This window comes from Tasmannia lanceolata, unplaced genomic scaffold (assembly GCF_043159265.1).
Source record: "Tasmannia lanceolata isolate RefF3 unplaced genomic scaffold, GAP_Taslan_0.1 ptg000015l, whole genome shotgun sequence".
NCBI lineage: Eukaryota > Viridiplantae > Streptophyta > Magnoliopsida > Canellales > Winteraceae > Tasmannia > Tasmannia lanceolata.
This window is the reverse complement of record NW_027518692.1, coordinates 36,932,737-37,066,692: the sequence shown is the minus strand read 5'-3', so window position 1 is coordinate 37,066,692 and position 133,956 is coordinate 36,932,737. Positions and strand designations below refer to the sequence as shown.

At 39.4% G+C, this 133,956-nt stretch overlaps 6 protein-coding genes and 10 non-coding genes across 22 annotated transcripts; 15 read left to right on the top strand and 1 right to left on the bottom strand.

The window, feature by feature from the left end:
* Positions 1-15,007: 15,007 nt before the first annotated feature.
* MFP1 (MAR binding filament-like protein 1) lies at positions 15,008-26,977 on the top strand. Its single transcript, XM_077355667.1, has 4 exons — positions 15,008-15,408; positions 24,657-24,745; positions 24,849-24,989; positions 25,153-26,977. Exons 1-4 carry the CDS (start codon positions 15,156-15,158, stop codon positions 26,878-26,880), a joined length of 2,211 nt encoding a protein of 736 aa, XP_077211782.1. The 5' UTR covers positions 15,008-15,155; the 3' UTR covers positions 26,881-26,977.
* A 3,029-nt stretch (positions 26,978-30,006) lies between these two features.
* On the top strand, positions 30,007-41,080 carry LOC143847013 (putative E3 ubiquitin-protein ligase RZFP34). Of its 2 annotated transcripts, none has more exons than XM_077355666.1 (12): positions 30,007-30,145; positions 33,822-34,109; positions 34,192-34,279; positions 34,946-35,005; positions 35,108-35,140; positions 35,778-35,855; positions 35,991-36,034; positions 36,159-36,199; positions 36,950-37,029; positions 37,146-37,237; positions 37,382-37,493; positions 40,436-41,080. In XM_077355666.1, the coding sequence occupies exons 2-12, from the start codon at positions 33,859-33,861 to the stop codon at positions 40,568-40,570; spliced, it is 1,014 nt and encodes a 337-aa protein (XP_077211781.1). In that variant the 5' UTR covers positions 30,007-30,145; positions 33,822-33,858; the 3' UTR covers positions 40,571-41,080. The 2 variants fall into 2 exon arrangements, with proteins under 2 accessions (XP_077211781.1, XP_077211780.1); XM_077355665.1 differs by having other exon boundaries at positions 30,018-33,361; positions 33,456-34,109.
* Positions 41,081-57,373: 16,293 nt separating this feature from the next.
* LOC143847008 (putative sulfate transporter 3.4) lies at positions 57,374-68,690 on the top strand. Its single transcript, XM_077355660.1, has 13 exons — positions 57,374-57,771; positions 60,704-60,752; positions 60,842-61,049; positions 61,898-62,069; positions 62,166-62,231; positions 62,797-62,910; positions 63,014-63,130; positions 63,663-63,789; positions 64,024-64,310; positions 65,154-65,344; positions 67,016-67,101; positions 67,936-68,012; positions 68,322-68,690. The coding sequence occupies exons 1-13, from the start codon at positions 57,442-57,444 to the stop codon at positions 68,463-68,465; spliced, it is 1,968 nt and encodes a 655-aa protein (XP_077211775.1). The 5' UTR covers positions 57,374-57,441; the 3' UTR covers positions 68,466-68,690.
* Positions 68,691-69,329: 639 nt separating this feature from the next.
* LOC143847007 (structural molecules protein) lies at positions 69,330-75,145 on the bottom strand. 2 transcript variants are annotated; one of them, XM_077355658.1, is made up of 3 exons: positions 74,459-75,145; positions 72,409-72,635; positions 69,330-69,661 (listed from the first exon to the last, which is right to left on the bottom strand). In XM_077355658.1, the coding sequence occupies exons 1-3, from the start codon at positions 74,680-74,682 to the stop codon at positions 69,549-69,551; spliced, it is 564 nt and encodes a 187-aa protein (XP_077211773.1). In that variant the 5' UTR covers positions 74,683-75,145; the 3' UTR covers positions 69,330-69,548. The 2 variants fall into 2 exon arrangements, with proteins under 2 accessions (XP_077211773.1, XP_077211774.1); XM_077355659.1 differs by having other exon boundaries at positions 69,330-69,725; positions 74,459-75,130.
* A 3,339-nt stretch (positions 75,146-78,484) lies between these two features.
* LOC143847004 (coatomer subunit beta'-2-like) lies at positions 78,485-118,494 on the top strand. 4 transcript variants are annotated; one of them, XR_013234899.1, is made up of 26 exons: positions 78,485-78,651; positions 78,939-78,959; positions 79,081-79,142; positions 79,521-79,575; positions 101,360-101,396; positions 101,481-101,806; positions 101,927-102,058; positions 102,146-102,294; positions 104,989-105,057; positions 105,558-105,708; positions 105,841-105,906; positions 108,747-108,935; positions 109,687-109,827; positions 109,932-110,006; positions 110,162-110,338; positions 110,437-110,528; positions 110,613-110,729; positions 112,563-112,677; positions 112,845-112,916; positions 113,507-113,703; positions 113,820-113,913; positions 114,103-114,209; positions 115,188-115,323; positions 116,501-116,674; positions 117,930-117,984; positions 118,286-118,494. XR_013234899.1 is itself a non-coding variant. In XM_077355655.1 (26 exons), exons 1-25 carry the CDS (start codon positions 78,649-78,651, stop codon positions 117,947-117,949), a joined length of 2,730 nt encoding a protein of 909 aa, XP_077211770.1. In that variant the 5' UTR covers positions 78,485-78,648; the 3' UTR covers positions 117,950-117,984; positions 118,286-118,494. The 4 variants fall into 4 exon arrangements, 1 of the variants encoding a protein (XP_077211770.1); XR_013234897.1 differs by having other exon boundaries at positions 116,501-116,680; XR_013234898.1 differs by having other exon boundaries at positions 116,501-116,704.
* LOC143847676 (small nucleolar RNA snoR145) lies at positions 86,203-86,363 on the top strand. Its single transcript, XR_013235198.1, has one exon. It is a non-coding gene; the product is annotated as a small nucleolar RNA snoR145 (small nucleolar RNA).
* Positions 87,597-87,757, top strand: LOC143847680 (small nucleolar RNA snoR145). The gene has a single exon (XR_013235202.1). It is a non-coding gene; the product is annotated as a small nucleolar RNA snoR145 (small nucleolar RNA).
* On the top strand, positions 88,917-89,077 carry LOC143847675 (small nucleolar RNA snoR145). Its single transcript, XR_013235197.1, has one exon. It is a non-coding gene; the product is annotated as a small nucleolar RNA snoR145 (small nucleolar RNA).
* On the top strand, positions 90,240-90,400 carry LOC143847674 (small nucleolar RNA snoR145). Its single transcript, XR_013235196.1, has one exon. It is a non-coding gene; the product is annotated as a small nucleolar RNA snoR145 (small nucleolar RNA).
* LOC143847672 (small nucleolar RNA snoR145) lies at positions 91,562-91,722 on the top strand. Its single transcript, XR_013235194.1, has one exon. It is a non-coding gene; the product is annotated as a small nucleolar RNA snoR145 (small nucleolar RNA).
* Positions 92,885-93,045, top strand: LOC143847673 (small nucleolar RNA snoR145). The gene has a single exon (XR_013235195.1). It is a non-coding gene; the product is annotated as a small nucleolar RNA snoR145 (small nucleolar RNA).
* Positions 94,207-94,365, top strand: LOC143847671 (small nucleolar RNA snoR145). The gene has a single exon (XR_013235193.1). It is a non-coding gene; the product is annotated as a small nucleolar RNA snoR145 (small nucleolar RNA).
* On the top strand, positions 95,551-95,711 carry LOC143847678 (small nucleolar RNA snoR145). The gene has a single exon (XR_013235200.1). It is a non-coding gene; the product is annotated as a small nucleolar RNA snoR145 (small nucleolar RNA).
* Positions 96,877-97,037, top strand: LOC143847677 (small nucleolar RNA snoR145). Its single transcript, XR_013235199.1, has one exon. It is a non-coding gene; the product is annotated as a small nucleolar RNA snoR145 (small nucleolar RNA).
* Positions 98,200-98,358, top strand: LOC143847679 (small nucleolar RNA snoR145). Its single transcript, XR_013235201.1, has one exon. It is a non-coding gene; the product is annotated as a small nucleolar RNA snoR145 (small nucleolar RNA).
* A 3,953-nt stretch (positions 118,495-122,447) lies between the features above and the next one.
* On the top strand, positions 122,448-125,582 carry LOC143847005 (uncharacterized). 2 transcript variants are annotated; one of them, XM_077355657.1, is made up of 2 exons: positions 122,448-124,649; positions 124,686-125,582. In XM_077355657.1, exons 1-2 carry the CDS (start codon positions 122,639-122,641, stop codon positions 125,093-125,095), a joined length of 2,421 nt encoding a protein of 806 aa, XP_077211772.1. In that variant the 5' UTR covers positions 122,448-122,638; the 3' UTR covers positions 125,096-125,582. The 2 variants fall into 2 exon arrangements, with proteins under 2 accessions (XP_077211772.1, XP_077211771.1); XM_077355656.1 differs by having other exon boundaries at positions 122,448-125,582.
* Positions 125,583-133,956: the final 8,374 nt, after the last annotated feature.

The following is a 133,956-nucleotide window of genomic DNA, read 5'->3' as shown; positions in this document are numbered from 1 at the left end:
GACTTGTGATGTCTTTTAGTAGTTTTTGATTTGTTCCTTCTGTGAGTGTCTTATGGAGGAGGTATGTGTCTCCAGCAATTAATTTGCTAGCCATATTCCTATTCCAAGAGCTATATGATATGCATCTGAGTTGCATGTCGAGATAATATTTTGCCTGAGTCATGATTAGCGATTGAGGCTTCCTTGCTGATGATCTCTTTATTCCTTTTGGCATGGAAAACAACTATTCTTGTTTTTCTGTTGTGGAATTTTATGAGCCATCCATGGCTCATCGTTTATGTGAGTAGCCTCTAGGGTGCAGAAGTAAGATGTGTACTGTACTTTGAGGAATATGTCTCCTGGCCAACTTCTATAGGATGGGATTAGCATTTGTGACTAATAGATTTCCCTTCTGAAAAGTTCAATATGTCTAATAATAAAGGGGAATAATGGTCCCTTAGGTGCTGAGGGGTTTATTAGTTGATCTCACTATGATTTTATAGTCTCTTTCAATCTTCAAGCTACAAAGTCTCAGGAGAAGTCTTAATGTGTAAGAAATTCTGTTTTCATAGCTACAAACCTTTTTACTCTTGTTGGCTGTACAAAAGCTGAGAACTTCCAATCATGACACACTCAAAAGTGCTTATTCCTTGGTTATTGGTAGTTAAATTGAGTTCTGAGGCCTTCTGAAGCTAGGTGATTCTATGTTTGGATGCATGGCATAGTCGCCATCCTCATCACATAGACTCGGAGAGTAGTGGAATAAGAAGTCAAGAAGGAGGAGACAAGTATTGGATTTGCCTGGAATTACCTTGGAGAATAGTGGTAAGTAGTGTTTGGTTGCACAACATAGACTCAGAGAGTAGGGGAATAAGAAGGGGGTGGCATTACCAATATAGAGGAAGAAGAGAGAGAAAAAGTACCATTCCCAAGATTTTTCAGGCAAAATTCCACCTTTTGGGGGAATTTGGTTTGAAAGCTATAAGGAGGGGACAATAATTCCACCTCAGCAGAATAATTACGTAGGAGGCATCCGAAGGACTCTCTGTAGAGTTCAATGCAATATTGGCAGCCAAACAAGCAATGGCATCCAACATCCAACCAAAATTCTGAGGGCTGCTGGGATTTTGTGCAACCAAACACACCCTAAGAGTTTGAGATGTGGAATGATGATGGAAGTTGTGCAAATTTGGATACAATATAAAGCAAAGATCTAGAATATCAAAATTGATCATTACCGTTAAAAATATATATATATATATATCAGAATCGATCATTAAAACTACCAGAAGGTGAAGGACTCCGAGGTTTTGGGATGCATGCTTGGGGTTGGAAGTGATGACAAAAAGGGGACCCAATCTATGATTGAGCAAGCAAGGATCGACTCTATTGAATCATGGCTCAAGCAAGAACTTTTTGGGTTTTGCTATGTCCACCACTGTTCCATGTTTCACTTAAAAAAATGAAATATGCACGCTACTATCTCACAAGTAATACCTTGGCATCTATGCTAATGATCAAATGGTCATCCAATCATATTTTATCAAAATTCTTCAAATGTTTACTAAAAGGTCATTAAGCTTGGAGTATTTGGATGTTTCTGTTATTTTAAAATTTCAACCATCCTTGTAAGGCGATGATACCAAGGATCTAAGTAAAGCCGCAATGAATGGATAAATGGGGGAAAAAAAAACTCTTGGAAAGGTGCATTTATCCTTGGGAGGTCATTATACTTAATAGTTCTTTTGTGAGAAACAGTGTGGAAGGTAAGAAAAACAATTGAAGATCGAAGTAGTCCTTATGGAAGTTGCAACTTGCGAGATCGAAGTAGCCCTTATGGAAGTTGCAACTTGCGAGACGGAACAACTTGCCATTAAATCATTGGCCTAGTCTCAGACATAAAATCATTGTCAATTGTTGTGTGTTGTGGCTTGTTGACGCTGAATCTGTAGACCACATGTTGCTTCATTGTAGGTTCACCTTTGACCTAGTTGGAGTCTATTGGGTTCTTCCTAGCCACATTGTTAAATAATGTTGTCGTGGATGTTTGCCCTCTGGTCTCTCAGAGGTCAGACGCATGGTTCTTTGGAGCCTTCTTTTTTGCCTCAGTCCTATGCATTGTTTGGAATGAAAGCAATAGGAGTCTTCAAAGGCACCTCAAAGGGTGTTTGCAGTTTGTGAAGTCAAATTTTTCTCGGCTGCAGTTTAGTGGGCATCAAATCTTCCTTCCTTCAAAGGAATCCTGATGTCTTCTTTCTCCGGGTCTTTGGAGGTAACCAGGAGGAGTTAATACATTGAAGAGGTATAAGGCCTTTATGTTATTACCCTTCTTGGGTTATAGATCCATTTGTTGATACAATTAGTTTTGCCTGTTAAAGGAAAAATCTTATTCCTTAAATAAGGCAGCCAAGTGCACGAGGCTCCCGCCATTGCGAGGCCTGGGGAGGGCTAGATGTACGCAGCCTTATCCCTGCTTTGCAGAGAGGCGGGCTAGATGTACACAGCCTTACCCCTGCTCTGCAGAGAGGCTGTTTCTGTGACTCGAACCAGTGACCCTCTGAAAAATCTTATTCCTTATTGTATGAAATCGCAACTAATAGTAAGAAAGAAACTTGTTTATTCATCCAAAACAATCGTCTTCTTTCTACTTGTTCGTGATCTAGTGTATTCCAGATTTTGGTCTTGCTCATTCATTTTCCTCTAAATTGTCCCATCTGGAGTGAATGTTTTTGTGTTCTATCTTGCTATATGTTAGACTATATATCGTGATAATTTAGTCCATTTCATGTTTCACATTTCACATGTAATTCATATAAATATTTATACATAATATATACACCACATGTCACATGCAATTCATATAAATATAATCATGTAACGTGTACTGATATAGTATACCACTATTCCTTGTCTAACCTTTCACCTAAGACTTTTAGCCATCACCTTCATTTGAACCTTCACTACAGGAGGAACCAAGACCTTAGCTTGCGCTCCCTTTTCATGCTTTTTATTTCAGTAGGCTGATCAAATAGTAGGACAGTCCATAGAGGGAGGGGCAGGGAACGAGAAGTTACATGTAGCCATCCCAAGATGGAAATGTACTTACCTTAAGGACTGTCAGTATGGTATCATGCCTAAAAGTACCTGTTGTCGGCTGGTGTTGGGAAGAAACTCCTCACAGAAACTTTTAAGTTGAATGGGATTGTAGTTTCTAAATTGGTTTAGGAATCTTTGTATGCGAGTGTTTGCGCATGAGTCTATATAATGTAAGGCCCATGGCCATTGAATTTATGATGATTTGATGAATAAAATAAAATACTGCTTTGCAACCTTGAAAAGTTTTGTGGTTGTGATGTCTAAATGTCTTGTTATGATTCCTTAACCTCCTTTGGTGTGATGCCCTAGGAACCCGTTGGTGTGATGCCTTTTGTCTCGTTGGTTTGACTCCAACAATTCTATCTTCCTTATCTATTTCTTTAGTGGTATTTAGGTTCTTCATTTCAGCTTTATATTTTCTTCTTCTCTTTATTTATGGCTGGTTTATTCCACTTCCATCCCACGTTCTGTTTGTATCAGTTTCCTACCTTATGAACGGTTCAATCTCTAAATTTTCTGTTTCTTTTTATTGATTAATCCATCTGCAAGCTTAAGCACTGTTCTGGAATTTTTTGGTCAGATCTGGACTGTTAGATCCGTCATTTATTCCTGGGTGCTTCCAAACTTCTACAAGTGGCCTTAACCCCAACCATTCCAGATTGAATCTTATTTTAAACCGTATCAAGAAGGGTTGCCGGTCCAGGTGGTGTGAAACATTCAAACAATTGGAGCCATGAGTGTTACACATGTCCTTTATTTTTTTGTAAGAGAACTTTCAGTGCTCTTTTGGTGGAATATGACTCTTAAGTCTCTTACCAATGTTAATGCTTCAGTTTCAAGATGGAGTGTTGGTCCTTGGAGGTTCGCAAGCATTATTCATGAGACATTGGACTTTTTTTTACCCTGGAATTAGGTACTGTGGCCCTGGGTTAGACCCCTATTAGTTTATTAAAGGAAAAGGACAAGGCCCCAAGCAGGCATATGAGACAAAGAGGAGAAATATAGTCTAAAATCTACAAAAAACAAGAAACATGACCAACCCTTAAGATGGAGACTAGGGATCCCTAGGCTATCGCTTCTCATTGCTCCTTTTCGCTCTTTAGGAAGATCTTTTCAGGAGAAGAATTGTTGATTGGTTTGCTCTGACAAGCTTCATTAGTGATGTAGTGCCAACATGGCAGCCATGTCAAGCCTAGGTGTTTTTGGTGGAGTTCCAAGGTGCAATCCTGCAGTAATGTTGCTGGCCCGTTTTTGAATCTCTTTTTTGGATCTCTAAATGCTAGAATTATGGAAAGTGGTAGACTACAAAGTTGTAGGTCTCTTTGAGATCTTTCCAACAAGTATTTGTGCTTGAAAATTGGACAATAGGGTAGAAAGTTATGGCAGTTTTTGCGGACTGTGTCTGTGGGTTCCCAAAACAGTCAAAGTTAGTGAGTTCCTATGCAATTAATGTTATGCTAGTCCCTAAGCTAGCTAGTGGAGGAGCTTGAACGAATTTGCTTTGGTTTTCTTTTATTTAAAGAATTAGAAACTATCTTGAGAGGGAATTTTGGATGTTGATTAACTTATGTAATTGATGGAATATCAATTGGGTTGAGCTTTGCTCCCATTTTCTTCTTCTTTTCTTGTTGTGTTCTTGAGTTGTAATTTTCTTCTTCTTCCCTCTTAAGCACCTACATTATCTGGTATCAGAGCCAACATTAGTCTCTTGGGCTAGCTTCGATTTGATTTTCATGGCGGCACGAAGAGGTAGAGGAAGGCGTGGTAACCAAATGATGGAAGATTTGAGAGATGAAAGAGATGATGAACTTCAAGCACTTTGAGACAAGTTGAGCAACTTACCATGCGACTTGAACGCCAAGAGGCTCGTAGTGAGCGTGGTAGATCAAGTCGTGAAGGTTCTAGTGATGAATCTGATGTGAATCCCTTCGCCAATACTCGTGAAGAGGCTAGATTGGGAAGGTTCTATCGTGATTTCGACACCGTCAAGATTGACTTGCCGGAGTTCCATGGTCGTCTACAACCCGAAGAGTTTCTTGAATGGCTTAGTGCCATTGAGAAGTTCTTTGATTACAAGGAGACACCCGAAAGCCAATGTGTGAAGCTTGTGGCTACAAGGTTTCGTGGCTACGCTTCAACATGGTGGGATAAGGTTCGAGAGATGAGAATCCGCAAAGGAGAGTGTAAGATCTCTTCTTGGGAGAAAATGAAGTCAAGGCTTAAGGAGAAATTTCTTCCGTTGTATTTTTCTCAAATTATCTTTTCTCAATTCAACAACCTACGCCAATAATCCAAGAGTGTGTTGGACTACACCGAAGAATTCTACAAACTCATGGCTCGTGATGATATTCAAGAAGGTGAAGATCAACTTGTGGCAAGGTATGTTGATGGTTTGAAGTTTTCCATTCGTGATGAGGTGGAAATGCACCGATCATTGAGCGTCAATGATGCTTATCAACTAGCCTTGAAGGTGGAGGCTAAGCTTTCTCATCGTGGTGCTAAAAATTATGTGGATGTTCGTAGTCTCTATCCATCTTCTAAAGGTGAATCTTCACATGGTGGAGGTACAAAGTCAAGGTCCGAATATTTCAACAAAAATTCTACAAAATCAGCCCCTACACATCAAGTTGGAAATCAGCCCGATCGCCCCAACAATTCAAATACTCGTTTCAAGTGTGGTCAAGTTGGCCATCGTTTCAAAGATTGTCCAAAGAGGCAAGTAGTGGCCTTCGGTGATGAAGAAAATGATGATAATTTTGTTGATGATTCAAATCAGCCCATATATGATGAGGAAGATGCCATACAACATGAAGAAATCGAACCCAAAGAAGGAGAAAGCTTGGTGATCCAAAGAGCACTTGCTACACCAAAGGTTGAATCCGATGATGATTGGCTCCGTTCCAATATTTTCAAGACTCGATGCAAATCTCATGACAAGGTTTGCACCATTGTGATCGATGGTGGGAGTTGTGAGAACATCGTATCTCATGACATGGTGAACAAGCTCAAGCTCAAAACTGAACCACATCCAAAGCCCTATCGGATTGCATGGTTAAGAAGGGTAATGAGGTAAAAGTTACTAAACGATGTTTAGTTTCATTTTCTATGGGTAAGAATTACCATGATCAAGTTTGGTGTGATGTTGTCCCTATGGATGTGTGTCACATACTCTTAGGAAGGCCATGACAATATGATAGAAATGTTACCCATGATGGTCGTAAAAATACATATACCTTTCGAATGGGAAAAGTGGAGATTGTTCTTTTGCCTAGTAAGGAGGAAAAGACACCCAAATCTTTACAAGAGGAGGGTAGTAATTTTCTCACTTCATCAATGTTTGCAAGAGAAAGTGAGAGTAGTGGTGTCATTTACATGCTAGTGGCGAAATATTTGGGAATGTCCTTTAATGTGCCTAGTGAGTTAGAACCTTTCTTGGAGGAATTTAAGGATGTCACACCCGATGAGTTGCCCAATGGACTCCCTCCTTTAAGAGACATTCAACATCAAATTGATTTGATTCCCGGTTCTAATCTTCCCAACAAGGCTCACTACCGTATGAGTCCTAAAGAGCATGAAGAGTTGAATAAGCAAGTCATGGAGTTGTTGAAGAAAGGTTACATCAAAGAAAGCATGAGTCCAGGTTACATCAAAGAAAACATGAGTCCTTGTGCGGTGCCGGCATTACTTACTCCAAAGAAAGATGGAACATGGCGTATATGTGTGGATAGTCGTGCCATAAACCGGATCACTATCAAATACCGGTTTCCAAGAATTGATGATATGTTTGACATGCTTGCCGGTGCAAAGATATTTTCCAAGATTGATCTTAGAAGCGGCTACCATCAAATTCGAATCAAGCCGGGCGATGAATGGAAAACTGCTTTCAAGACATGTGAAGGCTTATATGAGTGGCTTGTTATGCCATTTGGTCTCTCCAATGCTCCAAGTACCTTCATGCGGGTAATGAATCAAGTCCTTCGCCCTTTCATTGGAAAGTTTGTTGTTGTTTATTTTGATGACATTCTTATTTATAGTCATGATAAAAGTGAGCATGTAGAACATTTGAAGGTTATTCTAACCACTTTGAGAGGTGAGAAACTCTATGTAAACCTCAAAAAGTGTTTTTTCATGACAACTAGCCTAGCTTTCCTAGGCTTTGTTTTGACTTCAACAGGGATTAGAGTGGATGATGAGAAGATCAAAGTTGTCCAAGAATGGTCTACTCCAAAGAGCTTGCAAGAAGTGAGGAGTTTTCATGGATTTGCCTCATTTTATCGCCGATTCATAAGAAATTTCAGCACTATATCAGCCCCCTTGACCGATTGCATGAAGAAAGATGGGTTCAGGTGGACTATGGAGGCCGAAAAGAGTTTTCAACTTATAAAGGGCAAGTTGTCTAGTGCTCCTGTGCTTGCTTTGCCGGACTTTGAGAAGATGCTCGAGGTTGATTGTGATGCCTCTCATGTGGGCATTGGCGGAGTACTTAGCCAAGAAGCTCATCCCATTGCCTTCTTTAGTGAAAAACTCAATGAAGCAAAGAAGAAGTACTCTACCTATGATGTGGAATTTTATGCCATTGTTCAAGCACTTAGGCATTGGCGATCGTATCTTGTTCAAAGGGAGTTTGTTTTGAATTCCGATCATGAAGTTCTCAAGCACATCAACAATTAAGGAAGCCTAAATCGAAAACATGCAAAGTGGGTTTCTTTCTTACAAGAATATACTTTTGTATTAAAGCATAAGAGCGGAAAGTGCAATCAAGCGGCGGATGCTCTTAGTAGAAGAGTGGCTCTTCTTAATTCAGTGAGTGTGCAACTTGGGTTTGATACCATTAGAGACATGTATGCAAATGATGAAGACTTTGGTGAAATTTGGAAGCTTTGCAAAGAAGGGAAGCATGAAGATTATCTTCTTCAAGATGATTTTCTGTTTAAGGGGAGTCGCTTATGCATTCCAAAATGCTTCCTTAGAGAGTATGTTATAAAAGAACTACATTTGGGAGGTTTGGGAGGACATTTTGGAAGAGACAAAACTATTTTGCTAGTAAAAGAAAAGTATTTTTGGCCGACCATTTACCGAGATGTGATGCGTTATGTGAAGAGGTGCCGAATATGCCAAACATGCAAGGGACAAACTCAAAACACCAGTACCTACACTCCACTTCCACTTCCTAATGCTCCATGGGAAGATGTTAGTATGGATTTTGTGGTTGGTTGCCGAGAACTCAAAGAGGTAATGATTCCATCTTCGTAGTTGTTGATCGCTTCTCTAAAATGGTCCATTTCATTCCTTGCAAGAAGACTATGGATGCTTCTTATGTTGCTAATCTTTATTTCAATGAGGTAGTTAAGCATCACGGTGTTCCGAAGTCCATTGTTTCAGATAGGAATACTAAATTCCTTAGTCATTTTGGAGATGCTTATGGAAAAGAATTGGTACTCTTTTGCTCTATAGTAGCGCCTATCACCCTCAAACCGATGGACAAACCGAGGTGGTGAATCGAACTTTGGAAAACTTGCTTAGGAGTTTGGCGGCAAAGAGGCCCAACCAATGGGATATGGTGCTCCTTCAAGCAAAGTTTTCTTATAATTATGTTGTGAATCGTTCTACCGATAAGAGCCCATTTGAAGTGATTTATGAAAAAACTGAAAAACACTATCTTGATCTTGCACCCATTCCCGATCCATCGTTGTCCAACAAGAAGGCGGAAGATTTTGCTACCACCATGACAAAGATTCATGAAGAAGTGAAGACGAATCTTGAAGAAAATACCGAAAAGTACAAGCAAGCGGCCAATACTCATCGCCGAATCAAAATCTTCAATGAAGGTGATCTTGTATGGGTTTATTTGAAGAATGAACGATTTCCAGCCGGATCCTATAACAAGCTCAAGGAGAAGAAGATTGGTCCATATCAAATTCTCAAGAAAATCAACGACAACGCATACAAGATTGAGCTCCCTCCAAATATTAATACTCATCCAACTTTTAATGTCAAAGACTTGACAACTTATCATGGAGAGCTTGATGAGAACTCGTGGGCGAGTTCTTTCTCACCCGGAGATGATGATGTAGTGCCAACATGGCAGCCATGTCAAGCCTAGGTGTTTTTGGTGGAGTTCCAAGGTGCAATCCTGCAGTAATGTTGTTGGTCCGTTTTTGAATCTCTTTTTTGGACCTCTAAATGCTAGAATTATGGAAAGTGGTAGACTACAAAGTTGTAGGTCTCTTTGAGATCTTTCCAACAAGTATTTGTGCTTGAAAATCGGACAATAGGGTAGAAAGTTATGGCAGTTTTTGTGGACTGTGTCTGTGGGTTCCCAAAACAGTCAAAGTTAGTGAGTTCCTATGCAATTAATGTTATGCTAGTCCCTAAGCTAGCTAGTAGAGGAGCTTGAACGAATTTGCTTTGGTTTTCTTTTATTTAAAGAGTTAGAAACTATCTTGAGAGGGAATTTTGGATGTTGATTAACTTATGTAATTGATGGAATATCAATTGGGTTGAGCTTTGCTCTCATTTTCTTCTTCTTTTCTTGTTGTGTTCTTGAGTTGTAATTTTCTTCTTCTTCCCTCTTAAGCACCCGCATTAATTAGCCAAAGCATCTGTAACTTGATTGCCCTCGCAATATACATGAGAAATAGGAGTATACTTGAGAAATAGCGGGAGTGGGCTCTTGCATGAGGCAGGAAATTTTCAATCAGTGGTATTAGATGATTCAAGAAGGCTTGGCTTTATTTAGGACAATGTCTACTAGCACTTTGCTATCAGATACAATATGAAGTAGTTTTATATTCAGAGACTTATCAAGTCCTAAACCATCTAGAATTCCTGCATTCCGCTTGCATGTTGGATCCTTCATGCTAGAAGTGGGAGAATGCAACTCATGATTTTGTTTTATGATCTCTGATAATGCCCTACATTCCGCTTGCATGTTGGATCCTTCACCCTAGAAGCGAGAGAATCCACACACATCTTTGCTTTATCATCTCTGATAATCCCCCCTCCCCCTTTGGCTTTCCTGGATTACCTTTGGACACTCCATCAACGTTTAGTTTGAAACTTTATATAGGGCTATATCTGGTCTTCTAAGGAGGAAGGTGAGGGGTCCAAGCCAAAAAAGACCTGGGTGTATGATGAAGCAAAGGCTTCGGCAGAATCTCCAACCCCAAGAGAAAGGATGATGGCTATTTGGAAAGAGGATTGGAGTCAGTTCAAGAAAGAGGCAAGGGTGAACGCTGATGAATTTTTTAGGCTGTCGGGTAAGCGTGACCTAAAAGAAAATTGTGTCCCAGCCTACAAGCTCCCCCATTTCAAGGAGGCTCTGGAACTAGAGCGTAGAGAGAGGCGGTTGAAATGGGAAGCGTATATGGCTCTCGAAAACCTAGAGGTGGTTCCTCCTGCTCTGGTACCAGATCAAGGGTCTAAGGTTTCTAGGGATTCTCTAAATGTGGAAGTTAGTCAGCTGGTTCGTTTGCGCTTGGTTCGGGAGGAAGAATCTAAAGGCAAGAAGGTCGAGGTGGACTGAGGAGACTAGAGCCTCAAAAAAGCAGGAGGTGGAATCTGATGAGTTTGACGAGTTGTTGTCATTGGGTGATGTCTTTGGGATTGGGTATGACGAGAATTTGGAAGAGACGAGGAAAATGTTTCTGGATATGGAGGAAAGGGACAGACAGGAAAAGAAGGAAAAAGAAAAAAATTGTTGAAGAAAAGGGGGCCGAGGGTCGAGGACCCTGAAGAAGTAGTAGTCCGGCCCATGTTTTGTTTTTGGTTCCTAGTCTGGTCTTAGTTTGTAGGTATTTTAGGGTTCTTTTGTAGCTCTGGTCGTATTATCAGTGTTTATAAGTAAGTCATATTGAATAGGTGGACTGTATTTTTGGGGTGTTAAGGGTAAGGGTGATGGTGAAGCTTAAAGATTAATGGGAGGGTGGTTGCTGTATTGATCGGTTGTTAGTTTGGAGTCTTTTTGAATCGCTCGGGAGAGGCCATGGAAGAAATTAAGTGTGGAAGATCCTCGATAAGCTTGAGAGACTATTTGGTCTTCCGCTTTCTAAGGCATTTTTGTGGTTCTCTTCCTGAGAAATTGTTTTGTTTTGTTAAAATTGTTGCATTAACTAATCCTGAGGAACTACGTGAGTGGATGAAACGATGAAGATCTTCACGAAGCTTTAATTTCTTTGGCCTTGGCTGTTCCAGGAACTGATCTGATCTTGGAAGCCATGGAGAATTCGCAAAGAAATTGATTCCCCTTAGCTCTTTCGCTTTGGGTGATAGCCCTCCTTTGAGCCTGTACTTGTCCTCAAAAGTCTGGAAAGAAGAACTGTTTTTTGGTTGGTTGGGAAGTTGATAGGCCTGTAGCCTTGTTTGTTAAATGTTTTTCCTATGGAGCTGGCAGGATGGATTAGCTATCTTTTACCTTGATGTAATTACGAATAGTTTCTACTTTTGTTTCACTTGATGGTTCAGGAGTATGCTCTTGACTGTAATGGTAAATGCAAGTTGGGATCCCTGGTCCCCAATGTAATTTTCATAGTATAAATATATTTTGTCAACTTTCAAAAAAAAAAATTTTAAAAATAAAAATAAATAAATATAATATATATATATATATATATATATATATATATATATATATATATATATATATATATATATATATATATATATATATATATATCTGGTCTCCTCCGTTGAATAAAAGTAATCTAATTCCCTTGATGGTATTGGGACATAATATCCAACTATCTTAGAATTTCGCATTCAAAACTGTTATTGCCGTGGAATGTAAATTTCTTACATTTGCTTGTGATCCACTATTTGACTTCCCATATGATGTGGTTCGCATTCTTGGAGTTTCCTTCCCATCTTGTGCACCTTTCTTTCCATAGCTCGAACATGATGAAAATGGGGATGTTTCTCACAATGTCTCCCATCTTCTTGTATCTCTTTTTATTTACCATGTGAAACCAAATCATGGCCCTATGAAGGGCCCATTTATCACGATTGATCTGGAATACTAATGCAAAAGCTCTCCATACTTCATTGGCCATGTCACAGCCGACAAGCAAGTGATTTTGAATGTTAGTATGTTTTTTTCTTTCTCCCGTATTCTTCAGAAGCGAATGAGGTGGCAGATAGTTTAGTAGGGGACACAATATGTCTAGAGATGCCTGATTATTAGGCAAGCTCTGGCCCTTCTGTAAATTTCTTTTCCGTTTTCATTGTAAGTTTTGTTATCAATGAAAAGATGTCCGGTGTTTACTTGCAGACACCGGACTCTTTTTTCCTTTGTCTCATCTTTTGTTTGTGGTTATTTTGGAAGTGTTATCTGTTCAATTTTGGGGCTGGACATTTTAAAAGATTTCTTTCCTCATATTATGATTTCCTTGAAAGTTTATTTGTTGGTGAATGTTTCCTGAAATTTTAGAAGATTTCCTTGATCATGTGCTTCTGATGTTCACTAGAAAATCCTGAATCTCTGCTAAAAACTCTCCTACCCACCAACTGTACCAAAGTTTTTTTTAACTAATTTTAACTGGCCGGGCAATAATTCCATGGATTTTGAAGATATATAGGTAGGTAGCTATGTTTTTCTATGTAGAATTTTAACTTTGTAGGTTGGATCTTTGAAGATTCATGAGTTCTCCTCCGTTGTCTTTGAAGCAAGCGTGATATTTGATGAAGTGCCACTCTTGTGCATGCGTTCTCTGTCTTGAAAGTGTGGTATTTGATGTAATCTTTAAAAGAAATCATCAAACAGAAGTGAGTTGATTGGCTCTGTGTCATTTCTCTGCAGTTGATATATGGAAACACTACAATCCTCTGCAAGGCAATGAAAAAGGAAGTATTTTTTTTATGCCATTTATTTCCATGTTTCTGTGAATTTTACATGCAGGAAAGAATTAAGATAAGAAAGCAAGATAGGACAAAATCAGGGAAACCGCTTAAATCTGTTCTTCACTGGAAGACTTTCCTCACTCCTCAGGGAAACCCCCCACCTGAATCCATTTTTCACAAGAAGACTTTCCATGAAAACAGGCTATTTTGAACACTTTAATGGGCTAGCAGATTGAAAATCAATTTTAATCTTGATCATCCAAAGGTATCAGACGACTACAGCTTGGGCGATAAAGGAAATGGTGCATTTAGTAGTAGAAGGAAATGGTGCATTAAATAGTAGAAGGAAAGGAAATGATGCACCATTTTTTTCTGGAAACATTGGATTCATGATAGAAGGAAATGTTGCATTTAGTAGTAGAAGGAAAGGAAAATATGTCCTTTTACTTTGATTTTCCCATTAAAAAAGACATTTATTTTTGGTGCAACCAAACGGGCCCTAATTGTAGGAGATGGATAGAAGATCGACTGAGACTGTAATCTCTGCAGGGGATTTGTAGGGAAGGATACCGTTCGGTGAGAGGAAATCGCAGTTTCTCTCTACGGATAAAATTATTAAACAATGGTGACGTGGCGAGCTTACATTGGCATATTGGGGATAAAAAAAGTGCCCCTGCTGATGTGGCTTCATGCCATTGGTCAAAACTGAAGAAAAGTAATCTGTCGTGCTTGCTGACCTGGCGAATTGCTGAAACATGACAAAATATATCCCCCATTTTCAATAAAAATCACAAGAATACCCCACCAAATTGGTATCCAAGTCAGAGAAAAAAAACACTTTTTTTAAGGACCATCATGCCCTTGGGAAGCCTATAGAGAAAACAAATACAAATGAAAATTAGAAGGTCGTCTTATTCAAAACCTCAATTATAGCATCCCTTCTCTCTCATGATGTTCTTACATCGAGACACATGCTTTCACATCTTCTTAGCCCAAAATTATGTATGAAGAGAGAAAAGGTTCCTTTTTAAGGGTACTCACCGATCCAGCGGAGATGGGTAGGGCTTTTAGCTAGGGGGCTATTCTCCAAGAGGCAAGAAATCATGGGATGAGCTGTTCTTGAGATTTGTTATCCTACTTTATCTATAGTATACCCTTCTCATTGGGGTTGTTATCTATGTGAAGAGAGTATAGCAAGTCTATCCCAAGATTAAGTAAATCTCGGCATGCTATTCCAATGGCGAACATTATAAATCCTTATTAATAATGAAAAAAAAAATACCCTACTTAATTTGGGTGTCCTTTCTCTTCTCAAGTCTCTCTTCTCCTGCCTATCTTGCACAACTTGCTCCACAAATCTTCCATGGATTATGTTTTCCATGGTTACCAAAATCCCCTTAACAACTAACAAGAACCATACCAACAATCAATTAGTAAAGTACTTAATAAAGTGGGGAGTCCCCGTAACAAGTGATTCTATATGGTGTGGGGCCGTATAAATCTGTATTTTTCAAAAAAAATATGGTACGGCACCAAACCGTCCATTTGTTCAGCTAAATAGGTTGTGCCCCAAAAATCATTTTCACAGGATGATCCTAACCCTCCGATCTATAAAGGGACATCACACACTGGAAACTTCTATCGATACGAGGGGGAAATGATTTATACGCCACACCATATAAATTCTCCCCCTAAACAATGTTTGCAAAAGATAGAATCCTGAGGGTAAATTGTCATAAAAAATCTAGGGAAATGTTATCAGCACTACTGGATAATGATGAAGGCACTTTCACTTTATTAAAAGTACGATATGGCCCGCACCATAGGATGATCCAAACCGTCCAGTAGATGGGCCACAGCCTAAATAGGTCGTGCCCTAAAAATCATTTCCATAGGTTGGTCCTAACCCTCTGATCTATAGACGGTTAGGGTCAACCCTCTAACATTCAGATCGGAGAGTTAGGATCAACCTATGGAAATGATTTTTGGAGCACGACCTATTTAGGGTGTGGCCCATCTAATGGACGGTTTGGATCATCCTATGGTGCAGGTCATATCTACTTTTAATAAAGTGAGGAGTGCCCTCATCAAAATACAGTAGCGTTGCGAATTTTCAGAAGAAAAGGACATAGTAGTTTTGGACATAAACAGGGGCACTTCGTTTGCGAGAAGAAGAGCTTTCAGTGTAATGGAAACACAAGGCAGCACTGCTAAAAAGAGAATAGTTTGAATCGTCTGTGAAAGAAATGGGGTTTTTATTGGGAAGCTCTTGCCTTTCACAATCTCCCTTTTGCCAATCTCTTTACCCTCCTTCATTTCTCTGTTCTTCTCAAATTAAAAACGCCAAGAAGAAGATATCAGCCATGGCTTCTTTGGACCAGGATAATCCAACTGATAACAGTTTCTTAAGAAGGAGGGCTTTTTTGCTTGCGGGTCTTTCTGCTTTTCCCTTTTTGCAGTCCAGAGCAAGAGCAAGAGCTGCTGAAAATTTGGTGACAGGTTAGTTGGGTAATGTTTAGATTTCTCTGTCTTTTATCTTTTCTTTCAAATTTTGGGAGAGATTGTTGTGCTTGAATGAATGATGCTGGTTTACTTTCCGGGTGTTTTTTCTTTGTTACTGAGAATGATTTTATGGGGTTCTCATTAGCCAAGCTTTACCCCAAGATATTTCTTTCCAAATAAGTTCCTTCTGTTTAGTCATATTTGAGCTTGATAATAATAATAATTCCTCTGTTTGCTTGTGTCAAGGCTTTACCTTTTTTATGAAAGAAATGATGAAGTTCTGTTATTCTTCATATTTGACCCCTTACTGAATATTTAGTTTATTTTTCATTTTTCTTCTTCTCTGGATTAGTGATCATTGCAATTTGGTTAAGCACTTCTTTATTAGTAGCTAAATTTTGTGTCTTTACTCATCATTATCTGGGTTCAGTTCTTCAATATTGACCCCTTGCTGAATATTTAGTTTATTTTTCAATTTTCTTCTTTGGATTAGTGATTATCGCCAGTTGGTTCAGGACTCCTTTATTGATACCTAAATTCTGTGTCTTAACTCAGCATTATTTGGGTTCAGTTTCAGTTAGTTTTGAGGAAGAAAAACAGAATGATTCGTCCGATGGAGTTTTGCTTATGGCGATCCTTTTGTGTTTTCTCTTAGTTGACATGTGATTCTACATCTTGCTTTCAATAGATAAACTGGTTTATCTTGCAGGGCTAGTCTCTGTAGGGTTTAGCTCTTCAAAATGAGAAAATTTTGGGTTTATCTGCTTCAGGATGATGAACTAGACTTGGTCATCTTTGGTTGGGGACATAGTATTTCAATGGAGGAATTGTTTGACTGTAGAAGAAAATATTAGTCATTAAAGTTGAACTAAAAGGTGTTCAGATAAAGAGCATGAACTGTTGGCACCACATTTATTCCATTGATTTTCACTACTTGTATCTTAATTTGGGAAGGATTCTTCTAGGTTTGTGAAGTTGGTTATGTCATTCAAGCTTCCTCGGGCTACAGAGACATTCAAAGTGAATTACTGAAATTCCTTGGAAGCATACTCGCTCATTGCCTACTAGTTACAAATTGTATAACAGAATGCCTCTCTCGAACCATTTAAATTCCTCGAATGCATTTATAATTTAAAAAACAGTGTGGACCTAGGAGTTATTTGTAGCTCTGCCTTGAAGTACCAATTGTTGGCTTATCTAAGATTGAGACGAGCGTCTCTAATCCCTTGAATGGTTGTTAGGTCGGGACTTTATTTTTATTAGGCAGATGATATGCTTTTTTTTTCTATCAATTGGTGGCATGGTTTTAAATTTCGCCGAACCGAAATATTTCGGTTTCGGTGGAAACCGAAACGAAATTCACTGTAAGTCGGAAAAGTACCAAACTTCGCCGAAACGTTTCGGAAATTTCGGCCGAAACGTTTCGTTTCGGTAACCGAAATTTCGGTGAAACGTTTCGGTGAAGTACAAAATTTCGGTGAAACGTTTCGGAAATTTCCGAAATTTCACCGAAATTTCGGTGAAATTTTTACAAGATTTCGTCTGAAATTTCGTACCGAAACCGAAACGTTTCGGTTTCAGTGATGACCGAAACGTTTCGGTTTCAGTGATGACCGAAACCGAAACCGAAACCGAGATTTAAAACCTTGATTGGTGGATGCTGTTAGGGGATTCTACCCCTACTAGTATTTTTTGTGGGGGAAGAAAGAAGTTAGTGACCATCATTCGTGCAAGCTTTAAAGAGAGGATAAGAAAATAGAGAAGAGAAGAAGGGGAAGAAAGAAGAAGGACGATGGAAAACAGAAAGAGGAGACAAGAAGGAATTTGTGTGGGTTTTATCTCCATCACCACGATCCTAATGTGTGTGTGCGCGCGCGCGTATATATGTATTATGCCCTTAGGGTCATCCAATGATGGGCCCTATCAATATAAATATAAAGGTCAACTTAAGTGACCTAAGTTTCAGGGCCTATCAAATAACCTTCAACATCTAATGAGTGTAACTTTGCATGGCAAGCCCAATCTTCAAGAATCTCCCTCAAGCTAGTGCGTAGATGACATCCATGCCCAGCTTGGAACAAATACTTACAAATTGGCCGTGTGCGAGAGCCTTTGTAAATATTTCTACTAGCTGATCTTTGGACTTTACATGATATTCCCCTTGTTGTTGCCTATACATAATTGCAATGGAACTTCCTAAAATGCAGAACCATTCTAATTCTAGAATGTAGTTGGTCATGGGACTATCAAATAGGAGGTCCGAGTTTAGTGTGAGTTGATGCCTCAAAGCCGAAGATATACGAGACTATCACTTCACCAATGACTCATCACTCTTAGCTAGCGTAATTAATTATTTATTGCAGATCTACCATGCTCATTGATGTTGGCATTTTTTTATAAGCTTTCGGAGAGCTCGGGTAAATTTTATGATCAACCAAACAAGGTCTCAAAAATGATACATTATGTTATAACATAAGTGGTCAAAATTCATGTTTGAGATTTTTTAGTCATTATGACCTCCGTTATATTTATATTGATTGTGACATGTTCTTATTTGTTGATTGAATGGAATAGAGTTTTTCTCTCTTTTTTGCATCATCATCACTTATTAGGTTTTACATCGTATTTGAGCGAGATGATCATGATCAACGGGCAATCATACTCTCATCTTTCCAAAGGTGTTTCTTTCTTCTTCCTATTCACAAAGTTACGAAGTTTTCTCCTTCTTCCTTTCGTTTTCTCTTTTTCCTTCCAACCATAATATCGTACCATCTTTCTTAATCTATCTTTTTTCCTTTCAATCTCAGGAAAACAAATAACCACAGCTCTTCGTCCCGTCATCACCCAATGTTTCTTTCCATTTGAATCCTAGGTTCCTCTCCCCAATGACTTTCTCCTCCTGTACTTTTATGTCTTTATCTCTTTCCAACATAAGCCTCACTTAAGTGAGGTGCATGTTAGCTACTCACATCATTTCTTTTGTCTCTAATGGGCCCTGTCTTCTTCAATGAAAGACGTGCATTTTTTTCTCCTAAACTTTAAAAAAGTACATTTAAACACTTAGTCAGGCGGGTAGGATTGAGCTTATCAAGACTGTCTTAAACTCTTTTCAGATTTTTTGGTCTGCTGCTTTCAACCTCCCAAAGGGTGTCATAAAAAATATTGAGAAATTGTGCAGGGCCTTTCTTTGGGGCCATGACCCTGGTCAGAAGAAATTCCACTCCATCGGGTGGAATGAATTCTGTAAGCCAAAAGAAGAAGGAGGGGCTGTCCTTCGAATTTTGGAGGACATCAACTTGGCCCTTCAAACGAAGCTTTTATGGAATTCTATTCAGGCAAAAGACTCTCTTTGGGCGAGATGGTTTAATCAGAAATATGTAAAAAAAAAGACTTCTGGAGCATGAATTGCCCTTCGAAGCCGAGTTCGCGGATTATTCAAAATCAGAAACATTATCAAGCCTTTTATTTGTGTCAGTGTGGGGAAGGAGGAAGAGATTGATTCGTGGGACCAGCCTTGGCACCCTTCGGGCATCCTTTCCTCTGTTTTCTCTAGAGCCGGAACAGACCCATCACTAAGCTAATGCTAAAACTCTTGCTCATATTCATAATTTCAATGGCTGGGTTCGTACTCTCTCTAAGGCCTCTCTAAGAGACGAATTAGAGTTCCTTAAGAAGGGATCCTTCAATGCCAATAGATCCAACCTGACTATTTGGAAGCCAAACACAGATGGAAAATTTACCACCAAGAGTGCCTGGAGCTCTATTCGCCACACTCATCCTCCTTTCTCATGGAAGGATCTAATTTGGTTCCGTGGCCACATTCCGAGGCACTCTCTCACTGCTTGGAAAGCTTCACTGGTTCTTTGCAACTCAGCCCCTGAATTGGTAAACCATCTGTTTTTTAGATGTAGCTTCTCCACTTGGATTTGGCGCTCAATTTTGTGGCGCATTGGTAATAGAAGAAGGCCGAAAAAATCTATCAAGGAAGAAGCCGATTGGTTATGTGCAAACTTCATTAGGAAAGGGCAACGTTCAACCACAATCAATCTTTGTTTCACTACTGCCATTTACTCCATTTGGAAAGAGCGGAATGCCAGAATTTTCGAACTCCGCAGCACCCACAAGACCAGGATCCTTAAAGATATTCTCTCAATGGTAAAAATCAAAATGAATGAGTTGATCTTAACTGATGCGGACTCCCCCCTCAACCTCAAAACTGCTACTAACTTCGGCTACAAACTTTGCCTGAATCAGCCCAACACTCGTTACTGTTTCTGGGAGCCCCCTCAGGTAGGTGAGACCAAGATTAATGCTGATGCCTCCCTCGAGGCTGATGCCTCCCTCGAGGATGATGGAGGGGGTATTGGTGGACTTCTAAGACAGAATTCAGGTTGTTGTGACGCCATGTTCTCCGTCAATACCGACAAGGAGCCCATCTATGCGCTGGAGCTGAGCGCTATTCTCCAAGGTCTGACTCTTGCCAAATCCCATAACTTTCAGAAAATTTGGATTGAGTTCGATTCCAAATTCGCAGTGGATTTCATCAAGGGAAGTGATAACTGCCCTTGTACTCAAATCGAGAGGGTTAATTCCATTATGACTCTCATGGCTAGTTTCAGTTCTTTCCAGATCTCCCACATATGGAGGGAGGCAAATGGAGCAGCTGATTTGCTATCCAAGCGAAATTTCTGCCCTAAAGGAGAATGTCTATCTCCTTCCCTTGCCTCGGCTGAGCTGAATGATATTATGCTCCTAGATGCCCAAAGGCACCCCTATGTGATTATAGTTGTATGCTATCCTTTGTATCTTTGCTTCTTATTTTGGCTTCTTGCCTTTGCTGCCCTCGCGGGCCCCCATTGTAAATTTTTCCTTTTGACTCTTAATGAATCTGGTAGGGGTCCGCCTAACCCTAACTTACTCACCACAAAAAAAAAAGGGTACATTTAAACACCAACTCAAGGAAAGTCCAACAAACCTTGGTTCTCCCTTTATGAAATTTCAAAACACAGATCTTCTCTTTTGCTACCATCCCTCTAATCTAACCTTGTGCACTCCCCTCATTACATTTCTACAGCCTTTCTCCATTCTTTATTGTCATCCTTGCTCTTTATTGCCTTCTACACTTTTTTCTGACTTAATCTTTTTTGGTCCACCTGTTTTTTAGATGGCAATGGTTTTATTAAAAGCAATAAGGACCGAGATGGTCATTACAGAGACAGAAACAAATAAAAACAACCAAAAAGAGAAAAAAAGCCAAGTTAGGCTGGCAAGAAATCAAACAGTTCTAACGACTCATTAGTCACCCCATCTCTTGCGAGACAATCTTTTTTGGTCCACCTTATTCTTCTCTTTCTCTCTTTCACTATTTTCCTTCTCCAATCTATCATGGTTTCTCGTTCTTCCCTTATCGTCGTCTTCGTCTTCTTCCTCGTTTTCTTTCTTTCTTCAAATCGTCAACTTCAAATTTCTCCAAATCAATTTTCTACTTTGGAAAGGTCAAGTTCTTCCTATTGTTCGAGCCCATAGGATTTTTGATCAAATCTAAGGCCTACCCATATCTGTTGATGAGTTTGTGAAACCGTAGAGAAGTGGTGGGAAAATAAAGGAAGCCTCTGCTTCTTGTTAGGGACGGTATCCCGAATATGATTCTTGTTTTGATGAGGATCAATTGATTGTTGCATGAATTAACTCCACTATATCTCCTGAGGTTTGCTGCCAAGTACTTGATGTCACCTCAACACGGGAATAGTTGAAAGCTCTTGATATTTCATATTTCTACTCTGAGTAGTTAGAGGCTTGTATCATGGGTCGTGTGTTGAGCTGTAAACTAGCAAAAGAGCAAGGCTTCACTTCAGGGACATCTTATTAAGACAAAAGGCATGTTCGACCAATTTGCTGCTATCCAACAGCCCGTGGATGTTCATGATAAGCTTCAATACTCTTTGCAAGACCTTGGGGATGACTGCGGCATGTTTGCCATTCATTACGTGCTCGCTCTGATTTTCCTACATTTGTTGAGCTTCGAGTGTTTTTTATCATGCATGATGGCCTCATGTCTCCCTCTAAGGCTTCTTAGACCCACTCTACTCCTCTCATGCCTCTGGAAGGAATCATTTGATTTGGGTAATTAAGTGAATACAATCTGTGCTCTAGTGCTCATTCTATTCCATCAGACATTCCCTGAGGTGCTGTCTCTGTCCAACTTGCCTTCATCTGGACATGTATGTGGCTGAGGTCATGGACACAGCCAAGGTTTTGGACGTGGTCATAGATATCCACCCTTCCAGTAGTAGAATAACCATGCTGACGCATGGTTTTAAATTTCCCCAAAATTTTCCCGAAATGACTGAAATGTTTCCGTTTCCATCCTCATCGCGTCATTTCCTTTCCATGTCATTATTTCTGTTGAAATTCCCGAAATTCGACCATAATAGTCGGAACGACAAAAAAATGGAAAGATATTATGATTTGCATTCCATTTTATTAACGTAGAGAATAACATTCGGTAGGCAACATATTGAATTGCACAACAAAGTAACCGTATCGTATGCCTGGGATGTCAGATTGGCATGGGACCAATGCATTTCACTAGGTGTTCGATGTGATTAACTCATCATGGATGGCTTTCTTGCATGTGTGTTGGTTCCTAAGTACATATTTGTGCATATTCTAGCATTTCCCAAAGTTCCAGGTCTGAACGAAGAACCAGGATCAGCGATAACAAAAAAGATTTGCTTTTCGGGCTAAAATAACCCCAAACCCCCCGGTCAAACGGGAGCGAGCCCTTCCTCAGAAAGCGCACATCTCATTTAGTAATAAACAAAACAAAGAGGATGGATTCTTTATAACCATTTTCTCACTGCATTGAAGGTTTTTTGTAAATATTTTGAGTTGATAGCTTGGTATCAAAACTGTATCAATGATTGTGATCATCATTGTGTACATAATTCGTGTTAGGATATATATTCCATATGTTTCTGTGATTTTACAAGATTTCTACCGAAACAGAGATGTTTCTGTTTCCATGCCGACCAACCGAAACCAAAATTTAAAATCTTGCATGCCAACACCTACCCCACTTGATAGGACCGGGTGGGCCACTATGTGCCCAAGAAGAGATGGCTGCACTCTACGACTGATAGACGGATGCCCATTTCTTGGAGGCATTTTCATATGATAGATGGGTAGAAGCCTGAAGGGAAGAGATGTCTGCACTCGACAAAAATGATACATGGGACACCATAGCTAGACCTGCAGAGAGGGATGTGGTAGGTTGGGAAGTAGGTATTGAGTTAAAGGGGGTAGCTAGACCTGATGGAACAATTGACACGTAGAAAGCATGTTAGTGGCTAAGGAGTGGCGATCAAAGGCACAGTATTGACTATGATGAAACATTCGGTTAAATAGTCAGAAGCATTACAATAAGGTTCATTCTGACTCCGGCCAACATCTATGGCTTTAACCATGACCAGATTGATGTAAAGACTGCATTTATTCATGAATCTTTTAAGGAGGAGACACACATGGATCAGCCAGAAGGCTCTGAAGTTGCAGATAAAAGTAACTAGGTTTGCAGACTTAAGAAGGCTATCTCCGGGCTGAAAGAGGCTCCCAGAGCATGCTTTCTTCATGAATCTTTTAAGGAGGAGACACACATGGATCAGCCAGAAGGCTCTGAAGTTGCAGATAAAAGTAACTAGGTTTGCAGACTTAAGAAGGCTATCTCCGGGCTGAAAGAGGCTCCCAGAGCATGCTTTGAAAAGCTTCATGAGGCTATTAGGTACAATGGATACAAGGGAACTAAATTTGACTTAATAGGTTTCACATAATGCTACAAATATGTCTGCACCCCTGCAATGTACAATAAGAAGGCCAACTGGAAGGAATGTGATAAGATCAAAGATCCATACACGTATTGAAGCATGGTAGGATCTCTTCTGTATCTTACTCACCAAGCTAGACATAACCTATACAGTGAACCAGGCTTTTCAATGCCAACTAGATCCACAATAGGAGCACTACAAGCAATCAAGTGAATCATGAGATATCTCAGCGGTACAATAGATCATGGGCTATTCTACAAAGGTCCTCAAGACAAGGCAGTTATGGTATGTGGATTTCAAATGCCGATTGAGTTGAAGATCCAAATACACGCAGGTTCGTCATTAGGTATTATATTTCGATGAATGACAGATTTCATGTAGTAAGAAACAAAAGGCAGCGGTCAGGTCGAGAATGCAAATGCCAGATATGGAGCCATGGCTTTGACTGACTACGGCTAAGCTTTACATGGTTGAGACATCTTCTGTAGGAGCTGCACTTGAGATCAAACACATATTTTATACTTTGACAACCAGAGGCCATTATGTTTTCACAAATCCTTGTTTTACATGGAAAGACAAAGCATGCTGAGATTGATTATCACTTCACCCATGAAAAGTTGATAAGGAAGAAGTCTATTCATGTTCTATTACAAATCAATAGCCAGTTGCAGATATTTCTATCAAAGGCCATATGATAGATGACCAGCATTACATAGTAGACAAGCTGAACATGATGTTCTAAGGAACATGTTAGGTTGAGAGAGAGTGTTAGAAGTTGTTGAAATCCATGGTGGGGTTATTTTGGTCAGTATGACGTCGGTTATATTTATTTTACTTGTAGCATATTATTGATGATTGAATGGAATAAAGTTTAGTTTCCGACACGGAATCTCTTGCTCTCTATTTTGTATCTTCATTTCTTTCTTGTTAGTTTTAAATTTTTAATAATGTTTGACATCTCAAGTACAAGAAAGATGAGAATAGTATCTCTGGTACATGACTGTTACTTCTGATAACTAAACTGGATGCTTTTCATGTTATTGTTGAATCTGATGTGCTAGAATTTTATGTATAAACATCGACATTTTCTTAATTTTTTACATATTATACAGAGCGGAAACTGTCAATCAAACCTTTGGTAGACATGTCAATATCATCAGCCTAGTGCCATCAGTGCACATAATAACCTTCATATGTAATTAGTCATTCATGTTTGCACTTTGCACCGTGTGAGTATACTAGCATCAGAATCATACTTGAACTTTTGCTTCTAATGTAATGCCACAAACAGGCTTTTGAATAATGTGCACATATGTATCCCTATTCTCATTTTCTTTTACTTATATTTAATGCTCAGCCTATGGTTAGTGGTCCGTCACAAAAGTGATAATTTATATTTATTTTTATTTTTTAATGTTTCAGGTAAAGGTGATATGAGAATGGCAGAGGATGGCCCTGGAAATCTGGACAATCTTCAAGAAATTTCTTTCCTGCAGGAGGACCAACCTGAGGTTTGAACCCCTCCATCCTACTTTCGTGGTTACAATGTAACAAAATTTAACATATTGTATTATTTGTTAAACTTGTTTTGTGATGGATGGGTCTTTTGTGCAGCAAGTACACCAACAAGGACTAGCAGCAAATCCATTTGTGGCTCTTCTTAATGGTCTTGGTATAATAGGGTTAGGCGTGCTCGGCGCGTTATATGCATTGGCCCAGAAGGAAAAGACTGCTATTGAATCAACAATTGAATCTGTACACCTTTCCACTTAATACTAAATTAATTTTTCTGATGGAGTGTATTAGAGATGTTTTATTAGCAGCATCGTTTCTGAAAAAGGTTTAATCTTTAATGGCTTTAATAAGATGGTATTACTTATTTATTTATTTTTTATACTTTTTATCATGTAAAATTCAGATGAAGACCAAACTGAGCGAAAAAGAAGCAGCCATGGCATTGCGGGAAAAGAACTTTGAGAAAAGGTTACGGGATGAACAAGAAGAAAAATTCAAACAAATCAGAAAGGCCAAGGAAGACCAGGTCTCTTTTTCAAATCAACTGACTTCTGCAAAGAGTGAAATAACAGGATTACGACGAGAGCTACAAAACGATAAAAAAATAGTCCAGGAACTTAAAGTGCAGATGGATCAACTCCAAAGCGGCCTTGAACAAGCTGGTGAAGATAAAAAGTTTCTTGAAGCTAAACTTCTAGAGAAGCACGAGGCAGTTGACGCCCTACAGGAAAGGATAAACTTGCTTAGCTTAGAGGTAAGGGACAAGGAGAAGAATATCGACAATCTCAAATCATTGCTTGTTGAGAAGGAATCAGAGTATAAGAACTTGAATTTTATTTGTACACAAGCCGAAGCAGATCTTGCAGAAACGAATTCTGAAATTAAAGGGTTGAAAGAGGAAGTTCTTAAAACTAGAGAGGAATTGGAACTGGAAAGGTCATCAGTGTGTGATTTGAATGCGAGAATAAAGTCGGTACTTGCAGAAAGAGACGATCTCGACAAACAAATGCACACTCTTAAGGAAGAATACAGTGATTTGAAGTCCTCTTATGCTAGAAGAGTAGCCTCTGATTCGGAAATATTGTCCAACAAAGACCACGAACTCCATCTGCTCAAAGAAAAGCTCGATCTTGCTTATAACGAAGCAAGCAGTAACCATGAATTGATTGCTGATTTGAAAACAGAAAGGGACAGTTTTAGGGCTTCGCTAGAAAATGAAGCGAACAATATGAATAAGTTGAGGGGCGAGCTTCAAATTACTCAAGGAAGTTTGGAAGCATCCACACTTGAGGCTGCTGATTTGTCGAAACAATTAAAACAGTCAAAAAGGTTATGTGAAGAACTAACATCAGAGATCTCAAGGATTCAGTCAGAGTTTGCCAATGCCCAGAAATCATTAACGACGAGTCTGAATGAGGCAGAGTCGAGTTCAAAAGTAATGTCAGATGAACTCGTCTCCATCAAGGAAGTTCTGAAGAAAACCAAGGAAGAACTTGTTGTTATGTCTGATGAAGTGAAAGCTGTGATAGAAACCCGTGAGCAGATAAAGAAGGAACTGGTGGACATTTATAAGAAAGCAGAAATTACGTCCCATGATTTGAAGGAGGAGAAAAAAGTAGTTGCTTCTTTGAACAGAGAGCTAGAGGCATCAAGGAAACAAATAATGGAAGATAAGGAAGCCAGAAGAACACTTGAAAAAGATTTGGAGGAGGCTACTAAATCACTTGATGAGATGAATAAGAATGCATTGTTGCTATCAAGAGAACTAAAGATGACTAATTCTAGAAGTTCTAGTCTTGAAGCAGAGAAAGAAATGCTTTATAAGTCCCTTACTGATCAAAAATATGTTGCGAAAGAAGCACGGGAAAATTTAGAAGATGCTCAGAATCTCCTTGTGAGGCTTGGAAACGAGAGAGAAAGTTTGGAAAAGAGAGGTAAAAAGCTCGAAGAGGAATTGACGGCTGCGAAGGGAGAGATATTGCGGTTAAGAAGTGAGAAAAAATTGACAAGAGTTTCTGTAAATGAACAGCAACAGCGACAGAGCAGTGAAAATGAGGGAAGGGCTCCTGTTGTCACGAAGAGGAATGGTAGGAGGAGGAAGGGAGGATCCACATCAGAAATTTCCCAATAATTTTGAATCTCATGATGTTGGTTATTTTTTCTTCTTATTTCATGTTGTATTGAGAAAATAGAGGAAATATCAGATACAAATTACTTTTGTCGTCTTATATTTATAGTTTTGTGTGTTTTTTTTTCTTTCTTTCTAAAAGTTGATAAATTGGTGAGAGCATTGCTTGAGATACGATAGATGAACTTCTCACAATGATTCTTTTGATAAGATGGGTGGTTGGTATCAGGCCTCATCTGTGGAAGCTTGCGGAGTTGATAGATGAGATCCTGATCCAGGGCCGAGGGGCATTTAGTTAGCTTCCAATATGTTTGGTGATCGGCTAATAGTGAGGCTGAGAACCCAGCATTACTCCTCATTATGCTTGTAATTTGCATTCAAGTTTTTTCTTTTGTTAAGTTGATGAATCAACTCAGGATCTTTGGACTTGCTATTTACACATTTTCAGGGAATCACGGTACAAATTGACAAAAAGCTACAAAAAAAGAGGAATTACCTTGTGAAGTATTCTGTCACTAATCCCTGTAATGGGTTATGTTTATGTTTTGCATGGAAGTATTTTACAAGTAGATGAATCAGCTTAAAACATTTAAAGACTTGTTATTCTGTTACCTCTGCAAAAAAATAAAAAAGGAGGAATTATCTTTTTGTCTTGTATGAGTACATATATGTGCAATTGAGACCATTGATCTCGTGAACTTCCTGAGGCGGCTCAAAAATCAATGGTTGAGCTTTCCTTGGTACACCCTAGTCGAGGCTTGATGAATCAAGAGGATAGGGTCATCTGATTAAGGTGAAATCAATTAAAACAGTCTTGTGCTTGATGATCAGATCAACGGACCCAATCATGTCGACGTGGCACATGTGGGTCCAAAATGGCTATTAGGAAAGAACTAAACAGCCTCCCTCATTTGGAGAATTTTCAGAGTAACCCTTTGTTCTTATCCCATTGATAAATTATTGAGAAGTTGACATGTTGGCAAACCACCATCTTCTTTAAAATTGTTGAAGATATGCTCAGAAGATTAAATGCATTTATCCACTTTGAAGCTATTTAGATCCCCCAATTTCCCACAAATGAAAACGATTGGGCTAAGGAAGCATCTTGCATGAGGTCCTATCAGAAACGTGTCAAGAGGCTTGTCAGTGACACCTAATGAAAATGATGATGGGTCCCAGCTGCCCCCTCCTTGGAATTTGGTACAGACACGTGTGAGCTAAATGTAACGATGTTTTCGTAGGGCGCGCAGGGTTTGAAGATTATCTTATAAGCTACTTGGGTGACGTGGGTGATATTGCCAATGGTGCACTCTTTCCTTTGGTCCTCTTATAGAGTTATGATGGTGGTGTGGCCACGGTGAATGTTGGCAGTTGGCACACACCTCTCAAATGAATCAGACTAAGAGTTTCACTGTTGTTAACACAACCAAATCTTCCAAATTATACAAAGTCTTGTGGAAAGAGACAGCACTGCTGTTAGGTTCTGACCGGGAACCTGCCTAGGTATGGACCGAACCTTGTATGAAACAAATTTAATGGGCCTAGCTTTGGAGCTTTTGGCGTATTGAGGTATCTGACATATCACCAAAAAGGGCAACTTGTGGAGAAGACTATATGAAAAGGGCTACATAGTAAAAAGCAAGAGTGAAAGTCCTCATATAGTGGTCTGCCGAGGACGGCAGATACGAAAATGTGGTGCAATTTTATGATCCTGAGTAGGAGCCTGCCTACGTATGGGACTAAGTGCGACCCAACCCGGTATGGGATTGGTTTAAAGGGATTAGCCTAACATGATCCAACAGCTCTATAGTGATGATAGATAAACACAATTTTATAATTGAGATGACTCATCTCACAACAAATCTAACTATCATCTCTTTAGATTCCTTCATGTTAGTATTGTGATTCTAAGTTGTTTAAGGGCCTAGCCAAAACACATTTCATCAATCCCGGGGCTTTTGATGTATTGCTTGAATACCTAATGTTTGGTATAAGAGCCGACACTACAGAGTGAAAAGTCATCATAGAATGGGCGAAAGGCAGTGAAAGTCATCATAGAATGGGCGAAAGGCATAGAATGGGCGAAAGGCAGTGAAAGTCATGATAGAATGGGTTAAAGGGCTGCCTGGAACAACCGAAGTGAGAGTCATCACAGAGTGGGCAGCACATAGAAGGGGCGAGCTGTAAATAGGACTGCATGACGAACAACCCTGAATGAAGAAATTTGTTATTGAAACTGTGTCTTGTGCACAAAGGAGGAATGATCCTTCCCTCGAAGTGGATCGAGAGGCTGATCTTCTCCCGAAGAAGATCAAATCCGTTTGTAACAAATGCATTAATATTGGTTGGTAACATGTTAGGTAACTATTTTTTCTTGTCCTGTTATCCTTATGTTCACCTTTGCCTGCAACTAAAAGAAGTTGGTCACATTGTGTGAACTACATGTGCAACCCATCCAAAAAAAAAAAACTACATGTGCATACTTAAAATTTTTAAGTTTTCTTTAAGCTGGTAGCAAATCATGAGATTCTCTAAATATGGTAAAGAGTACTTCGGGAACAAAAATTGGTCAGAATTGGCTATGACAAGACAACCTTATGTGAAATAGGTACAATAAATCAAGGATGACGGTGTAAAAACTCTATGGAAACCAAGATAAGGGTGTCAACCAATCCACTTCGGATCGGACCCACTGATGTCTTGGTCGCCATCCATTCAAATTCCTAATCGGATCGGATCCTGCTTCTCATGACTCAATTATGATCCATTTCAAATGGGACCATCCATTAGAGTGTCCTAGTAGAAGGTATAGTATTGTACACAACTAAGTTTCTCTTAAGAGGGCAAGGACAAGTGTGAGCGGCAATGAGGGCCGCACAGTGGGTGAGGGACTTGGGATTCAACTGTGTCAATGGATTTTGCACGGGCTGTCTTCGCTTAATCAAAACTTTAGTGGGGGCCCAACAAAGGAATGGTTTGGATCTTCTAACAAGTTGGCCCCATCGTATTTTTGTCAAATACGCGCACGCGGACAGCTGATGAAAAGTCAAGTACAACACGTCTTCCTTACTTCCTTTTCCGATAGAAGTATCTGGAAATTCGGTATCTGTAAAATCTTATATATAGTCTGAACTGTGGAAAACAGATTTTTATCTCTGCCTGTGAACGAACTCAAAAGAGGAGGAAACTTCAATACTTTGCTGAGAGATTCTTCTCATTTTCTCTCTTCTTCCCTCGGATCGGCGATTCCATCGTCTCTAGTAGAGAAGTTCGTTTGATTTACAATTTCTATCCTTATATTGCTCCCATTTTTTAGTACTCCTTTTTTCCTAAAATCGATTCCAACTTCATCGCTGCGTTTTTCTAGAATTTTTTTTTTTCAAATCTTTAGGTTTTTTTTTCTCGGAGCCTGAGAATCTGCTCGGTCTTGATTTTGTAGATTAGATCGCGTTCTGTTTTTTTTTTCTTCTTCTGTAATTCCAAATTGCAGGAATTTTGGTGTTTTCCAAGCGAATGTTATCAGATCGGAAGCTCCTTATTTTTTTTGTTTTGAACTGAAGTTTGTTCGAATGTTATTAGATCTGAAGCTCCTTAGTTTGTTTTGTTTTGAATTCAAGTTTGTTCGAATGTTATTAGATCTGAAGCTCCTTAGTTTGTTTTGTTTTGAATTGAAGTTTGTTTGTTTTTCTCTTCCAAGCGAATGTTATTAGATCTGAAGCTTCTTAATTTGTCTTGTTTTGAATTGAAGTTTTGTTTTTTGTTTTCATTGAAGAGTTGCTTATACAACTGTGATGATTAGGTTTTACTTAGCTGATGTATGTGTTTATAAAGCCTTTTTCTGTAATATTGTGAATCTGCAAGGTTATGTGATATGCATGCGAAATCTAAATACTCAGACATGGACTGTAGACGAGATCTTAGTAAAATTGATGTCATGAACGGAGAATATTTGGTTTACTTGAATTCTGTGTCTCATATGATTCTGTACTGGGTGTTCTTTGAGTACAAAGTCTGGAACCTTTTCCTTGTGATATCTTGCTATATTGTACTTGGAATTTTGATGTATGACGGTTGAAAACTTGAAATCAAACTTATTTTTTCACCTTTCCACTTTGTGGATGAAACATTTGTTGTAAAGCTTGGTGGTCACACTCGAAGCTGTCATATGAATTCCTTGGTAGAAAGCGTCAATCTATGATACTTTGATTCTTTGTATAGGGGTTGGAACGAAAAAAAACCTAGATTATTGTTATTATTATCTGTTAAGCATAAAATACCGAGTATGGTGGAAGCGGATATCCTAACGGCCTCTTAGTGTACTGACTACCAATTTCCCTCTTTTCTAGGAAAATTCCATGCTACTGGACCCCCCTGGAAACTTTTTCCATGGATTTTTTTTTTTTTTCATATTTCCTCCCCTAGATCCAAACGACCACTTAGCGTGCTGAATGCCTCAAACTAGGGTGCATGCTATTTTTGGCCCTTGTAGGCTATGGAGAATCCTGCGAAAATTTCCTGTTCCTTTAATCTCTTTTCCTAATTTCAAGATTGGATTCATTTTCATAACTAGAGTTATGACTGGGTGTCACTCCCTATCTAAACTGAGAGATTCTTATGGCATATAGTCTCTTGTGGTTATGTCTGTAATGCTATTAGTGCTGATTCTTTACTGAGGAATTGAAAGGCAGGGCATCCGAAATGAGGTCTTCTTAAGAAGTAATCCGATGATCATAGGCTTGAACTTTATCTTTTGGAATTGTAAAACCCAGCATTACCGGTACCAGTTTATTGCTCTTCTCAGTCATGTGAATACATTTCTTCAGTAAACTTCTAGGCTTTTGATGTTTGTAGACACTAAAGGCTGCATTTTGGAACAACTTGCCTTGGAACTATTTTTCTTGAACTAGCTACATCAAAATCTAATTTGAACTGATGACTTTGGATATCTGTCTAATAATAATTATTTGTCTGGCATTTTCCCAGTGGAAAATAGATAGTTTATCTTCAATAAGTGTAGTTGGGTGTTTTATCCAGGATGACTGGTGCTTGCATTTGCTTTCAAGTGATTAATTTCTACATCAAGGGTGATTGCCTTGATGCGTGATAGATGTTCTGCAGAGATATTGTAACGTAGCCTTGTATTTAAACGAGCGTTACGAAAGCAAAACAACATCGCGGACAATTGTCAGCCTAGTTTCAATTTAAAAAGGTATGACTTTGAAAAGAGAGCTTCAAAGTTCAAACGATACGTGGCTGGCTTAGCCCACTATACCATGATTTGCGTTTTGTGTTGACCAGTTCATAATCAACCTCTTACCTCTAGATATAATGGTATACAAAACTATTAAATGATCAAAACAGTTGGGTAACAGCTGAGATTGATGAATGGATTATGTCACTGTTTTAGGGAAAAGAAAGGCCATGGATGGATTAGTCTAGCGAAGCCGAGGTTAGGGGGGCTTTCCAAGGGATCAAGAGACTAGATAAAGATCTCTATGATAGGGTGATTGTGGGGGGTGACTCCAAAAATGTAATTATGTGGTTATCGGGTTCGGCAGTTCCTCCATGGAGATTCTTATCTTATTTTGAGGAGATTTCTGACTTAATTGAAGGTTCTTGCATTGTTTTTAAACATGTTAAGAGATCTGCAAATTGTGATGCAGATTCCCTAGCTAGGTCTGGGGGGAATAGGTCGGGTTTGGAGTGGTTTGACTTCCTACGTCCCTGACTTCTTTGTATTTTATCTCTGTATTTGTTTTTGCTTTTCCTTGTTCTATTGAGGACCTCCTCAGTTCTCGCTTTATTATTAATTAATATATCCTACCATTTCAATAGAAAAAAGAAAAAAAAGGCCATGAGTAATCCATTATGTCGTGTTTTCTTTCGTACACTCGATAGATGTGGAGAAGAGTAGAAAGTTTACGGTCACCTTTTAACAAATAAACTGCCATGAAAGGCTTCTAGCATTACGAAACCTGAACTAGTATATTAAACTGTCAGCTACGTATGAGTTCTCTCATTGAAAAGGATATACCTTTTTGACACTGTTCATAGCCATGTCTTTAAACTGCCTCTGAGTTTAACAAACATTGCTCAATCTAATTACAACTTTTGATGCAACCATATACCTCCACTAGACCAGGATGATTAGTGGACTATCACCTCCATTATTTTTATTATCCTATATCTTCTTTATTGTCGAAGGTGAACACACTGCAGGGTACAGAACTTAGAGTGCAACTTTATATTCATCTAGGACTAGTTACATTTCCAAAGTTACAAAGTGCGAGTAAGCCGCCTAGTATAAAGAAAAAGAAATAAACTGTTGCTTGAAGCAGACCTTCCTTATTGGAGATAGTCCCATCGCATTTTGTTCAGAATCAACGTTAGGTATGTGGTCAAGGTTCCTTGTTCAAAGAAGACTATGAGAAGGAGGTCAGAATCACAGCCTGCATCTTTGTGGTCGTAATGGACGCTCAGAACAGTATTCTTCTCCAATCCCTTTGCACTTCTTTTCTTTTCCCTGTATCTTTTCTTCCTCGTATGCACTTGATGTTGTGATGCATTGCTTTTACCAGAAACTGGGGCGAATCTGTTGGTGGTGCGCATTTTAGTTCCATTTGGTTTTCGGACTATTTGAAGCAATCAAGTGATCATGTACTATTGGTTAATATTCGTCTCTGGAGGTTCAGGAGTGCTTCAGTGCAGCAATATAATTATTAGTTGGGGTTCTTATATCCCTGCATATTCTGATGAATCCTTCTCTTGGAGTTTGCTAAATGGAGCTGTACAACGTTGCTGTGATTTTGTGCTTGCTGATTAGAATTCGTCTGCAGCAGTTTACAAGAATGCAACAATATCATCCGGTGTTTGCCTGGTTTGATCAGGTGACTAAATGCCTTTTGAATTTTGAACAATTTTGCTAAATGAGTTCTCTTGTGCAGGCCTATTAAGTCCAGCAGTTGACCCATTGGGTACTAAATGGAGGTCTTGAGTAGTCATTTTCTGTCTCTTGGAAATGATGAGCCAGAGAAACATGAAGTGGCATTTCAATATACTGAGAACAATGAGCCAGAAATACTTCAACAGACAATAAACAAAGACAATGAAACAAGGACTGATGCTTCATGTTCTCAGTTGTCCTGTGGAGAGTGCATGCCTACAGAACAATCAATAGATGATTTGAACATGGATCCCGCAGAAAAACAGGAAAGAGGATATATGGAGTATGGGTATGTCTTTTTTCGAATGATTATTTATTGCTTACATAAGTTATTTTTATTAATTATTTGGTGCATGGCTTGTTTTTGACAGATGTTCACATTATCGAAGAAGGTGCCGTATTAGAGCTCCATGCTGCAATGAGATTTTTGATTGCCGACATTGTCACAATGAGGCAAAGGTGAGCATGTTCACATTTAAGTCTTAAGTAATCTCAACTGTTTCTATTCATATATTTTTCTAAATTCGTGAACAAGCGGTATTGTATTTATTAAGAGTTCTAGGTTTACCATAAGTTACAGTGTAGTTCTTTTAATTAGTGTGCTTATTTTACCCTCTGTAAACCTTCATAGTTGGCCCATGCATGATCTAATTAAAGAGACTAGCATATCTCTACTTTGACCGTCGATGCCTGCATGTTTACTCTCAGAAACCCCTCCTAACTTCACTCCATTTGTTTGCACAGCTCATTGTGTATTGTAATGCGCAATTAATAAATTTTAAATAGAAGGCATGTACTGTGTAAATGACATCTCTCACAAACACAAACACAAACACAAACACAAACACACAAATATATTATTTATGTCAGCAATATTAATGCTGAATCATTTCTTTTGCACTTGGAATCAAATATTGGTATGAGCCTTATGTCTCAACCATTCTTAGCTTACACCTCTTTCTTTCACGTATGCGCGAATTTGATTTGCATTAAATTACAATGCTATATTTCCAATCTGGTGTCATTCTATTGTAACTATAAATAATACATTTTGTGTGTTGCCTCCGTCATCTATCGACTCTAATTTCAAATGTTCGTATGGTTTACAAACATTTTGTTGGACAGAATTCTATCAATGTGGAAAGGATGCACAGACATGACCTTCCACGTCATCAAGTCCGCCAGGTAGATTCCTTCCCCTTCATATTTATCCTGATAGCTATATTCTTCATGTTTTATCTAAATAAAACGAGCTGCAGTTTTTGACTTGTGGTTCCTCTCTTTCAGGTCATATGTTCACTCTGTGGCACTGAGCAGGATGTAAGTATCAAACATTGAATTGACCTCCCATATGACCTTAGTTATAGGCTAATAGCATTAGGTTGTGTTCTAAGGAGTTACACCCATCAGATTTTGTTCTGTTGATGCTGATACCTAAAATACATATGATTTGTTTTGGGTTCTTCCAAAAATTTAATAGATCTGTCGAGTTCTATTTTTTAGATGTTTTCATGAACACCCTTATGCTCCAAGATAATACCCGATATGCATGATGAATCTTATTTACGACAAGGAGGCTGGTTTAGAAACCATTAAAATTAGGCATCATGTTACTTTGTCCTATATGTGAAAAGGTAAAAGCAGATCAATTAAGACAACTGACATGGTGTAAATGCCTAACTTTATGGGTGCAAAGACCTATTTCCTTACAGTGGATAAGCACTTTTTTTTCCTTATAAATTTACTGGATACATGGTCAAATTTCATTTCATAAATTTATTCTCTGCCATTGGATGAGAACATGGAGGAGCATTTTTTCTGTTATTTTTATTATATCCTGGATCACTTCTTGCAAAACAGTTCCAAGTGCAGTTGCTATCTGTTTTGCTCAACTCTGGAATTCATTTTTCTGTCAGTCATTTATTCTTTTGTCGTGAATGGCTTCTTCTGAGTCCAGGTTCGGCAAATTTGCATCAACTGCGGTGTGTGTATGGGGAAATACTTCTGCGAGACTTGCAAGCTGTTTGATGATGATGTTAGTGGACTAGTCCTTTCCTGGAACCTTCATGATGAATGGCTTCTTTGTTGTTTTGTGCTTTAAGAATAGGGATTACTCAATTGTTGCTTCTATGCATTCATATCTAATTTTACTTGCTTTTCTTATTTGTAGACATCAAAGGAACAATACCACTGCAATGGTTGTGGAATTTGCAGGTTTGCCACCGAATTTTTGATCTTAAAGTCTTTTTATATCTTTTTTTTTTTTTTTTGTTTATTCGGATTGTGAAATCTGATTTTTGTCACTTGAAAAGAATTTGATAATTTGATTTGGTTACAGAATTGGTGGACGCGAAAACTTCGCTCATTGCTTCAATTGTGGTAATCCCTGGTTTCAAGCTATTCAGTTACCTGGCATTCCTTCTCCCTTTCTGCTTTCTGTTAATGAAACTTAATTCTTGTTGTTATCTGCACTTGAGTTTTTTTTTTAACACTTCTAAGTTGTAGCTCATTCTGATTATTGTGGTTGTCCCCACTTCTGGCACTTTCTAGACTACTGATATAGTGCAAAAAGGAATAATTGCTAGCAGTAGTTAGTAACTTTGACACGGTCACGTTTCTTGGTGTCAGCATAGACATCAGGTGTTCGTGGGAAGCCTGAAAGTCCTGGTAGACTGACATGCCTGTAAATCTATATGATAACATTGAAAACTATCTCACTCCCTAGTTTCGATATTGGCAGGTCACTCTTAATTTTAAACTTCTGTGATTTGCTGTTGATGGCTTGTTAGACATTGTAAAGGCTGATTGGGGAAGTGTAAAGAGAGGGCTGCCAATATCCAATAAAGGGACTGCCAATATCAGTTCACTATATATATTGCCGGAAATACTTAAAAGCTAAATTGTCAGTTTATAAATCATGTAAAAAAGAATGAATAAAAAAGACAAAAAAAAGAGTTCTTTGTTAATAATCTTAGATTGGTAATTATTTCTTTCAAATTAAATTTTTGAAGGGAATAGTACAAGTTCAAAATAATTGCATGCATGCCTTTTTCTTCTGTTTCTTGGTCTTGAATTTTTTTAGTTATTATTCATGTCTAATTAGGTATTCTTTCTGATTGTTAAATGAAGGTTGCTGTTACTCGGTTCTGTATAACGGCCATCCCTGTGTGGAAAGAGCAATGCATCATGACTGCCCTGTTTGCTTTGAGGTGAGATTCATGCTTTCTATTTATTATTGTTTATTCTCTTGCAGTACTTCTCGTCAATGTTTGTTTATAGGACAAGTTATCTAAATGTGTACTGGCATATTTTCTATGATTTGCAGTACCTTTTTGAATCCACCAGCAAAGTGAGTGTCTTGCCATGTGGTCACACTATTCACATGAATTGCTTAAAAGAGATGCAGGAACATTCTCAGTAAGCTTCTCATTGTACTCTACTTTCTTTAAGTCATAAGTTTTTGCATTCTTAGATATCTCATAGTTTCTCATTGTACTCCACTTTCTTAAAATCATAAGTTTTTGCATTCTTAGATATCTTATTTTAACAAATACTTCTCAGATATGCTTGTCCCCTTTGCTCCAAGTCGGTGTGTGATATGTCAAAAGTATGGGAAAAAATAGACATGGAGATTGCTGCTATACCCATGCCGGAATCTTATCAGAACAAAATGGTAAAAACTCTCTGTCTCTATCTGTCTACCTAAGCATACATACATTTGTGTGCGGTCTACATATCTGATAGGCCAATGTGATGTGAATACCTGTATTATGATAATTAGTTTTGTATGATTTGCTATGAGTTTTGATCCTCTTGGGGTAGCACTATATGAAATTCATAGAGAAGAAGTTTATTGTTTACTTAGAAGCTGCCCAATTTTTCTGCTTTCTATTTATTCACACCTTGTCTTTGAGCTTTTCCTCCTGTAGATATGCTCCATGAAATTTGCAAGAGATTATGGCCATTCTTGTTACAATTCGTGAGCCCTATGGTATCTTATATACCTAGGGTTTCTTAAAGACAGTAGGCTGTGGGATCTCTAGGAGTGGTGGTCCTTGTTGAGCACTCACACATTCCATACTGTATATAACTAAATGTACCCATATATGACCCCCTTATAGGGCATCAGCTTTTGGTAGCATGAAAGTTATATAGACATTACCAAAAATTATGTGGACGCCTCAGGTCTAGGAATTAATTGTCTCCTGTAGATAGAACAACCCTAATCATTAGACAATGATACATCCACTGGGTGTGACAAACAATGATCTCATTCAGTGTATAAACTTACTTCACACACACATATGTGTGCTGATGGTCTCCACCCCAGTGTGATTGAGATAAGTCTCTCTCTCTCTCTCTCTCTCTCTCTCTCTCTCTCTCTCTCTCTCTCTCTCACTCTCTCTCTCTCTCTCTCTCTCTCTCTCTCTCTCTCTCTCTCTCCATAACATATGCCACTTTTACCTGAATTAGATGTCCAATCTTCATTACCAATTGTGAACAATTTTAGGTCTACAAGGAACTGGAACACCATATCGCATGCCATGGATTCCTTAATCCTAGGCAGGGTGTTCCTACAATATTACCTGAGGAACCTTATGCCAACATCTAATGCGGCATTCAAATCAATGTACCCGTGACAATCATCTCTAACATGTAAGAATGTACAGCCAATAAAGAAGTTGGCTTTTGATGGTATATTACACTAACACTATATTCTTTGTTACTCAAATCTTGGTACCATTTTGGATTTTCCTAGTTTTTCTCAAGCAAATCTTGGTAGTAATTTGTGTCTCCTAATTTATCTCAAGCAAAGGGGATCTCACTTGACGGCCATCAATTCAGTCATGGGCTTTCCTCAATGGTGTTTGCAAGTCTTTAATGGTACTCCTTGAGTCCTTGAGAGAAATCCACCCAAAAACATTGAGAACATCTTGCACTATTAACAAAACATTGAGAAACCTTGCACTATTAACAGATCCAAGAAAGAGGAAGTCAGTAATTGAAATCACATGTAATTGCCAATACTTTAGCTTCATTAGAATCTTTAACCCCCATGGGCTTTGAGAAGACATCACCATGGTATCTCATGATGACACCCACTATAGGACCAAGGTCCCCAAATCTAAATCCCATCAAAGTTCAAATTGATATCACCCTATGGAGGGTGAGCCTAACGTCCAATGAGAGGATGGGCGATCAACCACCCTGTTGTAAGAGTTGCAATACTCAAGATTTGCAGACCTCAGACGTAAAATCCCCAAAAAACAGCTTACCAGAAATCTAGATGTAACCCAATAAGTCTTTTATTGTATTGGACACATAGCTGAAACTGAACCCCTCAAAGTACTGGGATTCTTTGATTTACCTCCAAAAATTCTTTTATTGTATTCCTTACAGATAGCCTACCATATCGTAGGGACACACTCTCCACAACAAAGTCTCTGAAATGCCATGTGAAGAACACCCAGGCCTCCACTTTTTCTTTTTTTTCAATGGTACCCAGGCCTCGGCTTGCTTTGTCATTTCCCTTGACATCACCTAAGATGTACCAAAAAGGGACCAGATCAATCCCCTACAAATTGGGTGCAACTGAGCTGTGGATGAGAAGATAATCCGCTGACTCTTCGGCAACACATCACACATTACACACCTATTGATGATGAACCTATCCGGTGTATCGGATGGTCCAGAATTAGAGTATTATGACTACATGAAATGCAACAGAAAACAACCACACCCCAGGGGGAGCCGAGAAGGACCAAAGCCCAAAAGATGACACAATACCCTCTATTGAGCGAATCAACCAAAAGTAGAATGATCTCATTGAGAACATAACCGGTGAACTCCACATCCAAATTTGCATATCCCAACCATCTTCCCTAGGTGTTCGATGATTTTAAACCATTATGGATTGATATCTTTCTTATGTGATGGTTTCTAAGTAAGGTTTCTAAGTGTGTGTTTATGCTTATTCCAGCATTTCTTGAAGTTTCATCTTAAAATTATATCATTTGAATTTGTTTCCCTACTTCTCTGTGATTTTATAGGACTTCTGCCGAAATTTCCAACAGAAACCTAAACGCTTCCATTTTGGGGCTATTGAAACTGAAACTGAAACTGAAATTTAAAACCTTGGTTTCTCGTTTAAACTCTATGGCCGTGTTTGGAAACCATGGATTTTTTTTATGGAATTTTAGTTTACCAAGTGGTTAGAGAGTAGGAGAGAGTGGGAGAGAGAGAGAATGAGAGGGCACTGTGTGAGAGGAGATGGTCCCAAATGGTTCAAAAATACACAAAAAAAAAAACCTCTGTTTTGAGTAGAGTTTTTCTTTTCCGTATTTTCAGCCACTTCTCACCCTCTCCTCACTCATTGGCCTATCAATTCTCTCCTATCCCACCCTCCTTTCCTTTCTCCCACCGCTCGATGAACTAATTTTCTATGGAAAAAAATTCATGGCTGCCAAACATCCCACCTATAAGTTTTGCAGTTTCTGTTCCTTAAGTCTGTCTTTTTGGGCCTGGTTGCCTTATCTTTTGCTGCTTGCATTTTTCTATGCCTTGCATTGGCTGACTGTTAATAAAGCAAGAGTGTATGCATGATGCATAATGCAGGTATGGATCCTCTGTAACGACTGTGGAGCAAACTCCCAAGTACAATTTCACATTGTTGCTCAGAAATGCCTTAACTGCAAGTCTTACAACACTCGACAGACTAGTGGTTTAACTGATGCTATGCTCTCCCACTAGCCTTTTTCCGGCCATTCTATTTTGGGAATCTGCTCACTTTTTAGCCCAATCTCGGAGTAGTAGAGAGAGTTACTGAACCATACATCTCGACTGCTTTGCCTATGAGCCCAGTCTCAGAGTAGTAGTAGAGAGAATTACTGAACCATACACGCCAGGTCTACTTCTCTGAGCCCCTATTCACCTCCTTAAGTAATGGCAAAGAACCTTCTCTTTGTTAGCTCTTTTATCTCATTCGGCAATGTTTAAGCCACAGCAGCTTTGAGGGGGAAAGAGGAGGATTGCCTTCTCAGTTTACATTAATAATGAAGTTGAATTTAGGTTGTGGCCGTGCTGAATTCATTCTTTCGTTGTGTTTGCAGTTGTTGGGTGAGAAGTGATTTTTTTTATCAGGACAAAAAAAGGATGTAATTGCTTGTAACATCAGTGTGCTTTTTATGTTACAGCATCTGGATTGTTGGAGTGGTGTTCATTATTCAGTGGTCTTTATCGAACGAGTTCTTATTTGATGTATGGCCACATTTTTCCAAGGAAAAATATGCGAGCAAAAGTAAAAGTGGGGGCACTTGCTCAAATATCCAATCCATTTATTTCTTAGGTCTTCCTACGGATGGACCATTGAGAAATATCCAGAACCATTGGACGATTTCTAATCTTCCACTTTGCTCCCTGTTTGGATGGGAGGAAAAAGATTTCTGGCAGATTTTTTTTTTTTTTTCCTTTCCATGATTCATAGGGAAATGATATGGTTATCGCATATTTGGAGGGAAATTATCATAAATTGAAGGCATGGTTTTAAATTTCGGATTTCGGTCGAGATTTCGGTTTTTCCGAAATTTGACCCAAAAAAACTGTTTTTTTTTATTTTATATTAATTTAATATTTTACCGAAATTTCGGTAATTTCGGCTGAAATTTAATATTAAATAAAATATTGGTTTCGGGTTATGTACCAGATTTCGGTCGAAATTTTGAACCTTGATTGAAGATCATCTAAATAAAATAAGACTTTGAACTGCACTGTTTCTTTTTTAATGTAATCAAACAATGGAAAATCAGGAAATGTGAAAAAAAAAAAAAATCAAGCTGATCTTCCAGTTATATTACCAATAATGTTGGTTTCTTGTAATAAATGTTACCCAAAAGTCCATGCAGGAAAACTGTTCTCATTTAACCAAAATATATACATGAATTGATGTTAGAAGATGATGATTGGATTGGTTTTTGGGGTATAAAAGATCCAAAGTGAGGCCTCTCAAGTGAAAGGTTTGGATAAATCAAAGATGGGACCTACTATATTAAAGAGGGCACTTATTTTACACTGAAAAGAATGTCGAGAATTTGAGAGTTGATGGAGCTAAAGATGACCCTAGGTTTGATTGTCCAAGAAACATATTGATTCGAACTGTTCTGATCCGATCAATGAGGTTTTTCACATGGTGACCCACTCAAGATTTGAACCGTGTGTTGGACATTGAGGCGAAGGCGAATCACAATTTGGGGTGCCCTTCTTTTTTCTTTTTTTCTTTTTTTCTTTATCGGTACTGCCATTGGGGTGCCCTTCTTGGGGTCACTTACTATTGAATTACTTATTGGTGAGTCAACTGTCGGCCATTATTGGACCATGTAAATCGTGTGTAGCATGATCTGTGTTAGGCCTAAAATCGGTAACAGGTTATGGTAGGGCTGGGTGGTCCGAGCTAACAAGCCACGACTGAGGGGCTGGTTGAGTCCTGCGCTGCACAAGAGTACAGACAAGAAAGAAAAGGGTCAGAGGACCAACCCGGAGTGATACTCCGGACGGGCGCTTCGACACTCAAGTCAGTATGAGCAGGAGTGCAGAGCAATGTCAGAGCAAAAGCTTAGAGTTTTGGTTCTCAGATTTCCAGGACCCTCACCTTAGCACAAGTGAAGGCTATTTATAGTGATTCTGAGCCACCTGTCTAGGACAGGTGGTAATTCTGAGCCACCTGTCCAAGACAGGTGGTGGGCTCTGTATGGACCAGGTCTCATACCTAAGAAGGGCAGGTGGAGGTCCCTGATTGGTCCAGGTGCCACACCTAGTGGAGACAGGTGTTGGCCTTCCAACGGTCCTTGTGAGGGCCACGTGCCAGCAGCTAGTTGGATGCTGAGTTCGGACCCCTCAGTGCTGAGTCCGGATTCCCTCAGGGCTGAGTCCGGATTCCCTCAGTGCTGAGTCCGGACCCCATCAGTTGCCCCCTGGTTCTTCAAGCCATGAAAGTGGCTAGAAGAAGCAAAGAGAAGGTAAAGACAGCGTCGGGCCGGCCTTAAGGCCTCCAGGCAGCTTAGGCCGGGCTCAGACTCAGCTAGGAGAAATAGTGGTCGGACAGGAGACTCCGGGCGCCCTGGCCTGGCCTTGGAGTTTGGCCTGAAGGAGTAAGGCCGGGCAGAAGGCTTTCGGCTATCCAGTACGGCTAAATTTTTGACCAGAGGTCTGGGCGACCAGGCTTCCTGGACGTCCTTGGTTCAGGAGGTTATGCGGTCCTGTTCGGCTAAGGCCGTGAACGGCCAGCCGGGCAGGTCTTTGCTTGTAGCGCTTTTTGTCGTCTAGCGCTTTTGTCGTCTTGCTTGTAGCGCTTTTTGTCGTCTAGCGCTTTTGTCGTCTAGCGAACGCGCCATATCCTGTCCGGACAGCCGGACAGGTCTTTTGTCTTCTAGCGCTTTTGTCGTCTAGCGAATGCGCCATACCCTGTCCGGACAGCCGGACAGGTCTTTTGTCTTCTAGCGCTTTTGTCGTCTAGCGAACGCGCCATATCCTGTCCGGACAGCCGGACAGGTCTTTTGTCTTCTGAATGCGCCATATCCTGTCCGGACAGCCGGACAGGTCTTTTGTCCGCTAGCGCTTTTGTCGTCTAGCGAACGCGCCATATCCTGTCCGGACAGCCGGACAGGTCTTTTGTCTTCTAGCGCTTTTGTCGTCTAGCGAACGCGCCATATCCTGTCCGGACAGCCGGACAGGTCTTTTGTCTTCTAGCGCTTTTGTCGTCTAGCGAACGCGCCATATCCTGTCCGGACAGCCGGACAGGTCTTTTGTCTTCTGAATGCGCCATATCCTGTCCGGACAGCCGGACAGGTCTTTTGTCTTCTGAATGCGCCATATCCTGTCCGGACAGCCGGACAGGTCTTTTGTCTTCTGAATGCGCCATATCCTGTCCGGACAGCCGGACAGGTCTTTTGTCCGCTAGCGCTTTGGGACCTGTGCCTTGTATTTAATGCAAACGGCGCATTTAATGCGGACGGCGCATTTAATGCGAACGGCGTATTTAATGCGACAGGCGACGTGGCGCACTCCGGCTGGCGGGAAAGGGGCGGGATTTTTCCCGCTCTTCCCAGCCTCTCTATAAATACTGAAGTTTACTCTTCATTTCTTACTTTTCATCTTTTACTCTCCTCCTCTTCTGTTCGGCTATTCAAGTTTTCTGCCCGCTTCGGATCAGTGAGCCCGGAGGTCCTCGTCCAACACTTCAGTTCGGTAATCTTTTTTAGCTTTTCTTTTCTTCCCTTTTTTATGTCTAGCACTAGTTCGGAGACGGACTCCAGCTCAAAGGAGTCCGGTTCGACCAGTACCACCACGGGGTCCGGGGCGTCGGAGAGGGCGGTGCCGGCCTCACCTATAGTGGAGGCCGGTATTGAGGGCGAAGAGCTAGTAATCGTAATAGACGAGGAGAGCGGTGAGGAAATGAGTGTGGACTTAGACACAATCCCGGCCTGTGGGGACGGACCGGACCGGGTAGAAACCAGCGACGATGAAGAGGACGTCGAAGCGGCAGTTCCTCGATTGTCACGCATGCCAGTCGAGGTGATAGCGGAGGCACAGATGGAAGCCAACCCACAGTATAACATCGGGGCCCTATACGAGGTGAACCATCTGTGGCCGAGCAGGCTTCAGATCGTCAGGGACAAATACTGTATTCCTAGCCGGTACATTCTGAGGGCGGCTATCGAAGGGGATCGGGCCAGCAACGATAGTGCAGACCTCTGCGTATATGAAGAGGCCTTACGGGCCGGGCTTAGGCTCCCCTTCCACCCCTTTTTTGCGGACGTACTGAATTATTACGGGCTGGCAGTTACACAGGTCGTCCCAAACTCTTGGAGAACGCTGGTCGGCTTCTTGTACCTTCTTGAAGTCCGGCTCCGTAGGAACCCCACCGTGCCCGTCTTCAGGATGTGTGCGCACCTGAAGAGGCATAAGGACGGCGGCTGGATCTACATTAGCCAGAGGCCTGAAATGAGGATGATCACTGGGATACCTTCTTCCATTCACACATGGAAGAACAGGTTCTTCTATGTAAAGGACACCGTGCCGGGCTCGCACTGGCCGTTCTCATTACAATGGAGAACGCCGGACACTCGCCGCCTTAGTAAGAAACCAGCCCTCGAGGACTATGACCATATGACCTTCGCTCTGATCAAAGAAGAGCTCAAGCGAGGTCCAATACACTGCTCAGAGTTCGAAGATGAGGCCGAGCTGGTCGCACTCGGGGTCAGTCGTGCGACGCCGGCACGTACGTAGATTTTTTAGGACAACATTTGTTTTTCTGAAGTGTTCTTCAGTTTTCATAGTTCTGACTGCACTCCGTTCTCTTTTGCAGAAATGGTGAAGCAGATGTCCCTTTTGGACAAAATCAAGCAGACCTCTGGCGCGTCCCCAGCGCAGGAGCAGCCCCAAACAAATGGCAAGAAGAGGAAGGTGCCGGAGTCGACTCCGCCGATGGTCGCACTGGCTAAGCCTCTGAAAAGCAGCCGGGCGACGCATAAGCTTGCCCTATCGAGCCGGGCAGATACCCCGGGTCAGAGCTCCAAGTCCGGAGTGTCCTGGCTGGAACTGATCTCCAAGCCACTAGGATGAGCCGGAGTGCACCACTACTGCTCGTCCTAGGTCTGCGAGAACCGAGCTGGAAGCTTGGTACTCAAACACTTAGGAAATATTTGAAGGTGGTTTCCACTGCGGGCGTCCTGGCTGGAACTGATCTCCAAGCCACTAGGATGAGCCGGAGTGCACCACTACTGCTCGTCCTAGGTCTGCGAGAACCGAGCTGGAAGCTTGGTACTCAAACACTTAGGAAATATTTGAAGGTGGTTTCCACTGCGGGCGTCCTGGCTGGAACTGATCTCCAAGCCACTAGGATGAGCCGGAGTGCACCACTACTGCTCGTCCTAGGTCTGCGAGAACCGAGCTGGAAGCTTGGTACTCAAACACTTAGGAAATATTTGAAGGTGGTTTCCACTGCGGGCGTCCTGGCTGGAACTGATCTCCAAGCCACTAGGATGAGCCGGAGTGCACCACTACTGTATGTCGATGTTTATATAAGTGACTCAAAGAGGGACACTTGTTCGGGAAACTTATTTTATTCATTCCAGAACTTGGATGATTACAGCAGTTCTTTACAAGCCTATGAAGGCAAACAAAATTACTGATAGTAGATCCGAAGATTTCTAGAATTCCAGGCGTGTGGTAGCATCTGTTCGTCAAGGGACTCTAACCGATAGCTTCCTGGGCGGATGACTTCTTTGATTCGGTACGGACCTTCCCAGGTCGGAGAGAGCTTGCCCACGCTTCTTGGCTGGGAAACGGAGGCCTTCCTCAGGACTAGGTGGCCGGCACGAAATTCTCTCGGTCGGATCTTGACGTCATGATATCTGGATACTTTCTGCTTATAAGCCGCCGCCCTGATCTGAGATTCCTCACGGACTTCTTCAAGCAAGTCAAGGTTGGCACGGAGTCCGTCCCCGTTGAGGTGCTCACTGAAATGGACGATCCTTGGGGAGGGGACGCCGATGTCAACCGGGATCACTGCTTCTGTTCCGAAGGAGAGATTGAAGGGTGACTCGCCTGTGGCCGTACGCGGAGTAGTCCGATACGCCCAGAGCACATGATACAGTTCGTCTGCCCAACGCCCGGCCTTGCCATCCAGTCTCTTCTTTATCCCCTGCAAGAGGGTCCTGTTCGTCACCTCTGTTTGCCCATTCGTCTGAGGATGTGCCACAGATGTGAATCTCTGCTCTATGTGCAGGTCAGAACAAAACTTTCGGAAGTTCCTCGAGTCGAACTGCTTGCCATTGTCCGTTATGAGGACCCGGGGGATTCCGAACCTGCACACCACTGATTTCCAGAAGAAGTTCTGTACATTCTGCTCTGTGATCTTGGCCAGAGGCTCTGCTTCTACCCATTTGGTGAAATAATCAATGGTGACAACGACGAACTCACGGCCTCCCGAGGCCGGCGGAAAGGGGCCCAGAATATCCATTCCCCATACTGCGAAGGGAAGAGGACTGATGATCGGGGCCATCGGAACGGGTGGCTGGTGGACGGTCGGAGAGAACTTCTGGCACTTCTCACACTTTTTCACAAGGCTCAGCGCGTCCTTCCTCAATGTAGGCCAGTACAGACCTCTCAGGAGGATTTTAATGGCGAGGGCCTTGCCCCCGAGGTGCTCTCCGCAGATTCCTTCATGGGTTTCCTGCAGGGCTAACAAGGCATCACTGGGGCGAAGACACTTTAGATACGGGAGGGTATACGACCTCTTGTATAGAGTCCCGCCATCCAGTGAAAACCTCGCTGCCCGCTGCGTGACCTTGCGGGCCTCCTTTCTCTCTCCCGGGAGCTCCCCGCTGCGCAGATACCTGATTATCTCATCCATCCAGCACGGCTCATCGTCAATCTGCATCACCACGACGGACTGGGCATCGATACTGGACCTCTTCAGAAACTCCATGCGAATTTCTCTGAGGGCAGTGTAACCTGATGCTGCAAGCTTTGATAGCACATCTGCTTTTACATTCTCTGATCGGGGGATTCTGACGACCTCAAAGTTCTTGAAATGAACGGCCAGACTGCGAACCCTTCCCAAGTACTTGATCATCCGCTCTTCACGGGCTTCATATACTCCCTGGATCTGACAGACGACCAGCTGTGAATCGCAGTACGCCTTTAGCCTCTGAGCACGGGTCTGCACAGCGAGATTCATCCCGGCTATGAGCGCTTCATATTCTGCTTCATTGTTGGACGCACGGAAACCAAACCTCAGGGCATAGTTCAGGACGAAGCCCTCTGGTCCAGTGAGAACTAGTCCTGCACCACACCCTGTCTTGTTCGATGACCCGTCCACATAAACTTCCCAGAGCGGCTCTTCGAAAACTGGGTGCACGATGACGGACTCAGTCCCGGGGGGCGGTGATGCTCTGGAAACGACTCGAGGCTCCGGTACAGCCAGCTCTGCTTCTGGAGACGGAACTGCTACCAGCCCGGGGTCTGGGTCCGGAACTGTGCACTCGGCTATGAAGTCAGCGAGAATCTGAGCTTTGATCGCCGGCCTGGGTAGATACTTGATATCAAACTCACTGAGCTCCACGGCCCACTTGACAAGTCGGCCCGAAGTGTCTGGTCGGTGGAGGATCTGTCTGAGAGGCTGCCCTGTCAAGACCTTGATCGTGTGCGCCTGGAAGTACGGCCTTAGCTTCCGGGCCGCCATAATGAGGGCACACACGAGCTTCTCTACTCGCCGATATCTGGTCTCTGCATCGTGGAGGACCTTGCTGACATAGTAGATCGGCTTTTGCTGGTTAGACTCTTCTTTGATCAGTACTGCTGCAACTGCCAAGGGTCCCGCTGAGAGGTACAGAATCAGCTCTTCTCCTGGCTCCGGCGTGGACAACAAGGGGGGGAGGATAAGTACTGCTTCAGCTCCTCGAACGCTGCTTGACATTCCGGAGTCCAGGGCGCGGTTTTTATACCTTTGATCGCATTGAAGAACGGGAGGCATCTCTCGGCGGATTTAGAAATAAACCGCCCCAGAGCTGCCACCAACCCGGTCAGCCGCTGTACTTCTCTGATAGTGTTGGGAGGAGTCAGCTCCATTACTGCCTTGATCTTTTCCGGATTCGCCTCTATTCCTCTCTGGCTTACCATGAAGCCCAGGAATTTGCCTGCTCCGACGCCAAACGTACATTTGGTCGGATTAAGCTTCATGTTGTGTTCCCTCAAGACTTGGAAGGCCTCTTCGAGGTCGGAGACGTGGTTGGAAGCACTTCTGCTCTTCACTAGCATATCATCAACGTAGACCTCCATGTTCCGACCGATCTGATTTCTGAACAGCTTGTTGACGAGACGCTGGTAAGTGGCTCCTGCATTCTTCAGTCCGAAAGGCATCACCCGATAGCAATAAGTCCCCTGGTCGGTAACGAATGATGTCTTCGGGATGTCTGACTCGTACATTCTGATTTGATTGTATCCTGAGAAAGCATCCATGAAACTGAGCAGCTCGTGACCTGCTGTAGCGTCAATGAGCTGGTCTATTTTTGGGAGTGGGTAGCTGTCCTTTGGGCAGGCCTTATTCAGGTCTGTGAAGTCTATACAGGTCCTCCACTTCCCGTTGGACTTTTTCACCATCACCACATTCGCGAGCCAGTCCGGATACTGGATCTCACGGATGAAATCGGCCTTCAAAAGCCTCTCCACCTCTTCTCTGATGGCTCTCCGCCTTTCTGGTGCAAAGTGTCTCCGCTTCTGCTTCACGGGCTTGCAGGTCTGATCGACACCGAGCTCGTGGGTGCTAATCGACGGGTCAATGCCGGGCATGTCTGAAGGAGTCCAGGCAAAGACATCTGCATTGGTTCTGAGGAACTGAGCGAGATCCTGCTGCGCGGCCTCTGGCAGGGCAGAGCCGATCTGGACAACCCTCTGCTCGTCACCGTTGTTCAATTGAATAGAGATGAGGTCCTCTGCGGGCTCGTTGACCGTGACCTGCGCTTCGTCTCTCAGATCGTACAGCTCGATTGGAAGAGACTCAGACGCATTCTTCCCTCTCAGCGCTGCCGCATAGCATTGTCTTGATTGAGGCTGATCCCCTCTGACTTCACCTACGCCTCCTGGCGTAATGAACTTCATCTTCTGATGATAAGCGGAGGGAATAGCTCGGAGGAGGTTCTGGCCAGGGCGTCCTAGAATGGCATTATAGGCTGACTTGGCCTTAACCACCAGGAAGGTCACCATAGCGAAGGACTGGCGGGGCGGCTCCCCGATGAGAACTGGAAGCTCAATCTGCCCTTCGACCTTGACAACTTCTCCTGAGAACCCGAACAGATCTGAGTTGGCCGGCTTCAGACGGTCAGCTCCGATCATCATCTGTTCGAAGGCGTGATAGTAGAGGATGTCGGCGGAGCTCCCGTTGTCGACCAGGATCTTCTTCATTTCCCAGTTCGCCACTAGCATGGTGACGACCAGGGCATCATCGTGCGGGAGGATCAGACCGTCAAGATCTGCCTCCGAAAAGGATATCTCATTTTCCGGTTCGGCCTTCTTGCTGCAGGTATGGACGGCGTTGACCTGCCGGGCATAGGTCCTGCGGGCCGATGAAGAGGTCCCTCCCGCGGTCGGCCCTCCTGAAATAGTACCAATAACACCATGAGGTTGAGGTTGAGGTTGCGGTACCTGAGGAGGGAGAACGACCGGGGCAGGAGCTTGGATGCGGTCGCCCAGGGGTTGGGCGTCTCGAGGGCTTCTGTCTCTGGGCCTCGGGTTGTCCTGGCGCTCCCTTCTGCTGTCATTATTTTTTAAGTACCTCCCGAGGTACCCTCTGCTTATCAGCTGCTCGATCTCCTCCTTGAGATGAATGCAGGCATTGGTGTCGTGGCCGTGGCTCTTATGGAACCGGCAATACCTGGACATATCTTGCGTGCCCGCCTCTGGTGTCTGCTTCTTCGGCCATCGGATGAAGTCTTCTTTCCGAATGGCTGCCAAAATTTGAGCCCTGGATGCGGTGAGCGGCGTGTAGCGCTCCCTCGTCGGGGGGCTCCTCTCCTTTCGAGGCCGGGGGGAGCTCCTTTCCTTCCGGGACGGGCTGCTCTCCTTCCTCTGGGGTCTGTCGTCCCTACGTTGCTTGGCGGGGTTCTTCTCCTCTGGTCTTCTCTTGCTGACGGAATCCAGGGCAGCGAGAGTTTCCTCGACGGAAATGTACTCTTCCGCCCCGGTCATCAGATCTGCCAAGGACTGCGGATTGCGTCGAGCGACTGCTCTTCTGAAGTCGGTGGACCGGGCTCCGGCCAGAAGAGCATTCGTTGCCGCGGAGGGGTCCAGGTTGGGTACCTGCAGGGCCTCCCTGTTGAACCGGCCAACGAACGCTTTTAAGGCCTCACCGTCTTCCTGCCTCAGGGCCATCAGTGAAGCCGTTGTCTTTCGAGGTCTTCTGCTGCTCATGAAATGTCGGGCCAGGTCGTCCCCGAAGTCGTCGAAATTGTCCACAGACTTGGGCTTCAGCCGCGAGTACCAGTCTCTCGCGGCTCCAGTTAATGTGGTGGGGAGTACCCTGCAAAGGAACCCGTCCGACGCCCCGTGGAGAAGCATCGTGGTCCTGAAGGTCTGCAGATGATCCACGGGATCGGTGGTCCCATCGTACTGCGGGATCTGCGGCATCTTGAAGCCCAAGGGGACTGCCGCACCGAGTACCCTGTCTGTGAAAGGGGGATTGCTACTGAAGATCCTTGAAGCAGGGCGGCCATGATCTCTAGCCAGCTCTTCGATTCTATTATCGATCTTCTGGATCCTCAGTAACATCGGATCATCCCTCTGTTCGGCCAGACGGGCAGGTCTACTCCTTACGGCTGATGGGCTCCTTGCGGATCCGGATTGGCTGAGGGGACTCCTTCGCCGGTGCCGCGATCCCTCTCCGTGCATGGGGTCTCTCTTGCTGCCACGTTTCTGCATGGAGGGAGATCGTGACCGGTGATGCTGACGAGGCTCAGGGCGCACATTCCTGTCCCGCGAGCGGTGGTCTCTTCTTGTGGAGTGACGAGTTTGGTCCCGGGGTGGAGACGCGCGTTCTCTGTGGGAGCTTTCTTCCCTCTGAACGGGTCGAGAAACCTCGACTGGGTGTTGCTGGAGTGCGGGGGCCGCATTCCTGAACTGCGCAACTACAGCAGTCATTTCTTGAAAAAGGGCCCGCATCTCCCTTGGGGTCGGAGTAGGGTCTGAACGGTCCGAGTGGGGCGAAGTCCGCTCCACGGCCGCCCCGACCTCCACCTGCGAGGCCAGCCGCTCACTTCGTCCTTCACGGGGGGCCGTAGCCCGAGAAGTCGGAGGTGCTCGCTTGCCGGTCTGTCCTACCATTTTTATCTGAGTGAGATTTCGAACAGCTTTTTGTTGCGTGGTCCCACGGATGGCGCCAAATCTGTTAGGCCTAAAATCGGTAACAGGTTATGGTAGGGCTGGGTGGTCCGAGCTAACAAGCCACGACTGAGGGGCTGGTTGAGTCCTGCGCTGCACAAGAGTACAGACAAGAAAGAAAAGGGTCAGAGGACCAACCCGGAGTGATACTCCGGACGGGCGCTTCGACACTCAAGTCAGTATGAGCAGGAGTGCAGAGCAATGTCAGAGCAAAAGCTTAGAGTTTTGGTTCTCAGATTTCCAGGACCCTCACTTTAGCACAAGTGAAGGCTATTTATAGTGATTCTGAGCCACCTGTCTAGGACAGGTGGTAATTCTGAGCCACCTGTCCAAGACAGGTGGTGGGCTCTGTATGGACCAGGTCTCATACCTAAGAAGGGCAGGTGGAGGTCCCTGATTGGTCCAGGTGCCACACCTAGTGGAGACAGGTGTTGGCCTTCCAACGGTCCTTGTGAGGGCCACGTGCCAGCAGCTAGTTGGATGCTGAGTTCGGACCCCTCAGTGCTGAGTCCGGATTCCCTCAGGGCTGAGTCCGGATTCCCTCAGTGCTGAGTCCGGACCCCATCAATCTGCATGGTGGCTCATAAGATACGATACCTTAAACATTTAAATACGATACTAAGAGACTCAAAAAGGGGTTAAAAAATCAATTTCAGTATGATCAGACCTAGGAATTAAATATCATGGCTGTATGTGCACCACCACATTCTCTAAATGGGTTGGGAATATCCAGAGGATATTCTCAAGGAAAGAATTAGGAAACCCTACGAAAGCAAAGAGAATATCTGGTTTTTTTTAAGGTGTATTGGTTTTCATGAGGGGGAACTATAGCCACTATCAGAGTGAGATTCTAAATCCAAAATGTAGGAATGTGGCAAGAACTCCGCTTTTATGCTATTTAATTTTTTATTTTCTAATTATTAAATTAATAATATTTAAATATTTAAATATTAGGTACATGATATTGGCACTCCCTTTTTTATTAAAGTGGGAGTTAGGCTCCTTAACAGACACTTATTGGGTTCCACTTGTGCCTTGTGTATGTGATCCGATCATTTGACCCGAACTGCAAATAGAAGTACAGACAAATGCCGCTGAGAATCTGGTACGTGCATAGATGGGTCCCACTTGGATGGAAGGGAATTTTGCTGATTAGTCCCTGCATGGCAAAAATTGCTTATTAGTCCCTAAGAAAAGCATATTAGTTGAACAGTCTTACTTTTAGAAAATATTTGCTAAAAGGCCCCTAAAACTCACGAACTTGAATTTTCTCCGTTAAAAATTTTAAAATGGCAAATTTACCCCAACCATTTAATCAGCTTTAGCATTTCCCTTCCAATATTTTTGGAAAAAATAAAAAAACTAGGAAATAAGCAATAATATTATCTCTTCCAATGTTCTCGTAAAAAACCCTTCAACAAAAAAATCATTTTAGGAATTAAATAAATTAAAAATTCCTCTAAAATAAATTAAATAGGGTCAATTTTAGTTATCTAAATTTTAGGAATATTTTTTGTTTCTAACTTTTCTAAGAAATTCCTATCTTGGCTGGATTGCAAGAAAATATCTCTGGTGGAAAAAAATTTCTATGCATTGAGGAATTATGTCTGATTAATTTAGAGGGATAACATCATAAATCGAGGGTCCCTTACTAGGGTTGGGCTTCTAATCTTAGGAGAAGAAGAAGGGAGAATGTCAAAGGGAAAGTCAATATTGGAAGAGATAATATTGTTACTTATTTCCTAGTTTTTTTTCGAAAATATTGGAAGGGAAATCAAAAAACGCTAAAACAGATTGGGGGGGTAAATTTGCCATTTTAAAATTTTTAACGGAGAAAAATGAAGTTCGTGAGTTTTATGGACCTTTTATCAAATATTTTCTAAAAGTAGGACTGTTCAACTAATATGCTTTTCTTAGTGACTAATAAGCAATTATTTTGCCATGTAGGGACTAATCAGCAAAAGACCCATGAAATAAATTAGTTTAGATTTTGTTGCTTTTATAGCTTGCTTTCTTAGTTGTTTGGTATTGCTAGGACTCAAGTAACTTGTACACTACCTTTTTTAGATCAATGAAGAAAATTGTTTCATAAATTGTGTCGTCTAGTGCATAAAGGATGATCGATCCTTCCCTCGAAGTGGATCAAGAGGCTTATCTTCCCTCTAAGAAAATCAAGTCCGTTGCGGACCGATTTAGGTTTGTAACAGAATCCTAGGCCCTCCATCCATAGCCTCGTTTAGGGCATGTTTAGCAAACATGAAAAAAATATTTCATGGAATATTCATAGTCCAACTATGAAAGAGGAGCGAAAAAAGGAGGAAGGGGGTAGACTTTAGAGGGCATAGATGGAGAGAGGAATAGAAATTCCTAAAACACAGTGAAAACAAATACACTACTTCAAATTTGTTTTTGTTTTTTCCTGTTTCGAGGGACTTTTCATACAACACAAGTTGTATCTAGGGATAGGGTTGGTGCTTTATACTTTCTATTTTAATATCTTTTTGATACACTAACATTCCACGGAATAGTTTTTCATGGTTGCCAAACATGCACTTATATTTTGAAGTATGGTTGTTGATACTTGATAGGGACTCTTCATTAGATTTTGGGTTCAACTGTTTATCTAATTACATATATGATCTATATGAAATGGTGGGCCCATATCTGACTGTGTTTGAACTTTGAAGTGGCCAAGCTGTTTAATGGCCGTTCCCTTTTTCTTTGATTTTCAACGTTGGAGGGCTTAAGAAGCTATCTTACTAGATTCTAGGATGAATGAAATGTTTCTCTTTTACTTTTATGAGTTGGGTCCCACGTTGAAGTGCGGATTGAATTGGCCCCACCATTGGCTTCTTTCGATGCTTAGATTGGTCTGAAAAATTATCCAATATTTGAAAATTTCTTAAGTGTGAGTAATTATATAAAATTCTCTAATATTTGAGAAAATCTTGAAAAAAAGTTGCAAGTAATTTTAAGAATTAAACTCGGGTTGAGTATGAATTTGACAAATAATTTGTCAATTTCTCATATAACACTTATAAACCTTGTGATAAACTCAGAATTATTAAAATAGACTTGTATGGTGTAAAATTGATTGAGCTTCACACAGTGGGAGTGAGTGGAAAAATAGGATAATCAACATGCAACAGCGAAGTCAATTCGAGTATGAGATTGAGGATCACCTGATCTTTAGCTTTTCTTGACGGAACCCTAAACAAGGCTTGATAGATCTATGATAATGTGATTAAGGATTTCTCAAAGGCATTTGGCATGGACTTTATTGTTGCCAGATTTGTGTTTTTAGGAAGGAGTCTTATTTTTAGGATCTGCATCAAAGATGCCTTATTAATCAAAGCTTTTGAATCATCCAGTCATGGTGGAACCAGCTGCAATGGTCTGGGCTTCGTGGTTGCCTATCGTATCAATCTGATCCAACTAGGTACATGTGACATGCATGGGCCTAGATAGGGGTGCAACTCTGGTCGGGTTCAATCCGAACCCGACAGGTTCAACCTGATTTTGGGTGGGTTGAGTGGAATTTTTTCGGGTTGGGTTGCAGGTTGGGAATTTATATCCCGACTGAAAATCGGGTTGGGGTATCGGGCAACCCGACCTTTTTCTGCCAAGTTTTTTAATTTTTTTCAAATTTTAGTAGTATGAACTATTTCTAAAATTTTAAATTACAGAATGCCACTTGCCTTCTCGTTGTGTTCAATCTACATTTATGCATCTAATTTGTGACTTTTTATATCGGATCCATCAGTGTCTTACCTTGAAACTAGTACATCGTACTATTCATTTCTGACTTTCTACATTGGATCCATTAGGGTCTTAAATAGATGAATTATATGACATATGCTGAGGAAAAATACTGGCAGCAGAAGTACAAGTGGGGCCAAATATTTAGATGGTCTAAACACGATTCAGTATGGAAATCAGGTCAAGTTGGGTCAGGTTGAGGAAATTTTTCCTTGGGTCAGGTTGAACCCCGCCGGGTTCAAACTCGGGTTGGGTTGGAAAAATGGGTTCCTCGGGTTGGGTCCCATCTATAGAGAGACTGCACATTATGGAAAACCCTATAGAATGGAGGGTTAGGATCATCCTATAGAAATGATTTTTGGGGCACAACTTATTTACATTGTAGTCCAACAAATGGACCGTCTGGATCATCCCATAAAGTGGGTCGTACAGTACTTTTAAAAAAGATACTGGACTATATGAAATTACACCTTATAAATCCTCTTTAAATCATATTATAACATGGTTTATAATTAACTTTATACATAGATAAATTTACAGTTACAAAGTTTCAAATAACTTCTATCTGTTATGCTAATTCTCAAGAAAGGAGAGAGGAAAAAAGATGTGTTTCCACTTTCTACCGACCAAACTTCTGCCAATCTCCTAAAGTTAGAAAAGTTAGTGCCTGAGCAAGGCAAAGGTGAGGTCCTCTCAGTGATGGTGGAGTACACGCGCCTTGATCCCAAGGTTGTGTTAGGCAACCATTCTTAAAAAGAAAGAGATTTTATATGATGTGTGGCTGTACAAACCCGTATTTTTCAAAAAGTATGGTACGGCCCGATCCATAGGATGATCCAAACCGTCAATTTGTTAGGCTACAACTTAAATAGGTTGTGCCCAAAAAATCATTTCTATAGGATGAACCTAACACTCTTATCTATATGACCATGGGTCATTTGTGCAACTGTGAAGCACTAACACATCTTATTTTTTATTATTTAAAGAGCTGTCAAAAGTTATTAGTTTATTACAACTCCTAAAAAGCTCTCACAAGCCAATTAGATAAGAAAAGACAAGTTGCATTAGTGCAATTATTAAAAAATGGTTGTGCTGAGATCATTTTCCAATATCTATTATAACTTTATTATCCTTTCAGATTTATTGTTTATTACTATTTTTACCAATTTATAGGATTAAATCCTTTGGTCGGGATCAGATTTCTCCCCCAACCTCACAAGAAAAAAAAGGTTATAAATTTATTTTTTATTTTTTTGAAATGGACATAATTGAATATGTTCTTGATTAGGATAAGGATCATTTCACAATAAAGAAGAATCCACTGAACTCAGTAGTGCTGAGGACTGTTGCTATGGAGCTTCTACCAATCTGTCTATTTTAAAACAATTAAAATAAATAATATAGGAAATGCTATCAACACAGCCATGTTTTAATAATTGCACAAACTCAGCTTGTTTTTTCCTTGTTAATTGGCTTGTGAGAGCTTTTTGGGAAACTGTAATGACCATTGCAGCTCTTTAATTAATAAAAGTCAAGATGGGTTAGTACAATTATAAAAACATGGTTGTGCTGATATTATTTCCCATTACAAAAAATGGGTACTGATATTGGCACTACTTTGTTTTAGTAATTGCACAAACTTTTTTAATTGGCTTCTGAGAGCTTTTTGGAAACTGTAATAACAATTGACAGTTGTTTAAATAATAATAAAACAAGATGACTTGGTGCAATTATTAGAACATGGTAGTCCCAATACCAGTGGCCTAAAACATAGAACAAGAAATAAAAATCCGGAAATGAAGTCCTGAATAATACGTTGATTTTCACTCCTTTAGCTCCCTATCTAACTATAAATAGAAATAGCAACTCCTACCCTCTGTACAATCCTTTCTGGTTTTTTCATATATACATCCCATTTGGTGGTTTTTTCCAAAATGAGAAGAAGCTTTAAAAGACTAGAGGATTTCTCTTATACTCCTGACCATGAAACATCTCTACCTACTACAATAACACCTTTGGGAATTCACAAGGTCTGTTTGCCACCAAACAAAACCACCTTCCAAGCTCTCAAACAGAGTTTTTCTGAGTTTTTCTTCCCAGATGACCCCTTCCACCAATTCAAAAACCAGTCATTTTTCAGGAAGCTGGTTTTGGGTCTTCAATATTTCTTCCCAATCTTTCAATGGGGTTCAGAATACAGCCTCAAGCTACTTAAATCTGATTTGATCTCTGGAGTCACCATTGCAAGCTTGGCAATACCACAGGTGGGGATGTGAAACAAGAAGTTACTTCAAAAAGTTTAAGCTCTTAGAGTTGGTGTTATTTAAACATTTATTCTTCAATACTCCCCCTCACGTGTGACCCCATTTTTTTATTTTTTTTTGGCCATACATGTGGCACATGTGACCCCTCTTTTTTGAGGGGTTGGACGTACACGTGGCACATGTGGTCAGTCTTTTGGGTAGCTGTACATGTGGATCTTTAATATCAAGGAGTTGTTGGGTTTTGTAGTCAAGACCTGTTGTGCGGCACATGTAGTCGGAGCTGTTTGGTTTTGAAAACAGGACCTGCCATGTGGCACATGTAGTCCCTCTTTTGGGTTAGCTGCACACGTGGATTTTTAATATCAAGGAGTTGTGTTTAGACCTGGCAAAAGTGACCCGTGCCCGCGGGTTGACCCGGCCCACCCGCAAATTTGCGGGCACAGGTCTAAGTTTTCGTGACCCGTGAAAAATCAACCGCGGGCACCCCCGCATTTTTACAGTATGTTTAAATTTTTGTGAGAATGTTATCGTCACTTACGCTGTTTGTTTTTTTATGAGGGAACTCCTCACTTTATAAAAAGTACGGTATGTCCGGCACCCTAGGATTATCCAAACCGTCCATTAGATGGGCCGTGCCCTAAATAGGTTATGCTCCAAAATTATTTCCATCGGTTGATTCTAACCCTCCGATCTATAGAGAGTTAGGATCAACCCGCTAACACCAAGATTGGAGGGATAAGATCATCCTATGGAAATGACTTTTGGAGCATAACCTATTTAGGCTATGGCCCATCTAATGGACGGTTTGGATCATCCTATGGTGTGGGCCATACCATACTTTTAATAAAGTGAGAGTGCCAGTAGTGTTGTTAACATTTCAATGTGATTTTTATTTTATTATAATTTGCTATCAAGCTTCTCTTTTGGTAATTTCTCGGCAAGTGGGCATTGTGGGTGCTCATCGAAAATGTTGGTAGCAAATGTAAAAAGGTTAAAAAAAGTAATCATTACACCAGAAAAAAGTAAAATAGCGAAACTATAAAGTGTTAAATGAAAAATTACGTAGAAATGGTGATAGATTGTAAAATTACCAAAAAAATACAAATAACCTGTAGAATGTTATGACAATTACAGGAAAATTATATGCTGTCAAATCAAAATAGTGATTACAATCCCATATTTGCGGCATATTTGCGGGTGCCCGCGGGCCGCCCGGGTCACGAGAATTTTGACCCGCAAAAATGCGGGTCATTTGATAACCCGACCCGTATGACCCGCACCCGCATCACCCGCGGGTTGACCCGGCCCGGCCCACCCGTTTGCCAGGTCTAGTTGTGTTGGGTTTTGAAACCAGGATCTGCCATGTGGCACATGTGGTCCCTCTTTTGCGTTAGCTATACATGTGGATTTTTAATATAAAGGAGTATGGGTTTTGGATAGGGCTGCAAACGAGCCGAGCCGAGCCGAGCTTTGGGGTGTTCAGGCTCGGCTTGTTTAGTTTTTAAGAAGGCTTGTGTTCGGCTCGGCTCGTTTAGTTTTCGAAAAAGCTCAGCTCGGCTCGGCTCGTGAAATATTTGAGAAAGCTCGGCTCGGGCTCGGCTCTGCTTGTTAAGTGGAACGAACCGAGCTTAAGCTCGGCTCGGCTCGTCTCAAGAATGATAAAAACATACATCTGTGGAATTTGAACCCAAGCCCCCTCTAAATCCAGCGCCTTAACTACTCAACCAAACCTTCATTTATGATAAACAACCCACATTCTTTTATTTTATATATAAAAAACAAACATAATCCAAGCTTTAAAGCTCGGCTCGGCTCGCCTCGTTTATGAACCGAGCCTAAAAAGCTCACGAGCTTTTCCGAGCCGAACAATACAAAGCTCAAGCTCGGCTCGTTTAGTTTTCGAAAAAGCTCAGCTCGGCTCAGCTCGTGAAATATTCGGCTCGGGCTCGTCTCAAGAATGATAAAAGCATACATCTGTGGAATTTGAACCCAAGCCCCCTCTAAATCCAGCTCCTTAACTACTCAACCAAACCTTCATTTGTGATAAACAATCCACATTCTTTTATTTTATATATAAAAAACAAACATAATCCAAGCTTTAAAGCTCGGCTCGCCTCGTTTATGAACCGAGCCTAAAAAGCTCACGAGCTTTTCCGAGCCGAACTATACAAAGCTCAAGCTCGGCTCGTTTATTTGGCGAGCCTAATTTTTGTGCTCGAGTTCGGCTCGTTTAGTAAACGAACGAGCCCGAGCTGAGCTTTTAACTAGGTGAACCCAAACATGTTTGCGAGCCCGCTCGGTTCATTTGCAGCCCGAGTTTTGAAACCGCTGTGCTGATACGAGTTACTCCAAAAGCTTAGCTGTTAGAGTTGGTGTTTTTTAATCATTTATGCTTCAACAACCATTTGTGGTGCTTTTCTTGTAATGAAATTTCCATGATGAAGAAACACGTAGGAATTAAAGATTTTGTATATTATCTAAGTTGGGTTTTTGAAGTTAACTTGAAAAATAGGAGTGTTTGTGAGTGGTCTTATTTGGGTCATTTCTTTTGGTTCTTTCGAAATGAATTGAGAAACAATCCTTTTTCGGTGACCCTTTTTGAGTTGTATCTTTCTGGGAATTAATAGCAAAAGGAGAAAAAATAATTTTTCATTTTCAAGTTGTCCCATTGAGTTCATTCAAATGGATTTAGGAATATAACTATTTCTGATTGATCACATTTGATCCATTTGATATGGGTTTTCTGAAATGAAATTGGAAATTCGAACTGTTCTGAATGAGGTCGTACGAATTTCATTTTGATAGGAAAAAAAGATTTTAGTTAGTTATTGTCCTTCCATTTTGTATTTTTAGTTCATCTATTTCAAATTATTGAATGAAGTGGGAAGTGAACCTGTTTGAGAATTATCAATTTTCTGTTATTCTATTTCAGGGAATCAGTTATGCAAAGCTTGCAAATTTGCCTCCTATTATTGGACTCTGTGAGTCTTCATTCTATAAACTGTTTCTTCCAATCATGTTTTTTGTTATGGACCAAAATTTTTTTTTTTTCTCAATCTGTTTTGTGCAGATTCAAGCTTTGTGCCACCACTAGTATATGCTGTCCTTGGATGTTCTAGAGATCTCGCTGTTGGCCCTATTTCGATAGCATCTTTGGTGATGGGATCCATGCTCAGAGAGATAGTTTCACCTGTCAAGGATCCTGTTCTCTATCTTCAATTAGCTTTCACAGCCACTTTCTTTGCTGGTGTGTTTCAGGCCTCCTTGGGTTTTCTAAGGTATGAATTCCCTATATTTAAATTTGCAAGATGATTTCCTCAATTAGATAACAACAAAATTTCCGGTTTTTTTAAATTATCTTGATTTTACAAGTTTTATGTTTTTCATTCATCGTTTTCTTGGACTAAACTCAAAGATTATATCAATAAGTTTATAATGTCTTTCAGAGGTATCTCTCTTGTACTGTCCTGATACCTTATGCCATTTTCTAATCGGTAAGATAATCACATTGCTTAATGGAAAATCCAATTTCAAGTTTGTAGAAAACAGACAAATACCTTCTCAAATAGGTATCAAACACAATTTGCAGCAAGCAACAAAAAGAGGATGCGAGAAACACAATCACAAAAAAAAAAAAAAAAAAAACACAAGATTTATGTGGTTCGGCAGTATGGCTACGTCAATGGGAGAAGATTTTCAATATTTCGGTCTAGGGTTACAAACTCTCCTTCTCAGCTAGGAAAACACTTAAAAAAAAGAAAAAAAAACTTACAAACTGCACATTAGCCTATCAGGGTCCTATATAATGCCTGAATACAAGACATCTGCGTAAAATTTTAGTTTCTACTATGATGTTTTATTTTAATTTGCAGATTTTTTTTAGATAGCTTCAACTTTAAGGTCCATGTAAAATATATAAATTGATGCGATTGTAATTCATTCAAATTTTGAAATAACATGTTTAAATTTTATTTTCTCAGTAAAATTCAGTTTTGGGCGTTTGTTTTAAGAAGATCAACAGTTTAAAAGTCTTATTAATATTAACTTCAGAAATTAATGTAGAGCAATGGAATACTGACAGAAAATAGATCACCATTTTTTTTTCTTAATTGATTGGGATGTACAGGTTGGGTTTCATCATTGATTTTCTCTCGAAAGCCACTTTGACTGGTTTCATGGCGGGGGCAGCAGTCGTAGTTTCGCTGCAACAGTTGAAAGGAATGCTTGGGATAGTTCACTTCACTACTAAGATGGGATTGTTGTCAGTAATGTCTTCTGTTTTCAAGCGTAAAACAGAGGTAGGAAAGAAAAGAATTTTCTTGTTTTCTGTTTTGAACTTACTGTGATATTTTTTGAGTTTCTCTTATTAAAATCCAAATAACTGTTATCTACAGTGGGCTTGGCAAACTGTTCTCATGGGGTCCTGTTTTCTGGTTTTCCTTTTGGTGGCAAGACATATTGTAAGCTTCACATCACCTCATTAACTCAAGTGTACTAATGCAGAAATCAATTTCAAATTTTCATTTCTTTCTCTAAGAAGAAAGGAAACAGAAAGTTGGCGATTCGTCGTGACTCTGATACCACTTGTTGGGACCCAACAAGAACTCTACCCTTAAAAGCTAGACATAAGGGGAGGGTGCCCAAGTCATTATAAGCCCTTCCATGTTACTTTACTTTTCCAATGTGAGATCTTTTCTTTCCTAACCCCCCAACATTTTCTGACAGAAATATCTTAGAATTTTCTTCTGTCTCTTCTGTAATTTTCTACTATGGCAATTTCATTCAACCAAGAAGAATGACCCTGTGAATTGCATATACATCAAGCATTCAGTGTATGTGCTATCCACGGTTGAGCTGGGCCTACCACCTGCTTTTGTGGCATGGGCTTGGTGATAGATACTTCCTATTTAACTGAACTTTGGTTTCACTATGTTTCAATTTCATTTTTCCACATTTATCTAACAGAAAATCCATTTTTATTTACCTTTCTACTATGCTTTCCTAATGAAGAAACCATTGATGCAGAGCTTAAGAAAACCAAAGTTTTTCTGGGTTTCAGCAGCAGCACCATTAGCCTCTGTGATTCTCTCTACCTTACTAGTCTTCATCTTCAAAGATCAGAAGCATGGCATTCTTACAGTAAGAACAGATAAATGATCTATCCCTTTCAAAGAAAGCACTTTTCAGTGAACTAAACTCTGAGTTTCATTTTTTTTTTTCACTCCATTATTTTTTTGAACAGATTGGGCATTTGCAAGAAGGTCTGAACCCACCTTCAGCAAACATGTTGTATTTCAATGGCCCTTATTTGGGTCTTGCTGTTAAAACAGGGCTTATTACTGGGATCCTCTCCCTCACTGTAAGTCTTCAAAGCCATTAATGTTTCTTTCTTTTTCCTTCTGTGAAACAACTAATCACTCCAAAAGCTTACACATGGCATATGTGCCCCCTCTTTTGGGTTTGTCGTACACGTAGATTTTTAATATCAAGGAGTTGTTGGGTTCGCACCCAAGACCTGATGACGTGAGGCAACAGATCTGATACCATGCGAAGAGATTTTATATGGTGCCCGACCGCGAAGTTCAGTGCGGGCGGTACCACCCTTGATATTTGATCCAACAGCAGCCCACTTTTTAAGAGTCTGCTGTTGGATCAAATATCAAGGGTGGTACTTATATCATACAGCCCACACTGGACTTTGGCGTCCGGCAACATATAATTTCTTCAATGTGAAACAACCAATTATTCCAAAAAGCTCAAGCTGATAAGAGTTTTTTTTTTAAATGATGGTTGAGATGTTATAGGAGGTGTTATTTAATCATTTATAGTGCTTTAACACCTTCTTCTAATTTTCTAGTTTCTGTTATACTATTGACGTTTTTATATTACAGGAAGGAATAGCTGTGGGAAGAACATTTGCTGCTCTGAAAAATTATCAGGTTGATGGAAACAAAGAAATGGTCGCCATTGGTTTGATGAATATGATCGGCTCTTGCACTTCATGCTATGTTACTACAGGTAGTGCACTTTACAATTTCTAAGTAGATCGGATTAGATTTGTTTGGATTTAAATAAATAATAATAATATTTTCAGTTTATTATTATTAGATTTGTGTTAGATAATATTATTAGAAATTCCTTTTAGATTTTTCTATCATTTTCCCGAAGAAATTGATTGTGGCCTAATCATACCAAGTAATCACACATGATCAACCCAATTAACCCTTTGTGTTTTTTTTACTAAAATTTCAGGATCATTTTCTCGGTCAGCTGTAAATTACAATGCCGGATCGAAAACCGCACTTTCTAACATTGTAATGGCAGCCACCGTGCTGGTGACTCTGCTATTTCTGATGCCACTATTTTACTACACGCCTAATGTTATTTTAGCGGCCATTATCATAACCGCGGTGATCGGTCTGATTGATTTTCGAGCGGCATTTTGTTTATGGAAGGTCGACAAATTTGATTTCTTGGCGTGTTTTAGTGCCTTTTTCGGTGTGCTTTTCCTCTCAGTGCAGATGGGACTCGCCATTGCAGTAAGCACACTCTAACCAATCTTTTTTGTTTTTAATTATTCTAACCAGAATTCGAATGGACTATTAAAATTTTCATATTCACATGTTTCTTTGATATTTTGAGATCCAAAATTCTTAACTCATATTTTTCATGCTTCCTTGATCCAATTGTACAGCCAAGAAACTCTTGTCCACCCCTTGTGGATGTTCATGCATGTGTTCTCTGCGCGAGTATCTAATTTTTCTTAAATATTTTGTAAAAGGATTGTTAAAATTAGCTATACTACTTGGATAAGTTTATCTTGCAAATTTTGTTCTGATAATACTTTATCCGAGGACAAAGGTCAAAATAGTGATAACAAGTCTATCCAAGGATAAAATAAACCCTAGCTTGCTATCCACTTATCACCATGGAGAATAGCCCAAGAAAGAGAATAGCCAGCTTATTCCCGTAATACCCATATTTTATTAATTTGCAACCCTACACACCATGCATGGCTTCGTCTGGTTGTCATTTCTAGCTTTGAAGCAAAGTGAAGTGGGGTGTTGGTGGAATGGAAGGGAAGTAGATTGACTAGCGTGTTTGGTTGTCATCCCTCCAAGGAAAGTGAAGTGGGTGGCATTATCAAAACAGGGTGCTAAAGTGGAGTATCATTATTGAAACATGGGAGTTTTGGATATTTCTCAAAATACAACTACCAAATACATTGCAAAATTGTAGTACTTATATTCCTACTTAGGTTTTTGTGGCAATATAAAGAAGGCTGTATAGGACAGCCCTACACAAGCGTACCTTCGTATAGTTCCTCCTTAAATAAAGTTCCATTGACAAAGTTGTGATATGTGTTTTGGGGGGATTTTCAGGTGGGAATCTCCATGTTGAAGATTTTGATCCATGTAACGAGGCCAAACACTGTGATTCTAGGTAACATTCCGGGGACACAAATCTACCGAAATATAGTGCACTACCGAGACGCTACAAGGGTCACCTCTTTCCTTATTCTAGCCATTGAATCTCCCGTCTACTTTGCAAATTCAACTTATCTTCAAGAAAGGTTGGTTTCGGAGACCTCGGCTTTACAACTATCTCTAATATGTACCAACCATGTTTCTTTTCATTGTCATTCATTTTCTTTCATTTTTTTCTTAACCTCTATCTACTTCGATTTTTTTGTTTTTCTACTATTGCATATGGTAGATCTCACTATTTTATATTTATGCTATGATCGGGTGGAACCCAACAATTTATGACCGTGCCTAGCATGAGTAGGCCCGCCATTTTACATCTCAGATTTTGATCTCACCACCTTTATACATAGGGCGAGGCCTGCCATTTTTTACCTCAAGTCATTGATGGGATGGAGCCACTGCTTTACACCTCAAGGGGCCGTTTGGATATGCGAATTTTAGAATCAGGGATTTCTTCAAAATTGTTGCCAAGAGCGACAACAGAAGAAGCAGATCGGCCGTCGTTTTTAATTCGTTTTTAACTTCTCGCCCTTCTTTCTGTCAGCAAGAGAGTAGCAGATCCTCCCATATTGCCAGATTTTAGAAATCTTAGGATGCAGGAGAGATTTTTAAAACCTAAATTTCTCACTTAAAATCCAAAAAACGCTACGAGGAGAGGGGCAGCAACGCATGCCTGATCATGAACGCTCTTTTACACTGTTTTCAAACTAAAATCCCGGATTCTAAAATCCACGTATCCAAACGGCCTCCAAGTCTTTATGAGGTGAGGCCTACCATTTTACGCCTCAGGCTTTGATGGAGTGGAGCCCGTCATCTCTACCAAACTCATGCATTAGGGTGGGGCCTACAATCTTACCTCAAGTTTTGTTTTGATGTGGAGGTCCTACTATCTCCATTCCATCCCATGCATAAGATGGGGCCCACCATTTTAGACCTCTTGATGTGGTGGGGCAAAATTGCTAGTTTCTTATATCTTTGATAAATAATTAAGGATCCCCTTTTCATGTCACGTTGTGTCGTGTCTAGGCACACTCACATGCATAGGGTGTCACAGGCCGGATCCACTGATGCCCAGGTCACCATCCGCTCGATATCTAACACTAAAATTCCTCATATCATACCCTCGATGTTTGAATCCAACTGTTCGATTGTGACTCTGCAGAATTTTAGAACAAAATAAAATTTAATTTTGCTATCCTTACAAAAATTATACGTTAAAATTTGGCTTAAATGGGTGAATGAATATTTATAATCGTATAAAATTATTAAAACACCCTAATAAGTTATACTAAACTATATATGTTATTAGAGCATGTATTTGCTGGCTCAAGCACAGAAACAGGGTGGGGCCACATTTTGGGTGGGATCCAAAGCATTCATTTGATGGGCCCTTTCATGCGTAGGGTGTCCACCAAAAATCAGCTCCATTGGATCACCTTAGGGTGTCCATTTGTGGGGCCAAAAGTGGACAGATTTGTGGACAAACAGTATCTATCTATTTTTGGCCCCATAAATGGACACCCATTGGTGATCCAATGGAGTTGATTTTTGGTAGGCCCCCCATCCATAATGGGGCCTTCCAAATGAATGCTTAGGATCACCCCCACAATGGCCCCAGCAACCCTTTTCTCATGTTATTAACTTATTATTAAAAGTGATTTTGGTCACCATGTTATTTATACATTTGGTCACTTAAAAGAGATTTTGGTGAAGTCTGATGCTCAACTTATTATTTTGTTTAATATAAAATTTGGCAGGATTTTAAGATGGGTCCGGGAAGAAGAAGAGAAGATCCAAACGAACAAGGAAAACAGCCTAAAGTGCATCATTTTGGACATGGCTGGTTAGTCTTAGTGAACTAAAAATTATTTTTTTCCCTTTACTCTTTCTTCTTAAGGCTCCATTCCTCTTTTTGGACGTAAAATGTGCCTAAAATAAATTTTACGCCCATTTTCATACTTACGACAATGGGCGTAAATTTTCTTTTACTTCCATTTTACAGTAGGCCAACATTATCAAATGATCCAAACCATTCATTTGTCGGCTGGGCGTCGTGCCCTAAAACCCATCTCCATAGGATGATCATAACCCTTTGATCATTGAAATATCTACCGTTCAAGGGTTAGGATCATTCTATGGACATGATTTTTTGGTCGCGGCCGATTTATATTGGAAGGATCATTCTATGGACATGATTTTTTGGTCGCGGCCGATCTATATTGGAACTCGACAAATGAATGGATTGGATCATCAAATAATGTCTGCCTCACTGTATTTTTTTTTTTTTTTAAAATTGCACATACTTGCGGACATCATGTTAAACCTCATTTATAGATAATAGTTATAGTTGTTGTAAATAGAAAAACACGTGCGGTTTTTTTAATAATTTTTCCAAAATCTTCCTAAACTCAGCCTGAATGTTCCGAACGTTTGCCTCGCCAAACTATTCCCAAATCTAAACTTTGTAGCTGTGCTATCTTTTCTTTGTAAAACCTTCCAATCATCTTCGTAATCTTAATTTCAAAAAAAAAAATTATTTTATTTATTTTTTATTAAAAATCCTTTAAATACAATAAAAAAGCATATTATTCATAAAAAACTTTCATATAGTCATTTCTTTATCTTTTATACCTATTAATGGAATTATATTTTTTATTTTATTTTATTTATTTTCTAGCTGTGACAGCCATAGACACCAGCGGTACCGGAGCACTGGCCGAACTTAAAAAGACACTGGAGAAGAGATCACTCAAGGTAAGAAGAATTTCATTCACCATGTGAAACAACCAATTACTCCAAAAGCTTTAAGCAATTAGAATTGGTGTTATTCAATCATGCCCCCCCCCCCCCCCCCCCCCCGCCCTCTCACGTGTGGCCCCTTTTTTTGGGTTAGCCTACCCTCTTTTGGGTTGGCCATACACATGAATTTTTAATATCAGTAAGTTGTTGGGTTTTGAATCTGTCATGAGGCGGTAGCTCATTAGGCCATTTTTCCAGCGAGATTCCGGCAACATTTTATAACACAGTAGAAACCCATCGTGTTTTTTTTTTTCTCTTCTATAGCTAGTGTTGGCAAATCCAGTGGGAGTTGTGATGGAAAAGCTCCACCGATCAAAAACCTTAGAGTCCTTTGGATCAGATGGCGTTTTTATGACGGTCGGAGAAGCAGTAGCCTCTTTCTCTTCTCTACTCAAGGAACAACCATAAATTTCAGGTGGGTCAGACTTACAAAGAGTTAATTCACAGTATGTAATATTAGCCTTGTATGTTTGAGCTCTTCTCAGAAGAGGTTTTGGAGAAACATAAATGCGTTTCAAGAGCAATATTTTATGTTTACAGTAAGATATATAATCGCGCGCTTTTCTTCCCCGAGCCAGCCTCTTTTGTAGTGTAAAAATAACAGTCACGGGGACGAAAAGGGGGATTATATCACTTCCCGATACTTACTATGGCTTAATTTAATCGATCCAATACACTCTTGGCTTCTGAAATATTTCATTCCTTTGCTATCCCTTCCTTTCAGAGGTCCATAAACTAAGAGAAAATGAACAAAGGCTTAAAAGATATGCGATGGGTTTGGAAGTGACGATGAAAAAGGATTCAGCGAGGCACACGCTCATTATACGCTCATTATAAAGAGATTATTCAAGGAAATGATACTTGCACCCCTATTTCCAGCATTTTCACCCCCGCTTGTTTGTCTTTTCCTTAAAAATGGCTGCATTTCCAACTCATTTTGTTTCTCTTCTCCTGGAAATAGTCATTTTCAGGAAAGACAGAGAAAAGGGTGGAGGAATATCACTTTGCCAAATATGTAATGAAGGTTTTAAATTTCCCCTCTATAATTTTAACTGTGGAAATATATCTGGATCATTAAAAAAGTCATCCCACACAACGTTCTACATTTTTCCAAAATTTTAATTGTGTAAAACGTAGGTAGGACTTCGGATACTCCAATTAACGGTCGGATTTGAAATGGATCGTGATGCAGATATTGAAAGTATGATCCAAAGAACACTGAATTGGATCCAACCGATACGGGATTCAAACAAGTCGCATCCGATCCGATATAAGGAATAGCAGGAGCTTTATATTGATCAATTTTTCTGAACTTAGTTCATCAGAAGTCGAAATCTAAACAAGAAGATTTTTCTAAAACCTTCCAATACAAGAACTAAAAAAGAAAAACCTTGTCATAATAGCATGATACAAGTGGGATGCTTCCCCTCTACAATTCATAAAACTAAATACCTTGTCATGTTCTTGATCTACAAAGCTCCTCCCCAACTGTTATATCCTCACTGATAATGGCATGGAAAATATCAAACTAGGTTCATAAAAGCTCAGTAGGAACAATTGCAATGGCTGACCAAATTGGGTATTTTGTGTCTCCAAGAGAAGCACTGATCAATCATGAGAAAAAAATGCTTAACATTACTGGCCTGCGGTGTTTAGCTGATCAAACATCTGCATGGGGGAACCCTTGGATTAGATGCATTGGTGGGTAAATAAAACTGTATTGAACAATGAAGCTGGTAGAGCAAGTGATTTGTTTATGGGCAAATTACAGAATTCTTTATGCGCAAGATTTTCCAAAACATCTGCTCAATTTTCACAAAAATTGTAACTAGAAGACTGAATTGTAAATCTTTTGTGTGTTTGTTCATTAGAGTTCGATAAGTTTCACAAGTACAAGCTTCAAAGTCTCCAACATTCTAGTCAATGTCATATGGCTTTTGTGCATTCTTTGTAAGAAGAAGAAATGTTGGATCATTTGATGGTACAGTCCATTCACTTAGTATCTTTGACAAGCAATCATTCAGGGCTTTGGAATGATGTGGCTAGCCTACTTCAAAAGACTATAAGAAAGGTAGTACTAAGCTAGAACTGTGGACCATTCCGCAAAACGAGAAAATCTATACAGAGGATCGTTCCGTATGCAATAATTTGGCACGTTTGGAAGGAAGGAAACAACTGCATATTAAAAAAAAACTAAGAGCTGGGGAAAAATCTAGGTACATATCAAGATTGATCTTCTCATGTAGGGAAGAAATGATAAGAACATTCCTAGCTATAATGTGGGAGAGATGTCCGGAAATTGAAAAGATATTATGGCTCATAGGCAAATGAAGATAAAAATACAACCCAAGCAGTAGCCTCCCCCTCATGGATGGCTGAAATTGAACTTTGACGAGAGCGCTACAGGTATCCGGGTCAGGCCGAAATTGGAGGCATCCTACGTGATTCATCCGGTAGAGTATTGATGTCATTTTCTAGATCAGCGGAGCAAAAGCATTACATAGACCTGACAGGTGGGAGACCCTTGGTTTCAAGGACCTAAGCTGCTACTAACAGATGAGCTACACCATCAGTGGGTAATCAATAACTAATCTGGCCCCCACCCATGCAAGTGGTTAATGGGTAGATAATAGAAAAAGGGCCAAACCCTAATTCATAATCTTGAGTGGCTAGTTGTGATGACAACTCATGAATTAAGAATTCTCACAACGACACGGTCTACTCGACATAGATTAGGCGTGAATGAAACCTTTCACAGGAATCTTTCACAAAATTATCAACTAATATTATCAACTATCAACAAATTAGAATGACAGACCCGGTTCCATTCCAATTGACCAAATGGAATTTGTGACCTTCCTCAGCCCCCTATTAGTAAGGGACTATCTCGAAGGACTGCGATTACAAGAGCGGATTCGCAAACTTCAGCAAGAACGCGATTCTCTTTTGAGAGAAATAGATCAGCTCCCGCTAAGGGGTGGAACCGTGCAGGAAAGATGAGATCGGTCGAGTGGTCTTTTGGATGTAGTACTAATCGAACTTGATTGAAGCTTTATTTGGAGAACACCCAATAACGAGAGATGAGGAATAGCTCTTTCATTGTTGGTTACCATAGGGAAGGCGGGCACGGCGCCATAGCTCACCCACAGAGCCACAAATGCAGACTACTAATTGTACGAGACTCTTCCAATGTCTTGGCATAGGAAAAAAATGAAGCCAATGGGCCGTGGAAAATACTCATAGAATTTCTCATCCTTCCACAAACGCTCCTTCAGTGGGAGATATCACATCACGCATGACCTTCTTCAGCCTCAAATAAAGGTTCTTCAAAATGATTTTATATCAGCTACTGATCAAGCTTATACATCTAAAACCCTTCGTCTCTTTTGCCCTGTGTTTCTTTGAGTCAAAGATAGCCTTGGCCTCCCTATTAATATGCCCTAGAGTGAAATCTCCTCATCACCTCCATAGGGTCATCCTTAATCCAATTCCAATTTTCCTGAAAATAAGCATTGTGAAGTCATATGGGCCAGGAGCCTTATCCCTGTCCATTGAATATCTCATCACTTCCTCGACCAATCTCTCTGCAACTCTGATGGCCTTCATATTGTTTAGTCTTCTTCTTGAATTTGCCACCCTGTGAAAGAAGTTGCATTCCTATCACGTTCTTGCAAGTTTCAACTATAAATCTATATACCTTTCACACCACATGATTTTCCCTCAGCCCATCATTGGATGGGTCTTCAGATCAGTTGTAAGTTCAAATCTAATTGAATCTACTGCAGTGGAAAGTTTGTTTACTAGAGTTGTTGAGAATTCAATGGCCACAGGATCCACTCTCATCTTGTTTATAGGGCTCATTAGCAGCTCTAGAATATGTACTACTTTCTGATATTATAACGATAAATTACCGTAGAATAATTAGATAATGATAGAATAATGAAAATGGATACAGTTGTATTAGGAATAAGTGCTCACTAGTAGGGTAATGGCAAGGTCCAGTATGACAAGATGACAGTAAATAACAAGAATAGTTTTAAGTTCAAGAAGAAAGTTTCAAACATCAAAAGCAACGAGCAAAACTCCCAACATAAAAATCAATACTGGAAAACCAAACGTGGAACAGGTAGCACCACAGCAATGGAGCAACACAAACATAAAAAAAACTAGTATCAAGTGACAAAATAAAATATATTGACCATTTTAATGGGATTACCAATCAATGCTTGATAAAAACCGTATATCAGTTTTCCTTCTATAAAAAAAGAAAAGGAATATGATAAAACTTCTCCATACTAGCATCTTTTGACATAAGTAGGTACAGAAAAGAAAAAGAAAAAGTTCTGCTTACTTGAACGTAGTCGTGTTATAGGAATTTCTCTTAACTCACGCCTTATGCACAACCATTCACCAAGCAAAGCCATCACTGCAAATCCAGTGCCATTTACAACCCACCACGTAATTGAGGAAGGCCACCCTCCATATGTAATGCATATAAATAAATGGATGATGTAGAGGGTGGCAGAAAAATCTAAGCACTTTTTAGCCCTCTCAATCAAATGAGGCATGTAGCCAGCCCTGCTCAGGCATAACAGTTACGCATCAGTATCTTTAGAAATTTCTAAAGAAACTGGGAAGAAAGTGACTTCACATTATGAGCCCTATCTCAGTCATAGATTTTGCTTTGGGTGGGGTGGGGGAGTTTAAAATGGTAGGAACATGTTATGCATGGAGATATCTTGCTAACAGTATTCTTTCTCATAGATTTGAGAAAAGAATCCTAAAATCCCTCCAACCAGCTTCAGCAAGTGTTAGTTGAAAGAAAAATGAGATAATTACAACCCCAAAACCCATCCTTATGATTTTGCACCACGTGATACATTGTGGTATGCACGCAGCATATTGGACCATATAGTCCAACAGAGGATGTGTATTGGATGAAGCGTGTAATCCACACACGATACAGGGTTGCATTTGACACACACCCGTATCAAATATCCCTGACCTGAAAATCCATTAGCATATCACCTAATGTGCATCCAGTAACATTGTATGTCCATAAAATGCTAAAAGTATCATTTACCACAAGTAAGAGATAAAAAGAGTATTTTTTTCCAAACATTTTCAAAACATATTTTTAATTTTTTCAATCCTAGTTGCATAATTTTCTCAGTTCTTTTCTAATATAAATTATATAAATAATCAATTTTAACTGCCTTATTCTATGGATTCTGCTTAGGGAGAGCAATCACCTAGCCAACTTGAAACCTACCGTGCACAGAGATGTAAAATGTCTATGAATACGTGTTAAAAATTTGTAAACGAATTTAATAAGAAATATATGTGTGTGTGTGTGTGTGTGTGTGTGTGTGTGTGTGTGTGTGTGTGTGTGTGTTTGTGTTATTGTTTAGAATGTCACAAAAGGAAGTAATCTGTATAGAATTATAAAATATCCACATACTTTTCTATAAAACATTGCATTCTAAAAAATGATAGTGTGAATGCAATACTCCAAGTTTTCTAGGTTGGCAATTCAAATGCAATGACGCACATAGAAAACAATTTTCAGTTCATCTTGAACCACGTTTGATATAAAATAATACAAGAAGTCATACAATACACTCAAAAGAAATGAAAATAACCACGATTGATAATGGTTTTAACTTTTAAATTTCACTGTATCTTCAGTGTTAACGGAATATGAAATGGAATGCAAGCAGTACACTCAGACTAACTTCGTTTCCTTTTCAAACTGACCTAGATGCTTTACATAGTCCATTGCTACATACAAAAATAGCGAATGTTAAAATTTGAATAATATTCTAAGTAGAATGCTAGAATGTGGTAGAGTTGATAACTATCCCATTTTCCATTTTGACTAATTTTGTACAACAACAAATTTATACTTACATTTGCTCCAATATTTCCCTCTTACGAATTTATGATCCAATCCAATTTTTTTAAACTTGGAGAAATATATGCTTGTATTAAATATTATCCTAGCATCCCTAATAAGATAGAAGACACATAACGCCAAGTGCCTGTCCAGAACTTAACTAGAACAATACAACTAAGAACCCTTGATGTGATATCCAACCATGGGATGATGTATTAACTATTTCCTAAGAATCCATATACACAGTGTGTGGTTACATAAACATAAGAACTCATCCATAATGCATGCATACATGAATGGGTATATCTATAAATTATAAAATTTTAGATATTAAATCATTTAAGAGATCGATAATTATCAACATATCTTGCATTGATCAGTATAACCAAGTACAAAATTCTGATAAGCTCAGGGCTCAGGGAGGTAATGAAATTCGGAGTAGAGTAATAGGACTAAGAAAGCACCAATCAAAACTAGAAAATAAGAAGTGTAATGGAGATCTTACCCTGCTACCGCGCTGAGAAGACACGAAAAAATGGCGCACCAACCAGTGACTGTGGCAGCATTGAGAGTTGAGTAATCAAAGAAATATATGAGGCTCATCCGAGACACGCGAGCCCCAACAAGAATTGAAAGGAATAATCCAAGAGTAATATAGTACAAACATTGAAGGCAAACAATTTGGGCGACAATGAGCCAAGGATCCCATACCAGCGCCCCATAGAACATGACTTTTATCTCTCTTAAAACAACAGTGTTCCTAAATTTCCTCAAACCCTAATCACCTGAATTCTAACCTCAAACCCTAATCCCGCATTTATTGGAACACTTAGGGCTAATAAAACAAGAAGAACCTCCTAATTTGTATCTCAATCCAAAATCTTTGCATTTTCTCGTCTTTATAATCTATTTCTTTAAAAAACGATGGAAATCCACAATTCAGAAAACTCCCAGATTCATAACAAGGAAGCCTAGAAAGATCTACTTAACAAGGAACCCTAGAAAGATCTACTTACAGATTGTGATGGGAAAAAGCACCTCTCTTTGATGGAAATCCACAATTCAGAAAACTCCCAGATTCATAACAAGCAACCCTAGGAAGATCTTCTTACAGATTGTGATGGGAAAAAGATCCTCTCTTTGGTGCCTTGTAAGTTGTAACTCATGGCTCTTGCAGCTGTTGTATAATGACCAAAATGCCCCTGTAAGTTTCTGAGGAAACTGGCAACGATGAAAGTATCTTTCCAAGGAAAAATATCAGCGGCAAAAGAAAAGAAAAGAAAGGGTCCACAAATTTGGATGATCTAAACCATTCATTTATTAGTCTTCTCTTAGATAGCCATACCTTACTTTGGTTCATGTGCAACATTAGGATGGCTGTTTGGGACACATGTAAAACATTAGGAGTCTTTTTAGACTTTATATGTTGTAAGCCCCTACAGTACGGATTTTTTCAAAAAGTACTGTACGGACGGCACTATAGGATCATCCAAACCGTCCATGTGATGGGCCATAATGCAAATAGGTTGTGGCCGAAAAATCATTTCTATAGGATTATTCCAACCCTCCCATCTGTAGAGGAACTTCATATTATGGAAACCTCATTGAAGACTGGATCATCTTATGGAAATGATTTTGGGAAAACTACTAAAAAACCCCTGAATAAAAACTTATCTAGACAAATCACCCCAAAAATTTCTTAATTACCAACAGGGCCATCAATAGATTTTAATTTTGCCTTTTACCCATTTTACCCTTATATCACCCTTACAAATCCCTAAAATCTCTCCATCCATTATCGTTTGAAAACTCTCTCTAATACGTCTCCATCCATCAATCCATACCCCCATAGAGATGTTCCTTTTTTTCGTAACTCTCTCTCTCTATCTATTAGAGAAAGGAAAATGATAAGGAGACCAAGAGTAGCAACGAGCATGGGACCGCAATGAGAATATGACATGTGTTTACAAGAAATCTGCTTTTGGTTATTTTCCTAAATCTATGGGCTGGCACACGTCACTTGTGATATTGTGGCGATCCCCTTTTCGGTGGTACTCTCGGTTTCCCTAGCATTACGAAGAATTATATGGGACGGGCTTGCATGGACATGTAGACCAAAAATACGGTGGGCTCACATTATTTTGGTGATTCAAGCCATTCATTTGTTGGTCCCTCATGTGGATAGGATATGCCCAGAAAATGACCTCCTTAGGATGATCCTAACCTTTTGATCCCTATTTTAAACCTAAACAAATCAGAGGGTTAGGATCATCCTACGGAGGAGATATTCTAGGCATTTCCTATCCACGTCACAGAACAATAAATGAATGGCTTGGATCACCAAAATAATGTGGGCCCACAATATTTTTGGGTTGCACGTACATGAACCGCTAAAATTTTTCAATTAAGAGAGCGAGAGAGAGTTCAAATGATACTGAGAGAGAGAGAGAGAGAGAGAGATTTTTGGTTCCTGGGATTTCTGTGAGAGAAAAAAAAATCCAAGGAGATTGATGGGAAAAACAAAGTCCTAGAAGTATAACGGTAAAATAAAAATCCCATGTTAAGTTGACCAGACTATGGCGGGGAAAAAAAAAAAAAAACTTTGTTTGGTTGCTTGAACTGTTGGGAAGAAGAAAAAAAATCTTCTCAAGCTTATTTTTAGTTCCTGGGATTATTTTTGGATGGGATGAAAAGCCAATCATTGCAAGAGTGGGATTAAAAAATTCAACACACAAGCAATCATTACAAGAGTGGGATTAAAAAAATTATAGTGCTAAAAAGCAACCAAACATGGGATGGGACCAAAATTTTACTAAAACTTCCTAGGACAAAAAATTTACTGGCAACCAAACAGAGGTGACATAAGAAAGAGTAAAATAGGTAATAGGCAAAATTAAAAGCTATTTATGGGGTGATTGGTAATTAAGAAAATTTTGGGGGGATTTGTGTAGATATGTTTTTATCGAGGGGGTTTATAGTAGTTTTCCCAATGATTTTTGGGGCACAACCCATTTATATTGTGTTTCATCACATGGACGGTTTGGATCAAATACGGGACTATAAGGGCTTACACTATATAAAATCTCAAGTTTTTATACGGTGTCATATTTTAATAAAGGGATTTGCTAGCGACCACTGTACAAGGCATTTCGCATATGGGCTGTTTCATGCGAGAGCAGCCACCTTAGATGAATAAGACAAAACTGCTGAAAAGTGAGCCTGAGTGGCTGCTCTCACATGCAACAGCTCATCCGCAAAATGTCTTATGCGATGGTCGCTGGCAAATCCCTTAAAAAAATCAATGGGGCCCATACAATTCGATGATATAAACCATTCCTTGTTGAGACCCCACCCGAACTATCATTTCCATAGGATGATCCCCTAACCCTTCTATTGGTGAATCGTTCTATAATGTATAATAACACTTATAGGGTTAGATATTGTATGGTCCTTAATTAGACCGGAGGACCAGGATCATCCTATGGAGATAATTTTCAGAGGAGCAACCTATTTAAGTCGAGGTGCAACAGATAAATGGTCAGTACATGAAATAATGTTAGCCTTAGTATTTTTTTATTTTATTTTTTTCAAAATACTTATACAACAATATATAAATTTTCTTTTGCATGTCTCAAATTCTAAGAACAAACTTGACCAGATCAAGTAGATAGGAGTATAGGACAGTGGGGAGCAACAAATGAATGAACGGCCCAGATCAATGTGCACATTTGCCAAGTGTATTGTGGTCCATTACAAGAGAGCCCCAATTCAAAGGGTTATGATCCTATAGAGAAGATTTTTACACTTTTTTTCCATTTGGGACAACCTCCTATAGTATATTTTACGACTACTCTTTTACACTAGGGGGGTGGCCCAAGAAAAAAATAGGGCCTTAATTTAGAGTCAAATAATCAGTTTTTTGACTCACAATCTGTTCTCAAAATCCAGAACAGACAAAACCTTAATTTTGAGTTATCAGTTTTGGACTTGCAACCGGTTCCCAAAATCCAAAAAGATCAAGGCTTTAGCAACAAAAAATCGGTACAATGTATTTGGAAAATGCTGGTAAGACGCACTCATGTCAGGGTTGTCCCAAACAGCCTTCCTGATGGTGGCATGCGTACCTAAATAAGGCTTTCCTATTTTGTAAAAAAAGGAGGGTATACAGAGCGCTGTTGGGAAGCCCCAGCCAAGATCGGAAGCTCCCTGACACGGAGGTGTCTTCCTTGCATCACAAATATTTTCGAACGGATGATCACAACCATCCAATTGCCCGTTCATTTTTGTTATCTTGATCGAACAGGAAGGACCGTCCGACCAAATCAAGATTCTTGGGTCCATGAACAATTCGAGGTGGGGCCCAAACCATCCTAAATGGCACCTTTCCTCATGTACCTCGTGGGGCCCATGTGCAACTCAAGTCGGACCCCAAAACAAAGTCGGGCTGGCAATTTTCGTAAAATTCACGAACACCACAGGCATTTCTGTAAATCCACAGGCACCTTATTTACAACCCGAGGCCCCTTTCCTTCCAAGCAAACCCCCCTCTGAAGATTTTCGTTTTCACAAATTTCATCTCTCCCTCTCTTTAGGGTATTATACATAGATTACTTTTAGGGTTTTTTCGATTGCCGATCTTCACTTCTCTCGACAGATTCCTCGTCCAGGGTTCATTTCGCGGTTCCAGCAGCCAAAATGGTAGGGTTTATTTGATTCTCATATCTCTTTGATTTTTTCCAATAGATTTTAGCTTAGATCTGCCTTAAATACGCTTTGATTCGATGAATACAGTTCAATCGGTGCTTTGTTTGCTCCAATGATCGTGTTTTCGTTTGAGATCAAACCGTTTTAAGTTCTTAGTTTGGATTATTGTGTAAGATTCGGTTAGGTTTTTGAATTTTCTCGAGATCTCGTTTTTAAGAAAGGACTAACTGGTGTTTTATTATTTTTCTTGACTTTCTGTTCGTCCGATGGCTATGACGCAGCCTCTTAGACTCGAAATCAAGGTACTGTTTAATTGATCCTTTTAGATTTCTGATAATTATCTGTTGTATGATCCATTTGTCATTTTTTTAGTATTTTTGCTCATTCCTATGCAAATCTGCTAACTGTAACTTTTGGAATCAGAGAAAACTTGCCCAAAGATCCGAAAGGGTGAAGTCCGTGGATCTGCATCCGACAGAACCATGGTAATCTCCATCATATCATAAAATATTAGTAATTCTCTCTGCAATGTGGATTTTTCTTTCTACCTGTACAAACCTAATTGTCTTTTAGCAGTATTTAGAACATTGATTGTATTATTAATGAGGCTCACGTGTTTAGGGGTAGAGCGGCCCGAGAGCTGAATAATTTTCAGTCTTATCTGTCTTATTATTTGTGGTCTTCATAGAGCTGAAATACACCCATGTAAACATAAATTAGGGGGAAGATAACACTTCTATTGCAGTTCTTGTTGCAGATACCTTGTTCTACTTTTTGGTGTTGCTTTAAGTTTAAAGAAGCCATTTACTATTGTTGACATAAGTTCTGCATAATTATAATCTAATTTGAACCTTTTCTTGCAGGATCTTGTCAAGTCTTTATTCTGGAAGCGTGTGCATCTGGAACTACCAGTCACAGGTAAGAAAATATGTTGGGTTTTCTCCATTTTGTTATTGCTATATGTGAATGTATTTTGGTTAATTAAAGAATTGGTGTATGTTATTCGATGCTCTACCCCCTTAATCCCCTTTTTCTTGTATCTTCTATCATTTTCCTTTTCTTGCCTTTCGCCTTGTATCTTGACCATCTCGGTCGTTTCTTTTAATAAAATTGGCTACCATTTTTAAAAAAATATATTAAAGAATTGCTATTTGTTATTTGAACTAACCTTGTTCGGGGAGCAAACCTCACAGTCTGAAATAAAAAGTTAAGTAGTGCTTGAGTTTTTTCAAATGCTGTTTTTGTCTAATGAACTGATGGAGTATTCAATTTTAATTTGTCTGATGAACGTCTGGATGTCTATTTGTGAATAAATTGAGATGCTTTGATGTAACTATTTTGATGATTTGTATATTCTTTAATAAATGACTGTTGAGTAGTTCAAAGTCCTATATGAATTGTTCTAGGATCTAAGGTTTTGTTATACTGTGTATACAATGAATAGTTCCAGCATATATTGCGTTGAGAGCTGTTTAGAGCACAGCTTGCTTAGGTTAAATTAGAGAGCCATCATAAGTCTATATCAATAATTCATCATGGCTCATAGATCGCAATTTAAAATGACTGGTTCTTTTAACTCTCATAGCAATAAAAATATCTACTTTTGACTTTATGAAAAGTTTTTTGAGAGCTTGATGGGCCTGAGACAAGGGGATCCCTTACTTTTCTTTTCTCTTTACGGTGGTTCGGGACGGAGTGAGTATAATGTTATCTATGGCTCAAGAAAAGGATACGCTGAGGGCGTGAAGATTATGGGATGAATCCTATTACTCAAATTTTGCGGATGACACCTTAATATTTCCTGGTGCCTCATTGACAGAAATCAACAACCTCAAAATGGTGATTAAATTGATTGAGTGGGTATCCAGGCTAAAATAAACATTGGAAAGAGTGTTATGGTGGTGTGCAATATTGCAGAAGAGCAGTTGGAACAACTTGGATTTGGTATTCCTCCATGGAGAATGCAGTACCACATTGTAGACAGAATGGAAAGGAAATTTTGGGTTTTTTTTGGGGGGGGGATCCTATATCTTTGGGAGCTAGGGTGACACCTCTGTCTAACTTGCCTACATACTTTTTGTCTATGTTCAAGATTGCAAAGGAGATTGCAAAGAAAATGCAACCAATTCAAAGAAATATTCTTTGGGAGTGAAAATAAGAGAAGAAGTCCAACGGTAATGGAGGCCTAGGAATAGGAAACATCTCTCATAGAAGTAGAGCTTTTTATGGCTAACTGATTGTGGAGATTTTAGGGAGAATGACATGATCATCCGTGGAAATAGTGGGGGGAAGTATGGGGGTGGGAGGTGAGGAAGGCATCTAGAGATCGAGGCTCGGGAGTTTGCAGTTCAATTTTTGATGTCAGGACCTAGTGCAATCCATTGGTTTGATTTGGGGTCGGGGCTGGTCGAGGCTTAAGGTTTTGGGAGGATGTTTGGTTAGGTCAGTGTTTACTTGGACAAGCTTTCTTTAGTCTCAATAGGCTAGCTAAAATCAAAGGGTTTGCTATATCTTCTTAACTTATTATATGTTTTAGAAGGTATTTTTATTTCGCAGTTTGAAGATGACTGTCCTCTGTGGGCTCCATATCCAAATGGGAAGTTCACTGTGAAGTCTTTGTTCTGGATTTTGTGTAAAGAGGATCAGACCAGGTTTAAGCGGCAAAGAGTTGGGGAAGCTCTAGCTCCACCAAAAATACAAGTCTCCATCTGGACAACATTACGAAGGAAAATTTACACATTGAATTGTCTAAAAAGAAGGGGAATCTTGTTTGCAAATAGACGTTCGCTTTGTGAGGCTGATAAGAAAGGGGTGGATCACATTTATATCCATTATAATCTGACCAACAAGATATGGACAAGAGTTATGAGCTGGTTTCAGTTGAAATGGGTAGTGCCAAGGACTCTTCACAATCTATTTGAATGCTAGAGAACTTCGCAATTGGGATCGATTGGGAGAACTGTTTGACGGTGATGTTTTTCACTGTCCTCTGGATCACATGGAGAGAAAGAAATCAGCAACTTCAATGGAAAGGAGCATACTTTTAGTATTTTGGTCCGGAATATCAAGGCAACAATAATAAGTCAGTCTTTAGTTAGAAGAGTATTTGTGGGGTAGTGTTTTCAGGACTTCATGAGAAGTTGGGATGAGATTCTGCTGGGGCATATTCCGAAGAGGATAGTTAACGCAAGGTGGAAAAAACATGATGGAAATATGATTAAAATGAACTTTGATGGGTCTTCTTTTGGCAACCCTGGACCGACAGGTCTTGGAGATATATTTCATGATAGCGAGGCGACTGTTTTGAGGTGTTTTCTTGGGCCTACACTACAGTGGTGTGATCCAACCATCATCTTAGCAATTAGATTTAGTTTTTTATGGGACTATTGGATGTGTAATTTCTCTTTTAGGTACTGTTTTTATCCGATTTATTAGCATTTTGTTTAGCCTAGATGTGGGTGATATCCACATCAACCTATGACCCACCTTATCCCCTTTTTATTGCCCATTTATCCTTTTAAAACCCATCTTTTATAGTCTTTTAGCCCTGGCCTTTGGCCTTCTGATTTCTTATTTCCTATTGGCTAAACCCCTAAAACCTACTTAAAAGCCCTTTTAATGCCTTTTAACGTAATGGTCAAATATGAGGGTCCACCACCTTAATAACTACGCCTTCTCTATGAATATTCATATTCATATCAAAATCCAAAATAAATGAGCAAATAATAAAAGATGGTTAATGACGACTTAAAGATTCAACAGTAAGCTTTAAAGAGAACTCATGAATGCGAAAATAACCTACGCTAAGCATGCAAGCATATAATAGCATAAATAACATTAAAAGAAGAGAGATTAAGGCTCAAATATTCAACTTTATTAACTGTTAAGCTGCTGTCCACAAAGAAAGTTAACGATCTAAGGCCCAGATATTATTAGAATAATAATAAAAAGCTTAAACTAGGCTAGGGTAACTAACTAGGGATGTCTAGAAAGAGTTCTAGAGGCTAAAACATGGCTAAAAGGAGCTGAAATATGAAAAAATAATTCCCAGAAATCGCAGTAGCCCTTCCACTTGAAGATTTTGATAGCAAAGAAGCCAAGAGGGTAGTAGAAAAGCCCGTTGTAGCGTTCCGAAGTCCCGGAGAGCAGCCCTCGTCAATTAAGGCTTCAAATTAGTGTTGAAAAGGAGAATAAGAGAGGGAGTAGAAGAGAAAAAAAAGGAAAGAATAAAATAAGGGCGATGAGAAACCAAGAAAAGGGATGAAGGGAGGCCGAGAAAGAGATACTAATAGAAATAGAGAAGGGAAAGAAGAAACGTAGAAATTTGGGAAATGAGAGAGAGAGAGAGAGAGAGAGAGAGAGAGAGAGAGAGAGAGAGAGAGAGAGAGAGAGAAGGGAGACACGCCATAGGCATGGGGAAGGAGAGGAGAGCCAATGGCTTTCTTTTATTTTCTCACAATTATTTTTCCAAAGTTAGTGCTTCTCCCCTGTGATTGTTATTTATATGCTTTTTGGTGGGCCCTCCTTTGGTAACTCAATCTTCCAAGTGAAAGTACTCCTGTACCCCTACAATAAAACACAAATTAAAAGTGAAATAAGGGCAAAAATGGAAAAGGCACTTAAATAAATAAATAAAAGCATGTGTGGTGTGTGCAAGTGGGCCCTAGATGATGTGGACATCCCCACATCCTAGGCAAATCAAAACGAATATAAATGAGTCCAATAATTCAATATAAGATAAATACAATGATGAAAAGAAGGATCTGAATGATCCAACGGCTCGGATCACATCACTTATTCCCCCTTTAATTCACTATATCCTCTTTGTATCATTCTTTTTTTTTCTTTGTATCATTCTTTGTTGTCACATTTCTCTTTCCCAACCTTTTCACTTCCTTTTTTATTCCCTCCCTATTTTGGGTTCATAACCCGCTCCCTCTCGGTTGGGAACTGGGCTCATCAACCGCTCCTCTTTCTACCTCTATCCTTCATCTTTTCTTGATCTTGATCTTGATCTCCTTCTGCGATCTTGATTTTGACCTCTTTCTCGATCTTGATTTCTTTTCTTGGTATTAATCTTTTTCCTGTTCTCAATTCCATTTTCTTCTCTCTTTATTTTTGTTGGGATCGGCCTCTTACCTTTATACTCTAGCTATCCCTCTTCCCCTTCTTGGAGACCATCTATAGCGGGATGACGCCTGAGGCTCGATATGTCATCACAACTACGGATTCTTTATTTCTTTCCCATTCGCCTATGCATATTTCCTATGAATTTTCTCTCGCCCGTAACCCTAATCATTCCTGCTTCATACCCTGAACCTACGAACCTTATAATTGTCTCGATACAATATTACATACTCACATCATAAACAAATACACACTCAACACAAAAAGATATGATTTTTGTGATTGGTACTCCACATGATACCTCATAATTGTCTGAATACAATATTACAAACTTACAATATAATAAACACAAAAAAAAGATATGGTTTTCGTGATTGTTGCCCCCCTCTGCATTCCTGCCTTTTGTTGGGATATTTTAAGTTGAACTTTGATGGGACCTTACGCTAGTCGGAATGCTAGTTGGAGTGGGGGTTTTAATTCATGACCACTTGGGGTTGCTGTTCTCGGATCTGGGTGAGGTTATTAAAGTCGCGTTCGGCAACCAAATTTTTATGGGATTCTCCCTTTTTTAGACGTGGTGGCAACCAACCATGAATCGGCAGACATTGGAAGTTTCCTGGCATTTGACACTCCAGTGAATGCCGAGTGTTTGAGCAAGGGATTAGGATCATCCATTCACAAATGGCTGGTAACGAGAGTGGGCGTAAGGGATAGGGTTTGACATGAACGGGAAGAGGAAGATGGACAATGGAAGATAGACAGTATAACTTGTTTTTTTATTTTCTTTAATTTTTTAATATCTAAACAAAGAACTTAAGGGCAAAATTATAATTTGTAATAATATAAATGAGTCTTAAGTATTTATGGAAAATAAAATCTAAATTGAGGACTGCTAAAACATTATGGAAATGATCAAATCGTTGTTCAATTTCACTTTTGTCTTTTGTTTCCCACTGGAGTTCCACTTTGGAAGTGTTTTCCAGAGTTTTTATATGGCTCATATTGCCCAGCCATTGGTCCCATTTTGGAAGTGTTTTCCAAAGTTTTTATATGGTGTACGTCTATAGGAACAATAGTGCAGTAATTTTTCAAAAAAGTACAATACATGCCACACTATAGGATGGTCCAAATAGTTCATTTGATGGGCTACAATGTAAATAGGTCGTGCCTCAAAAATACTTTCCAGTGGATGATCCCAACTCTCCGATCTATAGAGGTATCCATAATATACAGTTCCTCTATAGATTGGAGGATCATCCTATGAAAATCATTTTTTGGGCACAACCTATCCACATTGTCAAATGGAAGGGTAGAGTACTATTTGAAAACTCTCAGCAGCTGCGAATTTGTCTCATTATCAAAACATCATCACAGAGCGCGTATAAGCACAATTACAGTATTGGGATCATAGTTAACAAAAATCAATTTTAAACGGCGTTTTTTTTTTTGGCGTTTTATTGGTGTGCTGTTTATAACTCCGTTTAAAACTTTTACAATGAATAAAACTCTGTTTTTTTGACGCAAACGTTTTAAACACGTTTAACATGCGTTTTTAACGTTTGAAACACATTTTTTGGCCAACTTTCCAATTTTACCCCCACCATATTTTGTAAATGATAAGATTCTAAACTCATTTTCTTGTGTTTCCGTTTTTTTTACTGCGTTTTTTTAAACAGTACCGTATTAAACTCGAATTTTTGCCGTCCTGTTTTTTTGCCGAATCACATTTTGCTAACTATGATTGGGATAAAATTACATTGAATTGGATATTTGGATTGTCCTACTGACGTGTTATTTGGGACATTAGAGATCCAGCATAAGTGTATGTTAGATAAACGGTCCCGATCAACCAAATGTGGCCCCATTATACAATTGCGCGTCATTGTGTTATGATAATGAACTGAAGTCACCCCCTACTTTGGAATTCCTCTATATATAAGCAAAGCACGGAGAAGTTAACGTTCATTCACTATCGGATTAGGGTTTCTGGTAGCAGCCTGGTTCTCTCTCTCCATCTTCCTGGAGTTTTAGGGTTTGGAAAATTATTACTCCGCCTGGAAAAATACGAACAATTGCCTATCTTTCTCTTTTCTTTTCAGCTTTTTAATATTCTAACGTGATGCGATGAAGATGAAAGAAATCCATGGATTGCGGGATGAAATTGTATGAATGGTTCGTATTCCCTAAGCATCGTAAAATCTCTTTCGTCTCTTTATGTTTTCTTAGTTAAATGTTTCTATTAAATCTCCGAAGTACCTATGGAGGAAGCACTTTCTATGGAAATGTGCGCTTTCGCCCAAGTTTGCCTTCGAAAATTAAACCTATATGAATTCAGATCTGCCGGATCGGGTTTATCTAATTCGTTCTTTTATATATCTGTTTTTTCATACAAAAATTGCAGTGAAAGAAAACAAAGCGAAGCGAAGGTCCCAGCAGAGAGGTTAGACTCGCCAGTGAAACCTCTCTAACACTAACAAAAACCTTCGTAGAAAAATACTCTTTTTTGGAGTCGGCCGTCTCGTAGGATGCCTGAAAGATTTTAGGGTTTTCAGAGCATCTAAACCGTCGGTTATATTTTTACGTTTGCTGTTCTTTTTTTTTTCCGGTTATTACTCGGACAGATGAGATCTTAAGAGGATGTGTCCAGTAAATCGAAGCTTTGAATCTGTTGGGTTTTATTATATTCAAAGTGTTCGATGGGCAGAAGGCTCTATTGATCTTATTGAGAGAATTGTCTTTGGGTGCCTTGAGGTATTTTTGGGCATTTGAGAGGTTGGAGTTTATTAGGTGTGTTAAGGTATTTTTGGGCATTTGAGAGGTTGGATTTTTTTTGGGTATTTTTCGTCGTTCTTTTTTGGCTGATCCTTTGGGTTTATCCCATCTTCTCGTATCTTGTAATGGGTTTATCCCATCTTCTCGTATCTTGTAAATGCGAGTTGGGACTTCCTTGGCCAACTTTCCTATTTAAGCCCACCATATTTTGTAAATGACAAGATTCTAAACTCATTTTCTTGTGTTTCCCTTTTTTTGACTACGTTTTTTTTTAAACAGTACAGAATTAAACTCGAATTTTTGCCGTCCTGTTTTTTTGCTGAATCACATTTTGCTAACTATGATTGGGATAAAATTACATTGAATTGGATATTTGGATTGTCCTACTGACGTGTTATTTGGGACATTAGAGATCCAGCATAAGTGCACGTTAGATAAACGGTCCCGATCAACCAAATGGTCCCCCATTAGACATCTGGGCGTCATTGTGTTATGATAATGAACTGAAGTCACGCCCTACTTGGGAATTCCTCTGTACATAAGCAAAGCACGGAAAAGTTAACGTTACTTCACTATCGGATTAGGGTTTCTGGCAGCTGCCTGGTTCTCTCTCGCCATCTGGAGTTTTAGGGTTTGAAAAATTCACTCCACCCGGAAAAATACAAACCATTGCCTATCTTTCTCTTTTCTTTTCTTTGTTTTTGTTATTATTTTTTTTGAGCTTCTTAGTATTCTAACGTGATGCGATGAATATGAAAGAAATCCATGGATTGCGGGATGAAATTGTATGAATGGTTCGTATTCCCTGAGCATCGTAAAATCTTTTCCGTCTCTTTATGTTTTCTTAGTTAAATGTTTCTATTAAATCTCCGAAGGACCTATGGAGGAAGCGCTTTCTATGGAAATGTGCGCTTTCGCCCAAGTTTGCCTTCGAAAATTAAACCTATATGAATTCAGATCTGCCTGATCGGGTTTATCTAATTCGTTCTTTTATATATCTGTTTTCTCATACAAAAATTGCAGTGAAAGAAAACAAAGCGAAGTGAAGGTCCCAGCAGAGAGGTTAGACTCGCCAGTGAAACCTCTCTAACACTAACAAAAACCTTCGTAGAAAAATACTCTTTTTTGGAGTCGGCCGTCTCGTAGGATGCCTGAAAGATTTTAGGGTTTTAAGAGCGTCTAAATCGTCGGTTATATTTTTACGTATGCTGTTCTTTTTTTTCCTGTTATTACTCGGACAGATGAGATCTTAGAGGATGTGTCCTGTAAATCGAAGCTTTGAATCTGTTTGGTTTTATTATATTCAAAGTGTTCAGTGGGTAGAAAGCTCTATTGATCTTATTGAGAGAATTGTCTTCGGGTGCCTTAAGGTATTTTTGGGCATTTGAGAGGTTGGAGTTTTTTTGGGTATTTTTAGCTATTCTTTTTCGGCTGATCCTTTGGGTTTATCCTGTCTTCTCGTATCTTGTAAATGCGTGTTGGGGCTTCCTTGGCCAACTTTCCTATTTTACCCCCACCATATTTTGTAAATGACAAGATTCTAAACTCATTTTCTTGTGTTTTCTTCTTTTTGATTACGTTTTTTTTAAACAGTACAGTATTAAACTGGAATTTTTGCCGTCCTGTTTTTTTGCTGAATCACATTTTGCTAACTATGATTGGGATAAATTACATTGAATTGGATATTTGGATTGTCTACTGACGTGTTATTTGGGACATTAGAGATCCAGCAGAAGTGTATGTTAGATAAACGGTCCCGATCAACCAAATGGTCCCCCAATTATACAACTGGGCGTCATTGTGTTATGATAGTGTACTGAAGTCACGCCCTACTTGGGAATTCCTCTATATATAAGCAAAGCAAGGAGAAGTTAACGTTCCTTCACTATCGGATTAGGGTTTCTGGCAGCTGCCTGGTTCTCTCTCGCCATTTTCCTGGAGTTTTAGGGTTTGGAAATTTTTTTACTCCACCCCTATTAATACAAACCATTGCCTATCTCTCTCTTTTCTTTTCTTTGTTTTTGTTATTATTTTTTTTGAGCTTTTTAGTATTCTAACGTGATGCGATGAAGATGAAAGAAATCCATGGATTGCGGGATGAAATTGTATGAATGGTTCGTATTCCCTGAGCATGGTAAAATCTTTTCCGTCTCTTTATGTTTTCTTAGTTAACTGTTTCTATTGAATCTCCGAAGGACCTATGGAGGAAGCGCTTTCTATAGAAATGTGCGCTTTCACCCAAGTTTGCCTTCGAAAATTAAGCCTATATGAATTCAGATCTGCCGGATGGGGTTTATCTGTTCGGTTCTTTTATAGATCTGTTTTTTCATACAAAAATTGTAGTGAAAGAAAACAAAGCGAAGCGAAGGTCCCAGCAGAGAGGTTATACTCGCCAGTGAAACCTCTCTAACACTTACAAAAACCTTCGTAGAAAAAGACTCTTTTTTGGAGTTAGCCGTCTCGTAGGATGCCTGAAAGATTTTAGGATTTTCAGAGCGTCTAAACCGTCGGTTACATTTTTACGTTTGCTGTTCTTTTTTTTTTTCCGGTTATTACTCGGACAGATGAGATCTTAGAGGATGTGTCCAGTAAATCGAAGCTTTGAATTTGTTGGGTTTTATTATATTCAGATTGTTCGGTGGGCAGAAGGCTCTATTGATCTTATTGCGAGAATTGTCTTTGGGTGCCTTAAGATATTTTTGGGCATTTGAGAGGTTGGAGTTTTTTTGGGTATTTTTCGTTATTCTTTTTTGGCTGATCCTTTGGGTTTATCCCGTCTTCTCGTACCTTGTAAATGCAAGTTGGGACTTCCTTGGCCAACCTTCCAATTTTACCCCCACCATATTTTGTAAATGACAAGATTCTAAACTCATTTGCTTGTGTTTTCTTCTTTTTGATTACGTGTTTTTTAAACAGTATAGTATTAAACTGGAATTTTTGCCGTCCTGTTTATTTGCTGAATCACATTTTGCTAACTATGATTGGGATAAATTACATTGAATTGGATATTTGGATTGTCTACTGACGTGTTATTTGGGACATTAGAGATCCAGCACAAGTGTATGTTAGATAAACGGTCCCGATCAACCAAATGGTCCCCCAATTATACAACTGGGCGTCATTGTGTTATGATAGTGTACTGAAGTCACGCCCTACTTGGGAATTCCTCTATATATAAGCAAAGCAAGGAGAAGTTAACGTTCCTTCACTATCGGATTAGGGTTTCTGGCAGCCGCCTGGTTCTCTCTCGCCATTTTCTTGGAGTTTTAGGGTTTGGAAATTTTTTTACTCCACCCGTATTAATACAAACCATTGCCTATCTTTCTCTTTTCTTTTCTTGGTTTTTGTTATCATTTTTTTTGAGCTTTTTAGTATTCTAACGTGATGCGATGAAGATGAAAGAAATCCATGGATTGCGGGATGAAATTGTATGAATGGTTCGTATTCCCTGAGCATCGTAAAATCTTTTCCGTCTCTTTATGTTTTCTTAGTTAAATGTTTCTATTGAATCTTCGAAGGACCTATGGAGGAAGTGCTTTCTATAGAAATGTGCGCTTTCACCCAAGTTTGCCTTCGAAAATTAAGCCTATATGAATTCAGATCTGCCGGATGGGGTTTATCTGTTCGGTTCTTTTATAGATCTGTTTTTTTATACAAAAATTGTAGTGAAAGAAAACAAAGCGAAGCGAAGGTCCCAGCAGAGAGGTTAGACTCGCCAGTGAAACCTCTCTAACACTTACAAAAACCTTCGCGGAAAAAGACTCTTTTTTGGAGTCAGCCGTCTCGTAGGATGCCTGAAAGATTTTAGGATTTTCAGAGCGTCTAAACCGTCGGTTACATTTTTACGTATGCTGTTCTTTTTTTTTTCCGGTTATTACTCGGACAGATGAGCTCTTAGAGGATGTGTCCAGTAAATCGAAGCTTTGAATTTGTTGGGTTTTATTATATTCAGATTGTTCGGTGGGCAGAAGGCTCTATTGATCTTATTGCGAGAATTGTCTTTGGGTGCCTTAAGATATTTTTGGGCATTTGAGAGGTTGGAGTTTTTTTGGGTATTTTTCGTTATTCTTTTTTGGCTGATCCTTTGGGTTTATCCCGTCTTCTCGTACCTTGTAAATGCAAGTTGGGACTTCCTTGGCCAACCTTCCAATTTTACCCCCACCATATTTTGTAAATGACAAGATTCTAAACTCATTTGCTTGTGTTTTCTTCTTTTTGATTACGTGTTTTTTAAACAGTATAGTATTAAACTGGAATTTTTGCCGTCCTGTTTATTTGCTGAATCACATTTTGCTAACTATGATTGGGATAAATTACATTGAATTGGATATTTGGATTGTCTACTGACGTGTTATTTGGGACATTAGAGATCCAGCACAAGTGTATGTTAGATAAACGGTCCCGATCAACCAAATGGTCCCCCAATTATACAACTGGGCGTCATTGTGTTATGATAGTGTACTGAAGTCACGCCCTACTTGGGAATTCCTCTATATATAAGCAAAGCAAGGAGAAGTTAACGTTCCTTCACTATCGGATTAGGGTTTCTGGCAGCCGCTTGGTTCTCTCTCGCCATTTTCTTGGAGTTTTAGGGTTTGGAAATTTTTTTACTCCACCCGTATTAATACAAACCATTGCCTATCTTTCTCTTTTCTTTTCTTGGTTTTTGTTATCATTTTTTTTGAGCTTTTTAGTATTCTAACGTGATGCGATGAAGATGAAAGAAATCCATGGATTGCGGGATGAAATTGTATGAATGGTTCGTATTCCCTGAGCATCGTAAAATCTTTTCCGTCTCTTTATGTTTTCCTAGTTAACTGTTTCTATTGAATCTTCGAAGGACCTATGGAGGAAGTGCTTTCTATAGAAATGTGCGCTTTCACCCAAGTTTGCCTTCGAAAATTAAGCCTATATGAATTCAGATCTGCCGGATGGGGTTTATCTGTTCGGTTCTTTTATAGATCTGTTTTTTTATACAAAAATTGTAGTGAAAGAAAACAAAGCGAAGCGAAGGTCCCAGCAGAGAGGTTAGACTCGCCAGTGAAACCTCTCTAACACTTACAAAAACCTTCGCAGAAAAAGACTCTTTTTTGGAGTCAGCCGTCTCGTAGGATGCCTGAAAGATTTTAGGATTTTCAGAGCGTCTAAACCGTCGGTTACATTTTTACGTTTGCTGTTCTTTTTTTTTTTCCGGTTATTACTCGGACAGATGAGCTCTTAGAGGATGTGTCCAGTAAATCGAAGCTTTGAATTTGTTGGGTTTTATTATATTCAGATTGTTCGGTGGGCAGAAGGCTCTATTGATCTTATTGCGAGAATTGTCTTTGGGTGCCTTAAGATATTTTTGGGCATTTGAGAGGTTGGAGTTTTTTTGGGTATTTTTCGTTATTCTTTTTTGGCTGATCCTTTGGGTTTATCCCGTCTTCTCGTACCTTGTAAATGCAAGTTGGGACTTCCTTGGCCAACCTTCCAATTTTACCCCCACCATATTTTGTAAATGACTAGATTCTAAACTCATTTGCTTGTGTTTTCTTCTTTTTGATTACGTGTTTTTTAAACAGTATAGTATTAAACTGGAATTTTTGCCGTCCTGTTTATTTGCTGAATCACATTTTGCTAACTATGATTGGGATAAATTACATTGAATTGGATATTTGGATTGTCTACTGACGTGTTATTTGGGACATTAGAGATCCAGCACAAGTGTATGTTAGATAAACGGTCCCGATCAACCAAATGGTCCCCCAATTATACAACTGGGCGTCATTGTGTTATGATAGTGTACTGAAGTCACGCCCTACTTGGGAATTCCTCTATATATAAGCAAAGCAAGGAGAAGTTAACGTTCCTTCACTATCGGATTAGGGTTTCTGGCAGCCGCCTGGTACTCTCTCGCCATTTTCTTGGAGTTTTAGGGTTTGGAAATTTTTTTACTCCACCCGTATTAATACAAACCATTGCCTATCTTTCTCTTTTCTTTTCTTGGTTTTTGTTATTATTTTTTTTGAGCTTTTTAGTATTCTAACGTGATGCGATGAAGATGAAAGAAATCCATGGATTGCGGGATGAAATTGTATGAATGGTTCGTATTCCTTGAGCATCGTAAAATCTTTTCCGTCTCTTTATGTTTTCTTAGTTAACTGTTTCTATTGAATCTTCGAAGGACCTATGGAGGAAGTGCTTTCTATAGAAATGTGCGCTTTCACCCAAGTTTGCCTTCGAAAATTAAGCCTATATGAATTCAGATCTGCCGGATGGGGTTTATCTGTTCGGTTCTTTTATAGATCTGTTTTTTTATACAAAAATTGTAGTGAAAGAGAACAAAGCGAAGCGAAGGTCCCAGCAGAGAGGTTAGACTCGCCAGTGAAACCTCTCTAACACTTACAAAAACCTTCGTAGAAAAAGACTCTTTTTTGGAGTCAGCCGTCTCGTAGGATGCCTGAAAGATTTTAGGATTTTCAGAGCGTCTAAACCGTCGGTTACATTTTTACGTTTGCTGTTCTTTTTTTTTTCCGGTTATTACTCGGACAGATGAGCTCTTAGAGGATGTGTCCAGTAAATCGAAGCTTTGAATTTGTTGGGTTTTATTATATTCAGATTGTTCGGTGGGCAGAAGGCTCTATTGATCTTATTGCGAGAATTGTCTTTGGGTGCCTTAAGATATTTTTGGGCATTTGAGAGGTTGGAGTTTTTTTGGGTATTTTTCGTTATTCTTTTTTGGCTGATCCTTTGGGTTTATCCCGTCTTCTCGTACCTTGTAAATGCAAGTTGGGACTTCCTTGGCCAACCTTCCAATTTTACCCCCACCATATTTTGTAAATGACTAGATTCTAAACTCATTTGCTTGTGTTTTCTTCTTTTTGATTACGTGTTTTTTAAACAGTATAGTATTAAACTGGAATTTTTGCCGTCCTGTTTATTTGCTGAATCACATTTTGCTAACTATGATTGGGATAAATTACATTGAATTGGATATTTGGATTGTCTACTGACGTGTTATTTGGGACATTAGAGATCCAGCACAAGTGTATGTTAGATAAACGGTCCCGATCAACCAAATGGTCCCCCAATTATACAACTGGGCGTCATTGTGTTATGATAGTGTACTGAAGTCACGCCCTACTTGGGAATTCCTCTATATATAAGCAAAGCAAGGAGAAGTTAACGTTCCTTCACTATCGGATTAGGGTTTCTGGCAGCCGCCTGGTTCTCTCTCGCCATTTTCTTGGAGTTTTAGGGTTTGGAAATTTTTTTACTCCACCCGTATTAATACAAACCATTGCCTATCTTTCTCTTTTCTTTTCTTTGTTTTTGTTATTATTTTTTTTGAGCTTTTTAGTATTCTAACGTGATGCGATGAAGATGAAAGAAATCCATGGATTGCGGGATGAAATTGTATGAATGGTTCGTATTCCCTGAGCATCGTAAAATCTTTTCCGTCTCTTTATGTTTTCTTAGTTAACTGTTTCTATTGAATCTTCGAAGGACCTATGGAGGAAGTGTTTTCTATAGAAATGTGCGCTTTCACCCAAGTTTGCCTTCGAAAATTAAGCCTATATGAATTCAGATCTGCCGGATGGGGTTTATCTGTTCGGTTCTTTTATAGATCTGTTTTTTCATACAAAAATTGTAGTGAAAGAAATCAAAGCGAAGCGAAGGTCCCAGCAGAGAGGTTAGACTCGCCAGTGAAACTTCTCTAACACTTACAAAAACCTTCGCAGAAAAAGACTTTTTTGGAGTCAGCCGTTTCGTAGGATGCCTGAAAGATTTTAGGATTTTCAGAGCGTCTAAACCGTCGGTTACATTTTTACGTTTGTTGTTCTTTTTTTTTTCCGGTTATTACTCGGACAGATGAGATCTTAGAGGATGTGTCCTGTAAATCGAAGCTTTGAATCTGTTGGGTTTTATTATATTCAGAGTGTTCGGTGGGCAGAAGGCTCTATTTATCTTATTACGAGAATTGTCTTTGGGTGCCTTAAGATATTTTTGGGCATTTGAGAGGTTGGAGTTTTTTTGGGTATTTTTCGTTGTTCTTTTTTGGCTGATCCTTTGGGTTTATCCCGTCTTCTCGTACCTTGTAAATGTAAGTTGGGACTTCCTTTGCCAACCTTCCAATTTTACCCCCACCCCCACCATATTTTGTAAATGACAAGATTCTAAACTCATTTGCTTGTGTTTTCTTCTTTTTGATTACGTTTTTTTTAAACAGTACAGTATTAAACTGGAATTTTTGCCATCCTGTTTTTTTGCTGAATCACATTTTGCTAACTATGATTGGGATAAATTACATTGAATTGGATTTTTGGATTGTCCTACTGACGTGTTATTTGGGACATTAGAGATCCAGAATAAGTTTATGTTAGATAAACGGTCCTGATCAACCAAATGGTCCCCCATTATACAACTGGGCGTCATTGTGTTATGATAATGAACTGAAGTCACGCCTTGGTTGGGAATTCCTCTATATATAAGCAACGCATGGAGAAGTTAACGTTCCTTCACTATCGGATTAGGGCTTCTGGCAGCCGCCTGGTTCTCTCTCGCCATCTTCCTGGAGTTTTAGGGTTTGGGAAATTTTTACTCCGGCCGGGAAAATACTAACCATTGCCTATCTTTCTCTTTTCTTTTCTTTGTTTTTCTTTTTATTTTTTTTGAGCTCTTTAGTATTTTAACGTGATGCGATGAAGGTGAAAGAAATCCATGGATTGCGGGATGAAATTGTATGAATGGTTTGTATTCCCTGAGCATCGTAAAATCTTTTCCGTCTCTTTATGTTTTCTTAGTTAAATGTTTCTATTGAATCTCCGAAGGACCTATGGAGGAAGCGCTTTCTATAGAAATGTGCGCTTTCTATAGAAATGTGCGCTTTCCCCAAGTTTGCCTTCGAAAATTTAAGCCTATATGAATTCAGATCTGCCGGATGGGGTTTATCTGTTCGGTTGTTTTATAGATCTGTTTTTTCATACAAAAATTGCAGTGAAAGAAAACAAAGCGAAGCGAAGGTCCCAGCAGAGAGGTTAGACTCGCCAGTGAAACCTCTCTAACACTAACAAAAACCTTCGCAGAAAAGGACTCTTTTTTGGAGTCAGCCGTGACGTAGGAGGCCTGAAAGATTTTAGGATTTTCAGAGCGTCTAAACCGTCGGTTATATTTTTACGTCTGCTGTTCTGTTTTTTTTTTTTTTTCCGGTTATTTCTCTGACAAATAAGATCTTAGAGGATGTGTCCAGTAAATCGAAGCTTTGAATCTACTGGGTTTTATTAAATTCAAAGTGTTCGGTGGGCAGAAGGCTCTATTGATCTTATTGTGAGAATTGTCTTTGGGTGCCTTAAGATAGTTTTGGGCATTTGAGAGGTTGGAGTTTTTTTGTGTAGTTTTCGTCGTTCTTTTTTGGTTGATCCTTTGGGTTTATCCCGTCTTCTCGTATCTTGTAAATGCGAGTTGGGACTTGCTTTGCCAACTTTCCAATTTTACCCCCACGATATTTTTTAAATGACAAGATTCTAAACTCATTTTCTTGTGTTTCCTTTTTTTTTACTACGTTTTTTTTAAACAGTATAGTATTAAACTGGAATTTTTGCCGTCCTGTTTTTTTGCTGAATCACATTTTGCTAACTATGATTGGGATAAAATTACATTGAATTGGATATTTGGATTGTCCTACTGACGTGTTATTTGGGACATTAGAGATCCAGCATAAGTGGATGTTAGATAAACGGTCCCGATCAACCAAATGGTACCCTATTATACAACTGGGCGTCATTGTGTTATGATAATGAACTGAAGTCACGCCTTGCTTGGGAATTCCTCTATATATAAGCAACGCTTGGAGAAGTTAACGTTCCTTCACTATCGGATTAGGGTTTGTGGGAGCCGCCTGGTTCTCTCGCCATCTTCCTGGAGTTTTAGGGTTTCGAAAATTTTTACTCCGCCCGGAAAAATACAAACCATTTCCTATATTTCTCTTTTCTTTTCTTTGTTTTTGTTTTTATTTTTTTGAGCTTTTTAGTATTCTAACGTGATGCGATGAAGATGAAAGAAATCCATGGATTGCGGGATGAAATTGTATGAATGGTTCGTATTCCCTGAGCATCGTAAAATCTTTTCCGTCTCTTTATGTTTTCTTAGTTAAATGTTTCTATTGAATCTCCGAAGGACCTATGGAGGAAGCGCTTTCTATAGAAATGTGCGCTTTCGCCCAAGTTTGCTTTCGAAAATTAAGCCTATATGAATTCAGATCTGCCGGATGGGGTTTATCTGTTCGGTTCTCTTATAGATCTGTTTTTTCATACAGAAATTGTAGTGAATGAAAACAAAGTGAAGCGAAGGTCCCAGCAGAGAGGTTAGACTCGCCCGTGAAACCTCTCTAACACTAACAAAAACCTTCGCAGAAAAAGACTCTTTTTTGGAGTCAGCCGTCACGTAGGAGGCCTGAAAGATTTTAGGATTTTCAGAGCGTCTAAACCGTCGGTTATATTTTTACGTCTGCTGTTCTGTTTTTTTTTTTTCCGGTTATTTCTCTGACAAATAAGATCTTAGAGGATGTGTCCAGTAAATCGAAGCTTTGAATCTGCTGGGTTTTATTAAATTCAAAGTGTTCGGTGGGCAGACGGCTCTATTGATCTTATTGTGAGAATTGTCTTTGGGTGCCTTAAGATAGTTTTGGGCATTTGAGAGGTTGGAGTTTTTTTGTGTAGTTTTCGTCGTTCTTTTTTGGTTGATCCTTTGGGTTTATCCCGTCTTCTCGTATCTTGTAAATGCGAGTTGGGACTTGCTTTGCCAACTTTCCAATTTTTCCCCCACGATATTTTTTAAATGACAAGATTCTAAACTCATTTTCTTGTGTTTCCTTTTTTTTTACTACGTTTTTTTTAAACAGTATAGTATTAAACTGGAATTTTTGCCGTCCTGTTTTTTTGCTGAATCACATTTTGCTAACTATGATTGGGATAAAATTACATTGAATTGGATATTTGGATTGTCCTACTGACGTCTTATTTGGGACATTAGAGATCCAACATAAGTGGATGTTAGATAAACGGTCCCGATCAACCAAATGGTACCCTATTATACAACTGGGCGTCATTGTGTTATGATAATGAACTGAAGTCACGCCTTGCTTGGGAATTCCTCTATATATAAGCAACGCTTGGAGAAGTTAACGTTCCTTCACTATCGGATTAGGGTTTGTGGGAGCCGCCTGGTTCTCTCGCCATCTTCCTGAAGTTTTAGGGTTTCGAAAATTTTTACTCCGCCCGGAAAAATACAAACCATTTCCTATATTTCTCTTTTCTTTTCTTTGTTTTTGTTTTTATTTTTTTGAGCTTTTTAGTATTCTAACGTGATGCGATGAAGTTGAAAGAAATCCATGGATTGCGGGATGAAATTGTATGAATGGTTCGTATTCCCTGAGCATCGTAAAATCTTTTCCGTCTCTTTATGTTTTCTTAGTTAAATGTTTCTATTGAATCTCCGAAGGACCTATGGAGGAAGCGCTTTCTATAGAAATGTGCGCTTTCGCCCAAGTTTGCTTTCGAAAATTAAGCCTATATGAATTCAGATCTGCCGGATGGGGTTTATCTGTTCGGTTCTTTTATAGATCTGTTTTTTCATACAGAAATTGCAGTGAAAGAAAACAAAGTGAAGCGAAGGTCCCAGCAGAGAGGTTAGACGCCCGTGAAACCTCTCTAACAATAACAAAAACCTTCGCAGAAAAAGATTCTTTTTTGGAGTCAGCCGTCACGTAGGAGGCCTGAAAGATTTTAGGATTTTCAGAGCGTCTAAACCGTCGGTTATATTTTTACGTCTGCTGTTCTGTTTTTTTTTTTCCGGTTATTTCTCTGACAAATAAGATCTTAGAGGATGTGTCCAGTAAATCGAAGCTTTGAATCTGTTGGGTTTTATTTTATTATATTCAAAGTGTTCGGTGGGCAGAAGGCTCTATTGATCTTATTGTGAGAATTGTCTTTGGGTGCCTTAAGATATGTTTGGGCATTTGAGAGGTTGGAGTTTTTTTGGGTATTTTTCGTTGTTCTTTTTTGGCTGATCCTTTGGGTCGTATCTTGAAATGCGAGTTGGTACTTCCTTGGCCAACCTTCCATTTTTACCTCCACCATATTTTGTAAATGACAAGATTCTAAACTCATTTTCTTGTGTTTCCATTTTTTTTACTATGTTTTTTTACACAGTTCCTTATTAAACTCAAATTTTTACCATCCTATTTTTTTGCTGAATCACATTTTGCTAACTATGATTGGGATAAAATTACATTGAATTGGATATTTGGATTGTCCTACTGACGGGTTATTTGGGACATTAGAGATCCAGCATAAGTATATGTTAGATAAACGGTCTCGATCAACCAAATGTGGCCCCATTATACAACTGGGCGTCATTGTGTTATGTTAATGAACTGAAGTCACGCCCTACTTGGGAATTCCTCTATATATAAGCATAGGATGGAGAAGTTAACGTTCCTTCACTATCGGATTAGGGTTTCTGGCAGCCGCCTGGTTCTCTCTCGCCATTTTCTTGGAGTTTTAGGGTTTGGAAATTTTTTTACTCCACCAGTATTAATACAAACCATTGCCTATCTTTCTCTTTTCTTTTCTTTGTTTTTGTTATTATTTTTTTTGAGCTTTTTAGTATTCTAACGTGATGCGATGAAGAGGAAAGAAATCCATGGATTGCGGGATGAAATTGTATGAATGGTTCGTATTCCCTGAGCATCGTAAAATCTTTTCCGTCTCTTTATGTTTTCTTAGTTAACTGTTTCTATTGAATCTCCGAAGGACCTATGGAGGAAGCGCTTTCTATAGAAATGTGCGCTTTCACCCAAGTTTGCCTTCGAAAATTAAGCCTATATGAATTCAGATCTGCCGGATGGGGTTTATCTGTTCGGTTCTTTTATAGATCTGTTTTTTCATACAAAAGTTGCAGAAAGAAAACAAAGCGAATCGAAGGTCCCAGCAGAGAGGTTAGACTCGCCACTGAAACCTCTCTAACACTTACAAAAATTTTCGCAGAAAAAGACTCTTTTTTGGAGTCAGCCGTCTCATAGGATGCCTAAAAGATTTTAGGGTTTTCAGAGCGTCTAAACCGTCGGTTATATTTTTACGTCTGCTGTTCTTTCTTTTTTTTCGGTTATTACTTGGGCAGATGAGATCTTAGAGGATGTGTCCAGTAAATCGAAGGGTGAGCAGAAGGCTCTATTGATCTTATTGAGAGAATTGTCTCTGGGTGCCTTAAGGTATTTTTGGGCATTTGAGAGGTTGGATTTTTTTTGAGTATTTTTCGTTGTTATTTTTCTGATGATCATTTGGGTTTATCCCGTCTTCTCGTATCTTGTAAATGCGAGTTGGGACTTCCTTTTCCAACCGCCCCCCCGCATTGCTGCCTTTGGTTGGGATCCTTTAAATTGAACTTTGACGGGACCCTAAGCTTGTTGGAGTGGGGGTTTTTAATTCATGACCACTTGGGGTTGCTGGAGTCCCCCTCTTGGATCTGGGTGAGGTTATTAAAGTCGTGTTCGGCAACCGATTTCTTATGGGATTCTCCCTTTTTTAAACGTGGAGAACGAGAAAAGCAAAAGTATTAAAAAAATCTCTACCGGTTATCTAATCCGCTAGCGTGTTTCTAAGAATTTTCCTTCTTGTTAGACTAAAAACTCATTCTTTGGAGCGACTAATAGTTGCTTCCGAAGATTCTCATCGATCTGTTCTCGCCCATTTAATTGGGTGAGAATGAGAAGCCATGCCAAACATGCCCTAATTCTAATTTGGCGGGGTTTATGACTCTTTGTGCCGGGATTAGATTATAGGCTCGAGTCGTCGATCACGAAGAAAGATTCCAAGAATGTTATTCCGTGGTTGCGTTGTTTCAGAAAAATTGTTTTGGAGGTTCTTAGATCTTATTGATGAGGTGATGAAGCGTATAGCGAGGCTAGAGGCTGCTTTTTTTCATGTTTGGTGTTTGACCAATGAGCGGGCAAATGAGCTCGCGAGAGAGGGAGTTCTTCTCCTGGCTTTGATTATCTTAGACGACACCCCTCCTCCCCCAGTTGTTGGGGTTCCTCCATTTTCCTCCTTTTTTTTAAATTTCTTGCATGTTTTTTAGCTCCTTACGGACGGGTGTTCTTCTCTTTTTGGATATATAGCATATTCATTACACGACTGGAAGTCTGGCAGCTTAGCATATCTCCAACTGCATGGCGTCCTTCAAAGTGATACATTTAAATTTAGTTTCATGAAATAACAATATATCGGATTTAAGGGATCTAATAGGGTCACTAGTGATCCATGTTGTCCGGGGGATTCTGAGGATCACCCTCTCTCTGAAGCATATCTTTTGTTTTGGATGAAAAATCTTTGACATCTTTGACTATCTTGAAGCATATATATATATATATATATATATATGTTTTTTTTTGAATGGTATTGAAACATACCCTGTTCTTAGGTTGAAAGATGTTGGCATATTTGATTATTGTGTACAGTTCAAAAAATGTAATAAAATAATCTTTCTTATTGAAAATGAATAGTAAGCATTTAGACTTGGTTTCCATTATTTCCCTTTTCATCACTACATGGATGCATTTGTAGACTTTTAGATGATTTTACATTTAGTAAGATCTCGCCTGCGCATTGTTCATGTTTCTCCACTATCCCTCATGGCTCCTTCACACCAGTTTCTTAACACCCAACCATATGCACATCTTCACATGGATGAACCAGCTGAATTAGTTTTTTTATGCTTCTAAAGTATGTGGATATTGCTAATTTAAAATTTGTTGATATCACTCCAGACTATGGCAAAGTCTTTCGAGGTCACTGAGTTACCAGGTATGTCATTCAATTATTTATGTTTGTCTTGTGTTCTTCTAAAGATTGCCAATTCATACTAAAGTTTACTTCTTAAATCTGTAGTGCGATCTGCTAAATTTATAGCGCGCAAACAGTGGGTTGTGGCTGGAGCTGATGATATGTTTATCCGTGTCTACAACTATAATACAATGGATAAGGTGAAAGTGTTCGAAGCACACACAGATTACATCAGGTGTGTCGCTGTCCATCCGACTCTTCCATATGTTTTGTCATCATCTGATGACATGCTTATCAAGCTTTGGGATTGGGAGAAGGGTTGGATGTGTACTCAGATTTTCGAGGGACATTCACACTATGTGATGCAAGTCACATTTAACCCAAAAGACACCAACACTTTTGCGAGTGCCTCCCTTGATCGCACAATAAAGGTGTGGCTGCAAATGTTTGACATTAGTTTGTTGCTAGCTGCAGTTTTTGTTTCATTATGCATGTATATTTTATCTTCTTAATTTGAAGATTTGGTAATTCTCTCACGTGAAATATTACAGATTTGGAATCTTGGATCTCCTGAGGCAAATTTTACATTGGATGCCCATTTAAAAGGGGTTAATTGTGTTGACTACTTTACTGGTGGTGATCGACCATATTTAATCACTGGTTCTGATGATCATACCGCTAAGGTGCACCTCCTGATTTTTCCTCCTGAACAATGCTGAGTTTCTTTATATCATCTTGACGGCTTTCTCTTGATAATTTCATGGAAACAGGTGTGGGATTACCAAACGAAAAGTTGTGTTCAGACACTAGAAGGCCATACGCACAATATTTCTGCAGTTTGTTTCCATCCTGAACTGCCAATAATAATAACAGGTTCTGAGGATGGGACTGTTCGGATATGGCATTCAACCACATATAGGTAAGTTCTTTATCTTTCGCACCTCCTTGTTTGAATCACATTTGGTCAATTTATACCGAAGTTCTTCATGATACAAAACTTATCCAATTCCTACTGCGTGTCACTCTGGACTATTTTGGGTTTTTCTTATGGTTTAGCTTTAAATTTTCATCATACACGTGTTAACACTGCTTTCGGTACTTGTAAATGTACTGCTAGAACTCTCAGACTTAATGTGGGTGTGTCGAGACTCGAGACGTTATTGTATGTGTCAAGTGAAATACTATTTATTATCAAATATTGTATTTACCTCTAGTTTTATCAATGACTCTTCTTTTAACTCTTTTTGTAACAAACATTTGTTGTTTTCCTCCTCCCCCTACACCTAAAACACTAAACAATTACTCTTCCAATATTATATTTATTGTATCCTATTTATCTCTCTTTCTCGATGCATATTGGAGACTGAATATAGCAAGATTAGATTGATGGATTCATTGTCTTCTTTTTTTTCTTCGAATGATTTGATGAATGCATTGTTATTTGATTATCTCATGTTTCTTTGAGACTTATAGTTGCTTAATTCTTTTTTTAATGGTAATGTAGTTGCTTAATTCTAATCAGTAAATTTATATGTAAGTACACGTGCAAAGGTGTCTCCATTTCTAGATTTTAGGGGCGTACGTGTCGGACACCTCGTATATGTGTCGACACTCGACACATTAATCCTTTTCGACAGATGATATTGTCTTTCCTTGAAATCTAACAGCTCACATATAGCATGTAACCACTTTATATGCTAGTGATAGCTTCTGGAAAATTTAGGTGCATCCTTCAGAGGATTGGACCTCAATGTCTACAGTACAACCTTTTACGTATTAGCAGGCTTTGACTTATTTTCTTATTTGTGAATTAATGTTTAGAAGATTATGAGTCACAACCCTCACTTGCTGTGCAAACCTTTTCTTGGAGATGGTCTAGTGCATTGACCTACTTTTTTTACTTTGTAAAGAATTGGATTGGATTGTTGTCAAGGAATAAAGTATGAAGCTATACATCTTGGTTTTGAGGATACTATATTTTTCACAATGTGTACGAATTCAAGAAAGTGGTATGTTGGCGATTGATAAGGCTACAAGTAAAATAAGTCTTGTCGGCTAGCCCGTTGTGAGCCTCGAGATCTTTGTTCTTATAGTTTCTCACCTGGGGGTACTTTCAGCTAGCTATTTTAAAGGCGAAGGTTTGAGGCAAGGCGCTGCGTTCAACCCTCTTATGTGTAGAAGTCTTCAACCCTCTTTTGAGGCAAGGCATGCGCCTTAAGTCTTCTAATTTTTAAAATTTAGAAAAAGAAAACTAGGACAAATACTATAAACTCTAGAAGGAAAATTTGCTTCATTTTCCTTATGCCAAGCATATGTCATCATTCAACTAAGAATAACAAATATAAAGCTCAAGCTACTAAAAAATACAATCTACTATCTAGATAGTTTTAATCCATAATGTGTTCTGTCCAAATAATGTTTGGGACAATTCACACTTACAACGCAACATTGGTTACAACTTTTAAAATGGAATATATCCCCTATGTCGGTATGTAACTGCTTCCCTCGAGTATCTTTCATAAACCCCCCATTTCCCGTGCATATTTCCATCCAAAATCCTTTCTGCTGAGAATATCACAACCAAAATACTCTAATGCACTTCAAGACAACTAAATAAGATCCCAAGCAACACAAAACAACACAAAAATCAAAAGAAATGAAAAATCTAACTTCATTGAAGTAATGAAGGCCAAAAGTTGCAGCGTTCTGAATCATGAACAAGTTGGATAGTCTCACTGTGGAGGGGGATTCCCTCGATGTCATTAGATGGATGGATGGGAGCCGTTCTCATCCTTGGAGATAGTCTCATTGTGGAGGGGGAAAATTCTAAATAAAATTAAAAACTAAATGCACAAGTTTTGGATCCTTGGTGAACCAGAACTGTTGATTTGGTCGCCGTCCGATCTTTTGATGATCATGCATTGTTTGGCCTCGGTAAATATGATATGGCATAATCTCGGGCTTGTTCAGTGATCCGTGGCACCCTGTTGTTGATCCTAGGGTCCGAAATGGTATGATCATGGCTCTAGAGTTCTCAGCCTTCGAACGGCACAAATGAACCTGCGCTTACTTTTTGGACACATTTTACTTTTCGGACACCGAAAGAATTTGCATGTCTTTTTCTTCCCTTGAATGAAAGTTGTGTACCATAGTCAATAGCTAGGTTTGGATAAGGCGTAGTGGAGTGCATATGGTATGTCTGTCTTTAGTCTATATGACGATGCTATATTATTGACATAGTTGGATTTTGGGAAAAGCTTTTTCTCTCATGGATTGAAGATGGTTCTTATTTTTCAAATATCTATGACTAACCCTTTTTTGTTGTAATGCTACTTGAATAATATATTTTTTAAATGTGATTTAGATTTTATTGTTTAAAACAATAGCTCTATTTATGGTTCCTCAAATTTCTTCCTTTGTTTTGGAGAAGGTACAATGTCTGCATTGTATCATTTCAAAAAAAAGAAAAAAAAAAGGTTTTACAATGTCAGCATTGTACTATGTTCTTATGTTTGCTTATTAGTGACATTTAAAGCTAAGGAATTCAGCATTTTGATGGTATATTGTCTTCCACATTTGACATGGTTTCTTATTCATGGTCATTAATTTACAGGCTTGAGAATACTTTGAATTATGGTCTCGAACGAGTGTGGGCTGTTGGGTATATGAAAGGCTCACGGAGGTATGTCTATTGAACATCTTTCTTTTCTCTTCCTCTGCTCATAAGTTTGAAGTTCCAACATCACATATTGGTTGTTTAGAATTCATGGGCATGTGAGGCTGGAGTTAAGTCATCAGTTATTCATTTAGGCCTATCGTCAGTTTCGCAATAGTTGTAGCATACTGAGAGTTTTTTATTTTGTTTTACGTCGTTTATTGTAGCAAATTCTACCTTTTTCTCGTTTCTCCTTTTCTTATACTCTTTTTTATTAGGTTTAAGATTATTATTCTAAGAAAAGGATGAAAGTTCTAGAAAAAATGGGGTCAAGTTGTTTGTAGATAATTTTTGTAGCAAATTTTACCTTTTTCTTGTTTCTCCTTTTCTTATACTCTTTTACTTAGGTTTTAAATTATTATTCTGAAAAAATGATGAAAGTTCTAGAAAATATGGGGTCAAGTTGTTTGTAGATAATTTTTCATATACTTGCTTAAAATTTGTCTGTGGCTTTGTTTTTTGTACAGGGTTGTAATTGGCTATGATGAAGGAACCATTATGATAAAAATTGGCCGAGAAGAACCAGTAGTTAGTATGGACAGCACTGGAAAAATCATATGGGCCAAACATAATGAAATTCAAACCGTGAATATCAGGACCGTGGGAGCAGAGTTTGAGGTTGGGCCACCCTAATTGTGTTGACCTCGTTTTTGTTTGCATGGCATGGTATCTATTCTGTTGAATGACATGATGCTATAAGTCAAAGTTGCATTCTATGAAGTTGACATAGTAGAAATGCCATTTACTCAGGTCACAGATGGAGAAAGGTTACCTTTGGCTGTAAAGGAGTTGGGAAGCTGTGATCTTTACCCTCAAGTAAGTCGTTTTCTTGTTGAATCTCAATGGAATTCTGTGCAAAAAAAATAAAAAAAATAAATCAAGTGCCTTTTGGTTTATATTCACTTTATCTACATCGCCCAATGTTATGATCATTTGATGAATTTATACTTTAAAGGGCCCATTAAAGGAACCTCTTTACTTATCAGAAAGTTGATGGCACTAACAACAGTCACTTTTCAAATCAAACTAGTAAAAACCTTTTCATTTAAAAATCAGGGTTTGTCTATTTTGCATGCAAGGTAGTATGGTTTAAGTGCTACATCCACTTGGCAAAGTTTAGCTTACAAAAATCGGTGTTTAGAACTCGGACTCGGACATGACCTCAGGCAAGGTAAAAGAGAGTCAAGTTGGGTGAGTCAATGATTGCTGCAGTTAAGCATTCATTAATGCGGGAAAGCCAAAGGAGTTGTGATTGAATTGGCAGGGCAAAACTTGAACTCGTACGAGAACTCGGTCATGGTAAAACTGAGTTGACTTGGGCAAGTCGATTATTGCCTAGGGGAGTTTTTAACATTTGTAAACTCTTTCGGAAATGCATGTCGGATAAGTTATCAGACTTCTACGTATCAAGGACTGGTACTATTGGCATCTCTACCCTAATCATGTTTTTACTTTTTGGCACGGGTAATTTTTCATTAACTTGGGAAACTCAAAGGAGTTTTGATTGAATTGGTAGGGCAAATCGGACTGAGATGAGAACTCGGCCCAGGTAAAACGAAGTTGACTAGGGTAAGTCGATCATTGACTTGGGTAGTTTTCCAACATTGGTATAAATCTTTAAGAAACACGTGTCTGATAAGTTGTCAGACTTCTGACCTTTTGTTTTGAGCCTTTACTAGATTTTCCTCTGTCCAGAAACTTGTTTCGTTAGATGCAAGTTATCATTTCAATTTGAAATTTAGTTACTCAGAAATTTTAAGGACTCTATAGAAAAGGAAATTGAACTCAAAAGTTAAACAGAGGGGAGTTCTAGGAGTGCACATACCTAGTATCCGGTTGGATGTTCTGTTGGAGTTAAGAACTTGGGAAAGGAATAATGAATCTGGAATGCACTTCTGTGGATCAGAACTAGTCAACAAGAAAACGAGTGTTGACTGCTATTTTTTTGAATGATATGGTGACTGCTATTGCATTAATGGTTAAGAGACTAATAAATCCATGGCCATTGACTAGGGAAGATGATTTTACTGTGTGAAGAAATTGAATGTGTAGTATGTTGTGTGATCCATCTGAAACAATATTATATTGAATATCTTGTGAGGTATATATGTTTTATTGTCTTTGTGATAATTTTGCGATATTTTTCATTTTTAAGTTTTTGCTATTTCAAATGTCAAAGTTTTAGAATGCTTTCTTCTTTCATTCCAAAATATATTTTTTATTTTCCTTATTATTTAAAACTTTAGACCTGAAAACAATTTCTAGAGGGCATGCAATGTTTTGAAGACCAAACCGAACTAGCTGATTCAACCTGGTTAGAATAAAATTGCCTGCGCTCAGCCCGGTTAGACTAAATTGCCTCTATTTTCACAAAAAAAAAAAAAAAACAATTGAATCGTTTGTTTCAATCATGCTAGAGGTTTTTTTTTTGAGTGGCAACCGTGCTAGACGTTTTGTTGCCCCATATAATTGAGGTTGTTTTTTCTTCTTTTTCTTCATTTGAAATGAGATTTGAGTTATTCTTTGCTAGATAGTTCCCAACAAATTGAACCTGTGGTTGAACTGGTGTGGTAAATTCTCACTGGTCCAGTTTTTTATAACACTGCTTCAGAAGATTTCAATATTCTTTTGATGTACTGTATAACATTTCTTTGAGTTACCATTAAAAAAAAAAAGACACATTTCTTTGAGTTGATGCTGGGAAGATACATGGTAACATGGTCTTATGGTGTCACCACATCACCCTTGCACTGTTGTCATCTGATGTCAGCACACTAAAACCATGGTACTAGTATCAGATGACATCAGCTCCAGGTGACATGGCTACACCATGAGGCTGTGTTGCAACTGACAATAGAACAGCCATGCGTGCATACCATTATTCTATTCTTTTAAAGCTAAGTAACTTTAAATGGGAAACATTATCATATTCACAACATGTAGACTCATATAGTTAACTACGTGTGTACCTTAAAGTCTTAAATAATCAAAGTTAACTTATGTAACTTAAATAACTGCTATTTAAAAACTTAAAGACTCTTTATGGCACCTCTTGAATAAAACCCTACAGCTTTGAATGTCTTTTCTCTTGCAAAAAGTGGGAAACCTCTTCCTCTCTCTTTCTCCACACAAGTTTCTTGTAATGGGTAATTGAAGAGAAGAAAAAAAGTGAATGGGAAAGGAGACCAAGAAAGAAGATGAAAGAAGGGTGGAAAGCTAAAGAGAACTTTTTTTTTTTTGAAATGGAGAGCTAAAGAGATCTTTTGTGGATATTTTTATTTTTAGATTTATTTTTAAAATCTTATATACACATTTGGTTTCTGCAAGATTTTCCTTTTACAAGATAGTGGCCTTGAGAGAGAAGTATGACATGGTGTATTCAGAGTTCAGAATATCAAATGGACAAACTGTTATGAAGAGTACTTAAGTAGGATAATAAAAAAATACTTCTAACCACCAGAAAGACTACATATCAATTTTCTGCGTTGATATTTTTGGCATTGATCTTCTCTCTGGTTTATAGTTTGTTACTGATCTAATATTCTAAATGCTCATGTAGAGGACTAAGTATTTTAATGCGGTAGTATAGTGATTTTTTGGAGATATACTATGCTGTTTGGATGTTATTGTGATATTATTATTGTTTGTGTTGCTAGAGTTTAAGGCATAACCCCAATGGGAGGTTTGTTGTTGTTTGCGGGGATGGAGAATACATTATATATACAGCTTTGGCCTGGAGAAATAGATCATTTGGTTCAGCACTGGAATTTGCTTGGTCAGCTGACGGGGAATATGCGGTTAGAGAAAGTACATCAAGGATTAAGATTTTCAGTAAAAACTTCCAGGTATGGTCCTTAGTTTAAATTTATGATTTGTAAAGCCATTTGTCTAGAAATTACCGAACTATTTTTTTTTTTTTACAAAAACAGTTTTTAGAGCATACCTGATCATACTCCCAGATATTAATGGAACTGAATGGGAACAATTCTTGTAAGTTCGCAAACTTTGATTGTGGAATATTGGGAGCTATATGCATGCTGTCGAACTCAAATATCCTTGTTGGCCCCCTCGTTACTACTTGTCATGGAGTTAGCATGCTTAATGGGAAATATAGGTGGCATACTGTTTTCTTAGACTATCATCACACTAGCAATGATGTCACTTTAAAAAAAAAAAAATGCTGCTTTCTTACCCTAACGACTAACTGGTCACTTAGAGAACTGTTTTATGTTATGCACCTCTATTCTTTATAAGAACTCCTGTTGTATGGTTTTGACTTTTGACAGTGACCCTTTTCTCAGTTTTATGCTTTAAATAGTGTATTTTTCAGGCAAAGACAAAGTAAGGTTTTCTTTGAAAGATGAGGGATGCCTGTCAGTTCCCTAGATTTAATACATGTAGAACTACACGTTTAATGTAATTTATATATGCTATGAACTACCCTCCTCTCATTTTATTCAATTGCTTTGTGTTATATATGATTTAATTCCCTCAATCTCATCATAAGGAAGTTAACATTTGAAGTCATGGGCTTCTACTGTTTGATAAAAATAATTTTCTTTTTGGGAAGTGGCGATGAAATTTTGCATCTTTCAGGAAAAGAAAAGTATCAGACCAACATTTTCAGCTGAACGTATTTTCGGAGGAACCTTATTGGCAATGTGCTCAAATGACTTTATCTGCTTCTATGATTGGGCTGAGTGCAGGTTGATTCGCCGAATTGATGTTAATGTTAAAGTGAGTGATTAATTCTCCTCAAAGAGCTTATTTGTTTACTGCATTATCATTTGGAAGTAACTATGGTCGATATTTCTGATTCATGTATTGTTGGGTTATTTCAGAATCTTTATTGGGCTGATAGTGGCGATCTGGTGTCAATTGCCAGTGATACATCATTCTATATCTTAAAGTACAATGTACGAATGTTCATTCATATTATGCTTTCTTATATCCATCCAATTCTCTTGAATTTTGAATATTTTAATGGATCTCTGCATAAATTGGAGAAATTATTTCAGAAATATGACGGCATGGATAAGTCACAATTTTTACTTGAATACTTATTTGCCAGAGAGACATAGTATCTTCTCATTTAGAAAGTGGAAAGCCAGTCGATGAGCAAGGTGTCGTGGATTCATTTGAACTTCTTCATGAAACAAACGAGCGCGTACGGACCGGAATATGGGTTGGGGATTGCTTCATTTACAATAACTCGTCGTGGAAACTTAATTACTGTGTTGGGGGCGAGGTACTTGATTAATTCTATTAATCCTTTTATTGATGAACTTTGCATTCTACACTTGGATGGCTTTGCAGTCATGCTAATACCTGTTGTGATAATTGTAGGTCACAACCATGTTTCACTTGGATCGGCCTATGTATTTGTTAGGCTATCTTGCCAATCAAAGCCGGGTGTTTCTTATAGACAAAGAATTTAAGTGAGTGGAGCTTGAGATCTGGTTTTAGAAAGCACTGCCATTTTGGTGGTTGATTTCTGTGGCTAATGGTGTTTTCCTCTGCAGTGTTGTGGGGTACACATTACTACTTAGCTTGATTGAATATAAGACGCTTGTGATGCGTGGAGATTTGGATCGTGCAAATGAAGTCTTGCCCTCAATTCCCAAAGAGCACCACAATAGGTACTTTGCATATTAAACCATATACACCAAACATTATTGTGTCTGCTAAAGTTGTGTCGTGTTTAGATTATCATAAAATGGAAAGTATGAATTATTTCCTGGTATAATTAAAAAAAGGAATTATCTCCTGGTGTAGCACTTGTCTTATAGAGCCTTACTTTTAGTTCTGCTTTCTTTTCTGAAGCAGGCAATTTGATTCTTGCCAAACGAAGTAGAGGTTAGGTTAAAATCTCAACTTCGTAGTGCATGTATCAGATCAGTTGAACATAGCCAGAATCTTTAACCCAGTTTCAGGCCAGATCCATCTAACCAGATTTCCTTATTATTTATAGTGATATTTACCGATATTTCTCTATTTTGTAAAATATATTCCAGTTAGTTATTGAGAATCACACGTTAGCCAGAAGTTTGAGAATCACATGTTAGCCAGAACTCAAAGGGCTTTGAAAAAATTTCCAGTAATACCTGTTTTTTGAATGGTAATTTCCAGTAATACCTAAATTTCCAGTAATACCTAATACTACTTATCTTTACAGACTAGAGATTTTTATGTTTTTTGACAAAGCCCTTTGAGTTCTAAAAGCATGGTGTTTTTATGCCAAAAAAATTGTTATATTCTGATGGAATTGTCAATATTTTATGCGAGTAACAAGAAGACAAAAGAATGGTTTGGAAAAAAAATCACGATCATGAAATTTCTTGAAGGGCATTTTTGCCGTCAAAAGTTTGGTGTATAGTATCCGAGGACACTTTTGCTGGCAAAAGTTTGTGTATAGTATCTGAGGTCTTTTTGAAGATATTTTTCAAAAAGTTAAATCTTTTTGCCTGTTTCATCATTCTCGATGACTAACTGAGATGCCTCTACAAATTTGGATTTGTAAGCCAAAAAAACTGTACTTTTCTTTAAATATTTACCATAAAAATAATTGTATGGAATTACCTTTTTTCTAAAATCTATGGCGAATTGTTGGGGTTGGTATCAGAAGCATTATCAATGGCTTGCTCGCAGTTTGTTTTTGATGAATATAACTGAATTTATATTAAGAAAAGAAAATATTCAACTGCAAATCATTGGGCAGAAGCAGGCCTGAGTACGTTTGAGATCTGGGCTCTTCTGATATGGCTTGCTTGCAGGTTTAACATAAAATGATGCAAATTTTGACCCCATTTAGTGTCTTTCAGTGTCATTCAGTGTCATTCTAATGATGATTGTACTTTATGTGAAATAGATCTAAGTTGCCTATTTCAAGTTCTAGTCCAGCCTACATGTACTGAAATTCCAGAATTTCAAGTTGTGGTGACATATTCTAATCATGTTCTCAAAATTCCCAGTTCGAGACTTCACCATTGCGTTACGATCTTCTAGTCTTGTGACATCTCTATAGTCTGGAATTTCGGATCAGGCATTTACAATCTATAATTCCATGGTGCTTCATTTCTTTATCATGCCGGATTCTCCAAGATGTGAAAAGTTTGATGGTGTTGGAACATACCAACTTGGAAGTGTCTAATCACTTTTTCATGTAGTAGTAATATCTAGATATTGATATCTGCAATGTTCATGCATTATGTAAGAGAAGACATAGTCTATGTATATCTGTGAGATTGTTCTGTGTTGTTGATTTTTCTCCCACTTTGTTTCGTTAGGTGTACAGTATAATCATGTTCTTATATGTTCTAGGTTTTCTACTTTTTTTTGAATGGCGAGGTTTTCTACTTGCTTGTTATCCTGAAGTTAAAGTTTTGGCTCCTTTTGTGTAATGTTACTTTATTCATTTCTAAAGATTTCCTTGAATTCTGATGCACTGGGAAAAACTGTGTTTTACTTGCCAGCGTGGCTCGTTTCTTGGAGTCACGTGGTATGCTGGAGGATGCACTGGAAGTGGCTACAGATCCCAATTATAGATTTGAGCTAGCTCTGCAGCTTAAAAGGCTAGAGGTTGCGAAGGTATGTTTCTGTTTGTCAAATACATGCATAAGGATTCATTTAAACAGTAAATACATTGTCGTATTGCTTGAGCTTGAGCTTGAGCTTGATTCAGTTTCTCTCTAGAATGAAGAGCTCTTATAGTCATTTGCTTCCTGTGTTTGAGGACCCAACTTCTTTCTTTGCAGGAAATTGCAATTGAAGTACAAAGTGAATCGAAATGGAAACAGTTGGGAGAGTTAGCTATGTCGAGTGGAAAGGTATTTTGTCGACCTTCAATATTCATCTCTTCTACTCGCAAAGTGCTAAATGGGCTGATACTTTCTTGCAAAGTCTGGAATACGTAGTAATGTTATCAGCTTGTGGGGGCTCATAATGGAAATCCTGTTTCCTGGATTCAGAAAGAGAGTTCCTCTCTACCGTTGTGTAATGTTTTCATTTTCATTACTAAGATGAAACATTTTCATTTCTGATGAGTTCACATCAGTTTAGCTAACCCAATTGGTTCAAAACAAACACTTTTAAGCCAACCCAATCGGTTCAAAACAAACACCTGGCAAAGCCAACTGTGATGAACTATGCCAACTAGTTTTTGGCATAAAACTATCAAAATGAAACTCATCTTAACACTGAAAGTGTTGATCTCATGCCTTCTAATACTAGGCACATCAATCATGACAATCTAGATTCATTTCAAAAAATCTTGGCAATCTAAATATGCTCCTCCCTTATTACGACGACCATGCCATGTCTTTTGCTAGTTGGTCCTTTTGTCCCTATTTGTACTTTTGAATTTGGAATTTTCTTGAGTTCCATTGTTCTTGATTTAGGACACACTTTCTTGATGCAGCTAGAAATGGCCGAGGAATGTTTAGTCCATGCAATGGACTTGAGTGGCTTATTGCTTATCTACTCTTCTCTTGGAGATGAGGAAGGTGTAGCTAGACTTGCATCTCTTGCTAAAGAGCAAGGGAAGAACAATGTGGCCTTCCTTTGTCTACTCATGCTAGGTAAAACGGAGGAGTGCCTCCAGCTATTGGTGGAGAGGTAACCCTTTATTCTAAATATGTACTGTATCCTAAACAATAGATCTTGAGTTTCTCATGTTATTTTGTCACCGTTGCAATGGGTTTCTATTCTTACCGCCAGTGCATTCATTACAGCAATCGGATACCAGAGGCTGCGTTCATGGCTAGGTCCTATCTTCCAAGCAAAGTTTCTGAGATAGTAGGAACTTGGAGAAATGACCTCAATAAGGTTTTCTTCTTTTCCCTGGGATTGGAACAATAAGATAATTAGTTATGAATGAACACAAGCAATTTCTTCTTGATTCATGTAGTTTGTTGTTTTCTCCACTGTTTATGACTACTATTTTATCCATTCCTTCGATTTCATTCTCGTATTATTTAAAGCCTTGATTCAATAATTTTATTTTTCCGTGTCTAGGTTAACCAAAAAGCTGCGGAGTCTTTAGCTGATCCCGAAGAGTATCCTAATTTGTTTGAGGATTGGCAGCTTGCCCTTGCTGTGGATTCTAGTCTTTCACAGAAAAGGTACCTCTCATGTTGCTCCATTGAACCAGTCCTGAGAATCTCTCTTTCCTTAAGAATTTATCATGTTCTTTTCTATTTTCTGGTATTTACATCTTTCATGGGTTTATTCATGCTAGCACATGCTTGGGCATGATTTTGCATGATCTATTGCAGTCACGAAGTGATTCATATTTTCATATTGTTAAAAATTAAATGAATTGGCTGTCGAAAACCATAGATTGAGTGACATGCATGCACAAACAACAAAGGAATTCTGCAGGCGTGTTGGTGCTCTTCAGGTGAACCTCCCTGGAGCTGACAGTGGCTTGAATTGATGAAATTGAAATGATGCATAAAGAGTGTGTGCCAGGCCCCTTTATTTAGGAGTAATAAATCTCTTAAACCCTATGGTTTATAAGAGAGTTGTTTGATTTCATTCTTCCTTGACTGCTCTAGTTTTTGTAGAATTCTTGTATGTAAGAGGTTTTTGATCTCTCATTTTGCTAGTACTTTGACCTCCTAGGTCTCGGGCTTTTCCCATTCTTAATAAAATTGATTTCTATTCAAAAAAAAAAAAAACACCTCTTAAGCCATAGGGTATTCAACTCAATTACTCCTAAAGCCAAACACCAAGAATCAAACATGCCAAAGAAAGGAATGATTGGGCAATGTTAACTTGCGTTCTCTACAGTCGACAGTCTTTCATATAATACTCAGATATTGTTTGTTATCTACAGATCTTCAAATCCAAAAACTCGACCTGAAACTGTCCTGGTTTTGGAAAAATGATTTAAGTACCATGCAAGTGACAGAATCTGGATAACTTATTTTTGTCTTCCATAATTTTCATTAAGTCACTGTCTTTAGAGGCATAAATTTTCTGTTTTGCTTGGCAGCCAATGTAGATTGGTTTCAAGGCAAGTAATGTGTTGGTCTGTTGTATACGCGGTGTGATTTACATGGATTGATTTGATTTTGATTTGTTTATTTCTGGAATAGGGGAACATTTTCTCTTGCTGAGGAATACTTAAGCTATGCCGATAAACGCAGCGTCAATCTTGTGGAAGAATTCAAAAGCACGAGGGTCGATGAAGAGGACGAAATACCACTTGAAAATGGAGATTCAGGTCATGAGGTAAGCAACGCATTTCCTTACTAATGCAATTATTGGGTTGGTTTCAACTAACTAGGATTCTTTAAATAAGAGGAATACATGTGTGTCCCGAAGTGCAGCTGGAATCTGTCTCTGCCTTTCTTGAGAATGACAAGGAAATGCCTCTTTAAAATGACAATCATGTTTAACTAGCTGCTGTTGATTTCGAGTGGCAGATTTGCCCTTTAAAAGGAGCCAGTATCTCTGTCTTTCATCAAATTAATAAAATTTTGTAGTGTGAATGAAGTTCTAGTCAAAGATTTTGTGTCAGACTGAATGTATCCAGGGTTACGAGTTATGACAACGGTTATGGATTTCTGCAGGAAGCTAAAATGAAAAGTTTTCACTTGTTTGGGACTCCGGAATACAATATAAAAACGAATTGCCGAAAAACAAATTGTTTTAGTAACTGCATAAAAGAGATAATGAAACAGTTAATTGGCTCTTTAAAAAATGTGTTCTTGGAGACCATGGGTTTTGTCTTTTATATTTTGTCTTGTACCTGTGCTTGTCCCAGGAGCCCAGTTTTGTTTCCTGCAGCCTCAGGTTATGAGCTAGTGCTTTAATTTGTCGTCTTGTCTTTCTAAAAAAGTAAAAATTGCTACAAAAGTCACCTGGGTAATAAACATCTGGGACATACTTGTCATTTAGAAAAATGCTTAGGGCCAGATATTGCTTTTCTGTTTTCTGAGTTTTACTGTTCCCTAGCAAGGATTTCGGTGTCGGTTTCGGCCACAACAGAAACCGAAATTTTTTGGTTTCAGCAGAAATCTTGTAAAATTTGGAAATTCAGTTTCAGTATTTTACAAGATTTCGGCCGAAATTTCCGAACAGTAATTTCGGCAATTTCGGTGGAAATCTTGAATTTCGGCGAAATTTCGGTTTCATGTACTTTCGATGTCCGTCCCGGCTGAAATCCAAAATTTCGGCCGAAATTTAAAACCATGTTCCCTAGTAGAAATTGTTGAGGGTTGAATACAAAATTGTCCAGCTGTTCGGTTCGGTTTAGTTTATTTATCTTCTTGTTTCTTGTTCATTCATGGGTTTCTTTGACACCGTTCTCTCACTCTCTCTCTCTCTCTCTCTCTCTCTCTCATCACTTTGATATTTACTAACCCTCTGCCATCGGACTAAATAATGAGAACTTTCTACATTATAGGAGATGGAGGAGAATGGTGAAGGAGATGGTGAAGAAGAGGGTGAAGAAGAGGCCATCGAGGTGGACGCCGATGATTCTACTGATGGCGCCGTCCTTGTTAATGGCAACGAGGCTGATGAACAGTGGGGTACGAATAATGAAGGAACTCCGTCAGCCTAAAAGCCAATTGGTTGGGCAAGTGTAAAATTCCAAATTTTGTCTCCGGTGATTAATTGATTTTCTCTAAAATGCCCTTTAGCAACTATCATCTTGCTAAGTATTATCAGTAATTAGTAATTACTACTATATTAGTAGTATTGTTATGAAAGGGGGATCAACCATCGTATAGCATATACACAAAAAATTGGTGTATATGCCTTTCACCCTCATCACAATCAGAAAATGTAATGAACCTCAATCATGTCTATATTCTGATGGTGATGAGAAAGCGGTGAATAGTGCATATGTTGAATTTCAGGTATTACTATATGCCTTACAATTATTGATGAAGGAAAAGGAAAACACTATCTTGCATAATTCCTCCTATTTTTATTATTATTACTGGCTACTACTGAAGATACCTCGATTATTTTTGTGGTTATTGCTAATCTAGAGTTCACATCTCACAGGAGCAGGACTGTTAAGAAAATTGAATTTACACTACAAAAATCAGTGGAGAACTATGGTCTAATTGGTTGCTTTTACATCCATTGCCTTTGAAGATAACACATGCTCAGTGTTTGTTTGTTTGTTTTTTTTTTTGTGTCCATATTTTTCTTTATTTCTAGCAGTGAGAGCACGTGATTGAAATTTCCTCCCATATTTCGGATAATATTATGTCAGGGTGTTAATTTCAACAAGGCTAATCCAATTTCCCTTGGATTTGAACAGTAACCAGACCTGATCATCATCATGATTATATAGATTCTTGGCTGCATATTTATGCACAATTTACCTTTCTAAGAAAATCAATTTCTGAAAATGTAAAATCCTATTCTCAAACTTTAAAAAAAAGAGAGGGTAAAACCATCCTTTGTGAAAAATCAGGATCAACACCATCTAGATCATTTCTGACTTGTTCACTTGGGGTGATTTTCTGATCTTTTTTCAAGTAAGAACATTAATATAATTTGTGTGCTGCGTATCGTATCATTAGTCAAACTGCTGAAGTGCCTTAATTTTCTAGCAAGTCGCAAACTGCTTTGCATTTCAGATCTTGATGCTCACAAATATTTCAGAAACAGAACTGTCGAAGCCATATTGTTGTTGAGATCCCTTTGTTATTTCATTATGACCCTGTTGGAACTTATGTTGGTTTCTGTATCGAGATGGAACTTGTACTTTCTTTTACAGAGGCATATCTTTTGTTCTTATTTTTCTATTTTTGTAACTGATCCCATTCATTTGAGCCTGACTCAAGTGCCCTCTGTTCTCTTTGCTGAGTTGACAGTGCTTGCGCCACATCAATAGATTCCAGGATAGCCCGTTCCAGCAGAGTAACAAAGGTGAATCTCCTCTTCTTTGTTCAGGAAAAATTCTCCTTTCTGAAATGAGGACAGCTACCAACCACATGACACCGCATTTACTGTATTTTGCTCTTGGGCTTCATCATAATGTATCCTGATCTGGATCATAGAGTCTTTTGGGCGGAGTGAAGTTTTTTAATTGACTCACTAGTGTAAAACCTGGTGATTGAGTTTTTTTTATATACCATACCAGAAGGGCTTTTCATATTCAATCTTTGGTTATAGTATATGCACTGAATTTCAGTTTTCCTCTTGTTTCTTACGTCCATTTATGTTTCAGTTTGCCTGGTGAGAATTGGCTGGGAGAGGGGCCCTACCCGGCGGAAATTTTGTCACACTCTGCACTAGAACAGTTCCTTGGATTGTTTTTGGTAATATTCTTCTTGGAAAGCTTCTTTCATGTACACCATTGAAACAGTAATATACTTGTCAGGGGAAGAAAAGTGGGGTCGGGATTTTTTCTTTAATATTTCAAAATTTTATTTTTCATTTTATGGAATTTATTTTCAGCTCTTCCAATTTATCTCCTTTAATAGGGGGGGGCGGGGGCGGACATGCTCAGTCATACGACTTCACGCATGATCTCCACATATAAAGAATCAACAATAAAAGCGGAATATATATAGGCGCACTATGGTATTTTGATAATGGCACCGCTCACTTTGTATCTTGAGTTTTTATATCTCATAAAAAGAGAACCACACAGTAGTTTATTATGAAGCATACCGGACTGCACGTGCACACAGCATATCTAATCTCTATAAAAGAGAGCTTCTAGGTGTTTCTGCAACGTCTTGCTTTCATTAAAATGACTAAAATAACCTTGTAAGGGGGTTGAATTTTCTCGTGCAGCCAGCACCCAGCACCCAGCGGAGTTTTACTGACTGGCTTGTTACCGATTGTTAGCAAATTTACCCAAGGTTTTCCAAACAATGGTGGTCATTGTTCGTAAATTTAAAGGATGTTTAGTTTTGTTTGCACTTTTTACATTTCTTTTTTATTTCCAAAATGTAAGGGTTTAATGGACACTGATGGACCATCCGAATACGAACGTAAACAGACAGGATCTTGACATCTTACTGGAGGGGTGCAACTCGGGTCGGTTCAGGTTGAGGGTTTGGGCAACTCAACCCTAGTTCATCGACAGTTTCTATGAATATTTTTTTCTAAGCTTAAAAATTAGGGTCGGGTTCGGGTTGCCAAAAAGAGTTCCTCGGGTTGGGTCGGGTTGAAACATGTCGGGTTGGGGATGGAAAAAAGGGCTCCTCGGGTCGGGCAACCCGACTCGAGTTGCAACCTTACACATTAGTCGGATCGGATCCTTCAAATTGTTTCCAATTGGAACTTGACGACTAACAAAAACCTGTTGGACAGTCTTGAATCTGATTTTATTATACTACATCTACTGGGTAGTCTTGACTCTTGAATCTGATTTTATTATACCATTCTCTTTTATGAAAATACCTTCTAATTTTTTATAACTTTATAAGTATCGTTCTATGGGTATTTTAGTATAAACAAGCTATATGCTTTTTCACTAAATTCCTATTTTTCAGTATTCTGTCATCCATCCCTCTCATGTCTCAAGACACTCTCTTCCTTCTCTAACCATTAAGGGTAAACCCCTAACCCACTGACTGCTGCTGCTCGCCCTCACCAATAGTGGACTATACATTCTAACTTATTTTTAAAATCTTAATTGTGTACAAGTAATACCGACTTACTACGGGCGCTCAGATGGATGGTCTGATTTGAAACGGATTGCGACCGAGATACAAGAATTAGGATCCTCCTGGATCCGATCCAACCGATTAGGGATTTGAATGAGATTGGTGCATCCGATCCGAAAGGGATCTTTGAAAGACTTTTCAGGCTTGTTTGGCAACCATAGAGAAATATTCCATTGAATATTTCTTGACATGGTGTCACAAATGGGATGGCGAAGGAGAGAGCTATAGGTTTCTTTTTCCATATTATGGATGTCCCATGCTCTCTCTACTCCTACGGTCCTACCCTCTCTCAAGTCTCTCCATCTCCCCACCTTCTCCACCCATCTATCAAAACTTACACTACAAATATTCCATGGAATATTTTCTTCATTGTTGCCAAGCATGCCCTTCTTATGTATAAAATTTGCGAAGAATAAATAATTGAGAGTAATAGCGTTGCAAAGAATAATGAACCCATACGCTTTTAGTAGGAAAATTCCCTCCGATCATTGAATGGTTATATTATTACGGGGTGTGGGCTAATCAATTTGGATGGCTTGCCACTGGTGCCTTGGGATCGTTGATCTGGGCACCTATGTCTATGTATATGTCGTACCCAGCAACATTTGAATTGGCAGTCTGGGCCCATACCCTTGTCTTGTCGATTCTCGCCACGTGTCATGAAATGGGAACAGCTCGATTCCGCCTGTATTTTGTCAGACTCTACTAGCCTACATGTCCGTGTCGACATTCAAGATGCAGCTGACCCGTCTTGCCACGTCATATTATATTTAATTTTCTTCAACTCTGAGGTGGCTATTCCGTTTTGAAAAAGAGGAGACGCCTCAATTCTCTCCAGAATGAGAATGAAAGAGAAGAGACGGGCTGCGAAATTGCGTGTCCGCGTGAAGTATCCGTGAAATTAAGAAGCCTAGAATTTGTTATTTTAGTCCAGCTGTAAAAGCGAAAAGCCAGGTGATGTTTCAATAAAAGGAAAAATTCCTTTTTCCTTTTGTTTTCACATTTGAGTTTTTGTCTGGACATCACGGTCACCGTCTACACAAAATTTACCATTAAAGAAATAAGGCTACTCATCCAACGGTAGGAATTAGTCTGATAATGATGCAATTCTGGGTAATGGAAAATTGCTATAATAATGATATTTCCACCCCCATTTGTTTGTCTTGTTAGGAGAATAGAATTGGGATATTGTGGGAGACAGGTTGTAAAAGAAAAGGTAGTTTTCGAATCTCTCCCTTTTTTTTATTTTATTATCAGGGCCACCCCCACCCCCTTCTATAATAATAAAAAAGCAGCCATAAATATGCTAGCTGGGGGGTCTGAGAAAGAAAGGGGGGCGAATATAGGAGTGCCCGCTTAAAAGCTGTCATTCGAATAAAAAGATGGGAGGCGTACGTATCCCGTGTTTGTGTTGGTGTTTGAATAAAGTGCACTGCTAGGAAAACGGGATTCGGTTTTAATAAAAAAGACGGACATTAGTTATTAGTGCCACATTCGCAAAAATAAGCTCGAATCCCCATGAAACGCAATTAATTCAGTGAAAATGAAAAATCTACGGTCATTTCCACAGCTGTCTTTATTTTCAAGACGGGATCCCGTTTTCAAAGTGTTTAAAAAAAAGACGAAGGAGAAGAAACCCGTTGGTGACGTGGCGGGAATGGTCAAGGGACGCGGTGCGCCACAGTGGCGCCGACGATCCAGTTGTTTAAGACGTGACACGTGGGCCCACTCACATGCGAGATTGATGTCGCTTTCACATTAGAGACGAGCATGGGACCCACCAGCTTAAATGGGGACATCACATCATACCGGCTCCATTCCATGCACATGAACATACAAACGAATACAACAGAGTTAATTCGTTAATGGGGGTTAGTGAGTCTATTAAGGTATCTCAAAAGGACCAAAATGACCCTCATCGGTTATATTTATGTTTTTCCTATGGAGGAAAACAGTATCATGCTTTGACAATTCCACTAACCCACTCTGTCTTTTATTATTTAAGCAGTTGTGGAAGGTTATTACAATTTCCTGTAGAATATTAGCTGTGGAAATGAACAAATCCCTACACACCACATGACATTGGGAGGGGCAGATTTGCCATTTTAAGAAGAATGATATCAGCACAACCATGTTTTAAAAAAAGGTTGTTTAAAGAAAGTTTTGTTAATGAAAATTGAAAAAAAATAATCAAATCGATTGTATTAGTGTCTGTGATCATTATTTTATTTCTTAATAGTTGATTAAGAAGGCAAAGCAAAAATATTTTTAAGAAAAAAAGATGAAGAAGAGGGGAATTGATATTTCCACCCATTCAGCTGAAATTGGCAATATTCTATCATTTTTGTTCGATTTTCATTGAAAATAAATTTAGGGGAGTGATAAAGTGTCTTTCTCTCTCCTCTGGATTAGAGAGAGAAAGACAGATTGGGGGTCGATTTAAGATATATGGGGGGGGGGGGGGGGGTCGATTTATTTCTAGAAGTGCTCTTTGTTTTTTACTCAGACCATTCCTTTTGCTTGTTGGGTTGGGTGGGAATGCGAATCATTCGTTCAAATTTAGCGAAAAGAATAAAAAAAGGGCTATTTTCACCCCCACTGCAGTACGCATTCGCCCCATTTAGCGTGATTTGACGTCAAAAAGCGCCCACTGTTCACTCTATCAGGGGGCGAATGCGTACTGCAGTGGGGGTGAAAATAGACAAACGAGGAAACGAACAAAAAATAGAGAAAAAAAAGAAGAAGATAATCTGGTTGCCTTTGAGCTGTGTTATAGCTGTCCTTGATGTTGTTATTTCACTCTCTCCAAAAACCCTAGAAAAACCCCCCCTCTCCTCTTCATTATCTCTCCAAACCCTCTCTTCTCAAGAATCACAAACCCTGTTTCTGTCTTTGACAATGAGATGAAGAAGAGAATACATTTTCAGAATCTCTTCCTCTTCTTCTTCTTCTTCATTTTTGCTTCTCTTCCTCTTCTATTTTCCTCACCCGACTTTTCTTCTTCTTCTTCGTCCTCTTTCACCGAGGGTTTTGATTATACAAGTGCTTTATCACACGCTGAAGTTAAATACATACAACATAGGCAACTTTTGTATTACAGAGACGAGTTCGGAGACAGAGGAGAAAATGTGACCGTAGATCCATCTCTCGTTTTCGAGAATCAACGGTTAAGAAGAGCCTACATTGCTTTACAAGCTTGGAAAGAAGCTATCTTTTCAGATCCTCTCAATCTAACCAGTAATTGGATCGGATCTGGTGTCTGTAACTACACCGGTGTTTACTGTGCACCGTGGATCTCAGATCCGACGATCAGAGTCGTCGCCGGAATAGATCTGAACCACGGTGATATCGCCGGATACCTACCGGAGGAATTAGGGTTACTTGAAGAACTCGCATTGTTTCATATTAACTCAAATCGATTTTGCGGTACTGTTCCTCACAAATTCATCCATTTGAAGTTGCTTTACGAGCTTGATCTGAGCAATAATCGCTTCGCCGGTCGTTTTCCGGCTGTAGTTCTTCAACTACCTTCGTTGAAATACCTAGATCTCCGTTTTAATGAATTCGAAGGGAATGTACCGAGTCAGCTCTTTGATAAAGATCTCGACGCGATCTTTATTAATCACAATCGATTCTCTTTCGATCTGCCACAAAATCTCGGTAACTCTCCGGTCTCCGTCATCGTTTTAGCCAATAATCGATTCCACGGCTGCGTTCCGGCGAGCCTCGGGAACATGTCTAAAACCCTAAACGAGATCATACTCATGAATAATGGCTTCAGATCTTGTATTCCTAACGAGATTGGCCTCCTGAAGAACCTCACTGTGTTAGATTTCAGCTTTAATGAGTTGATGGGGCCTTTGCCGGAATCAATCGGCGGGATGACGAGTTTGGAGCAGCTTGACGTTGCTCATAACATGCTTTCCGGCCAGATTCCGGCGAGTGTGTGTTCGCTACCGAATTTACAGAACTTCACGTTTTCGTATAATTTCTTTACTGGTGAACCTCCGGTTTGCTTGAAATTACCGGATTTTTCAGACCGGAGGAATTGTTTGCCGAGCAGGCCGGCACAGAGGTCTGTGCAGCAATGTAAGTCCTTTTTATCGCGTCCAGTTGATTGTAATTCTTTTAAATGTTCTTCTTTTGTTCCTGCCCTTCCTCCTCCCCCTCCTCCACCACCACCCCCTTTATTTTCACCACCTCCTCCTGTTATGGTATTGACACCCCCTCCTCCTCCCTCAGCATCGCCACCACCTCCAACTCCACCACCGCCGGTTATTTCACCACCATCTCCTGTTTTGGTTTTGACACCCCCTCCTCCCTCACCATCACCACCACCTTCACCGGTTTACTCTCCTCAACCACCACCTCCCCCTGTTTTGGTTTTGACACCCCCTCCTCCCTCACCATCACCACCACCTTCACCGGTTTACTCTCCTCAACCACCACCTCCTTCACCACCGCTTTCTCCCCAACCCCCATCGTCCTCACCGCCGTCTCTTTCTCCGCCATCCCCATCCCCTCTACCACCTGTCTATTATGTTCCGCCACCACCCCCACCGCCAAATTTACCGCCTCCACCACTACACTCGTCACCTCCCCCACCCACAATTCCATACTACTCTAATTCACCACCACCGCCTCATTCATCTCCTCCACCGCCGCCACCACCACCACCACCACCACATTCTCCGCCACCACCTCCACCTAATTACTATTACTATTCACCTCCACCACCACCTTTATCTTCACCCCCTCCACCGCCTAATTCGCCTCCACCACTGCCTCCATGCATAGAACCACCGCCGCCTCCACCTCCATTTCACTATTTGCCGCCACCCTCACCGTCGATGCCGCCTATAGTCTACAATTCTCCACCTCCTCCTTCACCTTCACCTCCATATGTCTATAATTCTCCACCCCCACCTTCACCTTCACCTCCACCTCCACCTCCACCTCCACCTCCTCCTTCACCTCCACCTCCTTATGTCTATAATTCTCCACCCCCACCTTCACCTCCACCTCCTTATGTCTATAATTCTCCACCCCCACCTTCACCTCCACCTCCATATGTCTATAGTTCTCCACCCTCACCTTCTCCCCCAATTCATTATCAATCCCCTCCCCCACCTTCTCCCCCAATTCATTATCAATCCCCTCCCCCGCCTTCTCCACCAATTCATTATCAATCCCCTCCCCCACCATCACCGCCATTGCCTTGTGAATCTCCACCGCCGCATGCTTCTCCTCCTCCACCCATTTATGAGAGCCCACCACCTCCTCCACCTGTATACGAAGGCCCATTACCACCTGTAATTGGGGTTTCATACTCGTCTCCTCCACCACCTCCCTTCTATTGATTCTTTTGAGAACATTTCTCCTTCTACCCTCTAGAGGAAGTGGAAAGATTTCATTTATTTGAGCTGCCATGGCTGCTAATTCTTTAGCATCGTCACTGTCAATATTTCTCTCTCTGGGCAATTGTCTCGCCGAGGAAATGAGTCAAAATAGAAAGTGCGGTATTGGTGAATTGGGCCCTGTGTCGACAAAACTTGATGTTGATGGAAGGGACGGAGAAGAGAAGAGAAATGGAGGGAGAAAGAAGGGAAATTCTCTCCATATTTATTTGAATTATAGATATTGTTGTGAATAAAACTGGTGAGAGAGAAAGAGAGAGAGAGAGAGAGAGAGAGAGAGAGAGAGAGTAGTTTCCAGGAAATGTAATGTATAGCATGAGATTCATCGAAGATAAACAGACATGGGGGTGCTGCTCTGGTAATATCTCTTTATCATACTTTGTTCTGTCTTCTTCATCTAGAATATGATTATTACTTATGGATTTGCAGATCTTTGGTTTGGAGGCCTTTCATTTTTTTTCTTTTTCTTCTTTGATCTATTGGTGTTGTGCTATTTATGTTGTGTTTGCTTTATGCCCATGGGTTCTCCTTATGTTCTTGAGCTATACTTTTGTTCTTGCTGTTGTTTTCTGGATGGGCTTCGAAAGAGGAAGAGAGTGGGAAACATGTTTCTTTTTTATTGGAATTCATGTGTTTAAAAATTTTCTCTTCAATTTTTTGTTTTGGTTTCTTTGATGTTTGACATGGAATCACTGGTTTCCAGTCATTGACACTGAGATGTGGCTTTTAGGTTTAGAAGTGGGTGAAAACTTGCATCCTCATGTCTTTTTATATGTTTCTGTTGTGATTGGTGTCTTGTTTCCACATAACTGGAGACTTTGAACTTGAGATTGAAGGTGGAGGGGTTGTCTCTTAATTGTTTCCCACCAAGGCTGAGAATAAAGCTAGTAAACTCAATTCTAATTAAGGTAGTGTTTTTGTCTTGTGCAAAGTGAGATGAAAAGGAAATGAGAGCTAGGGTGAGGGTTTGGTAATCTCTTTGTAATTCTAGTTTTACTCGTACGTACTGGAAGATATGATTCTCTTCCGTGGATGCAGGCAACCTTAACTAAATAAATTTGAATATTTACTGTAGCACTTGCGGTGTATTTACTACTTCCATTTGTATGCTTTGAGTAGATCGTGTCGACCCCACGGAATTTATTCACAACAGTTTCCCTCCTTGTGTTTGAATGTTTGGTTTTTTTCTTATTGAGATAGAATAACTTTATGTTTCCAGCCTATCATTGATGGGAAAAGCAGAGCACAAAAGTCTGTAATGAGCTGTTGCATATGATTGGTTGAATGCTATCTTTCACTTTTTTCTCATGTCATCAAGACATGGATTACATGATATTTGACTCTTGATCGAAAGGGGACGACAACTCTCATAATATTTTGCTATTTTTGAAAACCTTTCACTTTCTTCTTACACTTCCAAAAACTTTCAAGTTAATATTAAAAAGAAAAAGGAGATTTCACTTTCCCTTCCCACATCTTTCCTGCCATTAAAATAGCAGGGCTTGTTTGCCAAACATTCTCATTCCCCGCAAGCCACGAACCGTAGAATGAAACTTGCTCAAATGAAATTCGCGTAGCTTTATAAAATCGAGTGAGTGGAATCAGTCCATTCACTTTATTTTTGGGGAAGTGCTGAGATTAAAAAACTTTTTTTTCAGTCTGATTAATCTCAGTCCTTCACCAAATCCAAGTAAAAACAGGCATATTTAGCCTATGGCCTGTGACTTGCAGTATCTTAAGTTCAAAGTGTGTAAATATCAATAGTAGAGCCACGGTCGGTGTTAAAACTGGAAGGGTTTATCGTTACAATACGTTTTAGTCATTCCTAGCTAAGCTAGTAGGTTGCTCCAACCCTTTAAACTTGGAACTTGCGTGGCCATTGAGTGGTGCTTGCTAGTGCATGTATTAGTAGGATTCCAACAGGTGAACCGGTCCACTAAAGAGTCTTAGGGCACGTCTGGCTGCCAGGAAATGTTTTTCCCGACAAATCAACAATCCAAGTGTAAATTGGAGAGAAATCAGGAAACATAATACCGGAGATTACCTCTCCAATGAAGAGAAGATGCAAAAAATCCGGTAATTGAAATCTCTACTCAAAACCGAGTGAATCGTTTCCGGGTTTATAGCAACTTTTCAACGCCAGTTTCATTGGTTTTAGGATTTTGCTTCCAGACTTTTAGCCGCCTTCACCCTAATCTCCACCTGGAGATGGCGAATTGTCAGGAAAAATATTTCCTGCAGCAAGACGTGCCTTTAGACTCTGGGAATGTCGTTTCGTAGCTCCATTTGATTTACAGCTTTCTTTTACCCCATTGGTCTTTTGTGTGCTTTGCTTTGTACGTTTAAGCTTTTACAGTATTGCTTGGCTAACTTTCTTTGCCGCATGAACTTAGCTTCCCTTTTGATGGCAATACCATTGTTGTTGGCCCCACCTTGATTGGAGGTCCTACTCCCTTCCTCTTAGGGTCTCTTTTAATTAAGGTTCTGCCAAGAGAAGCTAGGTATCTTTGTTTTTGTTTGGGATTTATACGGGGATAGAAATACTTGAATATTCCTGGGGTTGGCAATCCTTTATCTTGAAACCATCTTATCTTATCTTGCCTGCTATTCACAATTAACGCTTTATCAAACAAATTAATGTCAAATTGAACATAGGATAATAAGTCTATCCAAGGATAATATCAACCTGGAGTGGTTTGAACAGCCAGTCCCATTAGATCTTCTTCTAGCAACCCTCAAGATCAACATCTTGATCGTCACACCATACGAGTGAAGATGTGGAAAAATAGGAAATGGCCTTAAATAAGTATATAATTTCCGTAATTCAAGAATAGGAAATAATATTTCTGTTGGGGTTGCAAGCAAAAGCAAAGATCCCGCATTGTAAAAGTGAATAGATGTGGATGGGCTTATAAGGACTTGAGCACCATTCCCTTAACGGCAAGCTTTTAAGGGTGAGTTCTACTCTGGTCCCAACAAGTGGTATTAGAGCCAGGGCGTGGTAACTCTTGTATGCCCTCGAAGTTGGAGAAGATCTCTCGGGGAAGATCTCGGTAGTGTACCTTCGAGGATGGAGAAAAATCATTCTAGGAAGATCTCGTAGTTCCAACCTTGCTGCCACGTGGAGGGGAAGAGTGTCCACCACGTGTTGAGAGTTCCAAGCAAAAGCAAAGATCCAACGTTGAAAAACTGAACGGATGGGAATGGGCTTATAAGGACTTGGACACCCTCCCCTTAAACGCTAGCTTTTAAGGGCACCTAGGTCCCAACAATTTCCATCCCTATTCAAGAATTTTCACTGCTTGTGTTTGTCGTTTATTACTGAAAAAGACACCAAAATGGATGGAATATAGCCATTTTTTAGGAAAAGGCAGAAAGTTCTTGAAATGGGGTGGAGATATAATTTTCACTACCCAAAAAATCTGGTATAGGCACCCTTAAAATCAGCCAGGGCACCCGTTTCAAGTCTGTCTGTTACAAGAAAAGAGTGAAAGCAAATCAAGACAAACTAACGTGGTGCAAAATGCCTGATTTGATGGGTGCCAATACCAATTCCCTACAGTAAAACTCTGGGGCATAAAAAACATGTCTCTGTAGTCGTCCACTTGTTGAAAATGCCCATCGATCTAAAACTTATTGATGGGCCCATCTCTTGGATAATCCATAGCCTGAAAAAGCAGTGATCAGATATCTCTAGCCTTTGGATGGGTAGCCTGACTCTTCTTGCTGGAGGATCAGAAAAATTATGGGCAAAGGTCACCCACTGTTTATTTATAACGAAAACGCTAAAAAGAAGGGAAAATTGCCAACGGGGGACACTGTTTTCAAAAATTGTTAGAGAGGGATGAAATGAGGGTTATCGAGTCTCTAAAAGCGGGTTATCAACCCTTTAAATGGGGTTATCAAACTCTCATAAGGGGGTTATCAACCCTCTTTAACAATTTTTCAAAATTGCTACCCCCGTTGGCAATTCCAGCTTTTTTGTGTCCCCATTGGCAATTTAACCAAAAGAATGGTTTAGATCACCCAATATCAGGGCCCAGTCAAATGAATGGTTTGGATCACCCAATAATTTAGGCTCCTGTGCATTTTTTTTATGGACTTGCATGAAGGACTGACTAGAGGAAAGAATTGGGTCAAGCTAGAGGAAAATCATCCCCATGGGAAGATCTTTTCCCTACTTTTATATCTGCAACTTTTATACCTTGTCTTGGAATATACAACGTTAGAACACGTGGCATATTCCAAGACCTCGTGACTCCTGCCAATTAGCTGGTCTTCACGGGTCCAACACGAGCCGTGCTTTCTCCCAATTCTCTGCTTTTTCTTTAAGCTCTACCTGATACCAAGATTTTATGCAGTGCGAGTGCGTGAGGTCCATCATTTTTCAAAAATATTACAGAACCTCAGGGTGGACATGGTTCGGTTCCAACGTAGACCCATAACTGAACCATATGCAATCGGTTCCCAAAATTTGGAACCAGAACCGAATTTGATCAGTTCGGTTCGGTTCGATTTTAGGTTTACCCAACTTTTATTTTATAATTTTTTTCCTATTTATTGGATGAATGAATGGAATACATGGACTGTTCAGTAGAGAGTTTAATAAAACCACCATGTAAGTTTAATAAACATGTTCAACAAAATTTAATAAACCGCCATGTAAGTTTAATAAACCACCATGTATCAACCTGGTCAACAAAATTTAATAAAGCATACAGATTTTTCTGAAAAAAATTTCTCTAGTCAGTAGAGAGCTTAGCTGGACATTACATTAGAGCATCTCTATAACATAGCCACCTAATAATCAAATTTAAATTCAAATCATCAGGACTTGAGTTCTTGATCCTGAGGGGTCCTTTTTATGACTACGGGTTAGGACAAGATCCAAACAATAATTCGAACATTACATTAGAGCATCTCTATAGCAAAGCCACCAAATAATCTAGTTTGCATTCAAATCGTCAGGACTTTAGTTCTCCACTGATCATAAGGAGTCCTTTTTATGACTATGACTTGGAGGATATATAATCACTGGGCTCTCTGTTCGGTTCTCGGTTCCAAGATCCCAAACCTAGAACTGAACCGAATTCTCACGGTTCCATATGAGAACCGGAACCGAACCACCAAATCCTAGAACCGAACTGAACCAAATAGGCCGGTTCGGTTCGGTTCTTCGGGTTGAACCGGAACCATGTCCACCCCTAACAGAACCCCCATCACATAGGACGATCCAAAACCTTTCACTTGATGGCCACATTGTATTGTAGAGAGGGTGTACCTCGTGCATCATCTTTATTCTAACGATTTTTTTATGGTGGAGGCTGGGCATGGCAAAAAATGCAATGGTCTACACATTGTTTGGATGATCTAAGCCATTCATTTGTTGGGTCCCAAAATAAATCCGGCATGCCCAAAATTTCTCTTGATAGGATGATCCAAACCCTCCAATCCGTGTAGGTTTCTATACGACCAATTTAAACCTCGACAAAATTTTCTCCATGACGCACTAGCATTCTTGGCCCATGCTATCGAAACATGAGGTGTAAAATGGTGGAAGCCGCCTTATTCCTTATACATGTGCTCGGGTGGAGATCGTGGGACTTGCCCATCAAAACATGAACTAAAATGGTGGGCCCCACCTAATGCATGGGTTTGATTTGAGTTTGGTGGGACTCACCCTATCAAAACATATCACTGGTATTTTTCAAGGTGATTTTCTGCTTTTCGCATATAAGGACATTTTGGTCTTTTTACGAGTCCAAAAAGATTTACCAGGGCTATTTTGCTAACAAAATGATGGCATGACTTGATTTGCAAAATTCAATCAAATGTGATGACTCTATTTGTAGGGAAAATGATTTCTGCACTACAATGTTTTGATAAACGGGCGCTCCAATTTTTACCGTGTAGTATTTAAACGGCTGTCAGGGGAATATTACGGTTCACAAAAAGCTCTTAAAGACCTTTAATACTACACGACAAACAAGTGGAGCGCATGTTTATCAAAACAATAGAGCGATGAAATCATTTCCCTTTGTAAATTGTCTTTATTTTATTTTTTTTTGCAAATAAAGCAAAGTAGTCCATAGGATGACCAGCCCTTGCAGGCAGTTGTCAGAAGAGGCTCTTGTCGACCTTGACTCTCTCGAATCCACAGCCAATCGACCAAGTAGGATCCGGGGACAATTAGGGGTGTTCATTATTCGGTTATAACCGAATAACCGAATCGAACCAAACCGAATTGGTTTGGTCGGTTCGGTTCGGTTTTTTTCCTTTTCAGTTCGGTTTCGGTTTCAGTTATCTCCAAAAAATAAATCAGTTAACCGAATAACCGAAATTATGATAAAAACCATTATTTTTTCAAAAAAAGTGCTATATGAGCACTCCGTATGATGATCAAAACCGTCCATTTGATTGATCACAACTTAATTAGGTTGTGCTCAAAAAATCATTTCGATAGGATGATCCTAGCCCTTCGATCCAAACCGAGATTTTACTTTTTCCCTCTTTTTCTCCCACTATTCGGTTATAACCGAATAACTGAATTTTTAATCGGTTCGGTTATCAAAATTTGATAACCGAAATTATTTCGGTTATCAAATTTCGGTCTATTCAGTTCGGTTATAACCGAACGAAATACCCCTAGGGACAATCACTCCATGACAAGCCCGACTATTCTCTTCTCCCCGACTAGTCATTCTTTTTCAGAATAACAATGCGGAAAAGCGCAATAGTGGCAAGATCTAGGCTTATTTCCTAAGTAGAGTGTGATCGGTCAGGCATAGTCGGTGCTTAACTCTGTACCCAAACTCCTTCCCTAGGCTTGTCAGACCAACAAAGAAGACAAAGTCACACCCGGGACTCAAGGCTAGTATTCCCTCGGAGAAGATCTCAGCAACCCCGGTGTACCTTTTGAGGACAATGAAATTCCCTCAGAGAAGATCTCGTAGTTCCCATGTTGCTCCCTTATGGAGGGGTGGATTACTGGGGTTCCACGCAAAAGCAATATATCCCACATCGGAAAAGTGAATCGATGTTGATGGGCTTATAAGGACTTGGACACCCACCCCTCAATGGCTAGCTTTTAAGGGTGAGTTCTACCCGGGTCCCAACAGCATAGATTGTCATGTACAGGCATGGCAGGCCCCAACTCGCTGCATTTCAATTTTTAATACCCATCACATGCCACCATTTTACAACACATGTTTTCGGTACTTTCTTTTGTTTGGTTGTCTAAAGAATGAGTTTTCAAATTTTAATACACATCACATGCCACCACTATCTTTTTTACCGTTAAGCCAGAGCAGGACCCACTAGTATTAACTTATTATTTTGTTTTCGAAAAATTGCTGATGGGGGACACAAAAAAGCTTGAATTGCCAATGGGGGACACAGTTTTGAAAAATTGTTAAAGAGGGTTAATAACCCCCTTTTGAGAGTTTGATTACCCCATTTAGAGGGATGATAATCCCCTTTTAGAGACTTGATAACCCACATTTCGTCCCTCTCTAACAATTGTTCAAAATTGTGTCCCCCTTTGGCAATTCTAGTATTTTGGTATCCCCCATTAGCAATTTTTTCCTTTTGTTTTGTGTTCCTGGGATGTTGGCTATCTTATCTCCACTACCATATACCTGTCCCCCACAAACCATGGTTACAAAATTCTCAAGTGCATATCAAACTTGTCTCCATCGTCAACTTGTTAAAAATACCCAACAATCTAAACTTATCGATGGGCCCACCTCTTGGATGATCTATAGCCTGAAAAATCATTGATCAGATACCTATATCCTTTGGATGGATTAGTGCTTACATAATCCTTTCCAAACTTCTCATCACATACTACTATCCAAATCCTGAGATAGACGATAGGAAATGAAATTCCCACAGCTCGTCCATGTGAAATGACTTGGTTAGCTGCCCAAAACCACCCTTTAACATGCTCCCCCTTCTTTGGAAATGATGTTCCCACAGTTTCTTTTCTTGCTTAACATTACCTGTTCTGAAGTTCTTCTGAATTTTACTTCTATTTGATTAGGTTTTTTGTTATAACAAACCGTTCAATTTTGCTCAATTATAATTTATTTCCAAAGGAAATTTCGCAGCTTGCAAGTTCTTCACCCCACAAGTGGTAATGCTGTTTGCATAGTTTTTGCTAACTAAGTTTTTTTGTGCAAGGAATAAAATGAAAACAATGAATGGATACTTTGACATTTTGTTGGTAATCATCTAGAAATGATATCACCACCCTCTTATTTCAATAATGTCACTCTACTCTTTATAATCTTTAAAATGGTTGTTGAGAGCATTTTGGTAATTGTAACAAACAGTAAAAGTTAATTAGAAAAGTGTAAAATCAAAGATATGATCACTTACAGTTTGGGTTTCAGTCTCAAATGATAGAACTCTAGGTTTGGAAGTCTTCACAGCACTGACCCATGCTTCTGCAAAACAAGGAAAGCACTAGACAACAACATAATATGAGAAACATCACAACTAAAGATCAAGAAGTCAACCATGATAGACTACCCAATAAAATTTTGCATAAACTCTTGCACAGTATCCATGGCATTTGGGTTGTTCACTGTGCACTATATAATCTGCCGAAGGTGCTTAAACATTTGTTAGGTTTCTTATCCAAGCTGTGAGCAAGAATGGGAAGAACGGTTTCATTATATTTCTGAGGGATTTGCTAGCGTCCATCACGCGGACGGTCTGTTTCAAGTGAGAGCAGACACCTCGTGAATGAAGACAAAATCTGCTGAAAAGTGAGCCTGTGTGGCTGCTCTTGTTAGGATGAA

What these genes read in the sequence shown, in the direction of transcription:
- MFP1 (XM_077355667.1), top strand. Translation starts at nt 15,156, where the DNA reads ATGGGGTTTTTATTGGGAAGCTCTTGCCTTTCACAATCTCCCTTTTGC. An exon ending in TGCTGAAAATTTGGTGACAG is followed by an intron (nt 15,409 to 24,656) that starts GTTAGTTGGGTA and finishes TTAATGTTTCAG; the next exon opens with GTAAAGGTGATATGAGAATG. An exon ending in TTGAATCAACAATTGAATCT is followed by an intron (nt 24,990 to 25,152) that starts GTACACCTTTCC and finishes TGTAAAATTCAG; the next exon opens with ATGAAGACCAAACTGAGCGA.
- LOC143847013 (XM_077355666.1), top strand. Translation starts at nt 33,859, where the DNA reads ATGGAGGTCTTGAGTAGTCATTTTCTGTCTCTTGGAAATGATGAGCCA. An exon ending in AGAGGATATATGGAGTATGG is followed by an intron (nt 34,110 to 34,191) that starts GTATGTCTTTTT and finishes TGTTTTTGACAG; the next exon opens with ATGTTCACATTATCGAAGAA. An exon ending in ATTGTCACAATGAGGCAAAG is followed by an intron (nt 34,280 to 34,945) that starts GTGAGCATGTTC and finishes TTTGTTGGACAG; the next exon opens with AATTCTATCAATGTGGAAAG.
- LOC143847008 (XM_077355660.1), top strand. Translation starts at nt 57,442, where the DNA reads ATGAGAAGAAGCTTTAAAAGACTAGAGGATTTCTCTTATACTCCTGAC. An exon ending in CTGGGATCCTCTCCCTCACT is followed by an intron (nt 63,131 to 63,662) that starts GTAAGTCTTCAA and finishes TTTATATTACAG; the next exon opens with GAAGGAATAGCTGTGGGAAG. An exon ending in TGGAGAAGAGATCACTCAAG is followed by an intron (nt 68,013 to 68,321) that starts GTAAGAAGAATT and finishes TCTCTTCTATAG; the next exon opens with CTAGTGTTGGCAAATCCAGT.
- LOC143847007 (XM_077355658.1), bottom strand. Translation starts at nt 74,682, where the DNA reads ATGTTCTATGGGGCGCTGGTATGGGATCCTTGGCTCATTGTCGCCCAA. An exon ending in CTTCTCAGCGCGGTAGCAGG is followed by an intron (nt 72,636 to 74,458) that starts GTAAGATCTCCA and finishes ATGCCTGAGCAG; the next exon opens with GGCTGGCTACATGCCTCATT. An exon ending in TATAACACGACTACGTTCAA is followed by an intron (nt 69,662 to 72,408) that starts GTAAGCAGAACT and finishes ATGATTGATCAG; the next exon opens with TGCTTCTCTTGGAGACACAA.
- LOC143847004 (XM_077355655.1), top strand. An exon ending in CCCTTGATCGCACAATAAAG is followed by an intron (nt 101,807 to 101,926) that starts GTGTGGCTGCAA and finishes GAAATATTACAG; the next exon opens with ATTTGGAATCTTGGATCTCC. An exon ending in ATTACTGTGTTGGGGGCGAG is followed by an intron (nt 110,339 to 110,436) that starts GTACTTGATTAA and finishes TGATAATTGTAG; the next exon opens with GTCACAACCATGTTTCACTT.
- LOC143847005 (XM_077355656.1), top strand. Translation starts at nt 122,639, where the DNA reads ATGAAGAAGAGAATACATTTTCAGAATCTCTTCCTCTTCTTCTTCTTC.